The 125,534-nt window shown below is 38.7% G+C and overlaps 2 protein-coding genes across 2 annotated transcripts; one reads left to right on the top strand and one right to left on the bottom strand.

Annotated features, from left to right (window-relative positions):
- Positions 1–20,042: 20,042 nt before the first annotated feature.
- On the bottom strand, positions 20,043–28,599 carry LOC135076784 (T-complex protein 1 subunit alpha). Its single transcript, XM_063971218.1, has 10 exons — positions 28,434–28,599; positions 27,953–28,076; positions 27,727–27,844; positions 27,304–27,485; positions 26,764–27,028; positions 26,010–26,262; positions 25,573–25,663; positions 24,824–25,016; positions 21,606–21,746; positions 20,043–21,094 (listed from the first exon to the last, which is right to left on the bottom strand). The coding sequence occupies exons 1-10, from the start codon at positions 28,504–28,506 to the stop codon at positions 20,870–20,872; spliced, it is 1,665 nt and encodes a 554-aa protein (XP_063827288.1). The 5' UTR covers positions 28,507–28,599; the 3' UTR covers positions 20,043–20,869.
- Positions 28,600–30,971: 2,372 nt separating this feature from the next.
- Positions 30,972–125,123, top strand: LOC135076644 (cubilin). Its single transcript, XM_063971066.1, has 21 exons — positions 30,972–31,045; positions 40,050–40,105; positions 40,581–40,669; positions 100,079–100,150; positions 104,674–104,848; positions 105,510–105,536; positions 105,965–106,176; positions 107,786–107,993; positions 108,516–108,724; positions 109,104–109,239; positions 109,318–109,416; positions 110,008–110,222; positions 111,468–111,696; positions 112,702–112,900; positions 113,308–113,512; positions 114,263–114,392; positions 115,541–115,725; positions 119,677–119,876; positions 120,390–120,516; positions 121,580–121,687; positions 124,873–125,123. The coding sequence occupies exons 2-21, from the start codon at positions 40,092–40,094 to the stop codon at positions 125,121–125,123; spliced, it is 3,090 nt and encodes a 1,029-aa protein (XP_063827136.1). The 5' UTR covers positions 30,972–31,045; positions 40,050–40,091.
- Positions 125,124–125,534: the final 411 nt, after the last annotated feature.

Raw genomic sequence — 125,534 nt, 5'->3', positions numbered from 1 at the left:
GATGTACCAATAGAATCAGATAAAAGTTGTAATTTTAAAAATAGAGGGTGATTTGAATATTGTAAAACTCTAAATAAAAATTTGTCTGATAAGAATTGACGGCGCAGTCTAAGAGGAGGATCAGTGCATTCAACCTGTAAAGTATTAATGGGGCTAGATTTCATAGTACCAGAAATAATACGGAGAGCCTTTGATTGGATGCTGTCCATTTTTTTCAGACCGACTAGATTGCAAGGTTCTAAGAAGTAAGCTCCATAATCAAGAACACTACGTATTATAGCGTTATAGAGAAGTTTTAGCGAGGAAGGGTGAGCACCCCACCAGACCCCTGAGAGGCAGCGCAAAATATTTAATAAACGCTCACATTTGGCCGTGACATAATAACAATGAGGAACCCCTGATAGTTTGTCATCTAAAATTATTCCTAAAAACTTTGCTTCCTTACAAGCCTGGATAGTAATATTATCATAGTAAACAAAAACAGGAGGTGGCATCCGCATTCTACTAAAAAGAACCACAGAACTTTTTGGGACCGATAATGATAGACAGTTATTATCTAACCAGATTTTAAGGGAACTTAGAGCTGCCGTTAAGCAATGACATAATTCGCTTACTGAATAACCGGTAACGTACAAAAGAAGGTCATCAGCATACTGTAGAATATTAATTTTATTAATAAAAATAGATTCAAGGTCGTACGTATATACGTTATACAACAATGGGCTTAAAACAGACCCCTGAGGTAATCCTCTCCAAAGAACTCGGGTCAGGACTGTTGAATCTTGAGTAGTAACGTGAATAGATCTTTCTGATAACATACTAATAATGAAATTGATTAGGGTAATCGGTACCTGTAGCTTTAAAAGTTTATTTTTAAGAATAGATAAATTAACACCATCGTAAGCGGCTGTGATATCGAGAAAGGCAGCGAGGAGACATTGATTATTAGTAAAGGCTAAGCGAATGTCTGTAGTAAAAATTCCTAAACTATCCATAGTACTCTTCCCTTTTCTAAAACCAAATTGACTGGTAGCTAATATACCTTTGCTTTCTAAATACCATTCTAATCTATTTTTAACTAAATGCTCTGCAATTTTGAGAAGAACAGACGATAAAGCAATAGGCCGATACGAAGTGGAGTTACCTACAGGAGAGTTCGGTTTGAGGATTGGTATTACCTCTTGAGATTTCCATGATGGAGGAATATTACCGTTAATCATAATGGAATTAATTATTGATAGAAAATATGAAAGGCAAGAATCGCTTAAATTAATGAAAAAAGAATAAGGAACACCATCAATACCAGGAGCCGAATCTTTCACGTACGACAAAATGCCTTTTAATTCAGAAAAAGTGAATGGAGCATTTAAATCTGTAAGGTTTTCAGTGCAAATAGGATAGTTTAATTCATGATATACTATATCTATAGGAGGCACAGAAGGAGGCGCTAATTTGTCTAGAAAGCTATCAACAATTGATTTATCTATGAACGAGGGAGTACTCTCTCGGAAACAAGATCTAAATCTCCGTATATTTTCCCATACCTCAGATGGGGAAACGTCTGGTGATATCGAAGTGCAAAATGTCTTCCATCCTTCCCATTTTTTTTGTTTAAATAACTTACGGGTGCTGTTTATAAGTTGAGACAAAATTTCTAAGTTTTCGGAAGAGGAAAATGCTTTGTACGCACGTTCCGCTAATTTTCTTTTTTTAATAGCTTCAGCGCATTCTTCATCCCACCATGGGGGAGGAGGAATATATCTACTACTATTTTTTTTAACAGGAAAAATATTGTCCGCCACGTCAATTAAAACTTGAGTGAAGGTATCAGCACAATTGCTATGATTGTCTAATTGTAAGGAAGGAAGTGACTCTAATCTTTCCTCCACTTTTTCTTTAAAAAGTTTCCAATCAGCATTAATCAATTGGTACTTCAATCGAGGGGGACGGATTGGGATTGATTTGTCAGAAAATGGTAAAGTAATAAATAAAGGATAATGATCACTGCCATATGAAGAACTAAGTACGTGCCAAGTTAAAGATGACGCTAAGGAAGGAGAACATATGGATAGATCAGGAGCGCTGAATCCTTCAGAACTAGCAGTGCGACGTGTAGGTTCCCCGGAGTTTAGTAAACATAAGTTATTCACATCTAAAAAATCTAAGATTCTTGAACCGTAATAATTAGAGGAAGAACTACCCCAAGAAGCATGCTGGGCGTTGAAATCTCCCATTATTAAAATGGGTTTTGGAAGGGAAGGTAAAATACTGAGTAAAATTTCATCATATATAATAGAGGATGGATGTGGAATATAAATAGAAACAAAACAAATGCCGTTTACAGAAACTGCTATAATGGAATAATCATCATTATGAATAGGAATGGGAATGTGTTTGAGAGGCCAAGAATGCTTGATCAGCAGTGCAACACCACCATAGCCATCTAGACGGTCCTCTCTAATGCAGGCATAGCCTGCTACCTTAAAACAACTACTAGATTTAAGCCAAGTCTCTTGGAGAGAAATGGCTAAAGGGTCATATTTATTAATTAAATGAAACAAATCTGATTTTTTACTGTAAATACTGCGGCAATTCCACTGAATTACCACTGAATTCATTATTATTTATAAAATTACTATTAAAAGTACTATCATGCAAATTATTATTTTTATTACTTACAGAGTTTTGGGATGAGGCAGCGTTGGTCGGTGTGAAGTTTGAATTATAATGTGTTAGCAACGAAAGGATTAACGCTGATTTGGCTATCAAATTACACCTGAGGAACGCGGGGAGTCGTACGGGATAACAAAAAGATATTCCTTGTGGCATTCGAACGTTGGCCGCGGGCTAGAACGCCATGACCCGAGAGCCTTCTAAAATATGAGTGTGTTGTGTACCTATGATTGATGGCTTGAATTGGCAAATTATGGTATTGGTGAATAAGTTGGTTTCAGACTATTTGTATTTAATATCCAATTTGTGAGTGAGTATGTGTACGAATCTAACATATCAGAAGTGAGTCCGACGCCCATTGGTATGTAAATTATTTTTATTATTATTGATGCAGTTGCATGAAACAACAAGTGAGTTTTCTGGAAGTGGCCGCTCAATCAATAGTTGACTGGCAGAAAATAACATTGAGTCCTTATTTTATGCGCTTTTATTTTGCGCGATAAAGTTCACGACAAAAGAATGGAAAATACAGTGAGAAAAAGGAAACTGATATTGTTTTGGATACTGTTACTTACGTTATTATTTGAGAAGATCTGCTTCGATGGTTTAAAATTTTAATTTAATTAAAATAAAAAATAAAAACGCGAAGTGAGTAATTTTTGGTATGAGGATGTCATTATGCAATTTTTGCAAAGAAAGATTTCTTTTATTTATCAAGTATTGAAGATATTTATAATTTAGATCTTCGCAAGAAACTAAGTATGAATTTGGAATGGCTAAAAGTGATTTTATAGTGAATATATTGAATTCGTAAAAGTACCATTTTACGAAGAGAAAAGATAAGTTCTCAGCAGATAGTTTATGATTAATATAAAATATATCATAATGGAGTTCATTAATTTCATTTTTTTACTCCATCATTGGTTATTAAGATTTTAACAAAATAAATTTTGTGAATTATTTGAAAGTGAAAAAGGATTATTAGAAGTTATGTGTGTCAATTATGGAATATATTACTGTGAAATAATATGGTGATGTAAATTAAGTAAATTTAAATTACCCATATAGAGTTCGTAATTATTTTGTATTCAATTAATGTAATATTACATGCTGTTTGGAACAAACACTGGTCAAACACATCCTGACTCGGATTGCGCTAGCGAAGCGAACCTGTGTTTATATTAACACCATTAAGATAAAATTTCGTGGCGAGGCCTCGGAACAATAAACACCATTGTGTGTGGTTCTAAAGGTCCAAAGTAAGTACTTGTGATTTGTTACTATTATGATGAATTTGTTGTGATTGTGCAAATATGATCTATGGAGATACACATATTTTAAGTTACTGGTAATAATAAATTATATTTGGTGTATTTTAGCCCATGGAATGGTATGGTACCTACTATATTTACAAATGGCAAATGTACTGAAATAATCATAATGATTATAATAATCTCCTTTGACCGTTTCAACCCGATATGAAATTAGACAGCAGCTATGTATGTATTACTTATTAGAATATCCTTAACGAGTGGAATAGCAATAAAGAATTGAATTGAGTCGGATTGAATTGGATTGAATTGAATTAAATACCTACATAACATTCGATGACTGAACACATGGACGATGAAAGTTGGTAATTAACAAATCGATAATAAGTAGGTAAGACTACCTAATTGTCGTAGAGATGTGAACACAAATGATAAGTATTTTGATTTTGACGTTGAAGAATAAATAAGATTCGGTAATTATTTCATTACCCCAGTGAACGGAGTTGTTTTGAAGATAAGTAATTAACACTGTCAGAGTGGTTAAAGATTAGTCAAAGTTTACAAGTTGAAAAGCGACACCTACGTGATTGCCTAAATGTGTCTGCGTTACATTTATGTTACCACACGCAATATATTTGAAAATAAAATCGTATCTGAGGTAAATGAAGTGATAAGTAATTTGTTTTCAACCATTAATGTGGGATTTAACAGTTGGGCTTTCAGTCCTTGACCAATAATATGAGCTCAGATTTGGTAGCCGTTGTGCTAGAATATTTGTGATATTATATGAGTAACGTATTGGTTATTGCATCACTATGAAAAATTGAACTTGAGTTAATAATGGTTTGATACCTAAGTGTAAAGATCACGAAAGTCCGGTGATGTTGTGATGATAACAGTGATTTTACAGGTAATGTTTACAGATAGATACTGATTGAAAGATTTGAATTAAATGATGTTTTGTTAACCGGAACAAGGTAATTGATACATAACTGATGTATAATAAATCCAGTGCAGCTTATACTTACAGCCATGTGTAGTGAGCGATATCATGTAGTATCGATGAATATGATTATAATCAAATTACTTGTTTTTACAATAGTTATTTAGAGTGGTTTAAAGTTTACGTTTGTTGAAGCGGATGTAGCGAAATTAGAGCTAGATAAACTGTGTACCATATGGGTAACAGTATGTTTTAAGGCATACCTACAATGATTTACCAAGAGACAGTTTATTGTGATTGGTAGTATAACCAACTAGCGGTGAAAATAGATGCATCATTGAAATTACTTTATATCAGTTCGAGTGTAACTATCCCATTGGGAGAGTTATGGTGTGTTAATGCTGTAATTATTATTATTATTATTCGATGACTGAGTATGAAAGGTAGGCCGAATAGCAAGCAGCGCTCACATAATTGTGAAATGGATGCTGAAGCTAAGCGGTGCTCACTCAGTAGGTAGATAGATACCTGAATTATTTAGTAAGGGAAATGCTATGAGAACAAGTACGAGAGTGCCAGAGATTATTCTTATAATTAGACAAATTACGCATAATAATTGATGCAAATCGAACTATTTGATTCTAGTAACACAAATTGTGTCGAATACCCTATATTTTATAGTGAATAAATAGTGATGAATGAGCTAACAAATAAGTAAGCTATAGACCTGAATCACAGTTGTTATGAAGAAGAGACAAATATACGAGTGGTACTATGTGAAAAGAATGTATGTTTATTGAAAATCTTTCAAAATATCCGTGACAAATGTTATCCGAGTTAAAAAAATAAAAGAAGCAACCTGCTTATTTGCGAGACGAGGAATCGAAACAGACTTGTCGTTCTGAAGTTCATATTACATGGTCACATTCTCTGTAATTTATGTAGATTTTAATGTTTACCTACCATTTTCGAGCAGTGTACTAGTGGACCTGCCTGATAATGAATTGATATCACAATACTAATGATTTATGAGACTCAATTTAGCTGTTGTTACGTATATGCGAGACCTACAACACTGAAGACGAAAAACTAGAGGTGTGTAAATTGGAGAATACAACTATGTAAATTCAAAACAGGACTACCTGGTCTAATGACGAGGAGGCATGTGCCTGACAGACAGATCTTAGAGCATTTTGTTAATTAAGAGCAGCTTCTACGAGTGTCATATTATACGGTGAAAACAATGTACTCAATTGAGTAGATATATAAAATCCACGCATGGATAGATGTTATTATACAGAAATAAAATTTAATCACATTTCAAGATGCACTTAAAATATTGTATATGAAAATTTAAAATAAGTAATGTACTTATTTGGTGATTGAGTTAACATCAGAATGATACTCTAGGGATGGAGATAAAAGTAAAAGGTTAATAAATGGAAAGTTAAGAAAATGAAAAAAAAAGTTGCTTATTGATAATGGATATAATACGAGTAGCAAAAGATACCTTAAGCAGGCTTTTGATGGAGGACAAATTTTTATTGAAAACCCGATCACTAGATTAAATGAAATATTAATAAAATAGAGCAATAATTGCAAACAGTAAAAGTTTACGTTTATCTTGGCGATTCTCGAACTGACTGTTCCAGTGTTAAAATAAGACATTATTTTAGTAGGTACATTACATGTATTTACTTGGTACTAAACTTCTTTATAATGATTCAAGTTCATTGGTGGAAGAGTTAGTAAGTATTTACTGAATTCTGCAACGATCGACCCAGTTCACAAGGGTAACGCATACCTACTTATTTGATTCCCTCTTTTAAAATCTGAAGATAATGACATTATACCGAAAATCTAATGTAATGAGACCGTAACTGAATTTAATAGCATAAGATAATGAAAAGTTGAAGATGATAATGTTGATAATGCAATAATTAATTGGCCACATATGAAAAATTTGTCCATGGAAGTCGATACAAGTGTGGAACTGTGGACACAGATGTTTACGAACATTTCAAATGACCGACTCCAGGCTCCAGGGTAGTTATTGTGATAGAACATTATCGGAACATTATGTATATGAAATTCATACATAAATAAATAAGTTGCAAAGGATACAACAAGTCGTAATTCATTTAAATGAGAAGAATTTTAATGCTGGACTTTATGAAACTGAACGATAATGATGAATGATAAAGTCAAAGTGACTGTGTCATTGTTTTATATATTATACGTTGGTGAAAGTACTTATATACATTTACTTCTGTACATTTAGTGGACGTGACAACAAAGAAAAGTATATTTACTGCCATCTCAGTGAAATAATCCAAGATGTATGTATACAGATACATGATAATGTGTTCCAACTTATAGAAAACAGTGAATTCTTATAAATGGGATACACTTGTAAAAACATAGGTACGATTAACACGTGGTAAAATCTTTATCTACAATAATGAGAAATAAATAATTTTAATTTGAATAAACATGTCTTGTTTCATGAAGTGGTAGACATTTGACGAATTTAAGTGTTGCTTCATTAGTTTGTCACACTTGAAAAGCATTAATGAAACTTATGATAGTGATCTAATCCACCATACCGTGTATGCGAGATGTGAGTAGTACATCCAGACTCACCAGTATTGCCTTGAGTAAAGGGGCAGCACTAAAGTTATCAAGCATTTATAATTACAAACAGACCCTGGACAGCAGTGCAGTAATGACAAAGGCCGATTGTGAACCTAGCGAATACTAGAATTGAGACTAAAGTGAACTTAAAATTAGAGATTTGAAATGTGAAATAGTCACATCACCAATGGATACTTACTTTATAATACATTGAAAGTTGAGACTAGAGTGAGTCTAACTAGAGATTTGACAATGTGAAATAAATAGTTGTTACCAATGGATTTGACAATGTGAAATTAATAGTTGTTACCAATGGATCCTACTTTAGGATATAATGCATTGAGAGTTAAGACTAGACATGTGGACCATCTAATTACTACTCATTTTGGGATATGTACGTGACATAATTTGCAGGCAACTATTTTAATCATGTGTGCTACAAGTAATGATTACTGGGTCCTATTTGTGAACATTTACATATTGGTTGACTATATTGAGAATGAAATGTAATGTAAATTATAATGTTACTGTTAAAGCAATGGTTGAATTCCTTACTTCAGAATGTTTATTATGTTACTGTAACGGGACCAAACTACATAAAAGGAAAGCAAGTGAAAAAAAAAAATGGTGATTAAGAATATTATTTGGTAGCAATGCTGGCACTAATCGAGGTTAATGATTTAATATTATTTATTAGACAAAGGAGTGAAAAGTATGCCGAAGAGCAAGCAGTGCTCACTTAATCGTGAAATGGATGCTGAAGCTTAAGCGGTGCTCACTCAGTAGATAGCTGAATTATTTTAAAACTACATTATGAGTAAAATAAAGAAACGCTGGTCTCAATGCGACATTTTTATACGAGTTACTGAATTGAAATGGAACGCTAAAGTTTATAAATCTTATATTATTATGAGTGAACAGGAGGCCGAAGTGCAAGCGGTGCTCACTTTAATTGTGAAAGGGATGTCGAAGCACAAGCGGTAGTCACTCAGTACCTGAATTATTAAGAATATGTATATTGTGAGTGAAAAGGGGGGCAGAAGTGTAAGCGGTGCTCACTCAAAAATGTGAAAGGGATGTCGAAGCACAAGCTGCGCTCACTCAGTACCCAAGTTAATATTAAGTATGATGTATGTGATGAAATATGACTTGCAAATAATGAATAAATAAATATTATGAATATTATACATATTATTATGAATGAAATGAAATGAAATGAAATGAAATGAAATGAAATGAAATGAAATGAAATGAAATGAAATGAAATGAAATGAAATGAAATGAAATGAAATGAAATGAAATGAAATGAAATGAAATGAAATGAAATGAAATGAAATGAAATGAATTAAATGAAATAATGAAATGAAATAACGAACGTCAAAGCGAACGTGACAAAATTAGTTTCGATGAAGAGATATTTACATCTTGGCATGTACTTGGATGAAACGTAACGTGGAAAAAGCATATTTTTACCAAACGTCCAGCAATAGGACAACAATAACGCAAAAAGTCATAAGAAATGGTCAACCTGCAGTGGAAAATAAGGTCTTGTTATAGTATAAGTGTATAATGAAGTTTAAATGGATACTGTCGAAGATGCTACCTGAATTGTAAATCTTTATGTGAATGCACTAATGTGGTAAAGCAGCAGTATACGATGGAGTATTGAGATATTGTAGAAGCACCGTGGTACGTCACGAGAGACTTTACCGAAAATTCGGTATCAAAACAGTGAAAGAAGAAATAAATAATAAAACTAAACATATCATAATGAAAACTGGAGCTACATAACAGTTTATTTGTGGACGATATATTTTCAAGTATTCGTTCGTAGACTAAAGAAGAAAGTACCTCAGGACTTACTGAAAGAAGATTGATTTATGACACTGGCCTCGAAGACCGCCAGAATTATTATTATGAAAATGGTACTGAATATCGCTCAGACAGAATGATTGCAATAACAGAGAAAAAGAAAATGTAACGAAGACGGAAGATGTAAAATAGAATGTTTAATTTAAGGTCCTCGGGTGAAACTATTCACAAGGAAGGTGTTGACACTACACTGGTGTTGTCAAATGCGAATCGAATTTCAGCTGGATGTTTGATTCAACTGTTGATTAAGGTGTTGCAGATGATAATTGATTCTCAAGTAATTAAACGATATAGATAGCATACATGTATGGGGACATACATCATAACGTTCGAATGGCCGAAGCGGAATGGGGACATTCCGGCATCAGGACGGCCGTCTGTTAGCAACGAAAGGATTAACGCTGATTTGGCTATCAAATTACACCTGAGGAACGCGGGGAGTCGTACGGGATAACAAAAAGATATTCCTTGTGGCATTCGAACGTTGGCCGCGGGCTAGAACGCCATGACCCGAGAGCCTTCTAAAATATGAGTGTGTTGTGTACCTATGATTGATGGCTTGAATTGGCAAATTATGGTATTGGTGAATAAGTTGGTTTCAGACTATTTGTATTTAATATCCAATTTGTGAGTGAGTATGTGTACGAATCTAACATATGAGACAATGAATTAATAAGTGTGATAATAAGTTCTTTAACAGACATAATATCAGATAGTAAAGAGTCTTTACTTGAATCCTTATAAGCAGTGCCGGATGAAGGAAAGTTTATGTTGAAATCTTTAATAAGAGCATCATGAGAGGCTTTATCATATCCAGGACTAATTACTGGAGGGGATCTAGGCTTAAGAAATACTGTTTTTTTATATGAACTCCTGCTGGGAATACTATCAGATGTATTTTTCAAAACTGGTCTATTTGTGTTCATTGGGGCTACTGTTGTCAAAGCATCAGCATAAGACTTACCAAGAGGAGGGTGTAATTTTAAAGCCTCAGAATAAGAAATACAATTCTTAGCCATAGTCTCTTTAATTTGCTTTTGACGGGAAAACTCAGGACATTTTTTGCTGGTCGCAAAGTGAGAACCTGTACACAGACAACATTTAACAAACTCTTCATCAACTGAACAGCTGTCACCCGAGTGGTCATGACCACATTTAAAACATTTGGGAAGAGATCTACACTGTGACTTAATGTGACCATATTTGCAGCATTTGTAACATTGTATAGTGGGGAAAATGTATAAGTCCACAGGCAGAGAATTGTAACACATAAATACTCTCTTTGGAAGTACTTGTCCATCAAATGTGAGAACTACAGTCTCTATAGGTATGTATTCAACTGTGTCTTTTCCAATAGTTTTCCTTTTCAATCTCCTTACTTTAAGAATGTTGCCACAACCTACAGGGACTGTAATATTCTGTATGACTTCCTCATCAGTCCAGTTGGTTGGAATGCCCCTCACTACTCCCATGCGAGTAACATTTGATGTTGGAATAAATGCTTTATAGCGATTGTTGGACAAGACAGTACTACTTAAGAATGAATTGGCATCCTCATAATTACAAAAGGAAATAGCTGCACGATTTCTGCCAATACGTTTTAAACTGCCATTTATTATGTTTTTAAAACCATGTTTTTTCAAAAACAAACCAAGAGTAACCGGGTGAATTGAGGTACTTTGATTGGAAGTTATCTCTTCTTTTTGTATGTGTATGACATAAGGAGAAACATCAGATGCCTGGTAAAGATTTCTGCCAATTGGTAGCCGCTGAGAATTGGAATTATTGTTCTCAAAATCAACATCAAGTGAGTTTGGTGAGTTTGACACTGGCACAGAGTTTTTAGCAGTAGTATCATTGAATTTGTTTGGTTGTTGTTTTGACTGAATTATTACTTCGGAATGAGATTCCGAGTGACATTCACATGAGTCAAGTGAAGGAACTGTAGAGCTTTTATGATGACGTCTCCTCTTTTTATTACAGTGTTTACAATACTTAGGTACAGAGGCCCGTTTTAAACGTTTTGATTTATTTTGAGAATGTTCGGAGCCATCCGTGCATGAACTTTCAGTATCTAATGCTGAATAATTATTAGCTATAGTGACATTGTACGAAACCTGGGGGACGGAGCCCCCAGGTTCGTCTGGGTCGTTCATGTAACTAGAGAAAGAGGTAAAAACTTACCAGAGCACTGCCAAAATCACTAACTAATAAATAAATAGAAAGATAAACATAAATATACTACACTCCACTACTTAACTGATCTCTATTTACTAGATAATTTATAAAAATCGCAAAAGCAAAAATTGAGACAACCGCCTAGCTTGACGTTTCCCGCGCTTTTTTTTTTTTTTTTTTTCTTCTATTATGGCATGCACGGCTTGTGCGTCAGCCACGACGAGGTAAGGTAAAGTTAGGGAAACGTATAGGAAAGTAAAAATGGAGAACGGAAAAAAAAAGGTTGCAAAGGATCAGGAAAGTTAAGGAGAAAACAAAATATTAGGTAGATTAAATTTTTATGTTATTATTACTCATATAAACAGATAGGGTATTATAAATATCAATAGAATGCATATTAAGGAGGCAGGCTATGGAAGTTGGGAATGGTACTCGTAAGGATATAAGGGATTCGATGAAAGAGGATCGGTCATGTAACGGACAAATGAAAAACAGATGATTTAAGTCACCTGTGCCAGTACCACACTCACACAAATCAGAATTCACAATTTTAAGTCTAAAAAGATGCGTAGGTATACAGGCATGGCCAATTCTCATACGGATAATATTAGAGGTAGAGACCTTTCCCAGTTTCATTTTAAAAAACCATGGTTTTAAAGGAATGGTTGGTTGAATGATCTTGTACCATTTTCCTTTAGTTGCACTAGTGTGCGCCCAATCCAATTCCCATGATTCACGCAAGTAGGACTTAGGGAGGGACAAAAGGTCATGACAGTAATTTTTATAGCTAATCATATCACCATTCACAACAGCTTCATTGGCAAATTTATCAGCCTTTTCATTACCGAAAATATGGCTATGACTCGGAATCCAGGCGAAGATTATTTTGTACCCCAAAGTAGAACATTTATGAAGCAACTCTCTGCATTTAATTACAATTGGGTATTGAATATTGCATTTAAAGGGAAATTTTTCTAAGGCTTGTAAAGCGCTCTTAGAATCTACGAAAATTACTGTTTTTTTCAGTTTCATAATTTGGACATATTCTATGGCTTTATAAATTCCACAGCACTCCCCGGTGAAAACTGATGTTTCAGGAGGTAATCTGACCTTTTCGTGAATACCATACTGATGATGGAAAAGCCCTACTCCGACCACACCATCGTTGGAGTGTTTGGATGCATCGCTATATATATGATGCCAATCGGCCCAATTATCTTCAATAATGAAGTTAAATTTATATTTAGCGTCAAGTGAATTTTTAGGGATATCTAAATCATATATTATTTCAGGAGAAAGAACTAACGACTCAAAAGTAGCAGAAAATATGGGAAATTTTGGAGTTCTGTGAGTCGGAGCTTGAAAAGATATAAATTTACGGTAACTTAAAACTAAACAGGGAAGGTTTTTATGAGCCCAGTAAGGAGATGTACCAATAGAATCAGATAAAAGTTGTAATTTTAAAAATAGAGGGTGATTTGAATATTGTAAAACTCTAAATAAAAATTTGTCTGATAAGAATTGACGGCGCAGTCTAAGAGGAGGATCAGTGCATTCAACCTGTAAAGTATTAATGGGGCTAGATTTCATAGTACCAGAAATAATACGGAGAGCCTTTGATTGGATGCTGTCCATTTTTTTCAGACCGACTAGATTGCAAGGTTCTAAGAAGTAAGCTCCATAATCAAGAACACTACGTATTATAGCGTTATAGAGAAGTTTTAGCGAGGAAGGGTGAGCACCCCACCAGACCCCTGAGAGGCAGCGCAAAATATTTAATAAACGCTCACATTTGGCCGTGACATAATAACAATGAGGAACCCCTGATAGTTTGTCATCTAAAATTATTCCTAAAAACTTTGCTTCCTTACAAGCTTGGATAGTAATATTATCATAGTAAACAAAAACAGGAGGTGGCATCCGCATTCTACTAAAAAGAACCACAGAACTTTTTGGGACCGATAATGATAGACAGTTATTATCTAACCAGATTTTAAGGGAACTTAGAGCTGCCGTTAAGCAATGACATAATTCGCTTACTGAATAACCGGTAACGTACAAAAGAAGGTCATCAGCATACTGTAGAATATTAATTTTATTAATAAAAATAGATTCAAGGTCGTACGTATATACGTTATACAACAATGGGCTTAAAACAGACCCCTGAGGTAATCCTCTCCAAAGAACTCGGGTCAGGACTGTTGAATCTTGAGTAGTAACGTGAATAGATCTTTCTGATAACATACTAATAATGAAATTGATTAGGGTAATCGGTACCTGTAGCTTTAAAAGTTTATTTTTAAGAATAGATAAATTAACACCATCGTAAGCGGCTGTGATATCGAGAAAGGCAGCGAGGAGACATTGATTATTAGTAAAGGCTAAGCGAATGTCTGTAGTAAAAATTCCTAAACTATCCATAGTACTCTTCCCTTTTCTAAAACCAAATTGACTGGTAGCTAATATACCTTTGCTTTCTAAATACCATTCTAATCTATTTTTAACTAAATGCTCTGCAATTTTGAGAAGAACAGACGATAAAGCAATAGGCCGATACGAAGTGGAGTTACCTACAGGAGAGTTCGGTTTGAGGATTGGTATTACCTCTTGAGATTTCCATGATGGAGGAATATTACCGTTAATCATGATGGAATTAATTATTGATAGAAAATATGAAAGGCAAGAATCGCTTAAATTAATGAAAAAAGAATAAGGAACACCATCAATACCAGGAGCCGAATCTTTCACGTACGACAAAATGCCTTTTATTTCAGAAAAAGTAAATGGAGCATTTAAATCTGTAAGGTTTTCAGTGCAAATAGGATAGTTTAATTCATGATATACTATATCTATAGGAGGCACAGAAGGAGGCGCTAATTTGTCTAGAAAGCTATCAACAATTGATTTATCTATGAACGAGGGAGTACTCTCTCGGAAACAAGATCTAAATCTCCGTATATTTTTCCATACCTCAGATGGGGAAACGTCTGGTGATATCGAAGTGCAAAATGTCTTCCATCCTTCCCATTTTTTTTGTTTAAATAACTTACGGGTGCTGTTTATAAGTTGAGACAAAATTTCTAAGTTTTCGGAAGAGGAAAATGCTCTGTACGCACGTTCCGCTAATTTTCTTTTTTTAATAGCTTCAGCGCATTCTTCATCCCACCATGGGGGAGGAGGAATATATCTACTACTATTTTTTTTAACAGGAAAAATATTGTCCGCCACGTCAATTAAAACTTGAGTGAAGGTATCAGCACAATTGCTATGATTGTCTAATTGTAAGGAAGGAAGTGACTCTAATCTTTCCTCCACTTTTTCTTTAAAAAGTTTCCAATCAGCATTAATCAATTGGTACTTCAATCGAGGGGGACGGATTGGGATTGATTTGTCAGAAAATGGTAAAGTAATAAATAAAGGATAATGATCACTGCCATATGAAGAACTAAGTACGTGCCAAGTTAAAGATGACGCTAAGGAAGGAGAACATATGGATAGATCAGGAGCGCTGAATCCTTCAGAACTAGCAGTGCGACGTGTAGGTTCCCCGGAGTTTAGTAAACATAAGTTATTCACATCTAAAAAATCTAAGATTCTTGAACCGTAATAATTAGAGGAAGAACTACCCCAAGAAGCATGCTGGGCGTTGAAATCTCCCATTATTAAAATGGGTTTTGGAAGGGAAGGTAAAATACTGAGTAAAATTTCATCATATATAATAGAGGATGGATGTGGAATATAAATAGAAACAAAACAAATGCCGTTTACAGAAACTGCTATAATGGAATAATCATCATTATGAATAGGAATGGGAATGTGTTTGAAAGGCCAAGAATGCTTGATCAGCAGTGCAACACCACCATAGCCATCTAGACGGTCCTCTCTAATGCAGGCATAGCCTGCTACCTTAAAACAACTACTAGATTTAAGCCAAGTCTCTTGGAGAGAAATGGCTAAAGGGTCATATTTATTAATTAAATGAAACAAATCTGATTTTTTACTGTAAATACTGCGGCAATTCCACTGAATTACCACTGAATTCATTATTATTTATAAAATTACTATTAAAAGTACTATCATGCAAATTATTATTTTTATTACTTACAGAGTTTTGGGATGAGGCAGCGTTGGTCGGTGTGAAGTTTGAATTATAATGAGACAATGAATTAATAAGTGTGATAATAAGTTCTTTAACAGACATAATATCAGATAGTAAAGAGTCTTTACTTGAATCCTTATAAGCAGTGCCGGATGAAGGAAAGTTTATGTTGAAATCTTTAATAAGAGCATCATGAGAGGCTTTATCATATCCAGGACTAATTACTGGAGGGGATCTAGGCTTAAGAAATACTGTTTTTTTATATGAACTCCTGCTGGGAATACTATCAGATGTATTTTTCAAAACTGGTCTATTTGTGTTCACTGGGGCTACTGTTGTCAAAGCATCAGCATAAGACTTACCAAGAGGAGGGTGTAATTTTAAAGCCTCAGAATAAGAAATACAATTCTTAGCCATAGTCTCTTTAATTTGCTTTTGACGGGAAAACTCAGGACATTTTTTGCTGGTCGCAAAGTGAGAACCTGTACACAGACAACATTTAACAAACTCTTCATCAACTGAACAGCTGTCACCCGAGTGGTCATGACCACATTTAAAACATTTGGGAAGAGATCTACACTGTGACTTAATGTGACCATATTTGCAGCATTTGTAACATTGTATAGTGGGGAAAATGTATAAGTCCACAGGCAGAGAATTGTAACACATAAATACTCTCTTTGGAAGTACTTGTCCATCAAATGTGAGAACTACAGTCTCTATAGGTATGTATTCAACTGTGTCTTTTCCAATAGTTTTCCTTTTCAATCTCCTTACTTTAAGAATGTTGCCACAACCTATAGGGACTGTAATATTCTGTATGACTTCCTCATCAGTCCAGTTGGTTGGAATGCCCCTCACTACTCCCATGCGAGTAACATTTGATGTTGGAATAAATGCTTTATAGCGATTGTTGGACAAGACAGTACTACTTAAGAATGAATTGGCATCCTCATAATTACAAAAGGAAATAGCTGCACGATTTCTGCCAATACGTTTTAAACTGCCATTTATTATGTTTTTAAAACCATGTTTTTTCAAAAACAAACCAAGAGTAACCGGGTGAATTGAGGTACTTTGATTGGAAGTTATCTCTTCTTTTTGTATGTGTATGACATAAGGAGAAACATCAGATGCCTGGTAAAGATTTCTGCCAATTGGTAGCCGCTGAGAATTGGAATTATTGTTCTCAAAATCAACATCAAGTGAGTTTGGTGAGTTTGACACTGGCACAGAGTTTTTAGCAGTAGTATCATTGAATTTGTTTGGTTGTTGTTTTGACTGAATTATTACTTCGGAATGAGATTCCGAGTGACATTCACATGAGTCAAGTGAAGGAACTGTAGAGCTTTTATGATGACGTCTCCTCTTTTTATTACAGTGTTTACAATACTTAGGTACAGAGGCCCGTTTTAAACGTTTTGATTTATTTTGAGAATGTTCGGAGCCATCCGTGCATGAACTTTCAGTATCTAATGCTGAATAATTATTAGCTATAGTGACATTGTACGAAACCTGGGGGACGGAGCCCCCAGGTTCGTCTGGGTCGTTCATGTAACCAGAGAAAGAGGTAAAAACTTACCAGAGCACTGCCAAAATCACTAACTAATAAATAAATAGAAAGATAAACATAAATATACTACACTCCACTACTTAACTGATCTCTATTTACTAGATAATTTATAAAAATCGCAAAAGCAAAAATTGAGACAACCGCCTAGCTTGACGTTTCCCGCGCTTTAAAAAACCATTCTACTGTGCTGTGTTCTTGTCAAAGCCACTTTTATTACTTTTTAAAATCATGCTCTGTGTGGAGCCAGCTTGCAACCTTTCCTTTCTGCCTACAGGTACGGTACAGTCAACGTCGAAAGTTCGTGACACCCAAAGTGGCCAAAAAGTTGTTGACACAACCTTATTCCAATTGCAACAGAGACGTATTCCGAACTTATTGGCTACTTTGGGTGTCACGAACTATTTGACGCCGACTGTACAGCTCTTATCTGAGTTTAGGTTCCTGCAGTTGTGGAGGAGTGATATGAGGTAACAGAGCTATGTCTGAACTCCGAAGCACTGTATTTTGAGGTCTTGCTGACTTAACAACACTGTACAGCTCAGAACCTACTCAGTCGCTATTGCTATTAGTTAAGCCACGGATACACTAGGGGACAAATGAAACAACATGTTGCGGAACATGTTCCTCAACAACTACGTGGAATGTGCCGAGATACATGTCGCGGAACATTTTGTCAACCACACTTCTCGAGGCGGGAGCAAGCAACATGCCCCGCGTCACGTACAATGTTGTGGGACACTATGCAACGTTGCAGCGTCACGTATATTTTGTGTTGCGCGTCATGTTGCGGGACAAAATGTTCCCTAGTGTATCCGGGGCTTAACATGAGCTCCTCCCTCAGTTGTATTTTCTATAAAACCTATCTAGGTTTTAATAATGAAAGGTTTAATATCCATTAATAATGAATTTAAGTTGGGGAAGATGAACAAATTAAAGACAATATTAGTTATTAAAATTAAATTTTATTTTAGAGTAATTGTTGACATAAGTGGACAACCTAGCGATATAAAACTAGCATTAAATGTTATAAGCATATTCATAATAAATATGAAGGTTTCCTTTGAAACAGAAGGCTTACTTGTGACGTGAAATAGTTACTGAAGATATAGCAGAATTAATTTGTTTTACAAAATTAAGAAATTGCATATAATCACTTCACATCATCATAAAACACTCAACAAGGATTCTGCTAAAAATATAATTTTCTACTACAGTCCAATAACAGATGTTTCTTTAACAAAAATATTCACACTTCTGACTGTACCGTCAAAATGCAATTTGATCCTGTTCGTATCCAGCAGGATAATAAATGTTTTAAGAACCCGGACACACCATAACGATATGCAACAAACATTCAGGCACATCAAGCACTCCATACTGTCATATAGTTATAATTAAATTCGATCTCATTGTTATTTGTATGATAGTGCGTGTAAAGCTCGATTCATGTCAGCACCCCTGGGATGAATAAGTGCTGCTGTCAACGACATGTATGAAATTTGGTCGCGCGGCCAGGTCGCGTAAAGGTTCAGCCAAACCAACGCGATCACACGTGTTCAGCCGACGTGCAACGATGGCGACCAGACTTAAATGCATTGATCGCCATCGCTGCAGGCCGGCTGATTGCGTGTGATCGCGTTGGTTTGGCTGAACCTAAAAGCTTCAGACAAAGTTCAGCCTGCGTCCGCGATGGCGTGCACTTATGGCTCACACTGCGTGTACTGAGCCCAAATTGTCGAATGAGATCGTTTCAAATACTGCGCCATAGATTAGAGTTCTCCCGCGTGGCAGGCGTCCTCATAGCTCTTCCCTCTCTGTTCGGGGTCCAGTTTGATCATATCGTCGATGCGCAGGATCGTGATGGCGGCTTCGGTAGCGAACTTCAGAGATTTGATCTTGGATATAGCGGGTTCTAGCACTCCGGCGGCGAGGTTGTCGCGGAGCGTGCCTTCCGTTAAGTCCAGGCCCACCCATTTAAGGTTGGCGTGTTCAACCTGGGAAATTAAAGTAGGATTAGATTTTATGATATCGTATAACGAGTATAGTCATGTAATTATGTTGCTGTCGCGCTCGTACACTCACTGCGGGCGCCCGTTGCACAGTCGCGACAGCCTTTCCTTTCTGCCTACAGGTACGGTACAGTCAACGTCGAAAGTTCGTGACACCCAAAGTGGCCAAAAAGTTGTTGACACAACCTTATTCCAATTGCAACAGAGACGTATTCCGAACTTATTGGCTACTTTGGGTGTCACGAACTATTTGACGCCGACTGTACAGCTCTTATCTGAGTTTAGGTTCCTGCAGTTGTGGAGGAGTGATATGAGGTAACAGAGCTATGTCTGAACTCCGAAGCACTGTATTTTGAGGTCTTGCTGACTTAACAACACTGTACAGCTCAGAACCTACTCAGTCGCTATTGCTATTAGTTAAGCCACGGATACACTAGGGGACAAATGAAACAACATGTTGCGGAACATGTTCCTCAACAACTACGTGGAATGTGCCGAGATACATGTCGCGGAACATTTTGTCAACCACACTTCTCGAGGCGGGAGCAAGCAACATGCCCCGCGTCACGTACAATGTTGTGGGACACTATGCAACGTTGCAGCGTCACGTATATTTTGTGTTGCGCGTCATGTTGCGGGACAAAATGTTCCCTAGTGTATCCGGGGCTTAACATGAGCTCCTCCCTCAGTTGTATTTTCTATAAAACCTATCTAGGTTTTAATAATGAAAGGTTTAATATCCATTAATAATGAATTTAAGTTGGGGAAGATGAACAAATTAAAGACAATATTAGTTATTAAAATTAAATTTTATTTTAGAGTAATTGTTGACATAAGTGGACAACCTAGCGATATAAAACTAGCATTAAATGTTATAAGCATATTCATAATAAATATGAAGGTTTCCTTTGAAACAGAAGGCTTACTTGTGACGTGAAATAGTTACTGAAGATATAGCAGAATTAATTTGTTTTACAAAATTAAGAAATTGCATATAATCACTTCACATCATCATAAAACACTCAACAAGGATTCTGCTAAAAATATAATTTTCTACTACAGTCCAATAACAGATGTTTCTTTAACAAAAATATTCACACTTCTGACTGTACCGTCAAAATGCAATTTGATCCTGTTCGTATCCAGCAGGATAATAAATGTTTTAAGAACCCGGACACACCATAACGATATGCAACAAACATTCAGGCACATCAAGCACTCCATACTGTCATATAGTTATAATTAAATTCGATCTCATTGTTATTTGTATGATAGTGCGTGTAAAGCTCGATTCATGTCAGCACCCCTGGGATGAATAAGTGCTGCTGTCAACGACATGTATGAAATTTGGTCGCGCGGCCAGGTCGCGTAAAGGTTCAGCCAAACCAACGCGATCACACGTGTTCAGCCGACGTGCAACGATGGCGACCAGACTTAAATGCATTGATCGCCATCGCTGCAGGCCGGCTGATTGCGTGTGATCGCGTTGGTTTGGCTGAACCTAAAAGCTTCAGACAAAGTTCAGCCTGCGTCCGCGATGGCGTGCACTTATGGCTCACACTGCGTGTACTGAGCCCAAATTGTCGAATGAGATCGTTTCAAATACTGCGCCATAGATTAGAGTTCTCCCGCGTGGCAGGCGTCCTCATAGCTCTTCCCTCTCTGTTCGGGGTCCAGTTTGATCATATCGTCGATGCGCAGGATCGTGATGGCGGCTTCGGTAGCGAACTTCAGAGATTTGATCTTGGATATAGCGGGTTCTAGCACTCCGGCGGCGAGGTTGTCGCGGAGCGTGCCTTCCGTTAAGTCCAGGCCCACCCATTTAAGGTTGGCGTGTTCAACCTGGGAAATTAAAGTAGGATTAGATTTTATGATATCGTATAACGAGTATAGTCATGTAATTATGTTGCTGTCGCGCTCGTACACTCACTGCGGGCGCCCGTTGCACAGTCGCGACAGCAATACAATTACGCGCGAGCGATAAGGATGGGTAGCTTGGGGTCATTGGACAAAATTCTACGTGCTCACAAACCGGGCTTGGTGATATCAGATAAGCGCGTTTGCGTATCGACAATGGTTGCAGTACTTGTCCTTTTTCTTTGGTGTCGGTTGTAACATTTTGAGATCATAACTATTTTTAGTTTTATGAGCTATTTTGAAATGGCTTACACGGGCCGACTTAACGCGCTCTCTGGACCACGTAATACAATTCGAACCCTGGTCAAGGGAATGGAAGTCTGTAACAACCACTAGAGTGATGTGGAAATCATTGGGGGAGGCGTATGTCTAGCAGTAGACGTCCTGTGGCTGAAATGATAATGAAGCACTAGAGTACACAGGCTTATGTAGCAACCTTGGTCTGCGAGGAGTTGTGGTATGCGCGCAGCTTGGCCACGAGCTCGGTGGCGTCGCGCGCCGCGTTCACGGCCAGCGTCTTGGGGATCACCAGCAGTGACTGCGCGAACGCCGCGATGGCCAGCTGCTCGCGGGAGCTCTGTGGACGAAGATATACGTGAATAAGTGCTGAAGGTGTACCGTCAACTTAGTACATAAAGTGAAGATTGACAGATTTTGAGATCAGCAGAGGGCTTATTCCACTATTCCCCATTGACAATCCCCGTCGAATCGAATTGGAACTTATAATGGGGAATAATGAACTAAAAAGTTCATTAATCCCCATTACGTTCAAAATAAAATCCTAATATAACGGGGATTAATGAACTTTTTAGTTCATTGTTCCCCATTATAAGCTCTAATTTGCGTTTACGGGGAATAGTGAACAAAAAGTTCACTAATCCCCGTTGACGGGGATTGTCAACGGGGAATAGTGGAATAAGCCCAGCAGAGTCACACGTAAATCCACCTGTGACATGTTTACCGTACATGGTACGTCTGCGACTCTCCGGCGCGATCTTCAATTTCTAGTAAATGCCCTAAATATGTACACAAAAGAAGTGCGTGGAATCGCTTTGGTCGGTTGTTTTTTTTCTTCTAAATAGCACCCTAAACAATGATACACAATTCCGAAGTTCAGGCACGTACAATGCGAGTCAATGATTGATCGGAATAGTGGCGGTAGTAGCACCTATTACAAACAATCACATAAGATGTTACAGTATCACTAAGCATAGCAGGTACTAACCAGAGTAGATAGAGAGCGCGTCGTGGGCCGAGCGCTCCATCTCGTCGCAGTAGGCGTATGGCACCACGATCGAGTATAAGGGACTACAAAAGACACGCAGATTTCTCGAGGCATGTATCAACCAGAATATTCACCAGTCTTTGTCCAGCAGTGGACGTCATTTGGCTGAAAGGAACGGATACTAACCAGAGTGGTAGCAAAGTTCTCCAGGTAGATAGATAGCGCGGCCTCGACAGCGCCGCCCCCGGGCACCAGACGACCTGGCTTATTCCACGGGGATTAGTGAACTTTTTGTTCACTATTCCCCGTTAACGCCAATGAGAGCTATCGTTTTAGCGCTCACCAGTTAGCGCCACTGTAGAGTAAGGTCCTGTTACTTGCTAGTAGCGAAGACAGTGACAACAACTGGTGAGCGCGAAAGTGGTAGGAGGACTATCGCATTTGCACTCGTCAAGATGGCGCCACTGTAGAGTAAGGTTCTGTCAATCGCCAGGGGTGCCAACTGTTAAGTATAAAACTAAAACCCAACTACGACAAAAAACGACGCTGAAAAAGTATAAAACAAGATTTTCAGAATACTGAACTGAACAAAGTTGCCAATGTAGTTGCATAGTAATTTTCATGTTTGGAAAACCGCAGTCACACGTTGTCAAAGTTCTACGGTAGGTAGGTACTCGTATATGTAACGTGTGACTACGCCTTTCCAAACATGAAAATTACTATGCAACTACATTGGCAACTTTGTTCAGTTCAGTATTCTGAAAATCTTGTTTTATACTTTTTCAGCGTCGTTTTTTGTCGTAGTTGGGTTTTAGTTTTTTTACTTTTTATTATTTGTACTATTTTGGTGTTAAAGTGTATTTGTGGCGCATAATATTAACAAAAGTTAAATTGATGAACTAATAAGCAGTAAAGAAGCTATGAACGAAAAGATGTGAATTATATGCAATCAGCCCATGAATACAGGTAAAGTCACAAGCAAATGCTAGTAATATATATATATTCGAAATGTACAAGTAAAGCGCTTTCAAATGATACCAAACACGGCATATTTATCTTAACTTTATTTTTTTACTCTGTATGTTTTGTCCGCTAGAGGGCGCCACATTCGATTTAGTGAAACCCCGTATAGCCTATAACCAGCGGACAATTAAGACGCTTCTAATGACATGTCATTTGTCGAATTCTGATAAGTAGTTTAGAAGTTACGAGGGTACACATGAACATACATACATACATACATATATACATAGCCTGTCAAAATCATAACCCTCCTTTTGCTTTGCCGTAGTCGGGTAAAAACGATACCCCTCATTGGAAGCTTATAATATATATATTAGGATTTTATTTTTAACGTAATGGGGATTAATGAACTGTTTAGTTTATTTTTCCCCATTATAAGCTCTAATTGGCGTTAACGGGGAATAGTGAACAAAAAGTCCACTAATCCCGTGTAACTACTAATAGTGGAATAGTCGGGCTCTGACTCTAGTACGCGGCGGACGGCGCACAGCGCGTCGTGGGCCGAGCGCTCCATCTCGTCGCAGTACGCGTATAACGACACTACGACCGAATATAAGAGACTACAAAAGACACGCAGATTTCTCGAGGCGTGTACTAATCAGGGGAGGCCTTTGTCCAGTGGACGTCATTTGGCTGAAACGAACGTATACTAACCAAAGTAGTGGCGAAGTTCTCCAGGTAGATAGAGAGCGCGACTCTAGCGCTCCATCTCGTCTCAGTAGGCGTATAATGGCACCACGACCGAGTATAAGAGACTACAAAAGACACGCAGATTTCTCGAGGCATGTATCAACCAGAATATTCACCAGTCTTTGTCCAGCAGTGGACGTCATTTGGCTGAAACGAACGTATACTAACCAAAGTAGTGGCGAAGTTCTCCAGGTAGATAGATAGCGCGGCCTCGACAGCGCCGCCCCCGGGCACCAAACGACCGGACTCCAACACGCGGCGGACAGCGCACAGCGCGTCGTGAGCCGAGCGCTCCATCTCGTCGCAGTACGCGTATAACGACACCACGATCGAGTATAAGAGACTACAAAAGACACCGCAGATTTCTCGAGGTGTGTACTAACCAGTGGAGGCCTTTGTCCAGTGGACGTCATTTGGCTGAAACGAACGTATACTAACCAAAGTAGTGGCGAAGTTCTCAAGGTCATAGAAAGCGCGGCCTCGACAGCGCCGCCCCCGGGCACCAAACTACCGGACTCCAACACGCGGCGGACGGCGCACAGCGCGTCGTGAGCCGAGCGCTCCATCTCGTCGCAATACGCGTATAACGACACCACGACCGAATATAAGAGACTACAAAAGACACCGCAGATTTGTTGAGGCATGTACCAACCAGAATATTCACCAGTCTTTGTCCAGCAGTGGACGTCATTTGGCTGAAACGAACGTATACTAACCAGAGTGGTAGCGAAGTTCTCCAGGTAGATAGAAAGCGCGGCTTCGACAGCGCCGCCCCCGGGCACCAAACGACCTGACTCTAGCACGCGGCGGACGGCGCACAGCGCGTCGTGAGCCGAGCGCTCCATTTCGTCGCAGTAAGCGTCTGTCGGCCCGCGCAGGATTATTGAAGCAGCCGTGCGAGCTACAGGTCTGAGGAATAGAAATATAGGCTGTTATGTTTACGAAATTAGAGCATAAAGCCATGTATTCATTAGGCAACATTTGTTGATAAACACTGTTTATAAACAATGTTTCATAATCTCTGTAAACAATGTATAAACAGTCCATAAACATAGGTGATGAAATATTGTTTATGATACATGTTGCCGTTCTCCCCTCTATGAGTGGAGAGCAAGTGTGGACGGCCAAGTTTCAGAAACTGTGTTTATGGTAAACTTGTTTCACACTAGTCATAAACAGTTTATCAACAAATGTTGCGTAATGAATACATGGCTTAATTGGCGCAGAACTTTGTTAGTTTCAGAAATTAAATCGTGGTCGAAAATCTTTTCAATTGATGTTCAGTTCTGCGAAGTATTCATCGCCTAGTCCATTTCTCGATAGTTAATTAGGACCAGTTTTTTTTATTCTGTATTTATATCTTCATTTTGTTCACGTCGTTTTTGCAGATGTTTTCGTGTCGTTGTGCTTGTTCTGAATTCATTAGGAAATTAATAAAACTGCCTAAAATTAAATTAATAGTTACCCCTTGATCAGAATGAGCTGGTCATCACAGATCTGCTCCTGGACAACTTCGGCGGCTTCTCCGATCATGCTCGGCTCGAACACTTCCTCGCCTAGAAACAAGCAACAGATCTAACATCAATAATAATGTGTACAATAATCAATAATTCTACTAAGATTACAGCACAAGTATTCGACCAAAATTGTAGAAGTTTATAAAAGTTTCTAGCCACCTAAAATAACAATAACAGAGCAGTTGTGCCAATTTAAGACAGTGTAGAATTCAACAGTGAACACATCTATTACAGTTCCTTAACTTGACAACAACGTCAACAACAATACATATCTGAATAAACTGAACAATTGCCTACTCAGAAAGGCAATAAAAGGACACAAATAGATCGAGATACTTAGAAAAGCTGAAAAAAAGGATAGATATAATGATGGTTTTCAACATACCTTCCATATTAGTCAGTGACGTCAGGAAAGTGGCTCCAGTAGCCTTAGCGATCCTCTTTAAGTCAGCCTTCTTGCATCTCCTCACGCCCATGGCGCCGGCCTCCACGAAGTATTTGAGGCAGAGGTCGTCGATGCCGCCGGAGCAGAGTACGACGTTGACGCCGGTGGCGAGGATCTTCTGTAGCCGCTCCTTGGTGATGTCAAGCTCGCGGGCGCGGATCGCTTCTAGCTTCTCGGGGTCGGAGACCAGTACCTAGGATTACAAAAAAGATTTATATTCCACTGAATACACTATAGCAAAACCAATATTTAAACTTTGCAATGTGGCACTGCTCAGTTTACTTTCTCTTCCATTGTATGTTTTATGTGTTACCTCTGTCTTTTGTGATGTCCATTGTAATAATGTTTCTTTCTATCTTTCTAAACTAAAATGAAAGTTGTCACAGAAGTGTGTGTTATGGGCAAAGAATAAAGATAACTATGGTTTTATCTGATAAGCATGACTACCTTTAAGTTTGGTGTACCATATTTGGGACTACCTGTGTTTTGCCAGAATTGGGCTGAAAACTAAATAATTAACTACAAAGAAAGGTACTAGACAAAAATAGGAAAGACATTTGCCTATCTACTACTGATAAAGAAGTAGGTAGTACTTTGGTTTGTCCAAGGGTCTACAGAGCTACCATTAGGGAAGTATGAAATTACCACAAACAATTACAAATTCATCTAATAAACATGAAAGAAAAACATTTACCTGAACACCCATTTTCATCTTCGTCTTCTGTAGCGAGAAGTCCAAGCACGCAATTTTAGCATTCACAATCTTCTTGGGCATGGCCTGAGAGGCGACGGTGCAGTTGAGGGCGTATCCCTTCACCAGGACACTCTCCCGAGCGCTCCGTCCGTGGGCCTTCAGGATATTGACGGCCTTGATGGGGTAGATTGTGTTGCCGCGAGGGTCCATAGCCTTGATAGCTTGTGCTGCATCTACTATAATCTCGGCGAAGAATTCTGAATCACTGTTGATATTTAGTTAAGGAAAGCATTTACAGTGCATTTGCATTATGACAAAACAAGTATAACAGATGACTACTTTTTATTATTCATGAAATGAGATTAAATTTTTGCCAGGTTACATATTTGACATTTTCACACAGTTGAAACAAATGGCTTAAGAAGAAGGAAAGGAAGGCTTAAAGTGTTAAAATTTTGTCTCACCCTCTTATACCACAGGAAATGTTTTTATATCCATTATGCATTACTAGTCAAAAGATTAGTTTATGAAAAAGGATACGCTCCAATAAGTTTGGATGACATGGTGGTTTTAGCAGCATTGATGAGTGACGGCCTTCCGAGTGACTCCACTGTGACGGTGAGGTTGTCCTGCACATACTTGACAGCCTCCTTGCAGGCCAGCCTGTAGCCCGAGATAATGCTGGTCGGGTGGATTTTATTCTTCACCAGTTCATCTGCACTCTGAAAAGTAACATAAATTTTTATAAAAGTTCCTATGCATTGGTACTAGAACAGAGTTTAAATTCAAATTCACATAATTGGACAAATAAATAGCCCAAGGAAAGTGAGGATATAGCTTGTAGAGGGAACAGATTTGAACACTACTATAGCAAGATTTTAAGAATATCACAGACTCACAGTAATTATTTTGACAGCCATAATATAAGGGTCATTTTTTGATATAATATGAACATTTACAAACCTTCAATAACTCAGCAGCAACTATGACTACAGATGTGGTTCCATCACCAACTTCCTCATCCTGCAACTGAGCCAGTTCTACCAAAACCTTGGCTGCTGGGTGTTCCACCTCCAGCATTCTGAAATGTACAATAAATATAATTAAAATAATTATTTTTTTTGTTACACGCAAAGGATTTTACTTGTTAAAATACAAAATGTAAGTGATTTGGACTTAGGACACTTACTTCAAGATAGTAGCACCATCATTTGTGACTGTGACATCTCCAATATCATCCACCAACATTTTGTCCAGGCCCACTGGGCCCAGGGAGCTCTTCACAATGTTAGCAATAGCAGCTGCTGCCGTGACTACAACAAACAAAGTCATTAATGCTTCCTTCCACCCTTTTTTCAAAATTTTAGAATTTTTCAGAATTGGAAAATTTCAGAATTTTTTAGATAAAGATTTTAGTCATCATTCAATGGATTCTCATTAGGTTGAATCTTTCATAGGTTAGTTTCCTTGTACTTAGTAGTAAATTTTCAAATTCTTAAGGAAAATTAAACAGGAGAGACATTTACGAAACAAACATCCTAGAAATAATGATTATCTGGCAATTTGATACTGATTTTACGAAATATTTATGAAAATGTAACCATAAGTGGCAATGCATGTGATCACCGGGGCTGTGTTACCTCGTGTGGATTTTAACATAAAATTCATACCATTTTGACTCCTGACTGAAGATCCGGATGACCTAGTCCCAGCAACAGCAAGTGGTGCAGCGAGTGTAGACATTTTTGACTATATTTTTTCACAAAATTCACAATTTCTCGCTAGTCCGTCACACTTTTTGATTCTGGAAGATGACTCAGTGCAGCCAACTGAAAGAAATAATGACATTTACTTTGTTTATTGCCAGTGTAAAAAATATAGTTGCTACATTAGTAGCGCCATCTATTGCGGAGTTTTATAACTAAATACTAGTCAACAAGGAAATAGTTTTTATTTTTTATTTAGTTCTGCTACTTGCTGTTAGATGGCCTTAAATCAAGTAAGCCCTAAGCTCTACCCTTCTATACTACGAGACTACGAGTAAACACACACAAAATATGATTTTTGATAAATTATAATAGGAAGTAGGTATAATTTGTTTAGTATAGATATTAATTTTAGTTTGCACGAGGAAGAGAAACGGTGAATGTTCTACTTAATATTGCCATGGACATGAGGTCGGACTAGGAAGCTGATAAGAGCCCGCGAAGATTTAAAATGGCTAAGCCCAGCTATCAAATAATAAGAATACGATAATATGAAATAAGTACCTTCCTCCATCTTAATGTAATTATAATAAATAGCCACAAGAAGCAAAGCAAAAGTTCCAAAAAACGGAACAAACTAACAATAACGAACTCTACGAAACTAAAATGTAAGAATCAAATATAAAAATAAAGAAATTCCGGTCTGAAGTTAGGTTTTACCCTAGTTCAGGTATTGTTCTCTTCTTTTATACCTCCCCAGAGAGCTTTTGTATGAAAACTCGCTCTATGTAGCGCATGATAAATTCTGTAAACAAACTACAACCAGTTGTTACGTTGCATGAAAAGAAAAAGCTGTGTTTTTAGTGTTTTTCATGTCTTTTCCTAGCGGGGAATGCTTGCTAGTTTTGGAAAGTTATTTTTAATTTATAGTTACAGATTGAATAGTGAGAATATTAGTTGGTATCATTTAAAGACTGTTTATACGAGTGAGCGGTTCTTTTATAAATAGCCCAGGTATAATGTGTTGCGTACCCACCATATACTAACTGGCAGTCTGTGAAATAGTATTTATGTAGTTAGAGTAGGGTTCACATACCTATCAAGATATCAGGAGCGTGTAGCGGCTACGTGACTGGTAGCGCTGCCCCGGTAGAGTCCCCAATACTATTACTTTATCGGAAATAAAAACGATGTATATTTCTTTCTATACAGGGTGCAGAAGAAGAGCAGATAGTGTCTTAAAATAAAGTAGTCATGTGCATTAGGAAAATAAAGTCTCTAAATACACGTCTAAGTAATGTCTATTTACTTTATTTTTATATGATTTATGGGACTTGTACTTACTTGAGGATATAAAAGATGCTTAAACAAGGTAGAAAGGACATTAATCATTATTGCAGTCGACCATCCTTATGTAATCATGGGAAAACAAGTAAAAAGAATTCAGATTTTTCAAATATCTAGCATTCGATTTTGTATTGTATGATAGAAGTAGCTCCTATAATAGAAGACCGTGATAAGCGGAACGATTTTCGATAATCATGATGAGTATTCCCGATTGTCCTGCACGTTCTCCGCGTGTGTCCACCCCAGCAGAGAGTACGTGCTCGGAGAACGAGGATTGGCCCATCCGCGATGAGGACGCACTGCGAAGGTCAACTAGGAAAAGGTTCGACGGATCTTGAGTTTATTTTCCTGCATTATTACGTACTGAATCAGGGGTCGCTCGATTTTTATGATGTGGTATTTTTTCCGGCTCTGTAAATGGGACTAAATTCAAACGTTCGGTGGTAGAGTCATGCATGTTTTTAAGTAAAAGAACTAACTAACGAGTTTTCAAACTAAAATGAAATTAGTTTTCGTAAATTCCTTCCTGTGAAATATACTCTTTCGCTTTTATCCAGTCATAAAACGTCATACAAAAAATTGAATTTTGACGGCAATTTGGTATAGTGGTTCGCGTATCGGACTACTAAGCTAGAGGTCGCGGGTTCGATCATCGATGTTTGCAATGGATTGGGTTTTCATTCAGTATCTTCATAAATTTTAACGCAAGAAGAAATATTTTCAGGATACAGACAAAATTATTAAATGATGAGACAATTGAGTGAATTGCGAAACATCCTCAATTATTCGTGTACGTGACCCAACTACGTACGGGGGGCTAGTTTACCTCCCGCAAACAACAGAGTTTAAAATCTCATCCATAACTATTGCCATCAACGTCCCACGACGTGAATAAGCGGCGACAATGTTTCTGGGAACTCCGGCTGTCGGGACGTAATGGTTCTCTCAGAGAAGGATAGAGCGTTGCAGAATTCTCGATCGTGCATATCTGCGTCCTTGTCACTTATCCGTCATTACACGTCCTGTATCTACACGGGAGCATAATCTCGTTCACTGCTGTTAACCAAGGCCCATGGAGTAGCGGAGGAAAACAAATTGCGGAGACGGCTCATGCGCGCGCAGCACGCACGCGCCCGGCGCCAGTCGTGCGCCCACCGCCGCCGCGCACCGCCGCTCCGCCGCGCTCTGCCCCGCTCAATGGCGCCTATATCGGGACCTCGCTCACGCGGGTAAGTACCCACACCCTGAATCAACACCGCCCCACGAACCCCCCCGAAACCGTGGTCCACGACCCAGCATCTTTGGGGCGTGGTAGGACGTCGACTCGCCGCGCGGTCTCGTCCCTGCGACGGCACTGATAACGCTGCAGTCTTGTCAACAAATAACGTTATATAAAACGGTGCTGAATCCTCGAACAAGTTGAGAGTCATCTCGAAGATGTGTCTATTGATTTTCGCGAGGAGCGAGCGTTTCAGGCGAGTTGTCGCAGCCTGCAGCCTCTTTAGTATTCAGCTGCGGATGTCGCCACTCAAAAATCAGTAGTCATTGTAAAACGTTGGAGATATAACTGGATTGTTCGCAGCTATCGCACCCACAGGACTCCCTGTTTTACCGTCTCGCAGTTGTTTTTAATATTTATAGATGTTGAATACATATTAGGTTAGATTACTTACAAAGATTCTTCGGACAGGATGCTGTGCGATAGTTGTAGGAATTTAAACCACGTTGTATAGATTGCTTTTGCTTTAATGCTGAACAAGGTATTGTATTAGGGATGTTTGTTTTAATTAAGAAATATTTAGATTGTCATCTAGGTTTGCACATTCTAAGGAACTTAAATATTGCTCTTACTGACACGAGGATGTATATAGTAACTCGAAGGTCGAGTAAGTATAGAATTCATTTCCTACTATGACTTTTTATTCAACATAAATAAAGGCAAGATTTGATAAATACTTGACAGTTAACCCAAATACCTAAACTTATCCAGAATCAGAGGTACTTACTAGGTGCCTACCTATGTTATAATAATGGTTTTAATCCACAACACTGATAAATAATTAATCTTAATATCAGTTAAGAAAAGTCAGTATAAAATCATGTACGTTTTCAGTGACTGTTATTTGCTTTGACTGTAGGTACATTTATTTTTCATTAAACGAACTTTCTTCGACTAGCGAACACCCAACCAACAAAAACAAGTTAACACAGTCGAAACAGAATAAGTTTTGTAACTTATAGTTAGTTTAGCACTTCAAACTTTTAAGTTAGCTACTGAATAACTTTACAAGCTATTTTATTGCCCTTTCAGGTCAACGTTGAAAGATTATAAAAGTACCTACCTACCTACATATCGTAACGTAACACATACCTACTTACTACCTTACCTTTTTTAACCGAAAATATTTATGTCCTAAGTAATCATGTAATCAGTCCATCTGGGGGCACGGCAGTGCCCCCGCCAAGTCAAGCAAAAAAGCGGCATAAAACTGTCTGAAATGAAATTCATGAAAAATATTTAACGGTTTCCTCAGTCGTGTAGCAATGCTTCTAAAATGGCGCATTCAAGGTTTAGCTTTCCACAACATTGCGCTTCTATCAAAGCGCTGGGAAGGAATTCCGGGCATGAAAATAATTGACCCCAGTAGTTCGCCGAGCTAATCTAAAGCAGCGAACTATGTCCTCGGTATTTGAGTCGCTATTGCTCTGAATTTGCTTGATATCACTTCAATAGCTCTCACTATGTTGGTAGCTGAGAGTAACTTGAACACGAAGATTATTCAGGTCATGTTTCGAGTCAAAGATTATAATAGGATACCTATAGGTTAACTATCCTACTAATATTATAAATGCGAAAGTTTGGATGTCTGGATGGATGTTTGTTACTCTTTCACGCAAAAACTACTGAATGGATTTTTATGCTTTACAGTATTATTGTTTATAACTCAGAATAACATAGAGGCTATAATTTATGACGATCTGTGACAAACATAATTTCACGCGGGTGAAGCCGCGGGCAAAAGCTAGTTTTATATAAATGATACTGAGTTCATTTAGAAACTTGCTCTTAGCAAGCCTGAAAAGAAAGTGAACATGTTATAAAATAGGTAATACAATTAAAAATAGGTGAACCTTGTTTTCACCAGAAATGTAAGCATTTCTTTTTCTGTTCAATAACATCTAGCGGTGTTTTGAAGATCGTTCTCACAGTATTTTTGTCCCTTTTTATAAGTTATCAAAATCATCCGTCACAGATCGACCACATATCTATCGGAAAGTGGGCTTGTGACGGCCGTAAAAATAACCCTTGTCACTCTGGAATTGAGAGGCTTTCTACGAATTAAGAATCCTTCACCAAGTATTTTTTTTGTATCTAAAATAGACCAATGGTATGATGTAGCATGATCAGTTCATCAGGTACCAAACATGTGGATATCTAGATCTACCTTACAAATTCTTTATTGCGGATAGACCCCGGGACCCCTGAAGTATTATTCCAGTAAGCGAACCACCAGGCTAAGCGGTGGAATAGAGAAAAGAATGTAATTGAACTGTCAAGGCCACAGTTGACGAGCTTTGTTCTTGAGAAACTTTTGTAACTTTTTTTTTCCCACAATCTCGTGGGACGCATCGGGCCTTGTGGCACCTCGCCGCCGACCGCGCCTACTGGCCCTGCCTGCCGTGCGCACCGAGCGCGCGCGTCATGCGCCCACTACCCGCGCTCTGCGAATTATCGGGGACATTCTTGCTCGGCACTATGAAATCGATCTATTTGCAGATAGTTTAGGACATCTCTTAAATCAATTTTGGTTAAATTAAATGACTTTTATACGTATTGACAATTTGACATTATTTTATTGTTTCTATTTTGACTTTATTTGATTGATTATTAATTAACTACTTTATTATGACATTATTTTTATAATTTATTTGTAATTTTAAATTTATTGTTCTATTGACATTCGGTAATTTGATTTAAATCTATTGTTTTTATTTAATTGACTTTATAATTATTATATTGACATTGAATTAATTATTATTATATTGACATGCATGATAACCTATGTACAATTAATCTTATAAGCGCTTTGGAATATATTCTGTTAGCTTGTAAGATGTTTGAATAATAAATAAATAAAATAAATAAATAAATAAGTAAGTTTACAACTTGAGGAGCCGTTTTTAACGCCAGATGACAGTAATAAATGTCTGCCCAGCCCATTAGACGGACATCTAATAATTGTCGGTGAGGCTTGTCAGGAAAATTAAAAACCCAGAGTCTGGAATGTACCGGAATATCGTGTAGGCTGTAGGTATTCTTATTACATGATCCCTTTTATGAGCAGTCGTAAGCGCCTGTCATGAGTAACGGCCACAATTTACCGTTTGCGTTGTAAAATAAATACCAAAAATAAAAAGAATATCTTCCATGTTTACTAACTTCTACTGTTTCAGAATTTAGAACCACATTTTAGAAAAAGCGTAGTAAGAAGTAATCTACTATCAAACAAAAATAATATTTCAAATCGGTTCCTGTAGAGTTCTAAAGTAACAAAAATTCCACCGAAAACCTTTTTTGAAGTCTACTAAAAACAACAAGTGTTCAAAAATTGATCCCATTTATAGCCTGACCAGGAACATAAAAACCTTCGCCATGTTGCGGAAAACTAATGGTACTAATTTCTTTTAATGGCAACAGTAACTGAAAACTTCATTGACATGTCACCTTGCATGTCAGTCTATTGCTGTCAAAGTGTAAACAAACTTTATTTTAAATGTGCGCAATTGGTTTTATGAATTAAATTGCTAAAATATTTTTATAGTCGTGAAAGAAAAGTGGTTCACAATGTGTTAAAGTATTTGTCGAAGAGAAATACTAAGGGTTCGGACAATATTTTCATTGAATAATGTTTCCGACAAAGGTTGTCAAATTGACTGACATGTTTATCGTATAGTACAGTCCACTATGAAAATTAGCTGTGGTTTGTTTCAACTACCTATTTTAAAAATTTTGACACTTTCTAAGTGTTGAATTTTATAGGATTGGGAAAGAAGAACCGAGTTTGAAGTGTTCATGAGCAGACATTGCAGTTGAATATTCAAGTTCTGAATTTGATTATTGATGAATAACAAAATAAATCTACTAGCTCGATTGATGGTTTCATTTAATTTATTAAAATCAGGTTACCTATAATAATATTTTTTCGTTAATTTATGAAAATATCAAATTAGCCCGTAATCCTGAATCCTGATACATAAAGTTAGCCTATTAATTTAACACAGGTACGACTGTACTCAGTGTTGCACTATCAAATGCAATTGACGCGCCACTATGCCAGGGTTTTTATGTTCCTGGTCAGGCTATAATTACTTTTTCAACATGCATAAATTAGACCCGTCTATAAATGTATTAATTAAATCTGACTGACCGCGACAATAATTACAGTGCGTCCCCGGGGACGATCGAGAATCGAGATCCCATTTATATGTTAATGGCGGCCGAAGTCGCGGTATCCGCTAGTCCGGATATTAAACGGACTGTTGACTCTCGACTCTCTTCAGACGCCATCTGTTAGTTTTCTAAAGGCTGCATTAACATACTTTCTTTAGGTTTGATATAAAGCCGGTGGGAGTATCTGAAAGTCGTATCAGTTGTTTGGAATCAATACTTATTGCTTCTATTGATATAAACGAAATGATTTTTTATTTTATTCTCCTTACTCTTCCATTGCGTGGTTCACAAGTCTAATGTCTACAATCTGAATAATTTAGAAGGATTCATGTGAATGAAGTAGTTTAAGTAATTTAACTCTGGAGATTGACTTATAATAACTCTACATTGAAATAGACAAATTTGAGAAACCAAAACCTTAAGTTCTTAATCTTAGTGTACTTTCACTGCGTTTGATTATCTAGAGTAGGTAACTGTACATATATGAACTAGTGCCTTTTGACTGCTAGAATTATTAGCGCAACTGAGTCTGAGTCAGGTTAGATCTGCTCCGTTCGTATTACAGACAATTTCCTTCCAGTAATGTCTGTCGGCTGTCTAATTTTCTGCTTTATACAATGTGAAAATGGGTCTTACTAGTTCGTGTATCTCAGTTCCATTCTGAAAGTTTTTAAAACATGTTTGGAAACTGACTGAGAGCTTTTGAATAAATATGTTTCATAATTACTTATCAGAACTCTAAAGTAAGGAAGGAGTTTGTTTGTTTACTTGAACGCGCTAATCTCAGGAACTACCGGTCCGATTTGAAAAATTCTTTCAGTGTTAGATAGCCCATTTATTGAGGAAGGCTATAGGTTATATACCATCACGCTACGAGTAATAGGTGCAGAGCAAAAATGAAAAATGTTGCGAAAACGGGTTTTCACGCGTACGAAGTCGCGGGCACAGCCAATAGGTAATAATGGGATCTCAATTCCACACCTGCTTTTTGCTTCTGCTTTCCGAAATTCCATTCAAGCTGTTTTCAGTGTTTTCAAACAAATAGCACTTTGGACTGTAAAAGATAAAGCACGCAAAGCGTCGAAGGAAAAGCTTTGTCAAATTCATTCGTTGGCTAAGACAAATTGTTAGCTCAGAGCTCGGAGCTACTCGCAGCGGACTTTTTGAGTTATGGGCTTGTTGTCGACGGCCCGTAAATCACAAGCCGTTAAAAATATGACCCTTGTTGCTACTAGCGCAGCTTGGAAAACAACAGCAACTAGGAAACGACCACGAGATATCGAAAAAGTTTGACTTTGTTCTCATAATTATGTCACGACGAGGAAATAATTTAAAACTGTTTATTCATTCCAAAAAACGTTTCAGTGGTTCAATTCCCAGCACTTCTGAAACTGAGTGGTCAACAAAGCTTCAAGGATTCTCCAGTCTCACTCTCAGTAAGTCACTCCACTTACTTTGAGATTTGAGTGACTACGAGTGAGCAGGCTTATATTGTTGATATGTAACTACGAGTATTTTATTCTAGATAATTATAAATATAAAAAACATTAATAATGATAAAATAAATTACAAGTTACAGTTCGAGATAATATAAATTAAATAAGCCAACAGAACTTTAGTTTGTAATAAGGATATATTGATAATGATTTATTATTTTACAAGTTTTGTTTTATGCGGTAGTATATTGTATGAGTAAAAGATACTACCGTGTTTAACTAAAGCTGAGTGCTGGCTCGACGTGCCCTCCTCGCCGCGGAGGAGCTTAGACAACAAACCATAAAATACAATTCAAAAGCGCTGTACCAACACGCCACGATAACCCGCAGTGCTTTAAAGCGCTTCAAAATTTAATGGCAGCTTATTTAGCTATGCGTTATCGCCTTTTGAGAAAACCAACGCAAACTACCAGTTTAATTATTCGACAGCGTTCACGTATTAAAACTTCAACCTACGGGTGAATTTGTATGTTAATGAAATCCCGATTCTGCATGGTGCTGACTTGAAGTATTCCAATTAAAGATAAAGTTTGAACCCTACAATACATATGTAAATTACTTACAAACATGTGGCCAAGCGGCCAAGTTGTTTAGATTTGTTCTCTTGATATGAAATAAAAGAGTTTGCTAGTACACACATATAAGTGATTCAGTTGGCACCAACCTCTTATTCTAATGCATGGTTTTAGATAATAAATTGTTATTTAATTTCTATTTCACTTCCTCCTTTTTAGGTAGGAATTTCTATACCGTTTTTTATGAAAAAAAGTCCATCGCCTCTCAAAAAAGTTTCGAAAAGAGAAAAACGAAACACAAATGGAAAAAGCAACAACATAAACAGTATAAACACGGTCAGAACACTTTTTACATAATTGAATTAAATTGAAACTGAAATGTGATTACGTAAAATTAGGTTTCAGGCAGAAACGGTATGTAGGTTGGCATGCATAAAGAATGGGCGTTATCCGCGGTGCTCAAATATTTAGCTTATCGCCGGCACCTTACTCGATTTCTACGTTATGAAGATTAAAGTATTTTGGACTGAAAAAGTTTTAGTTTCGGGTCTTAAATCGAAAAACTTTGCAATAAAGTCAACATTGTTTGACTTTGATTTGTGTTGGGTAGCAAAATAAATACATAAGAGTATGTACTTTACTTCTAAGTTGGCTTGAAGTAGGCTGAAAACATGCTTCTAACAATATTACTATGGGTGCATCCAATGTGATAAAGTGGATAAAATAACGAGTAATAACAAAAACTCTCTATTCAAGGTATGGTCGAGTAAAAAGCCTGATTTAAAATAAACTGCTGCTAGCATATTGCTAATTTCGTGGCAAACAAGTACGTAAATAAGTACGGAATAATAAACGTTTAACAATTAAAAGAACTTAATAATATATGCCATTAGTCTTCGAATTTATCCGCTAGCTTGAACTTTCGAAGTAATAAGTAGGATTCCATTGAAAGAGCACTTTCCTTTTAGAATGTGCATCCGCGTAGTCTCGCTTGAGTCCATTAGAAGTTGGGTGTGGCAAATCAAAGTCAAGCGAGTAATGAAGTGTTAGTTTTAATTGCCAGCCTTTGTGCCGGTGCAGTGCCACCGCCTTCCATTGTCTGTTTTAATTAAAATACCGGCAATTGGTGTAGGGAGATCCTATACGGGTACATAGGTGTGGAAAAGATCCCTGGCTAGACCTAGGATGGTTTTGAATCGCTAACGCATATAAAGTTATTAAAAAGGAATTTATTTTTTTATTAAAAAGTGTGCGTGCTATAAAAGTCCGTTTTGTACGCATTTTAATTTACAGCAATATCAGTCGTTCAGCATTGTTAAAATTTATTTTAGTAGGTAAGCTATTGTATCAGCAGAGTCAATTATAGGGTTTATAGTATAAAGTATAAGGAAAAACTTGAAAACAAAAAAAAAAAAGATTAGACCGCGTAATTTTTTTAGTCAAATGATTACGATTGCTTTACACAATTCCACCTCAGGTTGTTAACTCGTATTACCAGCAATTTTTCTCTTGATGTTCAATAATCTTGCTTTTTATATGTAATGAGATTCGTACGAAGTAAACAAAACGAAAGTAACGCTATGTAAATTTTCTCCTCCGTTGTGGTAAACAGCTTAAAATGTAAAGTGGAAACGAATTCGCCTACGTGCACTTCGTAGCATACTACGGCGTAGCACTACGACTACGACCCTTATCTTGCTACAATGCTACGGTTACACTTATTTTGAAAGCTCTTTCGTAGAAGTATTAACCTGATTTCACAGACAGGTTCCTAGAAAATGTAGTTTATTGGAGATTTTCCTAGGTTATTAGGGTCTTTATGCATTAATTTTCAACACTTAAGTTTACCCACATAACTAGAAAATAATTACTACAAAACTGTGCTACAATATTAAATAAATAAAAAAATGTAACGTACTGTGTAGCGAAAGACAAAACACTTAACATACTTGCACATAATCTGAGTAGTCTATAGCATGTGCAGTAAGTAACGCTGTTCCAGACGCCTGAATAACGTTTTACCGCGATATAAAATCACAATAAACCCATTTTCCGTATTGTTAAAAGTTTAACCTCTTTCCAGAGCTCTTTGTTCCTTAATTCAGGCAATTCAAAGTCGGAAATTCCTCAGATGGCAGTTATTAAACCGAGCCCTGTCGAGTGGTGGGCTTGATTGGCGCGTGTTTGTATCCCCCCTACCCCCCATTCCTGAAGAACATTCGCCTGCCGTCTGTCATCAGTGTGATTCCCGATTTCGTTAATTTATTTAATTGTGCGTGAGAGATCAGTCTCGCTTCTGACCCTTGAGCAAAGTTTTTAATTAATCGGTTTTGAATTAGATAATTTGATGCCAAAATTAAACGGTTAAGTTATTCAAACGTAGAACCAACTAATATTTCTCATACAACGTTTCCTAAGACCGCTGTTTCAAATTACTTTTATGTTGTTTTCGTGACCTACATTTTTCAAAAATCTTTTGTAAGTTTATTAGGTATAGTAACCTAGTTATATGTATATATTTGAAACTTGCAAGTACGGAAAAATTAGGACAAAAATCTGAGGTCTGCATTTTATATTCATTGGATTTTTATATTGACTACGGGACTAAATTCCCACCTCTCTTTCCCACCGTTGCAACTACCTTGTAGCCAGGATCTACAGCTTGTATTGACTGAAAAAAAAAGAACACATTTGTAGTCACATAAGTTTAATTGTAATATACTATATGAAATGATATAAATAATTAAAATTAAACCGTCTTGCCTTCCAGGTGATCTGTGGTGGGCAGCGGACGGCCGCGGCACAAACACACATGCTGACGATATGGTTTGTAGCTATCAATTTACTTTTTCTATAATAAATATTGTTTAATATGTATTGACATAATTTTGTCATGAAAAAATCAACAAACTAATTTATAAAAGTAAAAGCAATTATTGTTTCTTTATTATTACTTCTATGGTTGACCACTGTACAATTACATTATTCTATTTTCCCTTTTCCTTCCAAATTCGCCCCTGTTTGACCGAATGTGATCAGTGGCCTAAACCAGTTTTAAAATTTTATCCCACTACCGCCATCTAGCGGTTTACAACGAAACTAAATGCTAGCCCACCCCCTGTGTAGGAAAGCATCGTTTCGCTACGTAGTTCGCGCACCACCCGATAGATGGCGTGTTTTCTGAATGGGTTTCAGTTAGTGTAGAGTTGAAGAATTATTTTATTTTGAGAGTTCTAATAGCAAATTAACTCTTACCCTATTTTAAAGATATTTAAATATTGTTTTTGTTTCAAGGATACAGTATGGCCCCGGCACATCGGCTCAACTCACTCGGATGCCTGTCACTCTCGCTGCTATGTCTCTTCGCCACTACTCTTCAAGTCACAAGCGGTAAGTCATTTCTATTAATTCACATCTGAGTTTTCTCAAAAACACTGTTATGACACCACTGTAAAAGTACAATGCTGTTTTCTTCTCTTTTAACTCAATTAACCTGTACAGAAAATGATGAAGAATGTATTATAAAAACTAGCTAAAACCTTAACTATGACTGGTTTTTTTTACGAAGAAGATGTTATAGTACTTAATAATAAGCACAATAAGTGCAACAAATTGCAGTTTCAAACAAAATGGTAAGAATTTTGTTGCTACGGAAATAGTAACGACATAGTTAACGATCGTAGCAGTGACTACGAGCTTTTGCCTACGACATATCGTAGTGTGTCCTATACTTTAAGCAACAAAACTTAAGGGCATTGTCGTTGTGATAGAGTGTAGTAGGAATCCTTAACATAAACGGTTATGTCGCCACTAAACTATCCATTTGACCTAAAAAAGCGATACAAAAGGACAAGACGCCAGAATAAGGCTGTATCTACCTCTATTACGGCGTTTATCCGGGGGGCGGGCAGGCAAACCGATAACCCGAGATGTAGGGATATTAGGTTTATCCAATCGTTCAGAGGCCGCTTAGTGTGATCCCGATCAAGAAGGGGAACAGATTTTACTGTTCTAGTGATTGAGTGCTCGGGATTTCGAAAATGTTTGATGCAATTTGAAGAAAAATGTTGATTAATAATGATGAAAAAATTTAATGGAGTCATATCAGTGACTCCGTTAAATCGTTCAAAGTAGTTATTTTACACATAAAAATAAACAAAAATATAATGGAAAAGAAATTGGAAGTCTTGTAGTATAATTCCCAATATGTTTTTTGCGTTTGTTTAGAGCATTAAGTTTAAAAAATTCTTACGATATGGTTATCAATAACCGAACTCCGTCTTTAATGTAATTTTTTCTAAATCACACGACTCGCTCGCGAAATATACGTGGTCGAAAGATATCCTTTGGGACGGCGGTGTCCAACAGGAAACTATAGGCGTCCTGCTCTGATCCTCCCGAAGATGTTGCCGTCTCGCTCATCAGCCTGGAGGCGATCAATAAAGATTCCGATTATAAATTCGAGAATGCCTGCGGGTATAAGACGGGGTCCTGTAATGATGTTTTATGCTCCGTTACGCTTGAGACGATTGCTTTTTTCGAATTAGGTAAGAAACTTCTAATCTCCCGACCGCAATGGAAAGGTATGCCCAAATGTGTAGGTAGGTACAGTGGGGTAATTTGAATGCTGTTACTTTTATATTTTGATTTTCTATTTTTTAATTGTAATGATTTTCTGTAATGATTTTAACTAAACAATGCGGCTGTTGGGAAAGTCAATAGAATCTGCTGACTTAACTTAGGTTAAAAAGCTACCTTAAGTTTCATGTTTTCGTAGTAGGTAATCATAGTATATTTGGGGACTTCAATATTAATCTAATTAAAAAGTGTATTTAAAAAAATTATATAAGTATTATAATCTAAATATATGTAACTCAAAGGTGACTGACTGACTGACATAGTGATCTATCAACACACAGCCCAAACCACTGGACGGATCGGGCTGAAATTTGGCATGCAGGTAGATGTTATGACGTAGGCATCCGCTAAGAAAGGATTTTACGAAACTCCGCACTAAGAGGGTAAAACGGAATCCACGCGTACGAAGTCGCGGGCGGCCGCGAGTTTTCATATATAACCTTCAGCACTAAAAGCTGAATTACACAGAAATACGTTTAAAAGACTCTGAAATGCACTTCGCGAGAGTATAATATTAAAAAAATAAATTCGTTTAATATCGACAGGTCCTTGTCAGAATTGACATCTAGAATTAATGAAAAAACTTCCCGTTAAAAATATTATTTTGATCTCGTCGGCCGATGATCGGTTATTTTCACCCTTCGGGACGGGGTCTAATATTAATTCACGCCGACACTTTCGTTTCGCTTTATATTATTATACGGCTGTTACACATTGAGGGAGGCTTTTTTGCTTGAACGCCTGCATCACGATTTTCTCCGAAATTGTGCCACCAATATAATTATGTAAGTTTTTAGATGCTAGTGATTATATAGTTTTATTTCTGTATACTAACCTAAAAAGTACATTGAAATAAAGGGCATTTACATATATTATATTTCTACCAAAATTACGTTTTAAAAAGTTTGTAGCCATAGACATAGTAGGTACTTATAATAAATATGCAATTCGGACAATATTATTACGTATACGGGTCGAATTGACCTCCTTTTTTGAGGTCGGTTGAGAATATTCTTCAAACAAGCCGGGTGTGAGATATTCTCTACCTAATTGTCCATTCCACTTTTAATTTCGACGGCACTTTTAATACTTCGCCTATTGTCCCGCTGTCTTATCTTTGTGTGTCCCATTAGCGTAATAACGCCGTCTGTAAGGCCGGCTCTACACGTTGGCCCAACGTTGGTCCCAACGCCACTCGTCAAACGTGTAGATCTATAAAATAGCTTGTCCCAACGTTGGTGCCAACACTATTTTTTAGACTAAACCCTCATGTCAATCGAGCGGTGTTGGAACCAACATTGGACCAACGTGTGGAGCTGGCATAAACGCATTTGAAAACATTTTCGCTGACGGGCGCGAATGAATTTACAAAGAGCGCAACATGGCGGCTCGAATCACGTATATGGACGTCATTTAATCATGAGCCTGTAATAATTAAAGAGCTGCTGTTTTGAAGCGAATTAAAAAATCACTGGTAAAAATAGAGTTTTTTATGGATGTTAACACCAATGACTTGTTTTTAGGATACCATTTCGACTCTTAAATCACAATTCACTTGATAGTGGTGGATATTGAATTTTCCTCATTCAATCTTATCTGTTGTCTTGTCAGATTATATTATGAGGATCAGTGCGCTATTTGAAGCATGCTATGTACGAGTATATAATTGGGTCATTCCACCGGCCAAGAAAATCACGTGTCCGGGGCCAAAAAGTACCCGAATATCATAATATTTTAGTAACAAATATTTTTATCTAATAGTATAACTTTGGTTCTTGTTGTTAAACCACAGAGATAGTTAATAATAGTTAATTAAGTAATTTAAAAAAAATCGTAAGTCGTCAAAAATTGATTACCACGACGTGTCCGCGCTCCCGATTTCAGAACAAATTTGCTCGTATAAATTAATCCGATATTATTACCGCTTTCAATGCTTATGTAATCGATTACTGATTAAATAAACATTGATAAATTAAATACGATATAACTATATCACTAAAAGGTTTTGTAAAATAACTATTTGAAGTTGTGTCCGGGCGTTAACCGTGATTACCCCGACACGTCGCTAATGTGCGCCTACGTCCCTAGCTACGCAATTTAGAAACGAGCTCTATCCTCCCCCGTGAACCTTTAGTGGTGGCCTGCGTGCCGAGGTGATCGGTAATGCAACTCGTCGCAGGATTTCGGAGTTATCGACATAAGAATATGATTACCCCGACCTTGGTTCAGTGCACGATTGATTTACTCTATCCTGTTTTTTTAGGTTTCTTTACATGGAAAGTTCTTGAGAATGTACAGGAATAATGGTCCATGTAACCGCATTTTTGTGTATTAAAACATATGGGATTCAACTTACAGATTGGGCAGGGCTCAGGATAAACCTTAATTTTTTGACTACCCCGACCTTGATTACCCCGACTTTTGTCACCGAGTAATCAATAATACTGTAATTTTACTAATGAATGATTAACTAAATAACGTTTAATAAGCAAAATTACCCTTTACTAAAATGAAATCCTATCTCCTATTAATACATAATATTAACCCTCAAAATTGGCAAGACCCCTGGACTCGACCTTATCACCGCTGAAATGCTGTAAGCCGATGTAAACTCCGTCGTTTACGTCCTGATACCTGTCTTCGAAAACATCTGGATGGAAGAGGAAGTCCCAGACGACTGGCATAAGGGGCTTCTAATTATTGTGCCGAAAAAAGGGTAAAGCAAGGGTATCAGTACCGGAAGACCCAAGAGATGCGATCTGGAGTGAGGAATTGCACACCGTTGGTGCAGAGGATGTCCAACGAGTCCACAATTTCACTTACCTCGGAAGCATCGTTTCAGAGCCTGGAGGTGCCGAAGAGGACATCACTTCGCGCATTGCCAAGGCCAGAGCTACCTTCGCACAACTTCGAGCCGTATGGCAGTCACGGAAATTGACCCAAGCAAGATCAAAATATTCGGGTCCAACGTCAAACCAGTTCTGCTCTATGGGCGGGCGTGAAACGTGGAAGGTCACTAAGGTTATATCGCACCAGCTGCAGATCTTCTTCAGCCGCTGTCTTCGCCGAATTCTCCAAAATCTTCAAACGACGAACTTTTGGAACGCTGCCACGAAATACCGATCGTTCAGCAGAATAAACGCTGCAAGTGGAACTGGATCACACTCTCCGAAGGGACCCCGATCACATCCCCAAGCAGGCTCTAGATTGGAACCCCCAGGGAAAATGCAAACGTGGTCGCGCCAAAAAACATAGCGGCGCACTGTTAAGACTTGGAGAACGCGAAGCTCAAGACCGAATGCGATGGAGGACTGTTGTGGACGCCTTCTGTCCCATATAGGAGACATAGGACATTGAGTCACTACTAATATTATATATATAATGTATATGTATGTTTTTTACTCTTTTACGCAACAACTACTTAACAGATTTTGTTGAAACTTTACAATATTGTCGTTTATACATCCAAATAACAAATGGCTAGTTATAATAACATTTATTTTACCATAACTTAAAAAAAAACCTTAGAAAATAAAATATTTTGTTTTATTTTTGATTACTCTGACTCCCAACTTTGATTACCCCGACCATGAAAATTTTGATGTCGCATAACTTTTTATTCCTGCTTGCTACAGATGGGCCAATATAAAAAATATGCTCCTAATAATGTCTATTTTGAAACGTTTTACCTAAACTTACTCTAAATTCAAAAATAAAAAAGGTCGGGGTAATCAACAAAATAATCCAGATCCGGAGAATGACCGAATTACTTGTTTTTTAATCGTCGGGGCAAGCAAACTGAAACAGCGACCAAAGCTATATTCCAAAGTGTGTCCTACCTGGAAATCGAACCTAGGACCTCAAGTTGAGAGTACAACTTTTTCATGGAGGCGTCTTATCAAACATTAAGACTTCGTCTACTTTGCATTTTATGCTTATTTAGTTTTTATTATTTGAAAAAGGGTTCACCAAAGGTTCCTAAAAGAGATGAGGGGAATGTTATTATTTTCCATAAAAATGAGATGACACTTAAATAACCTTTTGACTGTTGGTTCCCAATTTTATTGTCACATATTGATAAACTCTTGCATGATCATGCAGTCTATTACCTACCGAGCGATATTGATTAGCTATTTTGGATCGACCTACTTTCACGCTTGACTCCACGAGCCTCTAGGGAGATAGTTTACTCATCTTGGTCATTATTACTTATCCATCTTTCTTCAATTACAATCTTTCAATGATTAATCGTTATATATTTCTCTGGGATTATTAGCGCGAGTGCCTGGCAAAGTGATAATAATTATTTTCAAGAAAATGACACATCTTAGTTCCTATGTCAGTTAAAGATCTAGTTTTGGAAAGTGTGAAGTCTGTGAGTTGTAACGTTCGCTGTGGGCCACGTGCTCCTCTCTCATGGTGTCTGCAGAATACCAGTAGTGGCCGTAACGTGCTCCCGAGTACGTTATGGCCTCATACTGAGCAGAGACCAATTTGGTACAAATAATTCTTTTTTTTTGCTCTTTATGTTGATTTATTTGATACCAAATAAATAATGTTTTCTTTCTTTCTTTCTATCCCGCAAATCCTTAATATATGTTGATGTTCGTGCAGAGGCATCTCTATAGTTCCTCATGCGGCTACGACTAGACACTTCGCTCTGACGTTCGCTGAACCCTTATCGCTGCGAAGAATCATTACTTGTCGCGAACTAGGTCATTCTATGTATATCTTATATACTCGTACCATTCTTCGTCAAGCGAACGAATAAGGTTTCGTTCGCTTCTTTCATTTGTTTCTTAGGCTGTCAGAGGGAGCAATGTTTTCTAATTTATACGCACAATTTTTTTATTTATTTTGTTTTAGGATTTTTCTTGAATGATCATCCATTACTATTTATTTATTTATTTGAACACCAACAAGGTTACATTGAGGCTTCACAAAAGTAACTATAAAAAATGACACTTGTTAAAATCAAACTTAAATACTTCCTATTGTTTAATAGCAACTTTAATTAATCCTTAAGATCTTTCTTCTTCTTTTCAGCCAAATGACGTCCACTGCTGGACAAAGGCCTCCCCCAAGGTTTTCCACAATGAACGGTCCTGCGCTGCCCGCATCCAGGCTCTTCCCGCGACCTTTACCAGATCGTCGGTCCACCTAGTAGGAGGCCTGCCCACGCTACGTCTTCCAGCCCGTGGTCGCCACTCGAGAACTTTCCTGCCCCAACGGCCATCGTCTCTACGAGCTATGTGCCCCGCCCACTGCCACTTGATTTTAGCAATTCTGCGAGCTATGTCGGTTACTTTGGTTCTCCTGCGGATCTCCTCATTTCTGATTCGATCACGCAGGGAAACTCCGAGCATAGCCCGCTCCATCGCCCTTTGGGTGACCTTGAGCCTTCTTATGAGGCCCATAGTAAGCGACCACGTCTCAGATCCGTATACCATCACTGGCAACACGCATTGGTCAAATACTTTCGACTTAAGACACTGCGGTATTTCGGACGTGAGTATATGGCGAAGCTTCCCGAACGCTGCCCATCCGAGTTGGATTCGACGATTGACCTCTTTCTCGAAGTTGGACCTACCTAACTGGACTGTTTGTCCCAGGTATACATAATTGTCAACAACTTCGAGTGTAGAGTCTCCAACCTTCAGAGGAGTGGGTGCAACACGGACATTAGACATGATTTTTGTCTTGTCCATGTTCATTCTGAGGCCCACTTGTTGAGAGGCTCTACTGAGGCCATCGAGCATTGTGCCTAGATCCTCCAAGGTCTCAGCCATGACTACGATATCGTCCGCGAATCGAAGGTGGGTGATGTACTCGCCGTTGATATTTATGCCAAATCCGTTCCAGTCCAGAAGCTTGAAGACATCTTCCAGGGCGGTGGTAAACAGTTTTGGAGATATGACGTCTCCCTGTCTTACCCCTCGCTGCAACTGGATAGGTTTCGAGTCCCGATCCTGGAGGCGGACCGACATTGTGGCGTTTTTGTACAAACCCCTCAACACTTCGATATATCGATAGTCAATTTGGCACCTTTGGAGAGACTGTAGCACTGCCCAGGTCTCGACCGAATCGAAGGCTTTTTCATAATCCACAAACGCCAGGCAAAGTGGTTGATTATACTCCTCGGTCTTCTGTATAATCTGCCTTAGCGTATGTATGTGGTCTATGGTACTAAAGCCTTTTCGGAAACCGGCTTGTTCGGGAGGCTGGAAGTCGTCGAGCCTGCGAGCGAGACGATTCGTAATGACTCTCGAAAACAGCTTGTAGACATGGCTCAGAAGTGAGATGGGTCTATAATTCTTCAACAAGGTTTTGTCACCTTTTTTGAAGAAGAGTACCACCACACTTCTGTGCCATGTCGTAGGCGTTTTTCCTTCGAGGATGACGGAATTGAACAGCTTCTGAAGAGCCCTTAGTACCGGCGTTCCGCCTGCCTTCAAAAGCTCAGCCGTGATTCCATCTACACCCGGTGCCTTGTTGTTCTTCAGCTGTTTGAGAGCCATTCTAATCTCGTACAGACTGACGTCCGGGATATCTTCGGTATAGTGTCGGGTCAGTCTAGCTCTTGGGTCTTCGGCTAGATTTGTGACAGGTGCGCGTACAGTCGTGTATAATTGTCCGTAGAACTTCTCAACCTCTTCCAATATCTCCGGCCCCGACGAAATGGCTCTGCCATCCTCTGTCTTCAGCTTGGTCAGTTGACTTTGGCCAACAGACAGATCTCTTGCGAACACTTTAGAGCCTTTGTTTCGCTCAATCGCCTCTTTAATACGGTCTGTATTACATTGGCGTAGGTCGCGAGTCAAAGACTTGGAGATCTGTCTGTTAAGGAGCCGATACTGAGCAGCATCTTCAGAGGACTGCAAAACCAAGTTCCGTCTCTCTTCCATGAGTTGATTGGTGAGGTCAGAGATCTTTTTGGTTCCTTTTGAACGACGGGTTTTAAAGAACTTAGACCCAGTCGTTTGGACAATTTCCACGAACCTGTCATTGTATTCGTCCACATTTTCGCAGTCTCAATCCTTAAGATACATTAATTAAATATGATTGGGAATAATGTTAGTCCCATTATTTTGGCGTTGCAAGACATAATGCTATTTATCCCCAGGTTAGCACATAAAATTTAGACTAGCTACTGGCGCAAGTGGGCCTTGACTCTGATATTAATTCTATCTGAGGATCCCTGTACTTCTCAGTTTTTAGATCAAAATGACACAATTTCACATTAGATTACAATTTAATGTACTTTAAATATTAAACTCCTCACAATATATGGTATTACGGAACTAATAAATGTCAAATATCAAATATTCTAACGGTGTTCGAGCAAGATAAATCGTTCGCAGACTTCTGACCTTCCTGCCGAAAAAGACGGTACAGTTTGAACCTTATTGTGTAGGGGATAAGATGGTAGTATGCGGACCGGTGCTATGTTGGCTTCGTTTGCTGGTGATGTCGGGCCTCGGAAATAGATTCAGTTCCGCAGGTTTAAGAGGACTGGCAGGTAGGGCTGGGAATGTGGAGAGGCAGCGAGGGCTGGTATTATTAATAACATGACCGCAGTTTGTGGGGGTATTTGTGCTCATCAATCTTTGTGAAATGCAAAAAAAAGTCTACTCGTTTCCTTAAGATTTTTAATTTTCTGTCACGTGTTTGTATACGAGTGTGTGAGTAATTAATCTTAGAAGTTAAATAGAATTAGACTTTACTTCACTAAGTTATATTAAGAGCGGGAGGTTTAGAAAATTATTTAATTTGCATCCTTTTCATAATTTACTCACTGTTAGTATTGAACTCAAAGTACTTTACGGTGAGGTGTGAACTCAAGTAAAACAAACTTGGGTAATAAACTAGACGGTAAACTTAGGTTAATATTTCGTTTAATATAACTTATTTACACAACTATGTCCTCATAGTCGTCTAAACGAAGAAAGATGTGCAATAATTTGTTTCTTATGCCCTTGTATAATTTCATAGAGCTGTCAGCCCTGTAAAAGTGTATGCATTTTGTATCGGATTCTATGATGGAGTCAAATATTTGATGGATATGTGCAGTGTGCTGCCGATAACTGTGTATCCAATATGTCTTTATTTATTCTATTCCACTGCGATTCAATCATACGAATGTTTGTACAATTTCATGTAGCTTCAACTTGTAATTTTAAAATAATAGTTAAAACGCATGCTTTCTATCTCATTCGAGCTTTCAGTGAAACCTACCAAATCTCTTTAAGACCATTGTTTACCTGAAATTATGCAAATAAAGAAATTTCATTTGATTTGAAACGCTTAGTTGTGTTGTAGACTGAATATTCCTTTATTAAATGGTCTACTAATCTTTTCATTCCTATCTCTGCCATTCAATTTATCAACGTCATGGCGACGTGTAAACTCACGTTGGTCTATTTATGTGAAAATGCGTAAGTACCCTGTGTATCTACATAAAATGCTATAAATACATATAGATTCTACATGAAAAACCACATAAAAAAATACAAGAAAAAAATATCTATAGTAAAAAATGTGTTGTCGACTCTACAACTAATTACGTTTTATGTTGGACAGGGACATTCAAATTGGTAGGATAAAATCTTCTATGCAAATATTAATTCTCCAAAAACCATTTGACCAATTGTTAGTTAGATAAGCAAAACGAATAGATGCAATTATTAAAACGTCACGCCAGCCACTGGAGCTGACCCACTCTCTTGATAATTGTCCATTTACTTCTATAAAAGCTATTTATCAACACGTTATCGCTTGCTTGGGCTTAAGTAAGCATTAATGTTACTTATTTACGTATGTTATAATATGCTATGCTGCACGTAGCCTCTTCTAATGGGATATCCTTCACAGTACGTAACGTATGACAACATTTTTCTCTGTATCGGTACGTAGAGTGGTTGGTTGGGGATATACATTCTAATATAACATTTTAAGTAAGTCCCTAAAATGTAGAGTTCATATTTCAGCGCTGACACGACGCAAATGTACAATAATTTACAAGAGACAACCTGCCCATTTATAACTATTTCGAAAATTCAGCCGGCGTAGAGACGAGACCTTTCAACGACACATAAAAATCGGGTAATGGCTGCAGCAGAGTGCCCAACACCGCCTCGGTCTAATTTATTATCGCCCTGTGCCTTTTAGTGATGTCACGGGACCAGAAAAAACGTTGCCGATAACAACTTTCAGAGAACAGTGCCTACGAAACCGATCAAAACTTTATCAACGCAATAAACTTTCGCACAAACTTTAAGCAATGACAAAGCCACAAACTTATAGATAGAATATTGCATCTTGATACTTTATGTTATAAATAATAATACTGGGTAAATAAATCAAACTTTGTTAGGGTTTTGTTCACTTTCTATTAGATGGACTTGAGAGTTGGAGAAAAAGCAAGTATTTATAGACAGTTAGCAACAAGGCGGGAGTCCTAGCGAACTGTGTATATAGTGCTATGATATATTTTAATATTAAAGATTGCTGTTGAACTTTTAATCCAGGATAGACCAGGTGAATTTTTATTTAACCTAGTGTACAGGGTGCTACGTGATATGTAAGAAAAACGGCACAAGAAAGTTATTGTACATTTCAAGTTTTAACCAAAAATCTTTAGAAAAGGAAGAAATAGGAGTCTGTTTTTGTTTTGAGTTTTAAAAGAAAATTAAGCTTCAAGTATCAATTATTAATCGAATATCATTAAAATTCAATAACTAAACCTATTTCAAAATTGCAAATTCTAGATTAATATTTCCAAACGTTGTAAATGTACCACTTCGATCTCAACGAAAAGGTCCAAAGTCACAGCACATTGCACACCTGGTGTTAAGAAATTGGTCTATAATTTATGTTTGGGGATTAAACGTGCGCGGAATGGGCTGGGGCGATACAAATAACAATAAACTTATGATCAATGGGTCTGACCTAACGTCTGGGAAACGTAGGCGAGAGGTTATAGGTACTCGTATTTGTAACACGTGTGCAGTAAGCGGTCGCAGGTTCGAAGCCCATGTCAACAAATACTGTGTGATGAACTTTACTACGACTTTTATACGAGTAGTAAACATGTAATTACAAAGTAATGTAACTAATGGAGCAATAATTTCATAAAAACTTAATTGTTTCATAAGAATCCAAATATGACTATGCAGTTATTCTGTATAAATTGAGTCGATTTACAGCCACCTTCGGATGAACCACCCTAAGCTTGGCCAGTGAAAATTGAGCTCAGTTTGTTTGCACAATATTATTCTGAGTTGACAGCGATTAGGCACTGTCTTTGAATTACAATAACCTCTCCGATTTTCATATTAATTACCTTGTGCCCAAATAAAAGCGGGTTATTCTGTCCCAGTTGGCAGCACGGCCATTCATTATTTTTGCTACATTTGCCCGGTCCCAGTCCTCTATTACAAGTGATTTGGCCTAGCTCACTGAGTAGAGCCGTGAAAGTAATTTCCGTTCTAGAGACGTAGAGTTTGTGTGCAAGGCGACAGCACATCAAGGTAAACACTGTGGCATCTTATGCAGTTGTAATACAGGTGACTTTGCAACAAAAATGTGTAGTCTGATGTGTCTACTGTACAAGGCAATGTGTGATTTTTGCTGCAAGCCACACTGCTGGACGTTTGTGGATAAGCTAGAGGGGTAAAGTAAATAGCTTTGCTTCACAACTTTTCACAAGATACTATTGTGTTGACTTCTTTCTTTTCTATCGTTTATTTTTGGTGGCCATTGCTGTGCGACGGAAGTTTATCTCTGTCTTGTTGGCTTTCTAAACTTTGCTAGTTTTTGGACCGAACTAAACAGTTTCATTTGCCTCTAGTCAAGTTTATTACAGTATGAAACTAACACACAAGTATAATTTTGAAATGAGCTGTAGTGATGGGAACGAGAAGTGAGAATTTTCACTGACTCTACCTTCATTTTTACCTTTTATGTCAATAGTCTTGGCAAATCAATTTACTTTATGATATGACTCTTCTTTAAAGAAAATATTTTTTGTAGGTCATTAATTTTTATTACACCTAGGCTAGGCCACTTTTCCCATCATCAGAACCAGGGCATGTCTCCGGAGTGCACTTTTTACATTTCCTCCCGCGTGAGTGACGTATGGAGGCCGCAGCAGGACTGTCGGCGTAGAGAGCACTCTTATAAGACTAATGACGTACGTTTAGTAAAAAAAGTTTTTCTTCACCCACTTTTTGAAATTATGTTGCATGAGTGCTTGAGAATAAAACTGTATAATAACATTTTAGTTTTAGCTCGAGCTGTACCTACCTACTTTGTATTATAAACAATATTGTACCTTTCATCTTGAGCAATATACCTACTTAATATCCCAAATATCTTGTGTAGGTAATGCAGCGCAAAAATCTAGCCTGATCAACACCGAATTATCGCTTTTGGCATATTAGGTATATGTGTCGCTATCCCTCACTCGTGGTCGTTACGGGCAGGCGCCACTTAGGCACGAGAGCTGCGACAAATCTATCAATCCCCGGCCTACATCGCCACGGCTGCGGAGCGGTGCTACGTGACGGATGGCCATCATAAACACTCGTATTCAGGTTATATTGTTTGGGATGTTATATCATCAAATGCAAGATCAATCTTGAAAGATTTCATTGCTACAATCGCTGGACTTATTCGGTTGGCCACAGATGTTCTATTTTGACTCTATATTTTTTTGTTAAAATTAAAGAAGTTTATTGTTGACCTTCACTAAACGTCTCTTAAAAAGCTAGATACTGTAACGCTATCCTTAAACGCTATAAACAGGGTCTTTATGACAAGAGTGAATAGGCCCATTCCGATCGACGTTCCGACCCTTGTCCGAGTAACAGTTTGTTAAAGCTTCAAAATATGAAATTATTGTTGCACTCACTAGTTAATATGCAATAAAAATTTTAAATTTAGTTTTTATTTTGCCATCATGCCATGCTACATGCTGCATTCGAATTTTAATAATGTCATGTAGATTTACTTTTAGGGATGTTTTTGATACGAAGGCACGATGCCGGTAATCCGGGACAAGCTCCAATAGAACGCCGCAATTAATAAAGCTGGGATTCTCCCCTCCCTAGTCGGGATTATGTCGGCAACTCCGGGAAATTGCCCAAACTTGCCGGGAAAAACTCGGGAACTTAAAAAACTTGTAAATAGACGGAATCGGCGTTTGGTTATTTGGGTCGGCTTTTTAAGGCTACTTCGTCGTGTTTGGTTATTTACTTAATCAGGGTTTTGTGCATACTTTTGTTAGCTTTTTACCTAAACTTTATAAAGTGGACTAGCTTTCCGCCCGCGGCTTCGCCCGCGTGGAATTTTGTCTGTCACAGAAAAACTTTATCGCGCGCGTCCCTGTTTCAAAAACCGGGATAAAAACTATCCTATGTTCTTTCCCGGGACTCAAACTATCTCTATGCCAAATTTCATCAAAATCGGTTGCGAGGTTTAAGCGGGAAAGCGTAACAGACAGACAGACAGACAGACAGAGTTACTTTCGCATTTATAATATTAGTTGGGATTTGTTTGTTTTATTTGGATTAAGCTTACTTTTACCAGAAATTTTCCGTTAATGGGGTTTAATCATTTTATGTTTCCAAACAAACATCTTCATAGTATGTTTTCTTCGTTTTAAGACATGGAACGTTCGTTGTATTTATATGAACAAAAAGAAAATGCTTTTATTATTTCTAGGTAGTTTATGTTTCGGGAAAGAAAAATCTGAAATAAAAATTAAGTCATACAAATTAATTTAAAACACATTGTTTATTATTAACTTTTTAGCATAATTACATAAAAACAGAGTAATTACGCTTTATCGTAATTACGATAAAGGTAATTAGGTACCAACCGTATATTTGATTACCTACTACCCACATTGTTATAGACGAAATTAACTCTGATTTTTGCTACGGTTGGTAACAGGACCTATTATCTTACATTTTAAACTAGTTTTTTTCCATTTAATATTCCAGTTATATTTGCAATTTGTAGTTGCGGCGAATGAAAGTATTTATTTACCTACATTCTGCTATCTCCTTTCCTGCAGGTATATGGCAGCAGAATGTTAATAACTAGTGTTATGAACCAACACCGGAATAGTTTAAGCCTTTATACGTCTACGGAGCTGCACAATTTCTAGTTAATATGAAAATGTTGAAATAGTTTTCATGTCGACATATTCAAGTTATTTTGCTCTGTGTTTATTTTCTTCTTTGCTCAGTAAAGCTCTATTTGTTAAACGTGCTTCGTAGCTATAATAAGGTTATTATTGGAAAAGGCTAGACTGTTTTTTACTGCACAAACATGTGTTGGTTTCGAAGATAAATCATTTATTGCTAATATTTGTCTCGTATTTCGACTTAACAAATATTTGTTTCGTCTCTTTATTTAACAACAAAGGCTTAAAGATTTTTAAAATACAACACAAAACTAATACATACCTAATACATTTGCTACCCCTTTTACGAAGGCGAATTTATGGTCAACATCGATTCTATTCACGAAGTCTCCTTAAAAGCCATACTAGTAATCGATTGCAGAAAGTTTGTTGGACGTGTGCGGTTGCCAATCCATTAAAGATCTGTAGGTCGCAATAGGTGTTTTTCCTAATCCATCTCGGCAGCAGATGTCCGTGCATGATTGAAGTCGCCCCCGCCCTCGCTCGGAGCGCGCGTCAGTACCCGTCTGCAGGTCGCCCGCCACGCACCCAGCGCCGGCACCGCGAGATTAAAAACTTAACGCGCGATTAAAAAATAAAAAGTCAACTTTACCGCCAATTCTAAAATCGATTGTGTGAACAAAAAGTTTTTAGTAAATGTAGATTAAAAATAAAAATATTTATTAGAGTTTTTAATGTTATAAAAAATTTTGGAAATTGAAATTAGTGCGGTTTATCTAAAAATATATCGAATATTACTATATTAAATACTTACATACATACCCATTAATTTCAAATGACGTGCCATCAATTATACAAAGTGTAATTTAGGATATATTGATTTGTGTGGCTTACTCGTTTACTTACATCGAATCTTCGAAGTTTGGTAAATATTCCACCATGTTTAGAAGGTTTTCGTCTTACTAATTTGAGTACAGCAATGAATAATTAATTAGAGAACAATCTAATTAGCTTATTTCAGCATTTTAAATATTTTTGTATACTTACTTTGCCCCTCTAAGAATGCCTGTCTAGAGCTGACGTCCATCTTATATGCATCTTTTCAGCTCCCAAATCTTCAAATTCTCTTTTTCAAGGTTCACTTCTTCAGCCATCGCTATTTGAAACATAACAATATAAAAATCTTAGTACGTTTTACCCTGTTTTCAGGAAATATCATTCTTGCTGTAATTTTCACAATGCTACAATAAATTCCGCTTCAATTGAAATAGGTTTTTAACCGAGTTATCTTACAACAGACATAAAACGAGCAAAGTTTTGCGCCAAGCGAATTAAGAGCATCCACATGGAAAGAGATCAAACCAAAGCTGTACAAATGAGTCCGACGGGCAGATACGAGCACTGCAATAAATTATTACAAGTTTGGGCTTGCAAATAAGTATTTTATTAACCTTTTTAGACAGGGGAAATAAAATGAAATATTATATTTCCTTTTCCCATTAAAAAGTTGCTCGTTAATAGAGCCTAATTATTACAAAAAACACTAGATTAAAAGGCAGTTGTTAAAGCCTTATTTATCAAACTTAATTTGTAAGTTACAGTGAATATTGTTACAAAAGATAAAACGACGGGCAATCTGTATAATGCTGTTGATCCTTGCTAAATAAAAGGTGAACAAACGGGATAAGAAGCGAAGTTTTCCGTCCGTTTAACTAAACAACATCGTTCTACTTATTAAACTTTGGATTGCTCACCCTTCATCACAATTTAGCGTAAGCAGTTTGTTGATTGCCCCATACCGTAACGGGTGGCAATTTCAATATCAATTTGCCTTTTCGATGAGTGCGCTTGTCATCCCAATTTGACCGCGCTACCGTCACTCCGCGTGTGTAAGTACTAGAGAATGATACGGTGGTAGTACCTATCTGTTTTGAGGTAATTTTCCGCACAGACGCACCCGGTCCGAATCTTTAATCGTGGTGTCAACCCTTGTCACCAAGGTGTACTTGGTGTATTATACCTTCCTCTGCTCTGATTTTGTTTTGTGTTTGGCCGTGAATGAATTTTTTTTTCAATTAAAAACAATTATAAATTTTTGAGACTAAATAAATGATTGGAAATCACTTTCATTGCGACGTTGAAGTAATAACTGCGTATGCTAATGTGGTGAATATTTCATTTGTATGAAAATTCGTGAGGTGCGGTAAATGACCATCACTGTTTTCAGTTTTCAGTCCAGTTTTAAACTTTTAACTTCACAAACCCAAACATATAGATTAATATGGTTGATTTTCAATATTTGAACCTATTATAGGTTTTAATCTATTCTTGAGTGTAAGTTTATATTCAAGAAGAGTCATTTAATAACGCGAGCCTTAAAACTCAAATAAAAGGGCTGATCTTTTATCTTTAATCTCACTACAAGGTCATGGAATTCTTGATTGCAGCCAGTTTTAACATAATCTTCAGGTATCATGAAGTTCAATGTAATTGACGCAGGCATTTAAAATAATCGCGTATGTTCACTTCCAGAGCTTTTCACTCCGACGTTAAATCCGCTAAGTCCCCTACAAACGGCTCCACTTTGAGGCTTGCATCTGAATGACTGAGTTTTGAGCGACATAGCTCTAAACTTTAGAGGGTATTAGGAATTTCTCGTGGTTACAGGTTTCTAAAGTACGGTACTCAAAGCTTTACATGCTTGGCATATGGTTTGTCTAAAATTGGATATGTTAATAAGCTCTACAAGGTCGATTATGCTACAGAAATCGCGTAGCACGTATCTGATAAGTCAGTTCTTTTAGATAGCGATCAGAAGAGTTATTTGACGTAAGATCTAGTTTCAGGTTTGCTATCCGGCTACCTACTTGCTTTTTTAGACAAGAATGTCTTTTGACGCTTAAAAATATACATATAAAAATAATCTCCTTAGGACGTCTTGACGTTGAGCGTCGATATTTTATACAAAATAATTCCCATAAGTTTCGTTTAAGTTTTCCCTAATAGCGGCAAACTATCATATTCTTATGCTTCAAGTTGTATCAAAGGAATAGTTAAGTATATGGGTTTATGAAAAAAGTGTTACAAAGAAATAAATAACTAAATCAAAAGAATAAAGAACGAAAGGGAAAAAAGAATACTTTCAGTAGGTATGGTAATGTTACGCGCAAAAAATATCCATCCAGGGTATTAAACTGAAGGTAGTTAATACTAAACGGGAAAGTTTAAGTACCTACCTACTTTTAGTCGAAGAAGTTTCTTTTGGTCTGTTGGCGGATAAAGGTAAGATTAAAAGTCCACTGGAAGTTTTATCTAAAAGTTTTTATATTTATTTATTAAAGGTACTTTACTAATGTTTGAATATCCGGCGATTGATTTGTGCACGATTAACTGAAATCTCCCATTTAGTTTATTCTGGTTATGTTTTGTTATACATATAGGAAGTGATTTCAGAAAAAAGTCAGATGCTATTTTTGTTATTAACTCAGTTCAAGGTGACAATCTCAAATATCTAAATGAGTCTCATTAATTTGAACAATTGTCCTCATTTACAATACATTATTAACAGGCTTACACGTTTAAGTCTGTAATAAATTGATTAAACCTGTGTAATATGACAAGTGGTTGTCGAAATTATGATTTCAGCAGTCAAAATAAACGAGTTTATTATCGTTTCATTGAAACAATTAACTATGTAGTTGTAACACTATTGTTCGCCAAGAATGTTTATCAAAATTGTCTCAGAGCCTTTGATAACATATGAAACGCAAAAAACAAATAAAATTGTTAACATCAACTTTACATAATATTATAACAAGCACTATTTCATCTATTCATATTGTACCTATTTCGTCAATTGTCTTTTTTAAAATACCTCTACCATTTTTTCAAATTAACGATTTTGTTTTGTTTTGTTGTTGTCACAAAATAATGTCCAAATGCTCACGCTGTTTACTGGCGCTAATAGGCCCAGAAGAGGCCGTATTAGACCAATTATAGCGCTTAATCTCATCGGCTAATGTTCGAGCTCAACATACGACTCCCGACCTAAATACTAGTGGTAAATCGATAGCTTTGTTTCGAATAGGCACCTGTCAGATAATGGTACTAATAGGGATTTTCATTATTTGTGTTATTGTACAAACATTGAGAGCATTTCTGTGGTCTAATGAACAGAAAGCACTCAGCATTGATTGTGAAATTCGAATATATTTTTCAAGTAAGTAACACACAGGAAATGTTAATATAATCAATCTGAGATAGTTTCTGGTAGGCTTTGGATTTAATTTATCCAAATTAATAACCATTGGTTTGACAAAAGCTTATGTTGTCACATTAGGTAAATAAATAAGAATTGAGTAATTTATTGCTATTTTAATTTTATTAATTTGTAGGCTACAGCTATAGTTAAATACGTAACATTTTAATACGTATTAACATCATCCTGTAATTGGCTTAGGAAAGCTTTGTACTCGTACATGTAGATACCTTGCATAGTCTTTCATCTTCCAAAAGATGTCCCTGAGCCTTTCAGCTTGATATGATAATCGTCTTACGAGGCTCCCTTTGCAGGCTCAGCTAAGTAGGACTAATTTCCCCACTCTCCTCTATGAAATACAGGATTCAACATTACAGAGCGAATATTTAAACTTAGATGAAGAATTACCTACTATTATAAAAATTTGTATTACTTTAGTCTAAAGTTTAGACCACAATTTATAAAGGCCATAGTTCAATCCTAAAATCATAAACAACGATTCCCTTTATTATTATAAGCTAGTTGGAAGGTTGAACAACATCAATATGTTGACTATCCATTATGTAAGAAAGTTTGCTGTTATGTTAATACCCGATCAACAAACGGAAAGGTTTGCATACGGTTCGAGGTAAGAAAAATATTTACTTCTCACATTTTTAGAACCTATATAAATATAAAGTTTAAATATGTTAATAATAGGGCACCGTAAGTCATTTTGAATTCATGGAACAGTAGGTACAATTTATTCTTCATCTTCAGACCCGTAAAAGCTCTCAGGTGGGTTCACTTTGTTTGTAGATTCCTAGTTTGGATTTTGTAGGGTTGAATCGACCGAAAAGCCTGATAAAACGATTTTGTGTTCCAAGTATAGGGACCTAGAGACGTCGGTTCCATAGAGTCATATCAGACGCCTGTGGCAGCCCAAGTTACAGCTTACAGGTTTATCTGAAATTATATCACAGTGTTTGGGCCACCATAAGAAGAAGTCTTTATTATAAAAATCAACCGGTACCATGGTACTACCTTGACTATTTTTTACCGTAGATAGTTCTATACTGTTCTGAAAGTTGGTTCTAGGCTAGGCCTGACGCTGGTATGAAATAAAACCGCCGTATAAAACAATGTGCCGTTTCCTCCACGGCCACTAATTCCATTTACATGAAAGCTTTCATCGCGTCATTGCCTAAATTGATTGTGGGCTAATTTGGCCTATGAGTCACATGTAACGCACTAAAGCACCGATGATTGGCAAAAATTGCCCGTGCTACTTCCAGAAATTGTTTTTTTTTTTCATTTATTGTAAGAAAGCATACTTCCACTTAAAAGCTGCAGGGTATTAAAGATTGGCTCACATTAAAATGCGATGTACCTAGACCGTATTTATATGTCTTTTTGTTAAAAAGATTTCGTACGTGAAATAATGTATTCCAAATTAAATGTTTCGAGAATATTTCAGTGAAAGACTTGAATCAATACCTTTACCTCAACGTCCACTAAACACACATTGCGAAAATGTTAAAGTAACGTTTAAGAGTGCAGTTTGAGAGCAAAGTTTTTATTAATTTAGCTTTAAATATGTCAGCAAAGTTGGCATGCAATTAACATGTTAGCATACTCAGCATGACACAAAAGAAAAAAAAGGGTTAATCAACGAGCGTTCAGAGTCAAATCTTAATTAATGTTAAAAAAGGATACTATAAAAATTGCAAACTGTTTTCATCGTTCCAGTTCAATTTAAATTGGAGCCTCCAATGATTTACTTGTTTCCCCGTAAGTGGGGAGTAATGAAAGTTCGCAGCGGCAACAATGACATCGAGAGCTCTCGGACTGGGCCTCATTAGCCGCCACGAACACTTCTCATCGTATCCTTTATTACTTCTTACGTTAGAAATCCTCTTTAAAAATGTATTATGTACCCACTGCCTATTTTTCTAGTGCTTCCCCCTAAAGAAAAATCCTACCTGGATTTCAGATGTATTTCAGAAAGATTTGTGACTGGTTTATACGGGCGCGTGCAGTCTTTGTTTTATGATAAAACCAAAACCCATTTTTTACGTCATGCATGAGAGTCTGTGCTTTTTTATACAAAAATACAGACGCTTTATGCGGTTTTATCTAAATACGCAGGTCCGTAAAAAGTACTTGAGCCTTTCAGCATTATATGATAATCGGCTTATGTGCATTCCCCTTATTCGGCTCTACTGCGGGCGGGGACTGAATTACCCTCTCTCCTCTTTGACGTAGCATCTATGACGTATTTAGAAGGATTTTCGGTCACAAAAAACTTTTTAGAGATGCGCAGCTGCTACGAATGCTAAAAGATAGGTAGGTAAACCCGAAATCTTTGAACTTGGGACTGTTAGTTCAGCTGTAGTAAAAGATATCACCACATATTATTTTATAAATTATGATTAATACAAATTGAATCTTTTATTTTAATTTATTTTTATATGGATGTATTGCTTTAACATTGATTTATATTTTACCTATGTCGTTATATTAGGTACTTCTTAAAGTTCTGCAATAGGCCGTTATGTCACCTTATTAACGTCTTGTAAACACATTTACCTTGTAAACCATCATATATCATAACTTCCTTCATAACGTTGTATGGTTTACATAACAGGACAATGTAGGTCGGAAAGGTTCCAAAGTCAACTAGTCCCTTTTAACGCGTGAATGAATTTATGGAAGCCATCTCGTAATGGATTAGCATCTTAGCTTACCATCACTATACGGGTATTGGGTCTGCACGTAAAATTTGAACTGAGAGTACCAAATAGGATGCCATGCGTGAATCTTTGAAGTAAAGGCTCGAAAGTGCTTGGTACATACTACTTTTTCCACTTAATTAATTAACTTTGATTGAAGACAAGTAGGTACGTCCTTTGTCTTTCAAAAATACCTATGATTAGTCTATGTAACTAACTCGCTTTAGCTTCTCTTGATGCATTCTAAAAATAGTATTTTTATTTGTAAGTAGGTACGTGAATTTAAAAAAAAAACATACGCCTAATCCACCGTAACATACTCTTAAGTAGAATAACACCCAAACAACCAATTAATTTAAGTACAAAGCGATTTTACGATCATGCAAATCCGGTAGTAACCCTATATGCGATGGTACTCTTATATGAGTGCGTGTATAAGTGGGAACGGAAATATTCCCATCTCACTTCATGGCTGAAGCGCCGTCATTAACGCCCCGTTCCCATTCCACTGAAATAAGTGGTAATAAGCTGTATGATAATGCCGTGATGTCACTGGTAGGATTACGCATATGGTGTGACTGGGGTTGCAAGAGATTATTATGATGTAGAGAGCCATGGTTATTGAAATGATGTTGGATATAGAAAAGTAACATACCTACTTTCTCCTATTTAACTTTTTTAAATTGCGCTAGGAATTCATAATGTAGGATTAAATCACCACAGATCACAATATGGAATCTCATGAAAAAAATATACGTTTCTGAATAAAATCACTTAACTATTAAACTTTATCTGTGTTACCGATTAAACTACTCGACAGTGATTTTACTTTGAATTTTAGTTTGAATTCTATTAAAAATTTGCGAACGATTCTCTTCTAATACCTGCAATGTTCTGCTCTCGTAGATAACGTTTTTATAGCCCATATTCTAAATGCCTCTAAAATTCTTGGCGATTTTGCTTTTACGGAGCTAAGAATTTAAGGAAATTTCAGTGGCTGTACGTACGGAATGTTTTACGTTTAACATTTTTAAAGGCTAAGAGTTACGCATATTTTAAAGCTAGGGCGTAGTTGAAGTTTGTTGAACTTTAATTTTGGTAAATATAGAAAGATATAGGACGCAATCGGAATCAAGGACGTCACATTTCATTAAACTCGTCTTTTCGCACTCATACCTAAATCAGACCGCAAAAAAAGGTCAAGCAGATGCAGACTCATTTCGAGGCCTAAGATTTCCGATCGAGCGATCCGCTTTGTTTTCGATTCGATTGTGTTCGACGCCATTTGTCACGTGACTTTATCGATTTAGTTGGCGATGGAGGAAAAAACAGACGAATTACGGAATCCATTAACATAGATTCTCGCTATAATGCGTCTTCCCGAAGTCTGGAGCGGAGAGCAATATTTTAGAGGCTGTCATCGACCTTGTTTTTTGTAGCAAAAGTTAAACTAAGTAGGTTAGTAATTCTAAAACTCCAATCTTTTATTTACGCAGCTGGCGTTTTCGTTGATGTGGTAGGTTAGAAAACTCGGAAATCAAATAAATAGCGGATCATGTTTTCCGGGTTTAACCGTCAATAGAAACCGCATGTGTTGCGTTATCACAACAAAACGCCCGGTGTGTGCCGGCCCTAATCCAACCGTTTCGAGATTGGACCCTTCCGAGCGTGAACTGGAACAATATCTGATGACTTCGCCGTGTTTTCATCGCGAATTATTGCGATGCCATGTTTCAGTTCCAACAAGCGATTATGCCCCATAAGAACTGGCAAGTGTGAGTAACAGTTCTAAGTTTCGCACATGAACTTTGATAGACTAATTGTTTAAATTTTAAAAATCATTCCCTTTCACTCAATATTCGCTCAATATTCAATCATTCAGTGCACCCACCACAAACTTAAAACTGAACATAATGGGCCCTGTAGGGCACGACAATAAAATTAGAAAACCCAAATCTGATGTCAAAATAGGAGCACCCTAAGCTTTCTCCTGAACTATACGGAACTCTATCCGTCACTCCAATCCTCCTTTGCTCTACTGAAAGTTACGGAATTCCGTTTCTAAAGCGGCATCAACTGTATTGCAATGACTCTCTTACACCCGATTGTTGCCAGGCGAGCTACTTTTTCGGCTCTCGATCTAATTGGAGCCGCGAATACAAAACAGCCGACACGCGGCCCAAGAAACGGAGGCGAAATTGGAATATGCCTCTTGCATTTTAATTCCGAGATGCCGGTCATTATGGGACCTATAACAATTATTCGCGTCGCGCTAACCGTTAAATTGAAATGTTTTTAGAGGCATTCGTTGCTGTACTCAAAAACTAGGGCAGCCCTGAAATATTCATAACAAAAGATTCTTTTTACAAGGCAGATGAATGCTCAAGAACTTGGGGGCTTAAGTTAGCGGAATATAAGACTGATTTGAAGCCTGAACGTTTAGTGAGTGAGCTCAAGCTGGTGCAAAATGACAACGTATTCAAACTCTTTACATACGTAATAAAAGACTTTGACAAGTGATTTAGAAAAAGAAAAAAGTTATTTGAAATTTGAATTCGAGTTTGGAACGCGCAATGAGCGGCAAGTGAGCGTTTTCGGCCAGTGCGCGTTGTGCTGTCAAGATTAGCGCGCGAGTGGTCGCGGCGACGCGAACCGCGTGCGCGTGCGCCGCGCGGGGCGCCGCCAAGCTGGGCGAACACGCGGCGATGCTCGCGGTCGCCATATGCTGCATACTGGTGCTGCTGCTCGTCTTCATCATCCTGATCATCGTGGTCGGACAAAACATGGAGCCGAAGACTGGTTCCTAGCGGTGGAGAGGTAAGATTTGATAACCAAGTGCACATTGTTTTCAGGACAATAGCAGGGCACTTCTTCGAAATCGCATTCTTCGGCTGATTCATATGGACAAATTTCAAATTCAATTTTAGGTTTGTAACATAGACTCATATGAAAATAGGTACACCCAATAACATATATTTGGATAAGGGACTCGTTTTTGTAAAGTAGTTTTCAAGATATCGACGTTCAAATATTATGTGCCCATATGAATCAGAATTTGTTACATATGAATCAAAAATAGAAATAAAATTTATGATATTTATGTACAATTATGACCGGTTGGTAGCAGCCTGCATCCTGCGCCTTCGTGTGGGAGGACGTTCTACACTGAGCTTTCCGGCACGTAGCTTCCACTCCAGAAACGTGCTATCCCATCGGCCATCATGTCTGTATACTATGTGTCCTGCCCATTATCACTTCAGCTTGCTAAAACATCGGACTATGCCACCATGCGACTTTAGATCGTTTACGGATCTCCTCATTACAGATTCGATTGTATGAAAAAAAAACAAGCATAGTCCACTCCATAGTACACTATGCAACTTTGTGGTTCGTAAGCCTACAGTGAGAGGCCGCTTTTCAGTACAATTTGTCATCACTGATAAACACACACTGGATGTAGTTATGGCACTAAGGTATTTTAGATGACACTACCGAGCTGTATCACTTATCCAAGCTATTGTTGTTAAGACGTCCACCTACAAGGTGAAGAAGGTGAAAATTAAATGAGCTTATAGAGATTGTGGCAATGGCAAGCAGTTAATCTCGAAATCATTGGAGGCCTATGCTCAGCAGTTAATTATTATGTGCTATGGACGCCATAAGTATAGCTGAAATAATAATAAAAATAAATAAATCGTTGGGCAATTTCATACAGCACCATTTAGCTACAAAATAAGCAACTAATATGCTTGTGTTATGGTTGCTAGCTTAACGGATATACTACTTATTTACTGTTTAAACACAAATCATTCTTAACATAAAAATGATAATGTTTTTTTATTCATAACAAGACCGCAATCGCACCTGGTCTTAAGTGAGATGCAGTCTGGGATGTCATTCTTAGTTAAAAAAACCCTTTTTTGGTGCTTGAAAGACCAAAAACTAATTTATTTTATGATTCATACAGGGCCCTGACCATATGAATCACGCACAGATAAATCAGTTTTTTGCCTAAAATCGAGCAAAACTCGTAGTACATACATACTACAGTGTTGTCATTTTTCTACATGAATATAGAACCCAAAAGCATCACAAGAAAGAAAGATTAGATTTTTAATGCAATTATGTAATTTTATAAAGTAGGCATTGTAATCAGCATGCCACCTGAACCAAGCACAGATGAATCAAGCATTTGCCTTCGTCACACCGGGTTCTAAGCCAACCAGCTCCACGTCTGCCTTCTAGTTCATTCGTTGCAAGATGGGCTTGCCTCCACGCCAGAAACCAGACTCTCATGATTAAAACCTGACCAGTTATGGTCAAGAACAGCTGACGCCATATGAATCAGTATTTTATGCCGGACACTGCTTATTTATTTTTTTGCGGACAAACTAACTTAATTAAAATTATGACACATTTTTTTTGTAGAAGGACAACTCATTAGCTTTCGAAATCATTTTAATTTATATTGATATATCAAAAGGAAAATGCTACATCAACCATTTTGTTCCGAAAAATGGCTAACGGACACACCATATGAATCAGAGAATCATACTTCAAATATTTTTATTTTGTATAAAGACAGCAATTATGTCAAAAATGTAATTTGCGCCAGATAGGGCTAGAGCTAAGCTATACGAAAAAAAATATTGCATGCCATTTTGTTAGTTGGTTACAGAACTATACCCAAAGACATCGAAAATTTAGCCTCCGAAGAAATACCCAGCAGTAGTCTTGTGGAATGTGATAATTAAGCAGAAAATGTCTTTCCCGACCTCTGTATTTTACATAAATATAATATGTAGCTTACTTTCCGTGGTTAAATATTTTTTAGCATCACTGGTAAAACATAATCGTTTACGTAAAACAATAAAAATCACCTGACCCCAGCCGCAGACGTTACTAATATCTAGAAATAGCTCAACAAACTTGCCTTGATTAAGAATGCAAAGACGCCGCCAAGATCCAAGTAAGGTAGTGTTTAATCTACGGTATCAGAAGCGAGCCAGGAAGGTCAAACACCTTTGTAGAGGCCCAATTAATAAGGGTCTTCGATGGAAGCGGCAGCAATATCGAAGGCCAGAGGCTGTTTTAATTAACGTACGACCCGCATTTCAGATTTAAATACAATCACGAGTTTACGATCTGAAATCTGGATGTAATAAGGTTGAATCAGCATTGTTATCTTATGTTTAAACCCTTTGCCCTTTGTATATGTTCACTTGCTACGATTATAATATACTTAAACTAAATAATAGAGTAACTTGTTATCTGTAAACTATTTATTTATCGTTTATCAAACCTTCCAACCTACATATTACACTGTTTTCAAAGCTCTCTAGTTCTCTACTAATGCACTATGTCATAATCGGTGATTTAATTAGATATGCTTATCATGATCATCGTTTTAGCCAAAGGCAGGCATAGAGTAAGATTTCCTCAAGGAAACCACAAAGTAAGATCTCCCCAATTTCTCATTCATTCCCTACCAGCTATTTTCTTGAGGTAGTTGATCATATCTTTAACAAAACTTTAAAAAAAAATAGGTCAGCTGATGTTGATTAAAGGACATTGTCAGAAATGGCCTCAAAAACCGCCAAAAAACATTAACCCATCATAATAATTTTCTTATTTTTTTAATACATTAAGCACCCTTTCATGTTAATGGACACTTGAGCATTAAAAAATTAAATAAATAAGTCTTTTAACGTTTACTCTATAATACTATTACAACTTCCGGACGTTTTGGTGCGTGGCATGGTCTAAAACCTATCAAGTTCCATAATTTTTGCCGATAAATCTGTACGAGGCAATAACGTACTTTATTGCTGGGAGTCCATGTATAGTGATGTTCCTGCGGCCATCATAGACAATTAAATATCGATTTTGAAAATAAAATAAATCGACTAAATTGCTCTGAAGACTAGATTTGCGTAAAAAGCTAAAAAGATATTGACACTACTACAAGAAGCTATCTAAAGTGTCCAACTGGTCGAAGGTCGTAAATAAAATAAAAAGAATTGGGACCATAAACTGACATTGACAATGAAAACATCATGGTACTCGTATCATAACTGTAAAAGTATCAGAATACGATGTTGAATCTAATGCCAGTTGAAGTGAGAGAAACATCTGTTGTTACGTCAGTAAACTAAATCAACCTAGTATAGTTTCCAGTCTCTCGTAATCTATGCCAATTCATACACATGTATAATAGACCAATGAACTTTTATAGATTGTGAAAGAGAAGATAAAGATTGTATTATTTTATTAAAATCTTGCCACGAGATAGTTTTTCAGTAGAAACCAGGATTGGATAATCGCTACAGGCAAGTATCAGAACATTTTATAAATATTTTTAATCGATTATATTCTTATGAATCGTTATCAAATTGTCATTTACTTTTTCAATTAAAACTTTTTCAATCCTTAGTCATGTCAAACTGCCATAATGTCAACAAATTATAAATGTCACGTCAGTTAACTCAATTTCAGTTTTCTGTGCGTATATTGTATTTTTATTTCAATTAAATATGTAGTGCTAAAGGGTTAGTACTAAAAGTGAAAGCCTTTTTTCAGAAAGAAAACCAATGTGGTGCCCTTATCATACTGTTTGAAAGTTACAAGTCAGTTATACAGAGTTGCCGCCATTATAACTCCGTGATACCATACCAAAGAAGAAGTTTTCCTAAACACTTGTGTTATTTTTATATCTAATGAAATAAAAAGGATTAATTTTACTGCCCAAATGGAATAACTTATCCCAAGGGACCGAAGATAAAAAAAAACCTCTCCATAGAAATTATCATCATCACGAGGATGTCATTTTATTAAGAATTTGATATTGGTCATGTAAGAAAAGTTAGTTGTATTTCAGTAATAGAATCAACCCTTCTTGTTTGATCAGCAAGAATAACTATAAAAACGCCCTGTAGGAACGTATTATTAAGCAGAAGAGTTTGTTTAATGTCAAAGACTGTCACACAGTGTAACATAAATTGGCATAATGATAATAATAAAGAAATATTTATGTTAATATTTTTTCTATTTATTTATTTTCCCAAACCTTCACAGTGATAGCTGAAACAGCAATTCTGCTGTAAAACTTAACTTAGAACAAACTGTTACAAATATTTTACAAATTAAAATAAAACCGCATGTTGCTTTACTTTCTCGTATAGTTAATAATATGTAATTAATGGCTAGATTATTAATGTTATTTTGTTACCCTCAATAGTGAGGAGATGTTACAAAATGGTAACCCTGATTTTCATTGTCATTCAAGTGCTCTTTCTTCGCATAGGCTTCTGTGACTTGGCCAATGTCACAATAATTTTCACTGTTTATGGGCCACACACATTGCGATAACATTAGGCGACATTGATTTGTAAGCAGCGGAGTGAAGTCTTGCGACTATGCAAAATGATACCTTATAATAGTAGCGCGTATAGACATAGACGTTATTGCGATGCGTATTACTGTTACGGTAATTGTGATTTATAAATGTAAAAATTATAAATAATTACCGACAGTCTCGACTGTAAAAGTGATAAATTAATCACATTTATCAGTGATTTATTTAATAATGTAACCTTAATACTAACAAATATCATAAAAGAGAACACCGGCTCGTGTACAGTGCTCTTGTATAGCCACACATTTTGAACGTTTTGATATCATATATTAATGTAATTTGGCAAAATGAGTTTGGACTGTTTCTTGCGTAACATTACTTTGCCATAATGCCCATAACATATTGTTTTGATTTAAATTAAAAAATAGGTTAAGGTGCGGCGGGGATGGCCCTTGGGCCACCGCTAAGCCGCCTATTTAGTTTTATACACACCTAAATGATCTCATATTAATCACATTTACCAAATCATGAGGTAATTATTCATAATAACCGGCGATTATTCATAATTTTCACATTTATCACATTTACCGTAACATTACCACTATTGTCAAATGATATTATAGGTGTCAAACAGGATACGTTCAGAAATTAATATTACGATTTTAAGACAAGACAACTTTTTATTGACGAAGTTGCTGGGACAGCTAGAAATTATTATACCATAACTTTTTTTTCCAGCACTTTAAGAAAATAATAAATGTATGAAAATGACAAATCTTCGAACGTGTATAATAACGTGCCAAAGTAATCATATAATTTTGGCACCATAATAAATATTGCCGTTTATGTTGTAAAGATCATGCAGCGCTACTTGCGGAGATTATTGGAAAGAAAACGCTATGAAAACTCTATGATACTGAAGCCACTTTAACGAACACGAAGTGCTCATACAATGCTGCGTATTTTCTTCCAGTCTTTAGTCAGGACTTTAGTCGAATTAAAACCCTGGCTGAACGTGATATAGCCGCATTAGAATACGGTGCTTTTTTGCATAATCGCAAGACTTCGTTCCGGTGTCGACCAAATGTTATCACGATGTATGTGGCCCAGGGGTTACTGTAGCCGCTAAGGTTTGAAACTTCTTGCTTATAATATTGTAGTCTTTGGCATAGACTACGACGGTAGCCATGGAGATAGGAGTTTGTTATCTCATGTCAGATGTAAATAGTGAAAAGAAAACCCATGATTCGTGTTATTTTTATGCAATATGTAGTATTTTATAAAAGTGGAACCCCGAGTCATTTCCAAAACCCATTCTATTATTATATACGATTTGGCTTCGATATCTACAATACAATAGGAGTTTATTTCATGTGTCAGATATCAAGGGTGGAAACTACCTATGATTCATGTTGTTTATTTACGTGCAATATGTGGGCATATTATAAAAGTGAAAGGCCGAGTTGTATTTCTAAAACTTGTTCTATTATTTTATACTATTTGGCTGCGACTCGGCGTGACGACAATACAAAACATTTTTCGCGACTCGGTGTTCATACATTCACACAATACAATCAATGTGATTTAGACGCCATGTTGCCATAAAGGACATATTATAAAATCGCTGTGATTTAATATTCTTAATCATTAATTTTATGGCAAGTGTCCATCAGGAATCATTGTTCTTACACACAGAATCATATTATTTCGCTTTCGGGTAGTAATATGTCAAAATTGTTGGTTTTTAGGCGAACAATGTATGGAGAACGAACATTGTCCTTTGTGTAAGAAACATTATGTCCACCCACATTCTTCGCTGGTAAACAGACAAAATACTTATTCAGCGCCTGCCACGTCGCCCACGTGTTCGATAAGGGTTGAATAAACACGGATATTTTGTTGTTATCGGAAAATTTAGGGTTGCCAGCATAGGCTGATTAAAATATGAAAGATTTTGTCAACGAGACGAATTCACACAACGAGCTTCATATTAACATTTTTAACTTTTATTTAAAAATACAATCTGCTTTGTCTTTGAAAACGAAAACAGCTTTTCCAGAAAGTTTGTAGATAGCTAACGACCTTGTAAACTTTTCTTCTGTGTAAGTACTTATGTGCGTAGATCCGTAAAGTAAAATTGAATTGTTACGTACGCAAAGTTTAGTTAAATTGGCACCCCTTGCTCAGCCTCCGTTTATTAGGCGCTGATACGTGGCGTGTGGGACACGCACGTGGCCCGGAATCGAACGTGCGTATGAATACTTTATACATCGTATTAACTAGCAGGTATACAATGTTATTGATTGTCAACTGTTTATCAGAGAAAGTTTATTGAGCTAAGGAATAGTAAGTTCAGTGACATGCCGGAAATAAATGTGATATATGGAAAACATGCATATGAAAGCAGCTTCTTGCGAAGCCTTGAAGTCACATCACGTATTTTTCCTTACGGGAAAATGTGAGTGAAAAATCTTCATTATTGTGAAATGTTTTCACTGAAGTTCCATGGAATCCGCCCTTAGGCTTCTTAATCGTGATTTTATTCCAGCGAGATCCCGCGCTTATGAAAATAGGATATTATTTTCCCAAACGATGTTATCGTCTATACCTAAAGATTTGATCGATGAATTTTAGTTATAGGTACATAAGCATTTAGGTGATAAACGTACAAAATATGTTTTCGTCCTTCAAGTCTTGAACATTCTTACACTTGTTTCTAAAAATAAGGTAGGTATCATGAGCTTTTTATTGGGTGTGCGTCGAGCGTTTCAAATGGCTTTATAAGAATGTTCCATTATCTAAAAACTCGTTTGTTTATATTAATGTAGACGTAATTTCCTTCGTTCTAGTGCATGACGCATCACCACTCACATACGAGTACTTTCGTCCGTGCTTTGTCCATGTATATCGCCCATATAGATGATCATAGTAGATCAGTATCATCGATGTGTAGATCTGTCACGAGCACCCGATGCATCGCATCGCCGCCGGAGCGTGAACCATAACGAGCTGTGATGCAGACCCAAAGGCTTTGAGAGACTCTTAAGGAACGTGAGACCTTTGAGAACGGATACACTCGGAACACTTGTACCTATAGTGTTAAGGAAAATAAACATGTGGAATTTATAATGATCGCTTGAACGATCGCAGCATGTGCTACGAGTATGTGTGCATTGATCCTTTAGAAGTCAAGTCAGACAGAACGTTGAAACCAATTTTTTACATTTGGTGGTATAGTGACGAATTATGTCATTCACATTGTAACGCTGCAGATTAAAAGCGTCATCAATTTTTAGAGGACTTTGTCAAAAATTATTCTTTACGCGATCACGATAATGACTCGCAAATTGCATACGGCAAGCGTAAACAACCAGAATCAGAGTGCAGTGCAGAAATCTCTAAACTACGCCAGGAAATGATGTCTTTTCTTAAAGATTTCAGTGTTGCTCAGACTACAAACATGAATAAAATGAAAGAAGAAATCATGTCTCAACTTAAAGATCAACTCAGTGGATTACAAATAACCTCAAACAAAATAATTGCGGAACAAAACCAATTAAAATCGGAGCTGAAAAGTTTTAAGAAAACAACGGAAGGAGATATTCAGGCCCTTCAGGATTCCTTGAACTACCACTCAGGAAGACAAGATGAAAATGTCCAGAAAATTCAGTCAATTGCATCCGAAGTAACCAAAGTTAACAACATCGGGGAAGATATCCGTCAGTTACGTAACAAAGTCAATGATCTGCAATTTGAGTTAAATACCCACCAGCAAAGAGAAAGATTGGCAAACTTGGAAATTACCGGCTTACCGCAGAAGACTAACGAAGACTTGAGAGATTATCTACTGAAAATCAGCAACATCGCAAAGTGTCAGTTGGCCCTGGAAGACATCATCTCGATTAATCGTGTGGAACCCCGCTCTAAACTACTGGATAAACCCAAAGTAATAGTGGCTAAATTGAGGTCTACCTTAATTCGTGACAGCATCATCTCAGGTATCCGTAGAAATCGCGGTTTGACAACAGTTGACATCGGATTGCCTGGTGAGCCTAGACAAATATATGTCAATGAACATCTGACACCACTCAATAAGATGTTATTTGGCAAAGCCAGGGAAGCAACGAAGAAGAATGGTTACCGTTATGTATGGGTCAAATATGGGAAGATTTTTACCAGGAAAGATGACACCCACCCGCCTGTTCACATTAGAACAATTGAAGATATCAGCAAGATCAAGTGACTTAGACAAAACAAGTGAATTGGTGCTGGAAATAGTATCCTTTATATTATGTGTAAAGTGTATGGTTTTGTATCGCCAAAATTGTATCAACTTTTACATAACCTACTTATATTTCTTATTTAACATATTATTTTGTCCAATAGTGTATTCACATCATAGCTATGCGGATGTAGTCACAGTTAATTACTTGAATTACTGCGTTTGCCACTTACTAATAACTATGAGCAGTCTATTGACATGTTTTTCATATCACAAATACCATAATGTCTTTCAAAAGCATATTTACGTTAGATTGTACCGTATTAATCTGTTATTACACGACATATTGCATAAAATTTTACAAATAGGAACCTATAATGAGTTGTATGTTTGCGTAGCCTGTCATATTTTATCGTGTAGCCGACTATTTTCAATATTTAAAACGTGTACGTACTGCATTGCGACCTTGCCGCGGGACATCCGCCTTTATTTGTATGTGAGTATAAGCGTTAAGGGTAAGAAGCAACTACTTTATTTTTCTTTGATACTTGATACTCAATTGGTAAATGCAACTACATGTATTAGACATCAAAACTTCATATAAATTCGATTCTACAAAACTTAATATTTTTTATCAAAACGTCCGTGGTCTTAGGTCAAAATGTTTACAACTATACAATAACATACTTATAAATGACTACGACATATTAATATTCACGGAGACCTGGTTGCAGAGCGACATATTTGACTCTGAATTGTGCGACGATAGATATGAGGTTTTTCGTCGCGACCGCGACTTATGTATTAGCGGTAAAAACACAGGTGGTGGAATTATGATTTGCATTCGGCGTACATTATGTGCATACCTACGTACCGAGTGGTCCTGTGACACGGCCGAACTTATGTGTGTGTCTGTACCTGGCCGCGCGCTCAAGTTACATAGTAACTTACACATAATATTAACTTACATACCTCCAAAAATTAATAATTTATCTGAACAGTTAGAAAATATACACAATAACTTATCAGGCATGCTAGACATTTTTCCTAATGATATTTATATACTACTGGGAGACTTTAATTTTTCTCACTTACAATGGAGCGATTCTCATAGTGTAATAAGCAATCAAAGTCCACTAGGAAACCAAAACATTGCTGTTACCTTTGTTGAAAATCTTGGTTACATGGGGCTACAACAATATAATTATGTGAAAAATAGCTTGGGCCGTATCCTTGACCTGTGTTTTAGCAACTTTACATTGAATATCAGCAAGCAGAGTCACTCACTTGTACTAGAGGATCGTTATCATCCTTCATTAATGATCGACATCTTAGACTTAAATATAACACCTCTAACAGATTGTGAGCAAACTCGATATAATTTTAGAAAGGGGGACTATGACGGAATAAAAAAGTTCCTCAACAAGTGCGATTGGTCCGTGTTACTGAAATCGGGATCAACGGACGAATCGTTGAGTTATTTTTACGCTATGTTAAATGAAAGTATTAATTTATTTATACCCACATATGTCAAGAGATCCTCAACAAACTACCCCATATGGTATAGTAAGGCGTTAATTAATATTATCAAAGAAAAAACAAAAGCTCACTTGAAATGGAAAAAATCTAACAATCCGCGGGACTACGACGAGTTTGCCATGCTGAGACGTAGGCAACGGCGAATCTTTAAACAATGTTACAACAAATTCATAATAAATTCGGAAAATAACATAATTAATAACCCCAAATATTTTTGGACTTACATAAAATCAAAAAGAAAAGGGTCGGCATATCCAAATTCCTTTGTTATCAACGGTGCCAAGGTAACAGACACTCAAAATATTTGTAACGCTTTCAACACATTTTTTGAAAGTGTTTTCACTCAACCTGATACCTCTTCACGCGGTTTGCACGATAATAATCATATGGCGGAACTACATTTATCTGATCACATTAGCTCAATAGTCATAAGGGAGGAGACTGTATTGAGATATCTGAAAACTCTTGATAAATCGAAGGGACCCGGCTGTGACGGCATACCTCCAATATACCTGGTCAGCTGCGCGGACAGCCTTGTGTTACCTGTTACATTACTGTTCAATCGTTCTCTTCGTGAATGTGTTTTTCCAACATTATGGAAGCAAGCGCATATAATACCAATATTCAAAAAAGGCTCAAAAACAATAATAAGTAACTACAGACCAATTTCAATATTAAACACACTCAGCAAAATGTTTGAAAAAATTGTCTTATCACATATCTATCCTTTAATTTCCAAACAGATTTCTTCCGCGCAGCACGGATTTTTGCAGTGCCGCTCAACTATATCTAATCTAGCTTGCTTCTCTAATCATGTTTTAACTCGTATGGAGGGGGGTGGTCAGGTTGATGTGATATATACAGACTATGAAAAGGCGTTTGATCGGGTGGATCATTCCATCCTGCTCTTTAAACTACAGGAGCTAGGTATTCATGGCGACTTACTGCGATGGGTCGAATCCTACCTAAAAAACCGTTCTCAGGCGGTTGTTATGGCTGGCAAGAGATCAGAATATATAACCATCCCGTCGGGAATTCCCCAAGGCTCACATATTGGCCCATTATTTTACAACGCGTATATATATGACGTATATAAATCAATAAGACACTCACAGCATTTACTTTATGCAGATGATAAAAAAATATATCTTTCCATAAAATCTATTGATGACTGTAAACTCCTGCAGGACGATCTCAACCGCTTATACACATACTATGAAAAGAATAGAATAACAGTAAACATACAGAAATGTCAGGTTATAAGCTATACGCGACGCAAAAATACTATTATATATAACTACCACTTCAATAATATCATCATTGAAAGGGCTCACATAGTCCGAGATCTGGGTGTTTGGCTAGACGAAAAGATGTCATTTGTATCTCACATAGATCATATAATAGATAAAGCATTTCGTGGTTTGGGTTTTGTGATCCGCAATTGTAAACCATTTAGGTCTCCTATCTGTCTTAAAAGCCTATACTTTGCCTACGTAAGAAGTACATTGGAATATGCAAGCCCAATATGGTCTCCGTTCTTTTCTATACACATAACAAGGTTAGAACGTTTACAAAAAAGATTTCTGAAACATCTGAATTATATTACTAAAACGTCAATAAGCGACTACACGGATAATTGCCGAGCGCACAATCTGCTGACCCTGGAGGAGCGGCGCCACGTGCTAGACATGGGGTTGCTGCACGACGTGCTGCGCGCGCGCCTGGACTGCGCCGAGCTGCTGGCGGGCGTGGCGCTGCGCGTGCCCGCGCGCCGCACCCGCCACACCGCGCTGCTGCATGTCCCTCACCATCGCACGGAATACGGTCGCAATGCAGTGCTCACTAGACTGGCTCGCAACTATAATGATTTATTTCAAGCTATCGACCCCTTTATAGGTTCAAAGAGAAAGTTTAAGGAATCTGTCGTGAAGATCTTATTAAATTCCTAACTCCTTTTTTTTTTATTTTGTACTTTCTTACCTAACATTTAATGAATAAGTACTGTTATCAAATACACCTCCAATCGCGGGGCTTGTAATGTTGGAATGTTTTCTTTAAGTCGCGTGCTGAATTGTGGCGTTGTTGCGTTATATATATAGTGTGATAATATTGTTTACAATTTAAGCTTAAGTAAATATAAATACTTCAAATTTGAATTCAAACATTTATTTGCATAGAATAGTAATAAAAAATTTATAGTAGTACAACATCTATCTACTGTTAGATATACAGACCTACTGTGATCATTGTATCCGAGTCGCATTTAGTTTACTATGTAACTAAGGAAAACCTGTAATTGGCATTACTTGCTATATAATTTAAGCATGATACTTGTAATTATTATAAGAATATGCTGTAGATTTTCCTTGAATAAATAAATAAATAAATAAATAAATCGATTTTAAATTTCATTCCCTCGTCAACGTTGTCGGCTTTGTTCAATCAACACCGGCGAGTATCACTATCCGTTTGAAACGTGAAAGTTTGGATTTGTACCAGCTAAAAAGATTTTTTAAACCTGAGTGACATAAACTATTCAAAGAACTTTTCAAACAAAAAAAAAAGTGGCAACTGTCTGTGTTTTTGTTGCAACTGAAATGTAACGCGTTTCTTAGTACAATGTTGAAGCAGATGTTGATTGCGTAAACAATTACTTATTTGTTTTATAAAGTGGCCATAGTCCAACTATTCTTAGTTTGGGCCTAGGTAATTGATGTGTCTGTAGGAAAAAGAAATTATTATTATACTTGTTAAACCGCACACATAAGAAAAGAACCACGACGTAACCCTTAACAGTGAAATATTCGGGTTCTTTCGGAACTGAAAGGGAACAATTTTCCTTTCGCAGCCCATCCCGGGCGGTCATTAGGCAGTTTCTGGAGACCATTCGACACGCAAGTTCGTGCAATAAGTCCCGGCCACCCTTGTCACGCTCCGGTGGACGTCTGGTGGCGGCTAAGTGTTTAATAAGTTTGTCTTACGGTTTAACACCTCAACAGTAGTTGCTTAATTGATGTGATTTTGTCGCCGTGATACCATAGTGGATTAAATGGCTTTGATGATAACGATATTTTTTTAATTGTCCTGTGGAAACGCCTGGCCAGAAGAATTTTTCTTGAAAATTACGTGTTAAGTATTCATCATTTGTTCAATGTGCACATTGATATAAAAACTCTATCATTTTGTATTATTCAACAAATAGTTTTTATTTTTATGCTAAAATCTCTCAAAACTTCGAGTACCAAGGCATCATATGAAAAATTCTGTCCTTACATAACCTGAACTTATTTCATGCTCGACTTGGCATAGATCGCGACTATATTTGCTGATCCCCAGGCACCTCATGTCTAATCCGAGCGAGCAGCCTCATTTGCTTACCGGAAATGGAGCGGAGTCGCGTCGGATTGCTGCTACATTGCCTCACTTCCGGTTGACTTCGCGCGCTTCTTTGTCTGGAGATGCGCCTTGACTGACAATATCTCTGGAGCTGTGTTAGATTCGTCGCATGTGAAGAGCATGATGTTTGTTAAGCTTTTTCCCACTTAGCCTTTAGCAGAGCTTTTACTTAAATAAGCACCTGTATATTTACAAAATTCTTGTTCGTATTTGGGGTTGTTGGGTTTTTGGATAATCATAACGAGGCCGACTATTATGATCATGGGACTGGAAGGACAAAGTGTTAAAATCATTTGGCATGGAATGAACGTTAACTAGATATTACCAAAAACGACTAACTGAAAATTGAAAAATAATCATCTATCAAATAAAATGAGCCCAAATGGACAAACGCTTGTTTCAGTAATAACGTAACTTTATAAAAGATTTATCTTTCTTTCAGTCTCCCGATCGATATATCCCTTTGTTGTGGGTTATCCTCGTGCGAAGTGAAAGAAGCGTTTACGTAATCGCTCATAAATTTTAAAACCCTCCTATGGCGGTAATACCGAATGATGTACAAAGATATCGAAGTGAAATATTCATCGTGTGGATTAGAGGTCTTGCAACGCCGCGGCCGCGACTGGGAGAGATTTGGGACTATTGAAAGAATAATGATACTCGTAAGACTGAGAACTTATGAATACACATTTTAATAAGTATTTTATAGGGTAAACCGTATAGCTATTGCCCACTTAAAGATTTCAAAGACATTGAGATGAAAAATTAAAGAAAGTATTTTAATTATCGACCATTTATGACTTTTTTCTTATAACTCAATAAACTGTTAAACAGAATATTAACAGTTTTTAGTTAAAACTTACGTAACTTAGAAAATATTGAAATAAATTTAAAATCCTCCAAAAAGTACAGTCATTGCCCATTACTTACACTAATTGCCCACATCAAAGCACAGTAATTGCCCAGTATCTTAAAACAAAATAATCAATTTTAAAATGACAAAATAGGCTTTAAATAAACAAAACAAAACATCAAACTTAAATTCTAGTAGTACAGTCTTCATCAAAATAAATTACGTTTGGCCTTATTAACATATTATCAAATATTTCTTGAGCTGATGTTGATGAGTCAGAATCGGTAGAGACAGAATCATCTCTACTTCAAAACATAGATGACGCAAAAATTTGAATTTTATATGTAAATTTTATATGTATCTATTTTTTTATCTTCTTTGATATCAGTTCAAGTGGTTGCTCAGAATGTTCAATTAGCTTTTGGTTATTCTTCCCTAAAGGTGTATCTATTTCCTTACAATTAACATTTTCACTAGTAGATTTAAGGTAGGATTTTCATTTTTTGTATTTGCGTTTGAATTTTTATCAATTTTTTCAAGATAAACCATATTTTTCAGCAATTTATCTTGTAGATAAATTGTTGGATACATCTTGTACAGCTTTGATCGCTTTTTGCAAATTTTCCATGCTATATTGAACTTTTGGAGTCTTTGGCATACTGAAAATGAAACATTAAAAGCCATTTTAATATTTATGCCTGTAAATTGCAACACAAGTCTAGCAATGAGCAACTTAAACACTGCTACTGCATGGTGGCAACACTCTAATAATAATCGCCCTGGGCAATAACTATACATTAACATATGGCAATAACTGAAATGATGGTGGGCAATAACTAAAAATATACAGATTTACGTGCAGTGATTACCCACCGTTAAAATGACCGTTAGAAATCCAATTTTATCAGTTATTTTCATTGATAATGAAGAAAACACTTGTAATTTCATCATGACTATACACCATTAGTTGAATATTAAGTGACTTGCAAAAAAAATTTAACCTCTAAGCAAGTAACTCCTTAGTAAAATTGTTAAAGTCTTTACCAGTTTGAGTAACATTTTCACCCGTCTTGACAAAATCCGCCATAACTGTTTTTTTAGACTTCCTATTGTAAATTTTAAATCTACTGTAACTACATTGATCTCGGAGCCATCTACTTAGTAAATTCAAATCTAACTAGAGTAATTCAAAGTCAGCACCTGACAATATTATTCTTAAAGCGGGCAATCACTACCAGTGGGCAATCACTCTCTGGTTTACCCTACATATGACTAGTCAAAGTCAAAGGTCAAAATTTCTTGTCAAAATAAATAGTACTTACAAATCGTCAAATATTTTGCTTTTAAGGAGCCTTTACATGTCTCATAATCTTTTTACCCTACCAGCGCTTCGAGACCAACGTTTGGCAAGTGCTGAGAAGAAGCGCCGCAACAAACTCAGTCACCACTGTATGTACAATAAGAATGATGTCTAACTCATAAAGCAAACCACTTTACTTGCCTTTTTGACCGTTGTGACTTTAATCAATTATTTTGTGCTCATATTAACTACGCTTAGTTCGAACTTGAAATACCAACCTTATCAAAGAGATGCATGAAGACAGATTGGACATTACAAAACTCTTCAATTTGCAAAATGATCTCGCGTTTGCTTTTTGAAATACTAGCATCAAGCATTTTCAAATTGCAAATTTCGTTTTAGCTCGGAAAACTCGTTTTATTTATGTCTGCGACGCTACGACAATAGAAGGAATAGGAGCGAATAATCAAGACGCCGCGGAAAGTTCCCGCAAATTCTGTCGTTGGTTTGCAGTTCAATAACTTTACACTATTAAAATATAGTGATGATTAAGGGAAATCTCATAGGGAAGATTTTGCTATAGGAATCACACTAAGAATAAAGTCATAGCCATTAATTAATCCGATATATGATTTTACTAACTGTTCTCGCGACTTCGTACGCGTGAAAATATTTCCCGTTTTTGCAACATTTTTCTTTACTACTTTACCCCAATTGGCTGTAGGGTGATTTTGCATAGAGCCTTCCTCTATAAATGGGCTATCGAACACAAAAATATTTTTTTCAAATCGGACCAGTAATTTCTGAGATTACCGCGTTCAATGCATTAACGGTCACGCATTTCTATGAGGAAGTCTTTTTCTTTTAATGTAGTCTACAAGCATTTTGAAATTAACCAGCATTTTGGAACACGTTCATACTGTTGTCTCAATAATTAGGATCGGATTCTAACTGCAGTTCACATTTGTCGTTCAGCTGTTAATCCCGTGTGATTGCAATCGGTGCAAAGCTGCTGAACCGTTCTGTTGGTTTTGCATACCCTGTGGATATGAGCGTGCGTGCTTGAATTCTTGTTTGCTGAATTATACGAGTTTATACGCTTTCAAATCATTACACGTATCTGTCATAAAGTATCTGTCTTTGTAATATAGAACGCCCTATTTGATTTGATCTTTCGATATCAATATTGTTTGGCGGTGGAAACGTCTATAATATTATTGTAGAAGCTAATTTGGCGTACGTTTGTTCGTAATTAATTAGTTTCTTGTTTACGTTTTAATCGATCAAAACCATCCTGTTTACGCGAAATACAATTTCGACGTAATTATACTCGTAGAACATCATAAACATAATAATAAGTAAACATTACGAAATATGTTAAGTTAATATGGTTAAGTTTTGTACTCTTCGAATTCGTAGTTCGTAGGTAATTTGACTACGAATCAAGAATGTAGACGATAGTAATTATAAAACTTCGTAGCACTGTGTGGTTATTGTGTAGCGCTTAAAAACGTCGTAGCAAACCGTAGCACGTATCTGTATTTGCGCTCAATTTAATTTCGACACAGCAAATATGGGCAACCAGCCCTTCGGCTATAACGATATTGCGATACAAGTGATCAACGCAGCGGTGCCCTAATTACGAGGAGCGTGGAACGGAATACCATTACGCAGTCCAATTAAAACCCTATCTGACTTGGGTTATTCATACAATAAAATATATTTCAAAAGCGATACCTAACATAGTTTGAGTCAAGTATTTAAAGCTGATATTTTTTAAATAAAAACAAAACGTGAGCAAGTGATTTCATATTTAAAGGAAACAACATTGTCCCAGTTTCTGATTGGAAAGCAATCAAGAACTAACTCATCTGAGCTCGAAGTTGAGACTGTAGAACGGAGAACTCAGTACTTGCAAATTCGGGAGCTGACAATTCGAAGTTTGATATTGATATCTTTAGTCATTGCCACTGCGTAAACACATTGCATTTACCTCTGTGTCTATGTGCATACCTATTCTAGTTACTTCTTCGCAGTTCAATATCTTAATTATGCATTTTTTCTCTCCAATGGTCTTAATTTTCGGTGATACGAAATATCCAAGGAATTTTCACATGATATTGGAAAAATTTCTTGACCCGTTTTCTAACTAGAATTAACCGCGGGTTTTTTATGAATTTCATATAACGTATGTGTATAAAAAAAGTAGTAAACCCCTCAATTCCATATCGTTTTCAAGTCTTCTGAACTTGGCAAGTACCAAAATGAAACGATCGGACCAAATCGAACAAACAAGGAGGGCAAACACCAGAGGCCTCAGACACGACTTTTCTCTTCGCGGCTCACTTTCATTTAGCTAAAATCAACACCAGTTCGTTTCAACATGTTTTATGTAGTACTTTCAAATAACAAGGAAGCGTATGTATTTATTTTAGAATGTTTTGTTTGCTTTTCTTTCTACATTTCCACTTTTTTAGATCCTGCTCTTGATTACAGACTACAGACAGACTTACGTCATGCATTTAGTTATTGTAGGTAAACCTCATTTTAGTTGTATCTGAATCCTATTGTAAATTTAGGTAGTTCATTCTATGAATAATTTTAAGTTCATTTGTTGAAATATTTTTAGTAAATAAAAATTCGTTATTTACCTATATTCAAAACAATATCTGAACAACACTGAAACCATGCGAATTCTGTCGAGAACATTTCCGCCTCTTGTTTGAAATTCGAATATAACTGTAAACGATTTTGAATGGGTTCACTCGTTCTGAATGAGTGGTGAGCGAGAGCAGACGTCGATTGGTTTACTCGTACTTAGTTTATCTAAATGATTTTTCCATACAAAATCAAAATATCTCATAAATGTCTGACTTTTACTTATGCATACACATAACTAAATTGGTTGCAAATTACCTGTAACTACAATCCCTAAAAAAAAGGATGTCCACTCGTTACAAGTCACCCTGTAGATTATTTCTAGGATATTTTATTCTCATATACATTATTCCCGTATACATTTTGGGAATAACATATCGCTGGTGCGATAATCGAGTGAGAACTTATCGAATCGTACATCATGATCGTTGAAGTTGACGAGTGGAACGCGTCGAGTGAACTGTAATCACTCGCGAATCGAGTGCTCAGCCGAGTGCCCGCATCGATACTGCGCTCAGGAGAGCCAACTTTCAAACAGCACTACAGCTTTTTTGTTTAGAAGTAGGCAGGTATTTTAATAAATAAACAATTCTATACTGCGGTATCTAATCTAAAGTAAGTAGTAGCAGGCCTGTTCATCTCCGCGAGTTTACATCGAAAACAAAACACGCACGATGGCCCACCTACAGGATACTATTCGACAAGGCCTCACATACGAGCGAACATTGACTCACGCACGCGTATTCTTGTGTAGGTATGACGGAAGAAAATAAAGAAATGTGCAGTATTTAACTGCCTAAATAGTAATAAAAATACAGAATGTACTTTTTTAAGTTGCCTCAAGACACTGAGAGAGGTAATAAGTAGTTAATATTATTCATGATAATTCATGCTAAATCATGTATTTCCTCCGCCATTTTCCGCAGTTTGGCACCTCACGTCACATCATTTTACCGAAGTCAGCCCTATAGCTTCGGCGCAGTGCCGATCACTGACGTTTGTCAACAAAATGGTGCTTGACTCTTGAGACAGGCTAAATTACACCATATTGTTAATGACATTGAGCATACATTTTTTTAAATACCTTCGCGAAGTAAAACTTCTGTACGTAGTACTTATTATTATTCTGTGGTAGTAGTAAGAAGAACCTTTACTAGACAATGGATATTGGAAACAGTCTCATAGGTTATAGTACTTTACTATGCATTTAGGGCTACGCCGATGACTGAATTTGCTCTATCAGTCTCTTTACTTACATATCCCATGATCTATCGTTAGCAGGAATGAGATAACCCCAAAAAAAAAACTATGAGAGTCAGAAATCATCTTATTTTTTGCAGATATACCTATTACCAATTATTGATAAAAGATATTATGAACTGGAAAGGGACAGAAAGACTCGAAAAATTTTATAAGGTGGAAGATGAGTGGAAGATACGCGTACAAAAACTTACATAAAACAGAAAACATAAACTATGCTCTCTGGAGCAGCAGTAAGCGAATGATTTCGCTAGAATGAATCAGAAAACCGAATGCACCGAGACGTTCGAGCGAAGGAACTGTGCTTACTCGGGAAAACGGGTGGTTTACCGACAGTGAGGCGATGAACCAAATGCACTTGAACCTCTATGAGAGGCGACGTACGTGGGGATTTAGCACTTGATCCCGTGCTACCCCAAAAATATTAATCTCTAAAAGACATCTAGATACTGCAACTTGTGCAATACAGTATTGAGTAAATACTAATCTAAAGAAAAAAGTTTGTATTAATATGAAACAAAACAATACAATCCCAAAGGTGATATCATCAGCATTTTTACACAACGAAGCAGGCCGTTGGTTAGACACGGGAACATTTTTCAAATGAACAAACTTCCCAGGTGGGTTTCGCCAGCGTTGTAAAGATTCTCAGCTGCAGCCCGCGGCGTCATTATTTCCTCATTTTTCACTTCGCCGCATAAGCCGCACTATTGTATGTTATTCCGCAAGTTATCAATACGAAGATTTCCCGTAGCCTCGTAGCTTCGTAGTAGCTTTATGTGCTACGAAGTAGTTCTACGATCAGTGTGATTGTAAGGTAGTTTAAAGGTATGATTTCGTAGCTGACTCCATGCAGCAGCATTAAAGGACTTATCGTCGCTACACTACTGGTTTCTATGTATTTGAGGTTATTTTATAGAAATACATAGAAACCTGTCAGCTGTTGCTATGAAACAACAACGCCTGCGAACTTATTACTGCGAATTACTGTAAACAAGTATGATGTTTTATGAGCTTTAAGCCTACTCTAAATAAATAAAACACTTACGTAGTGCTTTTTAGTGGTACTTTCATGCCTGGTCAAACATTGACAGAAACCCACATTTACAGTTTCACATAGTAATTAAGGGCTAGCACACACCGCGGATCCAAGCAAACGGTTAGCCGGCGCGTCCGGTTGACCCACAAACCGGGAACAAAAGCCTATCCACAATGGCCGGCCTTGGCTCAAGCGAGCGGATGCCCGTGCGCGTCTCAGGTACACATGCACACAAGTGCCTGTGAGAGCTTTCTGATCGCGTGGGTTTGCTCTTTGTTGGTGGCTGGCGGTTGTTTTTGCTTTGACTGTCGACAACTGTGCCTAGCTAATTGAAGTCCACATTATACATTTGTTTTATGGACGGAAATATTTCAAAAGAGCGATAATGAGAATAGTCAATGCCAGTTTCGATTTGTTGTGATCGCCGCCATGTTACAATTCGCTTCCTCGTCCTGCATCGTTCTCATAATGTTTATTAGAAATGAGATGCAGTAATCGAGGGGGAAACATTTGAAGGAAGTGAATTAGTAAATGTATGTTTTTAAGAAACATCACCATCAACACTTGCTCAAACGTATGCCTAAGTACGTTCTTTCAAATCAATTGTTATTTTAAATAACTTGTTTTATTTTCACTAATTGTAAACTTTTCAGTGCCTTACACAATGAAGAGTATTTATCTACCCATTTACAGCTGTATTTACTTAGCTATGTATTCTTCTTTGTAGAGCAGAAATTGCTAAACCGCAAAATGTCCAACATTTGAACGGAAATAATAAGATTAGCAATACCGATAACAGGTATAATTCAATTTTGTGGTCACATCATTCACAATAAATTTCGGCCCACTCGCGATTGCCGCCAACGTAATGACATTTGGTTTTGCTGGGCATCATTTAAATAACTTCGTGCGAATAATTTTCTAGTTAGTATCAACTGACACAAAGCAAAATCCAAAGGTAGGTATGCTAGAGATAGATTTTATTAGGTACGTATTTAACTCCTGGATCAGCATTTTTTTTCGATTCCACCTTCGGCCTGATCGTCACTTACCATCAGGTGAGATAAAGGCCAAGAGCTTCCTCGTTGTGGTTAAAAAGAAATCCAAGGAAGCTACCTATGTGTCAAATTACAAACGTATATTTTGCAGTAGCTATACTCTGAAAGTTTCTGTGTAAAGTTTCATTTTCTTCGCTTTATGTTATTAGAGAAAATTCTACCACAGAAATGCAATTGAATTAAAAATATACTGTTTGGCATAAAAAGCAGCTTAACTACACCGTTCACAGCCACAGTTTAAAAACCAAGGAGTATTAAACTGCACACTAATTGCTCCAGGAATTACGCCCATATTTAGTTCTCGTAAGAAAAAATCGCGAGAAAGTGGGTCACGGAGAAAAACGCGGTCGAAGCAACTTAAAGGGTCGCGTATCGGACGCCTACCCCGAGTTTTGTTTAACACTCCAGCAGGAGCACCCTCCTACAGCTGTCAAAGGACCAATATCTACTCGCAAGTGGGTATACTTAGAACTGAATTAATTTAAAAGAGCGTTTCATACCGCCACCCTCCACGGAGAATACAAAATATTTATGTCATTTACATTTGCTACAATCGAGATTCCTATTTACGAAGAGTAATGTAGTCTTTTAATTTCATTTATACTCGTATAATGTCAATTTATTTTAACCTTTTCGTCGTACGAAATGGGTCGCGCTCCAAATTGTCTAAGCACCACTGTTCTTAGACTAAGATCTAACCCGTTCTGAAATAACTCGGGGATAAATTTACAAATGGCTTGTATTTATTCAGAGTTAGGGAGCTCTGGAGATAGCAGCTCTATTGAAGATTTACGAGGCTGCCTATTATGGCCAGAGGCTCCTAACTTAGAGCCTTAAGTCCTTAACAGAAGACAGAGTGGAATAAACAACCGTTAATGGAGAATTTCCTGCTCCATTAGCATATTATCCTTTTGAGGAAAAAGTGGTGGTGTATAGAAAATCGATTACTAACGTTGTTTTTGTTTGTTTCAGGTAAATTGGGTAACTAGTAGTTTTTTAACTTCTGCGAGGAAGCAAGGTAAAAAACTTAAGTTTCAAAGGATTTAAAGTCCAATTAAACAGCAAGATACCAACGTTCATTAGTATCAGCTGACCCGTGTATTGTGTTTGGAATAATTTTTGAGGTGGAGTTGGAATGAGTAACGTTGCAATTAGCGCGCGGAGTCACTAATGAGTCTCCCTATCTTGGTTCGCACCTCACACTTGACCTTTTATACATATGCTTTTAAAGACCCTACCTTAGTCATGTTATTTAATCTGAAGACTGCATTTTTTTTAAAGTAGCATAAGTTTGTTGGTTTTTTATAGGCAAACAGTTTTTGCTATTTAATTTTGTTAGAAAGCTCTTATCTTTGAAAAGTAATTATGATTTTAGACAAGTGAGTGCAATAAGTGGTTAACAATAGTAATTCTCATACGAACAATGAATAGGTACTTATCCTTGATTTTTGTTCCACTTGTAGTGGTGTCGTTAAAATAACGACACGAGACAAACTCTTTTCTTGTAACTCAAATGAATTTATAATAAAACTCTTATAAACCCTTAATTAACATAGAGCCGAAAACTTCGGCAGGAAAAAAAAGTTTGTAGCGCCAAATTCCGGTCCTGCATGTTTTATGTCGGGACGATTTATGAAAAGTTTCCCGCGACACGACAACTCCGAAGGCAGTGAATTTAATAATGGCGCCCGCGGCATAAGTAACGAGCTCAGGTGCGCAGACAAAGTGCGCGTGTCACTTAGGGCCGGCCGTTTGCTGCGATTAATCGGCGAGTGGCGAAATTACGCGCACATCGTGTAGAGTTTGAAAACACTCCAGTGTTTAAATTACGCTCGCATCGTGTAGAGCATTGGTTCCCAAAATTATTTGAGACGCGCCACCTTTCGACCATAAAAAATTCCGCGCCCCCCCTCCTCCAGTCAAGATTATTTATTGGTCGTATCGAGCAGCCTGGAATGCATTCCCTCAGCGGTCGCAGGATTTTTATACTTATATACACAGATGGCCCGCGCCCCCTTTAAAGGTCTTTGCACCTCACTTTGGGAACCAATGGTGTAGAGTTTGAAAACACTCCAGTGTTTATGAGGCTGAGTATTTATGTGAAATGCAGATAATTGGAAGACACAAAACTTAGGAAATTATGTACGAGTATTAAAAAAGGCACATGGGATTGGTTTTGCTTTAGATTTTTTCAAATTCTAACACATTATGTTAGATAGGATAAAAACTATTCTGACTGAACTTGTGATGTTCTTACTAGCAAATTAAAAGACACAAAAAATCAAAATATACTTACAAATACAAAACAAATCTATTCTCACGAAATTGCTATTATTAGTGATTTAACGCCCTATTTAATCTCGATTAATGTTTGATTGTTTGAACTCTGAAGCAAATGCGATAACATTTTTATAATGTCAGTCAATTAAATTTATTCGAGGCTTCTAATGGCCGATCGGGGCGCGTAATGAATAATTTAGAGGAGCCAAAACGATTTTATAGCAAATTAATCGCGATTTCACCGCGGAGTGACGGATCGTGAGCTTTTTGATAAAACGTTCGTCGGCTACTTAGTTTATCAATGATGAAACTGAGAATATTAATGGTATCATAATTCATTTTGAGATTTAATTAATTAATCGGAGGAATTATTAGTAAATTAAATGAATGTGAATAGAACCTTTAAGAAGCATATTATGGTCCTAAGGTTTGTAGTGACATTGATAGAGTCTGCCTGGCTGTGGTAGCGGATTCAAGTCCCACTGGGGTCCAAATATCTTGTGCTTGGAGATATGAACTCAACATTATCAGCTACATACGCTCAACTAAGTTTTTTAATTTCACGTAAATAGTGTGATTGTGGGTAAAACAACACGTTATCGATTTACGTTGATTGATATTACACGCACCCTCATTCTTAAATTTACGTTGCATCCTTAATTAGCGAGGTTTCTTAAAGAAAAGGGTTTCTCACTTTTTTTACTTAAAATCATAAGAAATGAGTTTCTCACTTAAAATCATAAGAAGCCAATTCAGAGTATCAAATCATTAATTGTAATCAGATCCGTTATAATAATCTTTCTTGCTAACGCCAAGCGCACACCGTCTGGGCGGGCGGGGCGCCCTCGGCGAGACAAAAGAACTCCAAAATTAAACTTTCCTTAAATATTTTAAGATCCATTGTCCAAACAATGAAGGGTAATGGCGATCTATGCTGCCGACCCGGCATTATCTCGCCCCAATGGTTTTAGATAAAGATTAAGCCATTAAAGGCCTTTCATAATTCCGCCCGCCATCCGAACCTTTGCGTAACCTGGATTTAATTCCGAGCATTCCGAGCACCTGAAATGGATCTTAAATAAACATTCGGATTGATGTCTTGACCGACAATTAAGAGTTACTACGGTCTGGGTTATTTATACTGGTAATTTGCTCTGATGAACACTTGTGGGCTCTGACTGATTGCAAGAAGTATTATCATAAAAAACCTTACTGAACTTCTATTTATTTTAGTTAATTACAAATACGTGAAAGACATTATATAGGTACCTATAATCATTATTACTGACGGGATTGCTACCATATACCTTAATTTAAATACATTTTAAAACAATATATTATACAGGGTGGAAACGATAAGTGATCTCACACGATTATTTCTAAACTATACAAGATATCAATAAACTAGTTACTGATCCTGAAAGTGCTTCACGAGCTCTATCAAACGGTATTATTAATAGGTTACAGAATAAACTGGATCTATCCGAAAATTCAATGTTTCCAGCTTCCAGGTCAGTCAAGTCAAAGTAAGTCAACCAGTTTATCAATATCTTGTATAGTTTAGAAATAAACGAGTGAGATCACTTAATGTTTCCACCCTGTATAGGCAAACAAAAATAATATAAAGGCCAAAAAGCGCCCTATTCTTAGTTATTGTAAGGAAAGGTTAAATAATAAATTAATGTTGAAACCACTTTCTGGAAAGCGTAACAGGATTTCTAGTCTCACGGCTCTATCTTATTCTACTAATTTAGGTTGTAAGATTATTTATAAAATCGCTATAAAGTTTATATGGTGCCCTTAAACGGCCATCGGCGATTAAAAGAAGCGGGTCCGTCTCATAGTCGTCAGTGTAAAAGAACATTTTTTTTTCAAGGAATACCTCTACGATCATATTATCGTCCCACGGCATGATTGCGTTAGTGGCGCGGAAACGTGATTAATAATTGAGTTTCCCCATCGACGCCGTTACCGTTCGCACTTGATCCATCATAAATTAGGTTAGCCACCTACGCCTAACCGGATATCGTTTGCTAATTGACACCGAGGAACATTTATAATGTTTCCGTAAATATGACATGATAGGTATGACCAAGGAGACATAGTCCGAAGTTGTTGTGACCAGTGCTCGGCGCGATAAGCATTTATCGCGCCATAAGCCCATCCGTTTGTCGCCTAAATCATCGAAAAGATTTTATCACGGTACGCATATGTCTGGCAGATGTTACACTTTAACTATTTTTCGAAGGTACATACAATTCAGTTTAGTTTATAATTAATTGAAAATCATATGGTGGGGAATCTGTAATGCTCATGTCTCTGGGTTAAAATATTATGTTACTATGTAGAATATTGCCTCGCTCGTTACAAATTGTTACAAACTGTTGATGAAAGAAGATGATTGTTTCCAATATGTCGTGGGCTGAAACCTTGTTATGTATAACGTATTTACTAATATGTAAAATCAAGTGCCGAATAATGACACAAACTGCAATGGTATTTAAAATTAAAGTTCAGATACACGTACTAGAAAAAATAGCCGCAGCAGGCCTCCCAATCCAATTGATGGACCAGATTTTATAAAATCGCGTGAAGCTGCGGGCAGCGTAGGACCGGTCGTTGTCGAAATCCTTTGGGGGGCTTTATCCAGCACTGGCTTTTGCTGAAATGGAATATGGAATCTAATATTAAAACAGTTATAAAATACAGTCAGTGAAAAGTAACAAATACTTGTATTAGATAGTAATTAAGCTGAGATGAATCTATTGGCATGGGCGAACGTATCGGGTGGAAATGACGCGTCACGTGTCACGCAGCGCGCGCGTCTCGCATTTGAGCCGCCATTTATCACGTTAATGGCTGCGAAAAGCCGTGTTCCATATATGCCACAGCGAGCGAAAAGTATTTAAGTAGTTCAGTGAATTAACTAGCAAAGCTGAAAGTTATATATACTCGTAGAACAGAACAAAAGCTGACGAAATAGCTGCTTAAATTCTTCGATTACGTTAACGTCTTCATCATCCAATTGGGAACGATTCTCAAATAAGTACCCTAATACTTCAACATATTATCTTCTTAAAAAAACATAATATATTCTACTTAATACGTAAAAATATACAAAGTGCCGCTTTTCATCAAATAAATTGAAACTGAAATTCCTTCAGAAACAATATTTTACCTTTTTAAAATTATTGGTTATTATTTAAGATTTATTTTTCTTAGGCACTTAAGCCGTCGTAGAACCGTAGATAGAATCAATCCTTTTGGTATAACATAATATTTTAACACCATTTTCATAGGCATAGAGTAAGTAGATTAAAGATATCTAAGCGCAAATTGCAATATGCCCACAATTCATAATGTGCATCTTAATTGCGTCTCGTGTCGCGTGAACTACGGCTTTGTCCTTTCTGCTCCCGTTTCACCCCATTGTGAGGGATGAGCGTGCTGGGAGAATTATTACACATTTTATAATTGGTGTTGTTTTCCAGTACGAGTAGCTGATAGATTACACGTGTGGTGCGAGAGACATAAATGATGTAAAATACTAAGAGTAGGCGCACACCGTTGATTTTTCGTCGGCCGATAGTTTAGTCGGGCAGTTGATCAGTATGGGCATGTATGGGAGTGCGCACACTACGCCGATTCGATTTGGCCGATTCTTCATACAATTTGAAATCGGGCACAACTATCGGCCAACTAAAAATCAACGGTGTGCGCCTACTCTAAAACTATTTTGGCGTTATTAAATATACAAATTCAAATTCATATTTACATACCTAGGTCCTAGGTATTTTGTGTATTTTCAGTTTGCTAATTGCAAGTCATGTAAAATAACAACGACTTTTTGTCAATGTTAAATTTTCGTAATATTTTATTACTTTAAGAGAAATGGTGAGATTTTAGAATAAAAATATTGTTTTTAGTCCAACAGCAATTTCACGCCGTCAAGCTTTTGAGACTTTTTCAAACTGAATTAAGAAAGTCCACTTTACCTTGTTTTTCATACTCAGCGCTTTTAAATTAGAAGGTGCATTAACATGAAAAATGAAGCGAAGTGGAAGCACCTGTGCTACCCAAATTAAGATCTCTTACTGGAATTACTTTATCAATTTATTTTAAGTAGGTTTAATGGAATTATCACGTTTTTAATTCATTAAGGTGTCTTCTTTATAATTTGGTGTGGGAAAGATACTTTACATTTAAAAGCATAGATATTTTACTGTGAACTTATTTAATATTATCAGAACATACTTACGAAATATAGAAGTACAATTTCAACTAACAAAGTTTGAATAACTTTTAAAAATTATGTATTGAGGCGAAAGTGTATTCATATTTCAACTTCCGTTTTAATGGATAGGATCTAATGCTACATATATCGATTGTACAGCGATTTTTTTAAAATCTGGTTTATGTGAAAGTTCTACACGAGCGGTAAAAAAAGCTATTATAGAAGCTAATGATGTGCCAACAGCAAGCACCAAATGGTAAAAGCTAGTAAAATGTAGAGTATATTTTATGTCAAGTTTATGTAAACAATCAAATATCCGCAATCACACCAACCACATCTCCAATATCCTGCCACACGTCACTGAACATCCGCTGGCTGAGGCCGTGTTGCAGCTAATCATAATATACCACGCTTATTCCACAGCAATACAACATGTAGACGCTAATGTATCTATATTATCTCTGAATTCAAGTGCTTGTAGGTTGTAGGTACTTACTGCTAAAAAATTCTTAGTACAAACTCGTTCAGAAATTGTCGTATGGGTTTGATGCAAATGTTTTCTTTGATATAGGAGTATGTAGGTTTTATGAAGAACACTGGATCAGAGGTGGAATTGTGTAAAGCAATCGTAATCATTTGACAGTTCATAACGTACGATAAAGTCAGTTAAACAAAGCGTTTGACAGAATAATCGTACGTTATGAACTGTCAAATCATAACGATTGCTTTACACAATTCCACCTCAGGACTTCTGTTTTATTGTACACGTAACTAATCTTCTAGAGAAATAATTTTGTCATTAAATATAACGTAGCGATCTGGTTTAGTAGTTTTCTTCGTAGTAACTATGACTACGAATTACGACTTCTACAAATGTACATAGTTGTGTAAAACAGTAATTTAGTCAAATCTTACCCATTATTATCAATTTGATAGTTACAGGTATTCTCCAATTAGTTTCAATTAAATGCGTATCAACCGTATTTTGATTAGGCATATCAAATGTTAGGCATCTATAAGATAATAGCGTTCATCAAGATCAATTTGCGTGGTTTACATAGCACATTAGACCTAACATTATTCAGTTCACTGACTCCGACCGGAATACAATAGTACACGTCACGTGATATGCGGAGTCATAGGCCTGGATTAGTTTATGACATTAACATGATTGATCGCCTACTAATTAGGGTAGTTTGAAATAAACATAATTAACAACTCTGTTAATGACTTAACTGCCCAAAATAAAACAAAAAACCTTCACTTTATAAACTCTATCCTAATCGTTATTTCTATGTCCTAACGGTGTGGCCAGTTGCTTAAATGTACGTTTTTAATGGTATGTAAACGGTAGATGGAAATGCTAATTTGTCGGACAATAAGTTAAAATACCAGTGCAGAATAGTAAGTAAACATCCCAGTCAACCTCATAATCTGGCACATGCACTGGTATCAAATTGTGTGCTATTGTAATAAGGTATAAACTGCAACCTACGTTTTGTGTTTGGTCATTGTGTATTGGATGTCAGTCAGAGCCTGAACAAACAACCGCGTGCGACGATTTGTGGTGTGGCAACACTTATGTTGCCGCCATGACAGCTTGCGGTCGGCGGCCAGGACAAACAGCGTGTGGTTACATACGCTGTGTTAACTTGGTAAACATGGGGTATAAAAAAAGGTACAATCGGGTTCAAGAGAACGCGTTCTCAGCAAAATGATTTTGTTTGCCATAAAATATAAGTCAACACACACCAGATATATTGGTAAATTAGGTAGTACATGCAAGTTATAGGCACTGCTATCTCAAATTGTAATGTAAGCGCAGTTTTTAGGTAGCATCTAAGGTATCTTATGGTACCTTACTGGTTTGACTTAGCAATACTGTTTGGGACACTAGGTCAACACTAAACTCCTAAATGAGTCAGTGCCAACATGCTAATAATTTAGTCGCGACAGCAACATGGCGACGGCGGATGTTCGGCCATCTTGCGGCGGGTATTGGAGATGCGGCGTGTGTAATTGGCGCGATATTGCCTCCACTTGTTTACAGTTTGCTCTACATATTCTAACATGTCCGGATATTAGCGTGGCACTTATTACGTACGTGTTATGGCCATATTACTAAAACGAATGACTCCAGATGACTTAGAAACAGGCGACGCAAACGGCCACATTCATCTATTGCCATTCTAATTATTACTTTTAAACAGTCTCTTTAGGTAATAGTAATACTGGTACAGAGGTATAGGTCTCTATTACCCATGTACCTATAACTTGACATTCTTTCTTTAGTACAAACTTCTACTACCTTAAGCTTTAGAAGTATTAACTGAGTAAAATTCATATCCGATAAATTGCCAACTAGAGGAAAGTTCGTTCAAGATACGGATTAGTTTTTTTTATCCACAACGAGGAAGCTCTTGGCCTGTATCTCACCTGATGGTAAGTGACGATCAGGCCGAAGGTGGAAGCGAGCTTCACCCGGAATGTTCAACCACGGAAGAACTGGCTATCTTACCTCTAACTGCTGGAACACAACAATGCTGTTAACATTGTTGTTATGGCGACAAACTTAGGTAAGATGGTGGTAGCTAGCCAGGCGGACATAAAACAAGCCCTACCACCAACCAAACCGAACAGAAAAATCTGCCCCCACTGGGAATCGAACCTGGGACCTCTGCGTCTGAAGCAGGTGGTCTTACAACTAGATCACAGAGGCGGTTAGTGCCAGCCATGCCGGTGCCTCAAGATCAAGATACCTATCTACCGTAATGTATAGTGTTAATCTGTTGTATAAAATAAAAGTTGTTAGTCTGTTGTATATGTCTAAACGCCACGAGTCAAGGTATTCCCTAAGTCATATCAGAACTGGTTCGCACGTCCAACTGTCCGGAAGTGTAACACGTCTGGCTCCACTCTTAATTGACCTTGCGCCGTTTCCCACACGCCCCAAATTCAACCTTTGCCCCCGGTGTTAAGGTCCACACGACCCCAGCGAGTGGCAGGTGCTCCGACGGCAAAAGTATCTAAGTTTATGATGAATGACTTCTTACATTATTAAAGCCCAGAACTTTAGCAGCGCAATTAATTATCACTAAGGCATCTCGACTTCGAAAGTTCTTTCGGTAAGTTAATTCAGATCAGCGAATGAATTCCGCGCCATTGCAATAGATTTATTAGCTCATTACAAACGATTGCAGCTCAAAGGTAGCTGTTAAATTAATTTGCCCCGTAAATTGAAACGAGCGTAATTGAGAAATATACTTTTCTTGGTTTATTTTCCTTTGCTCTTGTTCGCTTTAAAGGTGATCTTTATTTACTTTTTCTCTTTGGTTTATCATTGCCATCTCTTTGACTCGCTGATAAAACTGACACCTTTTAGGTTTCATTCAATTGGCTATGTTATGCTTTTTAAGCTTTCTTTCATTTGATATTTCTTTGCTTCACTTTCAAAGTCTGCCTCAAACCCTGTGAATTGCACAAAACTAATTGAGAAATGGGTCGTCTAGGTTTATTTTCCTTTGCTACGAGTTCTGAAGTTGAAGCAATCTATGTTCTAACTCAAGAAGACTTCAGAACAAAATAACTTTATTGGAAAAGTTGTAAAATATGAAGCGTCACGTTACGTTAGGTGAAGGAAACTGTATTTACTCGTATATTTAGGATTGGATTAAGATTTGTTTGGCATAAAAATTGCTGAATTATTTACAAGCATGTTCGTACCACATATGAAGCTTAAACAGTTTTGTCTTTGCCTAATATTCCCAGTAACGTAAACATAATAAATATCGACTACAAAGATAAGCCGAACATGTTTTGTGATTTATTCCTATGATCTGAGGTGGAATTGTGTAAAGCAATCGTAATCATTTGACAGTTCATAACGTACGATTATTCTGTCAAACGCTTTGTTTAACTGACTTAATCGTACGTTATGAACTGTCAAATGATTACGATTGCTTTACACAATTCCACCTCTGTTTTCCTAAAAATATTGTTACAATAAAATTATGAAGTCACAAAATTGAGGAACATAATACTAATACACAACTGCTTGTACTTTCGGGAACTTACAACTTAGTTACAGCGCGGGACGTAGCAGGAAGCGTCGACTACGGCGTAGCTCGTAGCGGCTACGATGTTCTCATAACGACATGTTCCGTAGCTACGGATATGTTGTAGGTACGTAGATAGGTAGTTACTTCCTGCGTTAGAACTAACTGGCTGTTCCCCGCGGCTTTTTGGAGATTAGACTACCTAGGACTGGGTACATAAGTTTAACCTTCGGCAGGCAACACTTTTTTTGTATACGTAAAAGGCAACAGGGGTGACCAGTCACCCCACAAATATAATTTGAAATAAAATAGCTTTGTAATGAAAAATCAAACTTATTAATGATTAGATCTATTACTTTGTTTCATTATAAAACTAAAAATACTTTAATTTAACAGTTTATATATTTTTAATAAATTAATTTTTAACATAAAGCACAGTTAAAGCAAATATCTTTTCGATTTTCAGGGCATGAGGGTAGTTGATATTTTATAAGAGATGTTATAACTTTTTTGTTCAGTTTTCTTTGACACAGCACTCACCTTGCCTGCTTCTATAACTTTGCTGAAGGTGCACCCTCAGGAGGTCCCTAGTTCATATTTAGAATGTCATGTGTAATTGCTCTATAATTCTCGCATCTCTCGTAAGAGTTATTATATTTCGTCGAGGTGTTTGACTCCAAGGTGATGAAACCAAGAAGACCAAACATGTCTGTTCTTACATAGTAGCTCATTTTGTTTGAATTGTGCTAGTAGAACGTCATCGTCGTAACAATTTTCGCTATTGGAAATAAAATATTCCTCCTCCGACTGAACTGAGATTATTGTTTTCAATTTTAGGAATCTTATTATCATCTGAGCAGCATTTATCATAGGAATTGACATCAGCAAGTCCATGAAAGTATTTTTCGATTTGATCATCCGAAAACAAAGCCATTTTTACTCCAAAATCAACCATTTACTTTAGCAACACGAAAAAATAAAGTATACGTAAAAGGCAACAGGGGTGATGAGTCACCCCAGCAGTGTCAAAATATCAAAAACATGAACCTAACGCGATATGTTGACGCATGCGACTGATAGCTCTCCCTCCAATTAGAGAATAGACCAAACGACAGAAAGACACAACAACTGCAACTAAACGTATGAAGACATTTTTGAACTAGTGGGGTGACTGGTCACCCCTGTTGCCTTCCGAAGGTTAAGGTAGGGGCCCGAGTAAATTAACAATTTCGAGGTTTCTAGGCTAATGTAGGTAACAAATATTACATATTCCGAATGTATCAAATTAGCCCAGGGAATTCTAAATGCTTTTAAAAATTTATTTTTGTTCCTCAAAAGCTTCAAAGCTTTCGATAAACTGCAAATCCAATAAGTCGGTCCATCGGCAGACACTGCAAGCTGTTTCAATACTCGTACTAACTCTGACGTGCGATGCAATCGCATTCAGATTATAACTTGCTATGGGCGGGATTGTGTTTCGAGATGCATGTATAAATCGGAAACGCTAAAAGGTTTTCTGCTTAATTCTAAAAGCGCGAATGGACCAAAAAATAACAGGTGTTTTGATGAAGCACGTCTACGGAGAAATAAACTTAAACATTGCATTTTCAGAAATATTCATTCGTTCGTTCGTTTCAGCCAAATGACGTCCACTGCTGGACAAAGGCCTCTTCCAAAGTTTTAGACAATGATCACTGACAGGCTCTTCCCGTGGGAAGGTCGTGACCTTCACCAGATATTCGGTCCACCTAGTAGGAGGCCTGCCCACACTACGTATTCCAGCCCTTTGAGAAATGTAAATCATCATTATTATCATCATCATTTCAGCCACAGAACGTTCACTGCAGAATTGTATTGGCGTCCCTAATGATTTCCATATCGCCCTGTTAGTAACGTAAATAAATAAATATACTTTAAACAGATAAACTATTAAGTACAACCATAAAACATCAAGTTGCCAAGTATTTCTCCCTCTTCACAAAGGAAACAAAGTTACATTCTCTGTCTTGAACTTCCAACAATATCAACCTAATTGGGCCCACGAGATACTATGCCTATTTTCTCGGAGTTCAGGCGACGCGGGAGTTCCGGAAGTCAAGTTTATTCCACTGTTTGCACATACCCCACATTCTGCCATTAAAGTTTCGACTGTGGGTGCTCTCGGAGTTGTCTGTAAGAGACTATAAGGTTTCGAATTAATTATAAACGCTTATGCGAAGATAGTTTCAGGGACGAAGTTTTACAGCTTCTTAAACTTACACCAGCACGCAGCGTGGTAAACAATATTAACCATAATTCAAGTTACCCAACTTTGAGGTAATGCAAACACTTGGGGTAATAGAGCGTCGCTTTTCAAATGGAAATTTATCCAATCTGAACAAGAAGCCTACCAGTTGCATTTGGGTTTGTATTCAATTGACCTGAATATCGCTTTTGAATAATTTAAAAGGAATCTGAAGATTTCAAAGATTCTTTATTACCGGTTGTGATAGTCTGACTTGGTGCTGATTTTAACGTAGCTTCATTGTCGTTTATGATTGGATCTTCCACTTATATTTGGGCTAGTTAATTGGGACAATTTATTTAAACAAAAAGCTTTTATAATTCGGACAGTTAAACTTAGAATCTCTGTCAATGTCATTAAGAATGAGCGCTGTAATTTAACTTGAAAGCTTTCAATTTACTGGGGTCTGAACTCGACTCTAGATCAAAACTTGCAAAGTAAATGCTGCTTGCACTCAAGTAAAATAGCATTGTTGAGATGCGGTGGTAACTGGTTGTTATTTCTGTGCAGTGCACGCGGGAGAGGCCACGGAGCCCTCGAGCCGGGGCACGCCCGCCGAAAGCTCGCCAACTAAACTGCCAAGTACGTCTACACTCCTACATCTAAATAAACTACAATAAGATCTCGCAATCTACCTCTGAAAACAAAAATGCACAAACGGTTGCAGAACAGAAATGACGAGATTATAAACGAACCATTTATGAAATGGAATCCTTATAAGAAATAATTATCTCGGTACCAAAGTACAGAACTTTTCTACGTTGCATTCGTTTTAAAGTTAAAAAACTTAAATTAGAAAAAGATTGGCTTGTCGGACCCATATTTTAAACTCGATCAAGTTTCTTTTTAGATTAGTTTGACATCCTATCGGGAACGAAACATCTACGATTCCTGGCGGAATAATTCTCGCCGACTCGGGATTACACAAACTTGCCAAACGGTCGTTTTGACAGCGAGCAGATAAAGTTATCAGAATGAGTTCGCGACAAATCGAGGGATTATTTGAATCTCCTAATTACAAGTTGAAGGTATATTGAAAGAGATCTTATTTTAGTCTACGAGTATATGTGTATTTTGGCTAAAAGCACTTACCTTAATTAAGCTCAGCACAGACCCCATCCCGCCACGCTCCTGACAACCTAACAAAAGTCAATTGAGCACTTTTCCCCAATAACAGACCGTAAATAACAAAAAAAAATTGCACGAAGGTCCGAATATTAAAATTGATGTGCGCCGCACGTAGCCCTAACAACGTGTGGACGTTCGGAAAATGTATACCATTATTATTTGGCGTTTTTCCAATTTGTAACAGCACCCTGGCACAATACAGATCCCTATCACTGCAATACCATTCGATGAGAGTGTGTTCCGTTTGTTGATTTGTGTACACAGTATCAAATGTGTTTTCAAAATATTTCTATGTATCTTTCGAGCAGCATGATCTGTGTTAGTTTGATGTGTAGTGATTAAACTAAAAAGACGGTAAGTTTTATTTAAAATGTCGTATAATTCCAACGTAATGAAGTTTTTAATCTACCCGAGAACACGGCAAAGCCTTAGCGAGGGAAAGTTTTAATGGCCAACTGAAAAGAGTCACACCGTAGGTACCTTGCGTTAAGTCTCAAGAGCTATAACAGTGTATACCAGGTATGTATGCAAACATAACGTCCCTCGCTGCGACTTTTTATTATTGCTCTCGTACAAGTAAGTAAATTATATTAATCCGTGACAAATATAAATTTCAATCCAGATTTACTTACCTAACCAAATAAGCTGACAAACTAAAACAAAAGCAATTTGATATCGTGTAACTTAAGGACATCTTTTCTGAAGTTTCAGAAGGGTCTTGTGATTGATAATCTAGTTTCTTCAAATTAGTTTTTCGTCTAGCGCCTAATATTTTATTAAAGCTTTTATATAATGGACTCCGCTCACATCATAGTCTTATACTAACTGAAACATTCAAAGAGATTTCAAAGAAATCGAAATTTAAAAGCTTTCGCCGTTGAATATTAAAGTTTGTAAAAGACACGTCTTCATCGGTAGATGGCACCTCAGGCTTTACCAACCCGACCATGAATATCCGTTGCTTTTGAATTCGCTGTCTCTCGGCTGAAAGACTTCCTACGGTGCATTTACTGCTCAAAGAAGCTATTTTTGAGATAAAATACAGCGGTGACCATGTAGTGTCCAGTTGGCGCGTTTCTCTTTGTTGGCTGTTTAGAATAGTGCTGAGCAATAAGTGAGCTTATGATAAATCGGACAAAGTGCATTGGGTTGTATGCTCGTGTCGAAGGTTTCGTAGTTTTAAATACTTACACATCAAAAATATCTAGATGAGTTACAAATTAAGTACCTATATCCTATAGGTATGAAAAGTTAAATTTCAGGTGACAGATTATTCCACTTTTTCAAAACGTTAAGAACTCATAAGAAGTTGAAAAGTAAGATTTAGAAGAAATATACTTTTCAGATTGTAATTAGCATAAAAAGTGGTCGCGTACCTATCAAAGAATCAAGAAACTTAATGCCTGTTACATTCGCAGGGGTTAAAACATGTTACGTTACACAAACAGTACAACGAAATTCCTAAAAAGTTAATTTTGAAAGTGCTAAAAAATATACAGCTCCGGCGGTGAGGGTCAGCGTCGTGTTTATCGCAATTTTTCAGCGAAATAAAAGGGATATTATAACGTGGGCTCCACCGCATTATGTTTAGGCATCGTTTATACTGATACAAAGCTTTGCGGATTTAAATTTGGCAACAATCTCATGTGGCAGGTTGTAATATGTTGCCAACTTTTCATCAGGTGACCCGGACCACAAGACACGAGTGACTAGAGTAGAAATCCTGAACTGACAGTTATTTGTGTTTTAAATAAATTTAATGAACGCTCGCTGTTCATAATGTATGGTTAAAAGTTTAAAAGCACGCCTGAATCGATGATCAGTTCTCAGATTCTTAAATTGTCATTCATGAAAAAACCTGAAAAATACTACTGCTTCTTATCAAAAGTACCTATTCCTGGACCAGGTCAGGACCCTTGAGGCTTACAAGGAGGGACATTCTACAAAGGGGCCAAAACTACTTTCAGATACATTTTACCACTTTCTGCAGCTATTGACACTGTTTTAGCAAGTAATGGATATATTATGGTTTTAATGAGAACAATTACATAGCGCTAAATGCGTTTACATAAACGAGGCCCTAAATGGTTGTTCCCTGGTGTTTTTATGTGCTGTGTGCATTAAGATTGCGTATTATTGCTCGTATAACCACGTACAAATGGGCATTTTGTTATGAGTTATGACGTCAGTCAGTGTGTTAACCTGCGAGGCTGCGATTGGATTAACGAAAGCGAAAAATAAAAGTATCAAACAGTGTTAACAACGAAAGCAGTTAGTTTTTAACACTCCAGGTTTATAGCGAAATTAAAGTTTCATTCAAACATAATTTTAAAATGTTATGTGTTTTACTAAATGCGTACCTAATTTAAGTACCTACACAAGGATATAAATGTAGTTTAGCTGAATGGCTTCGAATTGAACATTAGTAATTGCATTAGTAATTGCATTAGGATCTGAGACGTGGTCGCTTACTATGGGCCTCATAAGAAGGCTCAAGGTCACCCAAAGGGCGATGGAGCGGGCTATGCTCGGAGTTTCCCTGCGTGATCGAATCAGAAATGAGGAGATCCGCAGGAGAACCAAAGTAACCGACATAGCTCGCAGAATTGCTAAAATCAAGTGGCAGTGGGCGGGGCACATAGCTCGTAGAGACGATGGCCGTTGGGGCAGGAAAGTTCTCGAGTGGCGACCACGGGCTGGAAGACGTAGCGTGGGCAGGCCTCCTACTAGGTGGACCGACGATCTGGTAAAGGTCGCGGGAAGAGCCTGGATGCGGGCAGCGCAGGACCGTTCATTGTGGAAAACCTTGGGGGAGGCCTTTGTCCAGCAGTGGACGTCATTTGGCTGAAAAGAAAGAAGAAGAAGAATTGCACACTACAAAGAATGTTACCTACTTGTTTTTTTACATACATCGAGCTAATTCATTTTAATTACGTAGTTTGGATATCAATTTGAACACAAGTTCAACAATATGTCGATCAAAAGGTGTCAAAACAAATGTTATACATTACATTCAAATAAAATGTCTCATATTTCCTGGCGGAGTCGTTCAGGTGAGGGTTTGATACCGGCGCAGTATTTTTCTGACGTAAAAGCTGGGAAGTGGGAATAAGTGCGAGTAGTTTTATTTAAGAGTGGGCTGGAATGGAAGCTTTAATAGCAGGCTACGGTTACGCTTCGTAAATCATAATGCGGACAAAAGATAAAAGAAGATGAGGAAATCGACGGCGATTTTTATTGGGATCCATAAACAAGGTCTATTTAGGTTTGACTTCCGTTTAAATACAGTATGATAGATGATATCATTATTGATCTGGGAACACGGCAGTGTCTATCATGAAAGACTACAATAAATAATAATAAATAATGAAACTATGAAAGTTAGTAACGTATTGAATGATTGATGATTTAACTTACGTGCTGGAAATCTTACTACCTATTTGATAAAATTTTCAAAATGACCATGGAAAGTTTATTAAACTAAAAAAAAAGTTTTTTGCAACCCTAGCCATTGTAGCTCTGAACACCTGGGCTTTGCGTCACCACCACGGAATCTACGGTAAATTACCAGTTTCTGAGCCCACTTTGTTTAGTTTCACTCTACATTATCTGGCGATTTTCTTTTTAGCCTCATTTGCTTGTTATTAAAGAAAGCAGATTTATAGGATTTGATTCACCGAGTGCTATTACGAGTATAAATAGACATAACATCATACCAAACTATCTACATGACTTCAATTTAATCAAATTGGATTTTAAGAACTGTTTGTATCGAATTAGGTCCCCAATTAAATGTTTGAACAAGGTTATCCCTTCAACTGGCAATCTATTGAAAGTCGACGATTGATCGAACTGTTTACATAATCCCGGATCCCAAATCTTTTGCTGTGGTGATTTGGTCCATTTCCGTGTATAAAGAGACAACGAAACGATGTGTCTTGATACTTTAAGTAATATTTTCTTTTTTGCGTCCACAGAGTGCGACCGCACGTTCGTGAGTCGTGGCGGCGCGAGCAACGGCACGTTCCACGCGCCGGAGCTGCTCAACCCCAACAACCACAGCCGCCAGTGTCTTTACACGTTCCTGGCGGCGCCGGGGCAGCGCGTGCTCGTCGAGTTCCGCACCTTCGACCTGCGTGGGAAGCCGCCCGAGTATGTGTTCACACTCACACACAGTATACTCACACAACCACAGCCGCCAGTGTCTGTACACGTTCCTGGCGGCGCCGGGGCAGCGCGTGCTCGTCGAGTTCCGCACCTTCGATCTGCGTGGGAATCATCATATTCATCTCAGCCATAGGGTGTCCACCGCTTAACAAATGCTTCCCTCAATGCTTTCCATGTTGCCCGGTTGGTAGCGGTCTACGTCCAGCGCTACCTTTATGGTGTCGTCGGTCCACCCTGTGGGCATCAAGTACGTGCTCACACTCACACACACACAACCACAGCCGCTAGTATGTCTGTACACGTTCCTGTCGGCGTCACCTAAGAACATGACTGTCTGCACTGCACATTCGCCAAAAACTGACAAGACTAGTGCGACTAGTTTAGATTTTGTTGATGGTGCTATGACGATTGCAACGCATTACCTTGTCGTTTTGACTTAGTTAATTTAATCATTCAGAAATTGTTTGCTGCTCTTCTACATTTACTGAGAGATTCACCTATTAATCAGACGGCTAAAATAAATAATTTACACCGTCATAATCCATGATGTTTTATGCACCCAGCGGTTAAATCCGTATCAACATCCCCTCATCACATTTAAAATTAACGAAGGCACAATTTTCACTGGTAATGTTTATTGTTTCAGTGGAGCCGCAGTGGGGGAGCTACCAGCGTGAGTATTTTTTCTTATCTATCTATCTCGCTTACATCTCCCTGTAACGTGTTACTATAAATTATGCGGCGCAAACATGTTTACTTTCCGCAAGAATTATTATTGTTTTGTATAGACGCGACAATTTGGGTCAAACTTCTCGAAGCTCGGAACCTTGACTGGGATAAACTTGTTTTGATTTATTTAGGGAGACACGTTCGGAATACACTGGGAGACAGGGGATGATTTAGGTCGGCGAATTTAAATTCTAATAAAAAATAATCCCTCAAAGTGATGTGAATGGCATCAAAATCGATAATGATTTTGTTTTGCATTCTGTTTTACAGAGCTGTGTGATGAATGTGATTTTAGGGATGCCTTTCAAAATCTGCGTCAGTTTGGTAGTGAAACTATTGTTAATCTAAATTGCTTATGTCTTGTTCTCGTAGATGCATGCACGAGTATATGGATATCTACTCGGAGATGGCCTCGCTGGAAGCGGGCGAGCTGGTCAACTCGGCGTTCGGCGGGCGCTACTGCGGGCCCATCCCGCCGCGCCGCCGCGTGTCGCTGCACCGCGCCGTCGCGCTCTCCTTCTACTCCGACAAGACCTTCGTCCCGCCCACGCTGTTCACCGGCACATACCGCTTCATCAACGCATGTGAGTGTCTTCTATAGCGTGAGATCGCTGTGAGTTATCTTTGGTGGGTACATTCCGCCGCGCCGCTTCGTGTCGCTGCACCGCGCCGTCGCGCTCTCCTTCTACTCCGACAAGACCTTCGTCCCGCCCACGCTGTTCACCGGCACATACCGCTTCATCAACGCATGTGAGTGTCTTCTATAGCGTGAGATCGCTGTGAGTTATCTTTGGTGGGTACATTCCGCCGCGCCGCTTCGTGTCGCTGCACCGCGCCGTCGCGCTCTCCTTCTACTCCGACAAGACCTTCGTCCCGCCCACGCTGTTTACCGGCACATACCGCTTCATCAACGCATGTGAGTGTCTTATATAGCGTGAGATCGCTGTGAGTTATCTTCGGTGGGCCCATCCCGCCGCGCAGCCGCGTGTCGCTGCACCGCGCCGTCGCGCTCTCCTTCTACTCCGACAAGACCTTCGTCCCGCCCACGCTGTTCACCGGCACATACCGCTTCATCAACGCATGTGAGTGTCTTCTATAGCGTGAGAGCGCTGTGAGTTACCTACTGCGGGCCCATCCCGCCGCGTCGCCACGTCTAACTGCAATGCGCCGTCACGCTCTCCTTCTACTCCGACAAGACCTTCGTCCCGCCCACGCTGTTTACCGGAACATACCGCTTCATCAATGCATGTTAGTGTCTTCCAGACTTTCAACATAAAGCTTTTAGGGCCCTCGCCCTTTTTGTCGCGCGTTTACGAAACGCTAATGACGCGCGTTAGTCGCATTTGCAACGCACTACAGAAGTGATGCCAACGCGCTACTAACGCGCTACAGCAGCGCGACTGCCACCCGCCGCCATTATCCGTTCTCGGATAAGATGTTACGCCCGCTAAGCACACTAACATAATGCAGTGTCTTTCAGCCTGAAGCGAGATTGCTAAAAACTATAAAATATATTATAAAGGACCCACCCACTCCGAGTTTAAGTTTTGCATAACCATCTATCCGCCACATTCTTAACGCTCGTAGTACTTCACTAAGTACCTACAAAGTATTTTCAATCAAACTTTAAGTCGTAAAACCTTCTCGAAGATATAAATAACTTTAGCAGTTACAAGTTACAAGCTTACAGTTAGCGAGCTATTAATCCAAAACTCCTAGGAATTTATAGCATTTAGGTTTATGCATGTGTACGAGTGTGTAGTTATTACATTACATATGTAAAATTATTTTTGATTGTTTTGATAACATTTTGGTTATTGCACGAGCCTATCTAGCTAAACTATGTATGTAATAGTCTATCAGATGAGCTCCTTCCCCCATGATTTTTCCTCGAAGAAGAATTCGAAGTACGGACTGACTTAGGGGGATGGGCAGGTGCTGGGTCGATTCTTTTTTCCCTTTGAGTACATTGCTCTCTCTGATCACTAAACGTCCGATGAGCTGTCGACTCACGCCCGTATTCACAAACATTACAATGCGGTCTCACAATGCGCGTGGACGCACAGGGTCATACACGAACCAATCACAAAGCTCTATTCAACGCTGTGCGTTCGATTGGCAATCATCGTTTGTGAATAGGTACGGGTGTCAATCTATCGTGTTAACTAAGGAAATTACTTCCTCTCCCAACAGCGGAGTTCGAGGTGGGAACGCCAGTGCCGAACACTTTATGCTCGTTCGTGATCGACGCGAGCAAGCGCAAGACGGGGCTGCTGCTGTCGCCGACGTACCCCGGCATCTACCCGAAGGACATGACCTGCAACTACCTGTTCAGCGGCCAGCCGGGGCAGCGCATACGCCTGGAGTTCCGCGACTTCGATCTGTTTTTCGGCGGTCCTCAGTAAGTTCATTAATTAGCTTGATTACAGAAAACCAGGAAACTTAGTTACAGACATGGGAAAGTTTTTTTCAGTTGGACTGGTTGAAATAGCTTCGTAGCAATAAAAACTTTGAAATGGAGCAACATAAAGCGGTCTCCTCAGTGACATTCTAAATTGATAAATTAGTAAATGCATTGTCCGTTTTTGTGTGTTAGTTTACAGTGCTAAACGACTGCACTTCGTAAAACAAGCATCAATATTAGGCGTCGGATTTCCGATTCGAAACCATCTACAGCTGGACTGTTCTTGTGAACTTACTCCTAAAAATGCATAAACTTATTAAGCTTAACTAAAAAGGTTATCGAAATTACCTAATGAATACTAAAAATGTTAGGTTACCTTCCCTCAGTAGTCTTTTAAGGATGGCCTTAGGCTCGTTGCTTAAATTTTGAGATTTTGATCATAGTGTGGAAAAGCCGCCTATGTCCACCTATTAGTTAAGTCATTCCGAAAAGCTACTAATCTCACCAAATTCTATCCAGCTGCCCATTCGACTGGGTGCGCGTGTACGACGGGCCCGACAACTCATCGGCGGTGATCGGCACATACTGCGGCCAGCAGCGCAACCTGGTGCTGTATTCCAGCGACGAGCGGCTGCTGGTCACGTTCTACACGCTGCCGCGCTCCGCCAGCACGCAGAACCGCGGGTTCAAGGGTATCTTCGAGTTTTCAGAGAGTTTTGTTAAGTTAGGTGAGTTGGTACGCGAAGATAGTAAGAAAGAGGTTGGGGAAAATATCAACAGAAAGAAAATTGGAATCTTTTTTTGGTTGTCTGAAAAATGCTGAAAATGACACCCACTTAGTATCACAGACTTTCGCCGCATACCTTGATTAGGTACCGCTAAAAAAGCTGCTGAAACTGCTTAAGAAAAGTGTGCGTATCAGACTACGAATATGCTTCTAAAGTAAAAAAAAGTTGGTAATTCATTTCCGGAAAATGACCATTATTATTTACTTGTAAGTCTGTTTAATATTTTCCCAACCTCTCTTTCAACCTGAATACTTTTAATTTCTTGTTTTGGGAAATTCTAACTTTCAGATTTTATAAGTAAACGTTACTTTGCTTTCAGATTTTATAAGTAAACACGACGCCGAGCACATTAGGGGCTCCGAGTGCGACCAGAAGATCCTGAGCAAAAAGGAATCTACGGGATTCGTGTACCATCCAAATTATCCATTCCCCTATATACAAAAAGTTGTTTGTAGGTGAGTTCAAAAATTCAATCAACGTTTATAGTTTCTCGTTAAATTCTTATAAGAATTTAATAACTATTTTTTTTCCAGATATTTTATATACGGTATGCAAGACTCACAAAATTTAGAAAGGGTGCGTTTAGAATTTCAAAACTTTTCTATACCAAAGGGATCTAACCCGAAACCTGAGTGAGTACACAAACATTTATAATTGCTACGTAGCGGAGTTAAGAACTCTAATCATCTTATTTTGTTTCATGACGACTTCGTGAAAGTTTCCTAAGCCTCTAACATCAATTAATTTTTTTTCTCTTTCGCTGGTCGTGATATTTAAAGCACCATTATTCTGAAACCATAGGTACCCTAGAATTTAATCCATTCTTATTCTTATCACGCGCAATAGGCCTTGTAAAAATAGCTTGGTGTCAGGGAATCTGGGGAGAGAAGATGTCATCATCATTGACCATCCAGGACCAATGCTTTCCATGTTGATCGATTGGTAGCGGTTGGTCTTCTCTTAAAGGTGATAAGAGAAGACGTATGTAGTACATGACATCAAATAATTTATTATTCAGAGACTAAAAGCGACAATCAGCCGGAGATATCGTTACACAGGTAGTTTTTAACCGACTTAAAAAAGAGAGACGGTGGTTCTTTGTTTGGCTGTAATGTATTTTTTTTTCATAATTATTACTAATCATCTAGCTAGGGGCTAGGACATTGCCTCACTCCCTCTTAGTCATAACCATGGCAAAGCTTCACACTTTTCCCATCTTCCAGCTCGTGCCCCGACGGCTACCTCAAGGTGTACCTCCGCGGGCAGGAGGCGACGGACTCGTACGACAAGCACGACGCGGAGTTGTGCGGAGAGGGCGCGCCCGGCCCGCCCGCCTTCCCCGCGCCGCTGCTCTCCGACGGACCAAGGCTCGTGATGGTCTTCAGCTCCGGCGAGCTGCAGGGCCGGGGGTTCAAGGCCAAATATACTTTTGAGACTGGTACGTAAGGCTCAGAATTGAATGGTGTTGATACGGCTCAGCTCTGAGCCCCCGAGTTCACAATTAGGTTAGGATATTGTGATGTGATTGTTCGAAAAGAAGTAGGATTCTGTATCCCGCTCGCCTTCCCCGCGCCGCTGCTCTCCGACGGACCAAGGCTCGTGATGGTCTTCAGCTCCGGCGAGCTGCAGGGCCGGGGGTTCAAGGCCAAATATACTTTTGAGACTGGTACGTAAGGCTCAGAATTGAATGGTGTTGATACGGCTCTGCTCTGAACCCCTGAGTTCACAATTAAGTTAGGATATTGCGACCTGATTGTCCGAAAAGAAGTAGGATTCTGTATCCCGCCCGCCTTCCCCGCGCCGCTGCTCTCCGACGGACCAAGGCTCGTGATGGTCTTCAGCTCCGGCGAGCTGCAGGGCCGGGGGTTCAAGGCCAAATATACTTTTGAGACTGGTACGTAAGGTTCAGAATTGAATGGTGTCGATACGGCTCTGCTCTGAGCCCCCGAGTTCACAATTAGGTTAGGCATTGCAACCTGATTGTTTGAAAAGAAATAGGACTCTGTATTCCGCCTGCCTTACCCGCGGCGCTGCTCTCCGACGGACCAAGGCTCGTGATGGTCTTCAGCTCCGGCGAGCTGCAGGGCCGGGGGTTCAAGGCCAAATGTACTTTTGAGACTGGTACGTAAGGTTCAGAATTGGACGCTCTGGGTGCGGTTTTGTTTAGTCAGAACATTGTGACGGGATTTTCCGAAAAGAAGTAGGATTCTGTATCCCGCCCGCCTTCCCCGCGCCGCTGCTCTCCGACGGACCAAGGCTCGTGATGGTCTTCAGCTCCGGCGAGCTGCAGGGCCGGGGGTTCAAGGCCAAATATACTTTTGAGACTGGTACGTAAGGCTCAGAATTGAACGCTTTGGATGCAGGTCGTACGTTAAGACGTCATTGTGACGGGATTGTCTGAAAAGAAATAAGATTCTTCCCCGAGCCTCTGCTCTACGACGGACCAAGCTTCATCTGACCAAGGTCTTCAGGTCCGGGGAGCTGCAGGGCCGACCTATGAGAAATATGATTCCAATTGAATCATGATGGATAATAATTATGGCGCCTCAAAAAATCTGACACCACCAGGGTTATATTAGGACCTCAGTTGTAATTTGTGACCCACATCCATATTCTTTTGGACATTCCAATACAAATTCTGACATGATGATGATGAGGTTCAAATTACGATGTTTTGCTTCAGAATACCGAGTGCCAGGCACTGCCGCTCCCGGCGGCGAGTGCGCCTTCACATACCGCTCGGAGGCGAAGAAGCGCGGCGAGTTCAACTCCCCCCGCTACCCCTCCAACTACCCCTCGCGCACCAACTGCACCTACACGCTCGACGCCACGCCCAATGAACAGGTCACCGTCGTCTTCGACCACTTCAAAGTCAAGGCGGACGGTTGGAACGCCACCGCTGGATTATACGGGTGAGTCTTCTATTATGGCTGCTGCCTTTGCAGCAGGATATACTTGTACAGTCCCTTTGAGTTCAACTCCCTCCGCTACCCCTCCAACTACCCCTCGCGCACCAACTGCACCTACACGCTCTACGCCACGCCCAATGAACAGGTCACCGTCGTCTTCGACCACTTCAAAGTCAAGGCGGACGGTTGGAACGCCACCGCTGGATTGTATGGGTGAGTCTTCTTTTACGGCTGCTGTCTTTGCAGCGGGATATACTTGTACAGTCTCTTTGAGTTCAACTCCCTCCGCTACCCCTCCAACTACCCCTCGCGCACCAACTGCACCTACACGCTCGACGCCACGCCCAATGAACAGGTCACCGTCGTCTTCGACCACTTCAAAGTCAAGGCGGACGGTTGGAACGCCACCGCTGGATTGTATGGGTGAGTCTTCTTTTACGGCTACTATCGTTGCAGCAATATATGTATACTTGTACAGTCCCCTTGAGTTCAACTCCCATCCTCCCAAACTCCATGTACACGCTGGGCGCCACTCCTAACGAGCAGGTCACCGTCATCTTCGATTCGAAAAAAGTGGGAAATCGTCTCTGGTGATCTTTGGAAAGGCTTATGTGCGGCAGTGAACTAACAAATGGGCAGTAATCCTAAGGTCTTAAGTATGTCGGCCTGCTAAGTATTGTGTTGAATTGAAATGACTATTAACGTTAAGCAGCTTAGCTGGAGGAGTTAACTGAAATATAAACTGTAAACTGGGTTCAGTACTTCAGTTTTGCTTGAAAGATAGTGATGATAGCGACGTGCGATGATAGCGATAGGCATGGTGGATGAGCGAGAGAGCGAGCGAGGTTCCAGGCGTGCTGCTTTGTTAAAAAATACAAAAGATCCTGCTCTTTAGCGAGGACTGGGTGGAGGCGTGTTAAAGAGGAAACGAGGGCGCCCATGTGCTTCTTTGTAAAAGATGAGATCTTGCTCTTTAGACATGATAACGTATATTTGTGTATTCCGCAGTGGCGCGACGTGCAGCGAGGATTGGGTGGAGGCGTGGTGGACAGGACGCGAGGGCTCGCGCGTGCCGCTGGGCCGCTGGTGCGGGCCGGCCACGCCGGGCCCGCTGCAGTCGCCGCGCGGAGCTCTGGGCCTGCTCATCGCGTTGCACACCGATCTGGAAAACGTCGCCTCTGGGTTCAAAGCGCGATATGTTTTCGAGGTGAGTGTTAAGTCTTGTCTGGAGCTCGTAATGCAGTAATTGGAAATTAGGTCGCTTTCATGTGCTACATGCGGGGTACAAGATATATCAAGTCTACCATGTTCTTAGTCTTAGTGCTTTCTTTGATTATTTATTTTTATAGGATGTAGAGACACAATACTGAAAATACGAAGCTATAAGTTTTGGTTAATTTCACTGAATTGCAGTGTTTTATGTACTACCTATGCTGTGACTCCTCATCACTGTCTGCTGAAATTACATACCGTTTGGATAATCCTGAATCTTTCGTTTAGCAACTGTTTCCGTGACTCACTAGCTAGCTAGCTACCTTCGTACTCAAGTATCTTGCAAAGCAAAAGACACACGTAAAGCAAACTCAATTTTTAATTCATCCGACGTCTTCCCAGCCCGCAAAGTCGATATTCGGCGACTGCGGCGGCAACATGTCGAGCGCGGAGTGGGGCGTGATCACGTCGCCGCGCTTCCCGGCGCCCTACGAGCCGCCCGCGCGCGGCGCCGCCTCGCGCGTCTGCAACTGGTTCGTGACCGCGCGCCCCGGCAAGCGGCTACTGCTCAACTTCGAACACTTCGCTGTGGAGGGGCATCTCACTGGTAAGCCACCAGTAGCGTAGTTAGGATGTAGCCTACATAGCTTCCCGGCGCCCTACGAGCCACCCGCGCGTGGCGCCGCCTCGCGCGTCTGCAACTGGTTTGTGACCGCGCGCCCCGGCAAGCGGCTCTTGCTCAACTTCGAACACTTCACTGTGGAGGGACATCTCACTGGTAAGCTACAGCGTTATACTAAATGAATAAGATGTAGATACATAGCTTCCCGGAGCCCTACGTGCCGCCCGAGCGTGGTGCCGCCTCGCGCGTCTGCAACTGGTTTGTGACCGCGCGCCCCGGCAAGCGGCTCTTGCTCAACTTCGAACACTTCGCTGTGGAGGGGCATCTCACTGGTAAGCTACTGTAGCTAACGGAATAAGAAGTACCTAATATTTAGTGGTATCATTTATCTGTCCCCCACACATTTGCCGCCGTGTTCGGGTTAGCCTCGGGCATCTGCAAATGGTTCGTTGACGCGCGCCCTAGCGAACACAATTTCGCTCTGGAGAGACATCTTATTGGATGGCTGAGGAGTTGGCAAGTTATGGTGTTCAGGGGGAGTGTTTAATCCTGCCAGCTCTGCAATGGCTAATAAATGATAAGTCTTCACCTTAAAAGAAGTCTGATATGACCGCCTGGGAAGAATTTTTTGAAGTATACAGGGTGAAAATTATAACGCTTCAAAAGCTTTACGATTTTTCCTCGCTCGTGTCTGCGTTTGTAATCTATCTGATGTTATCTCCTGGTTATTTCCAGAGCGTGGGTGCCCCGCAGCGGTCTTACGGCTGTGGTACGAGAGTCCAGGTCCGCCGCTGGAGCTGTGCGGCGAGAAGGCGCCCACCGACCGGTGGCAGTACCTCTCGTCTTCCAACTCCATTAGGCTCTCGTGAGTATACTCTGACCTCCAAGTACCTACATGTATTCTGGTCATATCCAATGGTGAACAAATCCTTTGTCAGAAAGGTTTTGGCGTTAGGGTTGTTAAAAATTTTAACCAGCGAGCAATTTGGGCGGTTTCGCCGATCACAGACAGCTAAGTAACTGGAACCAGAAGACATTGCAGATATTACATCTTGACCAATAAAAATCGTAATAAAAGTCACTTTGTTGTAGAAAACGTAGAAGAATCGTAACACTTCTATCCTGTTGGACAGAGTGCATTCAAAGATTTAAGAGTATTCTTTCTGAGAAGTTTTCGACGAAGCTGTCTTGGATTAATAGGTTGTAACAGTTTGGCACTTTCAAGATGCTGGTTTTATAGTCTCGCAGTAATGTCGCCGTAGTTTGTTGAAATTAGGCGGAAAATTTTCTGGGCTCAAAGGGTCGCATTATACTCATCATCATCATCATCATCTCAGCCTTAGGACGTCCGCTGCTGAACATAGGCTTCCCTCAATGCTTTCCATGTTGCCCGGTTGGTAGCGGCCTGCGTCCAGAGCCTTCCTGCTACCTTTATGATGTCGTCGGTCCACCTTGTGGGTGGACGTCCCACGCTGCGTTTTCCGGTACTTTGAACTTCTGTATAAGGCCTATACAGGGTGGAATTTTGTAATGCCACCTGGAGGGAAAGTACCCTTAATACTGTAGATAGAAAATTTTACTCAAAGAAAACATTCCTTTATTTTAGAAAAGAAAGAGAACTGCTTTCAAAAATTTTTGAAATTTTTCCGAAAATTTACCACCATACCATACAATTTTCTGTAAATAATTACAACAATTTAAGATTTCATGGTTTTCCTTTCATTTGATTTATCAAGTTTGTTTGAGAGATTTCATCCTTATACTTAACCCTAACGATCGATGCAATAAAAATACAGGGTGTAATTTTTAACAGATTTTAGTTGGTTAGATTTCCGAAAGCAAGCAAAATTTTGAAAATCTTTGAATGCAGTTCTATTTCTTTTCAAAAATAAAGGAATGTTTTCTTTGAGTAAAATTTTCTATCTACAGTATTAAGAGTACTTTCCCTTCAGGTGGCATTTCAAAATTCCAGCCTGTATACTAAAGAGTTGTAATATCTAGTGCCTTCCACAGGTTCATAATAGCGGACAAGTCAGTAGGCGCGGCGGGCTGGCGCGCCGTGTGGACCGAGGTCTCTGTCGGCGAGGAGTGCGCGGACGCACGCCGGCCGGCGGAATGCGCCGGCGCGTGCCTGCCGCCCGCCGCCGCGTGCTCGGGCTTACAGCACTGCGCCGCGCTCGCGCCGAGCCGACAACACTGTTAGTAAGCACGCTAGCGCACGCACGCACTGGGATGCTATTGTGATTGGACTCGCTCACGGGACTATTCCCACCACTGCAACTCCTGTGTAGCCAGGATCTACAGCTTGACCGCCACAAAAACCCAACCAATGAAGGTCAAGTTTGATTGGACTCGCTCGTAAACCTCTATGAAAATTAGAACTAGCTTTCCGCCCGCGGCTTCACCCGCGTGGAATTTTGTCTGTCACAGAAAGACTTTATCGCGCGCGTCCCTGTTTCAAAAACCGGGATAAAAACTATCCTATGTCCTTTCCCGGGACTCAAACTATCTCTATGCCAAATTTCATCAAAATCAGTTCAGTGGTTTAGGCGTGAAAGCAAGACAGACAGACAGACAGAGTTACTTTCGCATTTATAGGTAATATTAGTATAGATAGTATAGATAATAAAGTCTTTATTCAGCACAATGTGGTGGACAAAGCAATACATGATTAACTTAAAATAAAAATATGCTGAATTGAATAGGCGCCCGCTCATCAAAAAATCGCGAGAAGCTGGTCTTCAACGGGAACCAACGCGTGACGAGGATTGCGCGCCCCTCTGGTCGAGACGGTTTGACCACATAATAATATTAGGGTTTAGCCACCTATTTAGGTACCAGCCCATAGTCCGTTGTGGCTTAACGCAATCTACGATAACCTGGAAACAAAAGAACTAACTAAGCTATAAACGTGGTAGGTATGCAGCGCGAATAGTTGTATGATGAATTAATGTCAGTGATTGGCCAAATCTAAAGATCTATGAAATAGCAGACTATGCTAAAGAGTAGGTACTTCTCTAAAAGAGAAGAGGATATTCACTTTGACAGCTTTCAGTCGTTTTGTAAGGTCATACCATAAAAGTGGTAGAGTCACTATTCCACTAATCACCTACCTAATCGTCGGCCAGGATACTACCTAAGAACGTCCAAATCACAATAGCATCCCTCTAACATTTTGGTCGAAGATATAGTGTACCTATTCTTCGTTATAATCTCGATTCTTGATAACATATCCCAGAAGAAAGACTACTATCTTAAATTCCACTCTATATCATCGTCCAACATGAATTCTTGGGTTGTCAGGATTTAAATTGCGTTTCAGCAATAAACTTCCAACAATAGTAATGATGAGCATTTTAACAAGAAACAAAGAACGATCCGCCTATTATCCCCGTAAGAAAATATTCCATTCTGCTTTTCTTTAGACGATTTCAACCTGACAACCCATTTTCAAAACCACCAACAGCACGACATTAAGTTTTAAGGAGGTGATCGTATTTAACAGCATATAATCAAGGTTTTCCAGTAAAATAGGATATCAAGTAACTTAAATATTATGAAAATTCTTGCAGTTTGAGGAATCATTAAAATAAATATTCTCGTTATGATATTCTTAGATTTTATCCATATCTACTAGATCTTTAAAATCTTACATATTTCTAGTAGGTAGAATTTGAAAAAATATTAGTAATTAAGATAAATATTGACAGTTCTTGATTCCAGACGATTTCCTATTTGAGACGAGTGTGTTTTGGATTTTATTTACGTTGTGTGACATCTGCCCCGTCTACTATAAGTTATTCGGATGCGTCTAATTTTAAGCGGTCGCTTAGGTTTTTCCAAATTTATTAGTCCAGAAAACTTCACTGTATTATATACGATTGGCACTGCACTTGCATTTCACTTAATGATTGTATTTACACATTGCATTTGGTCGTCGCATCATAGGGTTATTATTAATGATATCTATGATAAATTCCAATTTAACGGTGTAGCTTGTTATAATAAATATTCCACGGAGTAAGCAGTATTCAGTTGTCGCCCTTGTGCTTCCGATCGACGGCGAGCTTCGCGGTCATACGAGCTGCTGCTTACTCTAGCTTTTATCTTCTGTATTGTTGTATAATATTGTACTTAAACACTGTAGCTCTGTTAACTAATGATCTTTAAATTTAACATAATTATGTTCACTATACTTTCAATTTACTAGATGGTTCAATGCAATCTTTGTCTCAAAAATATTAGGTAGCTATGTATAATGTTAGGCGATAGTTTGTAATAAGGGTTCAAACATAATTATTATTGTTGGTGAATTAGCAGAATATATCTACTATGTTGCAAAGATTACCGATCTTTTTATTTACAAACGTCCTTTCGAATACGATTTCAATATCTCAATGTTCTCACATAAAATCATTCTTACATTCATATATTCCGCTAAATTTTTTTCTCCAATTTTTACTTTTATATCTTAGTGTTTTTGCAATACTGTGATGACTCAGGAGAGTTCAAGAAACTTTCGTTTGAGACTAAATTTCTTTTGACGTGGTTGCGTCGGGTGGCTTTTGGAAAATTTCGAATTAACAGTTTTTCCGGCAGTCGCCGACGTTTCAATCGAACGACGAAGCTTGCATTGAGTCATCGCACTATGGGGCCCGGGGTACCGAGTCGACTGCCTCTTCCCACGTTTACGCGGTAGTACTTTCTGATTTGTCGCTTTAACTAGTGTGTTAATAAACGATCTATAGAATGGCATGATTTAATCGATGAAATTAAAATAAACCACCGGCCGGGCGTGCACGACCGCGGGGACGCTCACCGATGCGCACTCGACACGAGCCTTGCGGCGCGAACACGCACGAATTACACGCACATGACAGTCAGTAGCGTGCTCGGTCGTGCACGGCCGCGGTTACGGATCAGAAAGTATGTCGATATCGGTGCCGTGGGGCTGACGCGGCGGTGTGCGCAGGCGGCGCGGCGCCGGGCCGCGTGTCGGCGCGCGGCGCGCTCGTCGTGCTCTCGCTTGTGCTCGCCGCCCCGCACTGACCGGGCGCTGCACACGTGAGTCTAATATACACCCCGCCCCCGCCCCGTCCCAGCCACCCCGCCACCCCGCCACCCCGCCACCCCGCCACCGCACGCTCTTCCCGCTCCGCTTCTCATTCTCGCTCTTCTTCCTTGTTCTGCTCTCGTGACATACCCCCTTACTAATAAAACTTACACGCTCGTTGAACAGTGTTTTAAAGTGACGTTTAGTATGGAAATGTCATTTTAAAACAGTGTTCAACAACTGTGTAACTTTTTATTAGTAAGGGGGTTAGACCCTAACACGTTACCACCGAGAATCTTAACAATCTGAGACATCAGTCATGTCACGAGAGCAAAACAGCAGTCTCATATCTTCGCATTCGCGCTTTTTTCTTGTTGCTTATTCGTTTCATTGCGCAATTTCGTTTGTATTTAAGAATTTGGGGAATACTAGTAAACGTTATCCGGCTCGAAGGACCATATTAAGATTTTTTCATAACGATAAGGCAGTATTCTCCAAAAGGCATCGCTTATTGAGTTAATGCAGCATTTATTAAAATTATAAAATAGTGCCAATCTTATCTGGTTTGAGTTACAATAATTATTTTTTATTTACTTAATGTAACTTCTAGAAATATACGGCAGAATTATGTTCGTTGTCAGTGTTGTGAAATTAAAACGTGCATCATGCGCCGCCATCGTCATTCATCGCATTCGGCTTCCTAAAACAAACATGATAAAATCTATGTGTTGCATGTTGTAAAAAGTACCTAAAACATAAAATGTATTGTTAAAACACAATAAATTTTGAAACCGCAGGTAGATACCGTACCCACATAACTAAATACCCCGTAGTTTAAATAAATCAACATTAGCTAAATCCCTTTCTAATGACAATAGAAAAAATCCACTCCATTATCCGCCTCGAAGGACCAGCAAAAAACCCGACTTTAAATACACAGCACATTATGTAAATATTGACTCCACCCCGCACAAAATCGATGGCAAAACAATTCTTAACACCATAAACATCCAAAATAAAAGGACAACACATAAAAAAGGGTCGGGATCTACCTGCGGTCCGCTGCGCAAGCGCGCTGAGGTTTCCCATCGCACAGGCGGCGCGGAGGCCCGCGGCAGCGCCGGCGGGGGCGGGGCCACGAGCGCGTGGTGGTGGGGCGGGGGCGGCGCGGCGGGCGCGTGCGGCGCGCTGGCGCTGTGGTGCCGCCGCCGCCGCCGCCGACCCCGCCGCCCGCCGCCGCCGCCGCGCCCGCCGCCGCGCGCCTGCGCCGCCCGCCTCGCCTCGCTGCAGGACACCGTATGACGACGCGCGCGCCGCGCCACCGCATGCGCCGCGCGGAACAGACTTATCGAATACACAACTTTAACGTACCGACGAGTTTTTATTCACCTGTTCCATATCCGAACTGAAACACGTCGTTTTTAGGGTAACAGTCTGACTTTGAAAAATAACACAATACTCTCACATTGATTGCACACGAGCAAGTGAAAAGAGGAGCGTAAGTTTTGCGTCACGTCACAGACCCACGAAATGATTCATTGTAAAGTTCCAGCCTCACGCTCGTATTCACAAACATTACTGTGAGGTCTCATAGTGTGCGTGGACGCACAGGGTGACACACAAATTAATCACAGAGTTCTATCCAACGCTGTGCGTTCGATTTGCTGCTTCACTTAAGCAAGAATCGTTTGTGAATACGGGCGTCAAGATAGCTTTTACTTGTACCAAATTCAATCGGACTCAGCCTAGTGTGCATCACCAATTATTTGGCTATTAATTTCTGCTCACGATGGACTAGACTCTCTAAAGCACAAAATTTATAAAAAAATTGCTGCTGTGGTGCCGCCGCCGCCGCCGCCGACCCCGCCGCCCGCCGCCGCCGCCGCGCCCGCCGCCGCGCGCCTGCGCCGCCCGCCTCGCCTCGCTGCAGGACACCGTATGACGACGCGCGCGCCGCGCCACCGCCTGCGCCGCGCGGAACAGACTTATCGAATACACAACTTTAACGTACCGACGAGTTTTTATTCACCTGTTCCATATCCAAATTGAAACACGTCATTTTTAGGGTAACTGTCTGACTTTGAAAAATAACACAATACTCTCACATTGATTGCAAACGAGCAAGTTAAAAGAGGAGCGTAAGTTTTGCGTCACGTCACAGACCCACGAAATGATTCATTGTAAAGTTCCAGCCTCACGCTCGTATTCACAAACATTACTATGAGGTCTCATAGTGTGCGTGGACGCACAGGGTGACACACAAACTAATCACAGAGCTCTATCCAACGCTGTGCGTTCGATTTGCTGATACGGGCGTCAAGATAGCTTTTACTTGTACCAAATTCAATCGGACTCAGCCTAGTGTGCATTACCAATTATTTGTCTGCTAATTTCTGCTCTCGATGGACTATCTGCTATATTCTAGACTAGACTCTCCAAAGCACAAAATTTATTCAAAAAATTGCCGCCTCGCATCCGGCGCTGCAGGACACCGTATGACGACGCGCGCGCCGCGCCACCGCCTGCGCCGCGCGGAACAGACTTATCGAATACACAACTTTAACGTACCGACGAGTTTTTATTCACCTGCTCCATATCCAAACTGAAACACGTTGTTTTTAGGGTTACAGTCTGACTTTGAAAAATAACACAATACTCTCACATTGATTGCACACGAGCAAGTGAAAATAGGAGCGTAAGTTTTGCGTCGCGTCACAGACTCACGAAATGATTCATTGTAAAGATCCAGCCTCACGCTCGTATTCACAAACATTACTATGAGGTCTCATAGTGTGCGTGGACGCACAGGGTGACACACAAACTAATCACAGAGTTCTATCCAACGCTGTGCGTTCGATTTGCTGATACGGGCGTCAAGATAGCTTTTACTTGTACCAAATTCAATCGGACTCAGCCTAGTGTGCATCACCAATTATTTGGCTACTAATTTCTACTCACGATGGACTAGACTCCCTAAAGCACAAAATTTATAAAAAAAGTTGCTGCTGTGGTGCCGCCTCCGCCGCCGCCGACCCCGCCGCCCGCCGCCGCCGCCGCGCCCGCCGCCGCGCGCCTGCGCCGCCCGCCTCGCGTCACTACAGGACACCGTATGACGACGCGCGCGCCGCGCCACCGCTTGCGCCGCGCGGAACAGACTTATCGAATACACAACTTTAACGTACCGACGAGTTTTTATTCACCTGCTCCATATCCAAATTGAAACACGTTGTTTTTAGGGTTACAGTCTGACTTCGAAAAAGAACACAACACTCTTACATTGATTGCACACGAGCAAGTGAAAAGAGGAGCGTAAGTTTTGCGTCGGGTCACAGACTCACGAAATGATTCATTGTAAAGTTCCAGCCTCACGCTCGTATTCACAAACATTACTATGAGGTCTTATAATGTGCGTGGACGCACAGGGTGACACACAAAATAATCACAGAGTTCTATCCAACGCTGTGCGTTCGATTTGCTGCTTCACTTAAGCAAGAATCGTTTGTGAATACGGGCGTCAAGATAGCTTTTACTTGTACCAAATTCAATCGGACTCAGCCTAGTGTGCATCACCAATTATTTGGCTACTAATTTCTGCTCACGATAAAGTAGACTAAAGCACAAAATTTATTAAAAAAATTGCTGCTGTGGTGCCGCCGCCGCCGCCGCCGACCCCGCCGCCCGCCGCCGCCGCCGCGCCCGCCGCCGCGCGCCTGCGCCGCACAGTGTTGCCAAGGCCGGACAAAAACCAAATTTTGGAAACTGAACGTAAACGAAAATTGATTAACTATTATTCAAACTGAATATGTGTGTCGTGAAAATGCAAAATATTGAGGATAGATTGCTAACAGAAATGAAAATATGGCTGGTCAAAGTAGGGCGTCCGATAACAAGGTTTCCTTGGAACAAAAATATAGCTTTATTCATTTAGGCACTGTTTTGTCAATTGACAATATTTACACGATTAAAAATATGGATTCTAGAGTTCAAGGTACTGTCTTTTAGAAAATGTATTTGTGTTTATATAACTTAAGCCTATTTATTTAATAAAAAATAACAAAATCAGTGATTGAAAACTACCTTAAAAATTATACTCACATGGCTGAAAGTACATACTTTCCATTACTTTCCGTAACGAAATATTAATAGAAATTATCCTCAGATATTATATTTTCATGTTGTAAAAACAAATTTTGCTACGACATACTACCCGCGCTGTTTTTAGCGATTCTTGAAACTAAGAATTTTTCCGAGGCGCTGTTTGAGAATTGGATCAAGTTCCTGTAAACAAGCGGTCAATTACACATGGTAACATACTTAACGTCATTACAAAGGTGCACCAAGAAATACATTTGGATGATATAAGCCTATCGAGCTATGGAAAGCCACAAACCCTAATCATTAAGCTGAAGTTAGATGATATTTTGCATTCATTTTTGTTCCAAGTTTGTGCTAAAATATGTACCAATTTCAAAACTAAAAAATGTATTTTTCTATTAGATATAGTTATATTCTATACAAATCTGACAAAAGGTAGTAAGTTCAGATCGAAAATAATTTTGTCCGTTACCTACTATGAACCGGCAACACTGTGCGCCGCCCGCCTCGCCTCGCTGCAGGACACCGTATGACGACGCGCGCGCCGCGCCACCGCCTGCGCCGCGCGGAACAGACTTATCGAATACACAACTTTAACGTACCGACGAGTTTTTATTCACCTGTTCCATATCCAAATTGAAACACGTCATTTTTAGGGTAACTGTCTGACTTTGAAAAATAACACAATACTCTCACATTGATTGCAAACGAGCAAGTTAAAAGAGGAGCGTAAGTTTTGCGTCACGTCACAGACCCACGAAATGATTCATTGTAAAGTTCCAGCCTCACGCTCGTATTCACAAACATTACTATGAGGTCTCACAGTGTGCGTGGACGCACAGGGTGACACACAAAATAATCACAGAGCTCTATCCAACGCTGTGCGTTCGATTTGCTGATACGGGCGTCAAGATAGCTTTTACTTGTACCAAATTCAATCGGACTCAGCCTAGTGTGCATCAATAATTATTTGGCTACTAATTTCTGCTCACGATGGACTAGACTCCCTAAAGCACAAAATTTATAAAAAAAAAATTGGCGCTGTGGTGCCGCCGCCGCCGCCGCCGACCCCGCCGCCCGCCGCCGCCGCCGCGCGCCTGCGCCGCCCGCCTCGCCTCGCTGCAGGACACCGTATGACGACGCGCGCGCCGCGCCACCGCATGCGCCGCGCGGAACAGACTTATCGAATACACAACTTTAACGTAGGTACCGACGAGTTTTTATTCACCTGCTCCATTATCCAAACTGAAACGAGTTGTTTTTAGGGTTACAAGTTACAGCCAGACTTTGAAAAATAACACAATACTCTCACATTGATTGCATACGAGCAAGTGAAAAGAGAAGCGTAAGTTTTGCGTCGCGTCACAGACCCACGAAATGATTCATTGTAAAGTTCCAGCCTCATGCTCGTATTCACAAACATTACTATGAGGTCTCATAGTGTGCGTGGACGCACAGGGTGACACACAAACTAATCACAGAGTTCTATCCAACGCTGTGCGTTCGATTTGATGCTTCACTTAAGCAAGAATCGTTTGTGAATACGGGCGTCAAGATAGCTTTTACTTGTACCAAATTCAATCGGACTCAGCCTAGTGTGCATTACCAATTATTTGTCTGCTAATTTCTGCTCTCGATGGACTATCTGCTATATTCTAGACTAGACTCTCCAAAGCACAAAATTTATTAAAAAAATTGCCGCCTCGCATCCGGCGCTGCAGGACACCGTATGACGACGCGCGCGCCGCGCCACCGCCTGCGCCGCGCGGAACAGACTTATCGAATACACAACTTAACGTACCGACGAGTTTTTATTCACCTGCTCCATATCCAAACTGAAACGAGATCTTTTAGGGTTAGTCGACTTTGAAAAATAACACAATACTCTCACATTGATTGCACACGAGCAAGTGAAAATAGGAGCGTAAGTTTTGCGTCGCGTCACAGACTCACGAAATGATTCATTGTAAAGTTCCAGCCTCACGCCCGTATTCACAAACATTACTATGAGGTCTCATAGTGTGCGTGGACGCACAGGGTGACACACAAACTAATCACAGAGCTCTATCCAACGCTGTGCGTTCGATTTGCTGATACGGGCGTCAAAATAGCTTTTACTTGTACCAAATTCAATCGGACTCAGCCTAGTGTGCATCACCAATTATTTGGCTACTAATTTCTGCTCACGATGGACTAGACTCCCTAAAGCACAAAATTTATAAAAAAATTGCTGCTGTGGTGCCGCCGCCGCCGCCGCCGACCCCGCCGCCCGCCGCCGCCGCCGCGCCCGCCGCCGCGCGCCTGCGCCGCCCGCCTCGCCTCGCTGCAGGACACCGTATGACGACGCGCGCGCCGCGCCACCGCATGCGCCGCGCGGAACAGACTTATCGAATACACAACTTTAACGTACCGAAGAGTTTTTATTCACCTGTTCCATATCCAAACTGAAACGAGTTATTTTTAGGGTTACAGTCAAATTTTGAAAAAGAACACAATACTCTCACATTGATTGCACACGAGCAAGTGAAAAGAGAAGCGTAAGTTTTGCGTCGGGTCACAGACTCACGAAATGATTCATTGTAAAGTTCCAGCCTCACGCTCGTATTCACAAACATTACTATGAGGTCTCATAGTGTGCGTGGACGCACAGGGTGACACACAAACTAATCACAGAGCTCTATCCAACGCTGTGCGTTCGATTTGATGCTTCACTTAAGCAAGAATCGTTAGTGAATACGGGCGTCAAGATAGCTTTTACTTGTACTAAATTCAATCGGACTCAGCCTAGTGTGCATCACCAATTATTTGTCTACTAATTTCTGCTCTCGATGGACTATCTGCTATATTCTAGACTAGACT

The sequence above is a fragment of the Ostrinia nubilalis genome, chromosome 12, assembly GCF_963855985.1.
Source record: "Ostrinia nubilalis chromosome 12, ilOstNubi1.1, whole genome shotgun sequence".
NCBI classification, from domain to species: Eukaryota; Metazoa; Arthropoda; class Insecta; order Lepidoptera; family Crambidae; genus Ostrinia; species Ostrinia nubilalis.
Note: the sequence above shows the minus strand (reverse complement) of the source record. Positions and strands in the feature narration are given on the sequence as shown.

Coding starts and splice junctions, on each gene's coding strand:
- LOC135076784 (XM_063971218.1), bottom strand. CDS start 28,506: ATGTCTACACTCGCTGCACCACTTGCTGTTGCTGGGACTAGGTCATCC. Junction 27,486..27,726: donor TTGCTGCTGAGTTATTGAAG/GTTTGTAAATGT, acceptor GTTACTTTTCAG/AGTGCAGATGAACTGGTGAA. Junction 25,664..26,009: donor GTCACTGACTAATATGGAAG/GTATGTTGAAAA, acceptor GCTTGTTTCTAG/GCGAGGAAGTGTTCGAGCCG.
- LOC135076644 (XM_063971066.1), top strand. Junction 108,725..109,103: donor AGAGAGTTTTGTTAAGTTAG/GTGAGTTGGTAC, acceptor CTTTGCTTTCAG/ATTTTATAAGTAAACACGAC. Junction 121,688..124,872: donor TCGCGTCACTACAGGACACC/GTATGACGACGC, acceptor ACGATGGACTAG/ACTCCCTAAAGCACAAAATT.